This window comes from Phacochoerus africanus, chromosome 2 (genome assembly GCF_016906955.1).
Source record: "Phacochoerus africanus isolate WHEZ1 chromosome 2, ROS_Pafr_v1, whole genome shotgun sequence".
NCBI classification, from domain to species: domain Eukaryota; kingdom Metazoa; phylum Chordata; class Mammalia; order Artiodactyla; family Suidae; genus Phacochoerus; species Phacochoerus africanus.
In genome coordinates, this window is record NC_062545.1 from 191,277,539 (window position 1) to 191,404,646 (window position 127,108).

General features: G+C 36.0%; 1 protein-coding gene across 1 annotated transcript; it reads left to right on the forward strand.

Annotated features, from left to right (window-relative positions):
- Positions 1-4,427: 4,427 nt before the first annotated feature.
- On the forward strand, positions 4,428-110,883 carry LRRC9 (leucine rich repeat containing 9). Its single transcript, XM_047769217.1, has 31 exons — positions 4,428-4,481; positions 4,639-4,857; positions 13,808-13,948; positions 14,792-14,855; positions 15,158-15,228; positions 18,752-18,934; positions 23,898-24,053; positions 29,462-29,658; positions 30,659-30,790; positions 38,006-38,182; positions 38,521-38,638; positions 42,995-43,127; positions 44,960-45,082; positions 45,707-45,822; positions 48,803-49,009; positions 55,864-55,983; positions 60,497-60,688; positions 61,845-61,970; positions 63,590-63,724; positions 64,743-64,920; positions 67,257-67,477; positions 75,505-75,627; positions 80,823-80,953; positions 85,661-85,769; positions 86,439-86,578; positions 91,012-91,148; positions 96,854-97,071; positions 98,914-98,982; positions 104,221-104,361; positions 108,661-108,805; positions 110,653-110,883. Exons 1-31 carry the CDS (start codon positions 4,428-4,430, stop codon positions 110,823-110,825), a joined length of 4,449 nt encoding a protein of 1,482 aa, XP_047625173.1. The 3' UTR covers positions 110,826-110,883.
- Positions 110,884-127,108: the final 16,225 nt, after the last annotated feature.

Below are 127,108 nucleotides of genomic sequence, written 5' to 3' on the forward strand. Positions count from 1 at the left end.
GTCTTACTCTCTAGAAGAAGAAGTTGAAGAAGAAAATATAAGCCTGTTGTTGAATCCAGCTAAAGTTAGACGCCATGCATTTGTAGTGCCTTCAATTCACATGTCCAGTTGGTCATGTGAAATATTCCAGGAGCACTCCAGAGCTGAGAGCAGAGGTGTCTGGATCAGTCCAGGATTTGAGATTTGAAGGGTGAAAGCTATAGAAGTTCCTAGTGGCTCCTGGTTCCCTGAAGGAGCTAGAGAAGACCTGCAGTTACTTAGATGGGTGGGCCCTGAAAAGAGCTTTCCCAAGGTGCAGGAGAGTGGTTACAAGCTGAGTGTCAGGACACTCACTTGTTGATGGAATCAAGTCACTTTGGGTCCAGTTGTGACTGGAGAAAGCATGTGAGACTTGTAAATACCATCATTCAGATATAGTTATGCATAATTTCATAACTCAGATGTATTTATGCAAATTATAGAATTGGGTGGTTTTAAGTTAAATTTTGTTTTGCTAATTAACTATTGAATTACAATAAGGTTTTTCCTAAGGGCATTGGTGAAGATAAATTGAAGGGAGAGAAAAGGCAGGTATCCCAAATATGCATAATTCTCTATCAAGAAAAAGTAGTCTCCTTGAATAAATGGAGAGTTCTATCTTGTTCTTGAGGAAGACTCAATACTGTAAAGATGGAAGTTCTCCCTAAATTAATCTTTACAATCAAATCTCAATCAAAATCCCAAGTGAATTTTTAAAAACTAAATGCAAAATAGTCATAAATGTTATTGGGAAAAATAAATACAAAAGAATAACTTGGAAATTTCAAAAAAAGAAAATGAGGTGGAAATTTACAATATAAATCACAGTGATTAATATAGAATAATGCCGCAGGAATAGATAGAGCTAAGGCAAAACACAAAAAGTCCACAGTTAAGCTCAAGTGTATGTGATAATTAAATGAGTAATGAAGGGAGCAGTTTGATATCCTTAGATGGGACTAGAAAACTTGGATCATTATTTGGTGACTTTAAGGGTGCTAAAAGGGGGCATCTTGAGTGGTGGTAGGCAGGTTTTTCCTTTGGTGCTCACAGACATTAAATATAGGGGCTTCTCTTCCAATGGGAAGAGGGACTGCAAAGCCCCCCTTTACTTGGGGTGCCATCCAAATGAACCTAAGGAGGGAAAACTGTGCCCTGCTCTCTGTATGGGCCTCTCATGGAATATCTAAACTCCTTCAGGTAGTTCTTTGCCAAGTGCTCCCTTGTTTGGCCACTCTTATGCTGTGAGATCTGGGGCTTGTCCAAGAACAAGGTAAAGACACAGGTGCCAACTGGAAGCAGGGAAGGAATAATCAGTATTATTGCAGTACGGATCCATCATCTCACCACTGCTCCCCATCCTCACTACCACCACCCTATTCCAGCCACCATCCCTATGTTTTTACAACTGCTTCTTGACTGACCTTTACTTCTGCCCTCAATCCTTACAGCCTATTTGCAAAAGAGTAGCTAGGTTGATCCCTTTAAAAACCTAACACAGCTTGTGTTATTCTTCCATTCAGAATCCTCATTTAGCTTTCCAACTTACTCAGTGAAACCCAAAATCCTCATGAGAGCTTACAAGATAGCACCCCATCTGTCCGCATAGTACCTCTCTGACCACACATCCTACCAGTATCCACTTCCCTCACTAGGCTCCAGCTACATACGTCATTTTACTTGCTATTCTACAAACATGCCAGGTATACTCTCTCCCTACTTTGTTTGCCTTTGTTCTTCCCCCTGCTTGGATGCCTTTCCCTCAGATTCTTCATGGCCCATACTCCTCCATTTCCCACAGTTCTTTTCCATATGCCATTCTATCAAAGAAATCTACTTTTTTCTCCCACATCTATCATTCTCTAACTGGTAGCTATTAGTCCCTTAATGCATAAATGAATGACCGAGTGAATGAGCAGAGATTCCAATGTAGTAGGATAATTTTCTGGCTGTACTTTTCTCTGGTGCTAGCTGGAGTCCCTTCATCAGCATAGCGGGGCAATGTCCCCAGTATACAAAGCCTGAATGCAAATACAGGCTCTGCACAGTACCCTGATACAGATCTCAAAATCCTTTGATTTGCTCATTCTGGATGGTCCGCAACCACTTTCTTCCCATTTACTCCTGTTCTGAGTTTGGGGGATTTTTTTTAGGATGGTTTTGTAAAATTTCTTTCTCTGGTACCTTGAATTTTGGGCTAGTTTATACTGGTGGGCTTTTCTCTCAATCTAATGCCATCTGCTTTATCTTCATTCTAAAGACCATTCTCAACATCTTTGGCCACCAGTGCTCTTATCCTAGCACTGCTACATGTCCCTTTCTTATTTGCCTAGCTCTTTAACCATTCTGGCAAGACATGGGGAGAGAAGGTAGGTAAATGCATGGGCTCAAGTCATCATCTTTTTTTTCTTAAAATTTTAGGGAGTTCCCGTCGTGGCGCAGTGGTTAACGAATCCGACTAGGAACCATGAGGTTGCGGGTTCGGTCCCTGCCCTTGCTCAGTGGGTTAACCATCCGGCGTTGCCGTGAGCTGTGGTGTAGGTTGCAGACGCCGCTCGGATCCCACGTTGCTGTGGCTCTGGCGTAGGCCGGTGGCTACAGCTCCGATTCAACCCCTAGCCTGGGAACCTCCATATGCTGCGGGAGCAGCCCAAGAAATAGCAACAGCAACAACAACAAAATAAGACCAAAAAAAATTTAATTTATGTATACACTAGCACGTGTATATAATTTTGAATAAATGATTTAAAATAAGCATATAAATACTTTAAAAATTAAACATTTAAGTAAAACTTCCTTAAGTATAACATACATATAGAAATCACATAAATATTAATTAGATATCTAATTTTTTTCTCTCAAAGTGAATTAATTCCTTTAACTAGCACCTAGATCTTGCTAGTTATCTTCATCAGCACTCCAGAACCCATTTTTCACCTCCTCCTAGTCAATCATCCCTGAAAGGTAATCACTATCCTGACTTGTAATACCATAGATTTAGTTTTCAGATTTTATAGGAATAGAGTCATGCAGTATATTCTCATCATGTATGTGTCTTTCTTTGCTCTACATTGTGTTCGTGAGAATCGTCCATGTTGTATACAACAACAGTCTCTTTCTCATTCCACTCCTGGGTATAAACCTCAAAGAAATATGTACCTATGTCCTACATGATAAAAAATGTCCAGGGAAACACTATTTAGCTCTAATCTAGAGACAGTCCAAATGTCTACTAGCAGCGGAATGGATAAGTAAATGGTTATGTATTCATACTATACAATACTAAACATGCTTTTTTAAAGTGTAGGGTTTTTTTTTTCCAATTTTTTGCCTAGATCCATTTCTGTGCAAACTCCCATGCCTATTATAACCACACCAGCTTTCACCTGTATCTAAGGTAACTCATGTTAACATCTTGGTATGTATCTTTACATATTTTCTCCCTACATATACATAATCATATACACACATACATATCTCTCTATCTATATCCACACACACACAATATGCACACACATATCTGTAGGGGAGTTATTATAAAAAGTAAGATCACAATAAACAAATACATACCATTTCTACATCTTGCTTTGTCATGTCTGCATATTAAAACCATGCTTCCTATATTTTAAAATTAGTATATTTCTGGAATAATATAATGACTATATTAAAATTATGAAAAATTAGGTTAAATTTTATTGAAGCTATTTAGGTATTTAGTAGTTCATGTCATCTAAAATGAAGAAGTTGATCAATTCATTTTAATATACATTTATTACCATGCCTATGGTATATCACCAAACCCTGAGGATTCTCTTCTTTGCTAACTATTCTTAGAGAACTGTGTTCAGATTGGGACACCACAGTATAATAGGAAGAATGAACTGGAGCTGGTTCAAGGGAGAGAAACAGGAATCTTTCTAGTGAGAGAACTAAAGGACATGAACTGGAGGTAAGGTAAAGGTGCAGATAAGAGATGATTATGTTCTTCAAGTATTAAAGGCTCATGGTATGGAAGAAAAATTATACTTGCTTTATTTGAATACAAGAAGTAGAATGACAGCGAATGGGGAGGAATTATGTAGAGACAGAATTAAATTCAGAATGAAAAATAATTTTCTAACAGAAAACTTCAGAGACAGATTGGACTGCCTTGGGGTCCAGACATAGTTGGTAATATATTATTGGAAAATTTTAAGCCACGGATGGGTGGTTCCACCTAAGTAGTTTTAAGGTCCTTTACAATGATACAGCATGGCTCTAGTATTTATTTTATTTCAACTTTTCATTTTCCTTAACAGACATATTAATGGAAGATGATTGAATGTGAAAACCTAAACCAAGAAGAAATAATTAAAGAACTGGTGAGTCAAAGCCAAGTTTCTTTTCAACTACATTTGTAAGAATATTAAATGGAACATTTTTACACTCCTTTCTGGAGCTTATCTACAGATTTCTTCTACTCTGTAACCTCTGGAAGTAGGGGAAAGTCATGCACATACTACATTTCTTTTTCTAAGTCAAAAATAACATCAGTGAAACTGACAGTTTATAATTTCTAATGGCAAAAATAATTTTTATTATCTTAAATAGGTAATAACCCAGTTTCTTTTTTAAAAACAGTGTTTATGCAATGGTTTATCTTATGAGATGATCGGACAAAAAGGATCAGACACTTCAAAATTGGAAATGTTTTTCTCAGGGTATCCTCGTATAGTTGGATTATCATTATTTCCTAATTTAACAAGCCTCACAATTGTTGCTCAAGATATAAAAGAAATTTCAGGACTAGATACTTGTTTACAGCTTAAAGAACTCTGGATTGCCGAATGCTGCATAGAGGTGAGTCTAAACATAACCTTACATGAAGTATTTCTGCTGAATTCTTTGGCTTTAGAAAAATAATTCATTGAAATATACGCTTGAGGCATGGATCAAAGTAGATGAATTCATTCATGATGAATTGCAATACAACCCTTTGCCCAGTAAAACAAGACAAACAGAAACAGACAAATGGACAAAATATAAAAGTAGATTTATACAAAGAAGAAAATAGAAATAAAGACCCAAAACACAGACACTATTTTTTAGGAATCAAAACAGATCAAATAATACCCAATATTGCTTAGGAGTGGAATTGTTCACTATGACACTGTTGGTTGTGTGAAAATTATAATATCTATATTGAAAAGCAATATTACAAAATGTTTCAAGAGCCAGAGAAAGGTACATAACTTTGACTCAGAAATCTTTATTCTGACTTTTACCCTAGAGAAGTAATTAAATAGCAGAAAAAAAATGTAGGCATAAGGTTATTTGTTACAATATTATTTATAATAGTTAAAAACTTGAAACATGAATATGCTACACAGAGTCATTTCTAAAAAAATTATGATAAACTTAATGAAATATTTTGTAATTATTAAATATTATAATTTGAAAGATTATGAAAATACTTTAGATGGCTGTAAATTTAAAAAGCCCCATAAAATTGTATAATCATATACAAACAGGTATAGAGTTGAATACAATTTAAAAACAATATGAAAATTGCAAATAGTTGTATTTAGGTGGAAAGATTATATGTTTTTAATTTTAGTTCATTTTGCTGGGTATTGATTTTGCAATCTACTCTGAAAATTTGATTTTTTTAAATTTATAATGATATTTATTGTTTTCCATTATAACTGATTTACAGTGTTCTGTCAATTTTCTACTGTACATCAGGGTGACTCAGTTACACATACACGTATACTTTCTTTTTTCTCACATTATCATGCTCCATCGTAAGTGATCAGACATAGTTTCCAGTGCTACGTAGCAGGATCTCATTGCTAATCCATTCCGAAAGCAATAGTCTGCATATATTAACCCCAAGCACCCCATCCATCCCACTCCCTCCCCACCCCACTTGGCAACCACAAGTCTGTTCTCCATGTCCATGAGTTTCTTTTCTGTGGAAAGGTTCATTTGTGCCAAATATCAGGTACCAGATATAAGTGATATCATATGGTATTTGTCTTTCTCTTTCTGACTTACTTCACTTAGCATGAGAGTCTCTAGTTCCATCCAAGTTGCTGCAAATGGCATTATTTTATTCTTTTTTATGGCTGAGTAGTATTCCATTGTGTACATATACCACATCTTCCTAATCCAATTATCTGTCAATGGACATTTGGCTTGCTTCCATGTCTTGGCTATTGTGAATAGTGCTGCAGTGAACATGCAAGTGCATGTGTCTTTTTTAAGTAAAGTTTTGTCTGGATATATGGCCAAGAGTGGGATTGCTGGGTCATATGTTAGTTCTATGTATAGGTTTCTAAGGTGCCTCCATACTGTTCTCCATAGTGGTTGTACCAACTTACATTCCCACCAACAGTGCAGGAAGGTTCCTTTTTCTCCACACCCCCTACAGCATTTGTTACTTGTGGATTTATTAATGAGGGCCATTCTGACTGGTGTGAGGTGGTATCTCATGGTAGTTTTGATTTGCATTTCTCTAATAGTCAGTGATGTTGAGCATTTTTTCATGTGCTTGTTGGCCATCTGTATATCTTCCTTGGAGAAATGTCTGTCTATTCAGGTCTTCTGCCCATTTATCAATTGGGTTGTTGGCTTTTTTGCTGTTGAGTTGTATAAGTTGCTTGTATATTTTAGAGATTAAGCCCTTGTCAGTTGCATCATTTGAAACTATCTTCTGCCATTCTGTAAATTGTCTTGTTGTTTTCTTTTTGGTTTCCTTTGCTGTGCCAAAGCTCGTCAGTTTGATTAGATCCCATTGGTTTATTTTTGGTCTTATTTCTGTGGCATTGGGAGACAGACCTGAGAAAACATTTGTAAGGTTGATGTCAGAGAATGTTTTGCCTATATTCTCTTCCAGGAGTTTGATGGTGTCTTGTCTTATATTTAAGTCTTTCAGCCATTTTGAGTTTGTTTTTGTGCATGATGTGAGGGTGTGTTCTAGTTTCATTGATTTGCATGCAGTTGTCCAGGTTTCCCAGCAATACTTGAGGAAAAGACTCTTTTTCCCATTTTATGTTCTTGCCTCCTTTGTCAAAGATTAACTGACCATAAGTGCCTGGGTTTATTTCTGTGTTCTCTATTCTGTTGCATTGGTCTGTATGCCTGTTTTGGTACCAGTACCACATGGTCTTGATGACTGTGGCTTTGTAATATTGCCTGAAGTCTGGGAGAGTTATGCTTCCCACTTGGTTTTTGTTCCTCAGAATTTCTCTGGCAATTTTGGGTCTTTTGTGGTTCCATATATAAATCAAGAACATATTGTTTGTTCTGTGAATTTCATAATTCTGTGAAAAATGTCATGGAAAATTTGATAGGGATTGCATTGAATCTGTAGATTGCTTTGGGTAGTATGGCCATTTTTACAATATTAATTCTTCTAACCCAGGAGCGTGGAATATCTTTCCATTTCTTTACATCTTCTTTAATTTCCTTGATTAATGTTTTATAGTTCTCAGCATATGTCTTATCTCCTTGGTCAGCTGTATTCCCAGGTATTTGATTTTTGGGGGGGTGCAATTTTAAAAGGTATTGTATTTCTATATTCCTTTTCCAGTATTTCATTGTTAGTATACAGAAATGCAACTGATTTCTGAATGTTAATCCTATATCCTGCTACTTTGCTGAATTTGTTGATCAGTGCAAGTAGTTTTTGGGTTGAGTCCTTAGGGTTTTCTATATATAGTATCATGTCATCTGCATCCAGTGACAGTTTTACCACTTCTCTTCCTATTTGGATGCCTTTTATTTCTTTTGTTTGTCTGATTGCTGTGGCTAGGACTTCCAGTACTATGTTGAGTGACAGTGGTGAGCATGGGCATCCTTGTTTTGTTCCAGATTGTAGTGGGAAGGCTTTCAGCTCTTCTCCATTGAGTATTATATTTGCTGTGGGTCTGTCATAAATGGCTTTTATTATGTTAAGGTATGTTCCCTCTATACCCACTTTGGTAAGAGTTTTTATCATGAATGGTGTTGGACTTTGTCAAATGCTTTTCCTGCATCTATTGAGATGATCATGTGGTTTTTGACTTTTCTTTTGTTAATGTGGTGTATGACGTTGATTGATTTGTGTGTGTTGAACTATCCTTGTGCACCTGGGATGAATCCCACTTGGTTGTGGTGTATGATCTTTTTTATATGTTGTTGGATTCAGTTGGATAAATTTTGTTGAGAATTTTTGCATCTATATTCATCAAAGATATTAGCCGATAGTTTTCTTTTTTGCTGGTATCTTTGTCTGGTTTTGGAATTAGGGTGATGGTGGCATCATAGAATGTCTTTGAGAGTGTTCCTTCTTCTTCAACCTTTTGGAAAAGTTTGAGGAGGATGGGTATAAGTTCCTCTTTGTAAGTTTGGTAGAATTTGCCTGTGAAGCCATCTGGTCCTGGACTTTTATTTGTAGGGAGTGTTTTTATGACATATTCAATTTCATTTCTAGTGATCAGTCTGTTTAGCTGATGTATTTCTTCTTGATTCAGTTTTGGCAGGCTGTATAGCCTCTAGAAAGTTGTCCATTTCTTCCGGGTTGTCAAATTTTTTAGCATACAATTGTTCATAATATTCTCTCATGGTTTTTTTGTATTTCTGTAGTATCAGTTGTGACTTCTCCCTTTTCATTTCTTATTTTGTTTATTTGGGTTTTTTCTCTTCTTTTCTTGGTGAGTCTGGCCAGAGGTTTATCAATTTTGTTTACCTTTTCAAAGAACCAGCTCTTGGTTTTGTTGATGTTTTTCTATTTTTTTTTCTGAATCTCTATTTTACTGATTTCCTCTCTGATCTTTATGATTTCCTTCCTCCTGCTGACTTTAGGTTTTGTTTGTTCTTTTTCTAATTCATTCTGGTGGTAGGTTAAATTGTTGATTTGAGATTTTTCTTCTCTTTTGAGGAAGGCCTCTATTGCTATGAATTTCACTCTAAGCACTGCTTTTGTGGCATCCCATAGATTTTGAGTGCTTGTGTCTTCATTATCATTTCTCTCAAGGCATTTTTTAATTTCCTTCCTGATTTCCTCATTGACCTATTGGTTTTTTAGTAGCATGTTGTTTAGTCTCCATGTAGTCTGTTTTTTCTCATTTCTTTTCCTGTGGTTGGTTTCTAGTTTCATGCATTGTGGTCAGAGAAGATACTTGAAATAATTTCTACACTCTTAAATTTGTTGAGGTTAGCTTTGTGACCCAGGATGTGATCAATTCTTGAGAATGTTCCATGTGCACTTGAGAAGAATGTATATTCTGATTTTTTTGGATGTAATCCTGAAAATGTCGATTAAGTCTAACTTTTCTGTTGTTTCCTTTAGGATCTCTGTTGCTTTATTGATTTTCTGTCTAGAGGATCTGTCCATTGATGTGAGTGGGGTTATAAGTCTCCTATTATGATTGTATTCCCATCAGTTTCTCCTTTTATGTCTGTTAGTATTTGTTGTAGGTTTCTGGGCACTTCTATATTAGGGGCATATATATTGATGACTATAACATCCTCTTCTTGAGTGGATCCTTTTACCATTAAATAGTGTCCATCTTTTTCTTTATGGTCTTCATTTTAAAGTCTGTTTTGTCTGATATGAGTATTGCAACTCCTGCTTTCCTGTCTTGTCCATTGGCATGAAATATCATTTCCCATCCCCTCATTTTCAATCTATATGTGTCCTTTGCCCTAAGGCGAGTTTCTGGTAGATGGTAGATTGAAGGTTTTTGCTTTATTATCCAGTCTGCCACTCTGTGCCTTTTGATTGGAGCATTCAGTCCATTGACATTTGAAGTGATTATTGATATATATGTATTTATTGCCATTTTAAACCTTGTTTTCCAGTTGATTCTTGGTTTTTCTTTTCTTCTTTTTTTGGTTGGATGATTTCATTTGTTTTATGCTTGAGTACTTTTCTTTTCAGTGTTTGTGAATGTAATGTTTGGTTTTGATTTGTGGTTTCCCTGTTTTTTAAGTATGTTAACCCCTTCTTATATCTGCTTGCTTTAGCCTTAGAGTCATTAGGCTCAAACACATCGTTAAAATAAAAAAAGAATCTGTATTTTCTTACTTTCCTTCCCCACATTGTATGATTTTGTTGTCTTTTTTTTTTTTTTTTAACATCTTCATGTTTAGATGTGTATGCTGGCTTATTTAAGTGAGTGCTTTCCAATTGTGGTTTCCTCCTTCTTAATTCTTCTTACTTTTTATTTTTAAATTTAGAGAAGCCCTTTCAGTATTTCTTTTAGAATGGGTTTAGTATTGCTGTACTCTTTTAGCTTTTGTTTATTGGATAAATTCTCTATTTCCCCTGCCATTTTAAATGATATTCTTGCTGGATAGAGTATTCTAGGTTGCAAATTTTTTCCTTTCAACACTTTAAATATTTCTTGCCACTCCCTTCTGGCCTGTAGTGTTTTTGCAGAGAAAACAGCTAAGAGCCTTATGGGTGTTCCCTTATTATTAACACTTTGCTTTTCTCTTGCTGCCTTTAGAATCCTCTCTTTAACTTTTGCCATTTTTATTATAATATGTCTTGGTGTGGGCCTGTTTGGGTTCAACTTGTTTGGGGCCCTCTGTGCTTCCTGTATCTTGATAATCAGTATCCTCTAGATTTGGAAAGCCATAATTTCTTCAAATATATTTTCAATCCCCTTTTCTTTTTCTTTTCCTTCTGGAATTCCTATAATGTGTAGATTGGCCCACTTTATATCATCCCATAGGTCTCATAATGCTTTCATGTTTTTTCATTCGGTTTTTGGTCTGCTGTCCTGATTGGATGATTCCCATTATTCTATCTTCCAAATCACTAATTCGTTCCTCTGCATTATTCATTCTGGTCTTTATTGCCTTTAGCTCAGTTTGCATCTCTGCAAATGAATTTTCTAGTTTTTCTTGGCTCCTCATATTTTCTAGTTCCTTTCTAAAGGAATCTGCATTACTGTTCATATCCTCTCTTAATTCCTTCATATTTTCACTATCTCCCTTTTGAACTTGATGTCTGTCAGACTGCAGAGGTCTGTTTCATCGCTGACTGCTTTAGGTGAATTCTCTTGTTGCTTTAACTGCGAATGGTTTCTGTGCTTCTTCATCTTGCTTGTGTTTTTCTTTTTCTGTGAGTTTGGGGAAGCCAAACTGTAGTCTTGTAAGGCTACTTCTATGCAAGAGTACCCCTTTGTATTTTTCAGGGGGGTTACTATTTATTTTTGGTGTGGGAGTTTGAATGTTTGCTCTCTTTTTCTTTGGTGTGAACAGGCTATTATCCCTAGGATGCTCAGTGTGTTTTCAAGGAGAAGGAGGCAATGGGTAGGGCCAGCAGTCAGTGCCTGGTCGTTGGGCTCTCAACAGCAGCAAGGACCTGCAGGAAGGTGGCACAGGCTGCTCCTAGTTGCAGGGCCCTGGGATGTGGTAATGAGCTCTAGGAAGATCTCCAAGGTGAACAGAGCATTTGGCAGTAGCAGCAGCAGGGTGAGTGAGTTCCCAAGGGAGTGAGAGCAACAACAGCTTGTGTTCGATTGCAGTGCCATCCTCTGAGGTGACTGGAACCTCAGGTGGTGCCTGTTCAAGGACCCCTAGTGGTAGCAGGCCACGACTGCCTCTGGCATCAGTGATAACTGTGGTGGTTTCCCCCTACCACTTGTAGACCATGCATAAAGAAACCCGTTTCACTTAGCCCACATAAGAGGTGCTATAGGCCGCTCCTAGTTGCAGGATCCTGGGAAGTGACAGAGATCAGGTGTGTGGGTATTGCCTAGAGCGTTTGTCAGGGGCAGCAGCAGGGCAGGTGTGTTCCGAGGGGTGCGAGAGCACCAACAGGTGGTGTTTGGTCACAGTGCCCTCCTCTGTGGTGCCCTTAAGGTGAATGGGCTGCAAGTGGTATCTGTTCATGGACCCCTAGTGGTGGCGAGCCACTCCCACCTCTGGAGCCAGAGATAACTGTGGTGATTTGCCCCCACCTCCTGTAGACCATGCAAGAAGCACCTCATCCCGCCATCCCCACAGGAGGTGCTGCAGAAGCTGCTCCTAGTTGCAGGTTTCTGGGAAGGGACAATGATCAAGCATCTGGGCACTGCCTAGAGTATTTGGCAGTGGCAACAGCAGGATGGGTGTGCTCCCAGGGGAGTGAGAGCAACAAAAGGTGGTGTTCCATCACAATGTTCTTCTCTGTGGTGCCCTCTGAGGTGGTTGGGGCTGCAACTGATTTTTTGTTGTTGTTGTTGTTGTTGTTGCTATTTCTTGGGCCGCTCCCGCGGCATATGGAGGTTCCCAGGCTAGGGGTCTAATCGGAGCTGCAGCCACCGGCCTATGCCAGAGCCACAGCAACGCGGGATCCGAGCCACGTCTGCAACCTACACCACAGCTCACGGCAACGCTGGATCGTCAACCCACTGAGCAAGGTCAGGGATTGAACCCGCAACCTCATGGTTCCTAGTCGGATTCATTAACCACTGCGCCACGACAGGAACTCCTGCAACTGATTTTTGTTCAAGCATCCCCAGTGGCGGTGGGCCACACCGACCTCTGGAGTCAGAGATAACTGTGGCAGTTTGCCCCCAACACCTGCAGACCACACAAGAATTACCCTGTTCCACTTAGGCCACGCAGGAGGTGCTGCACCAGCTGCTCCTAGTTGTAGGGTCTTGGGAAGGGACAGTGACCAAGTGTCTGGGTGCCACCCAGAGCATTTGGCAGTGGCAGCTGCAGGGCAGGTGTGTTCCCAGGGGAGCAAGAGCAATAGCATATGGTGCTTAGTTGCAGTGCCCTCTTTTTTTCTTTTTTGTCAACCCCTGAAGTGACTGGGCTCCACTCACAGGCCCCCAGTGGTGGCAAGCCATGCCTCCCTCTGGCCTCTGAGACAACCACTGAGGTTCGTCCCTGCCACCTGTAGATCATGCAAGAGGTATCACATCACACTTAGCCCCCCCATGCCCTTAGCCCACACAAAAGGTGCTTGGCCACCTGTAGCCTGCACAAGGAGTGCCCAGTCTCCCCTAAACGAGCAAGAGGCTTCTTGCCAACCATAGCCTGTGGCAGAGCCACCCCGTCCTCTGAGAGCCCGCAGGCACACTCATGCTCCAGTGCAGGGAGTTTCTTATGGTGGTCCGCCCCACCTCTTGCCTCTCCTGGGGACCCGAACCTTCTTCCAGCTTCCCTCTACCATGGCGTTCCCCTCCCTAGCCCATTGCGTACCATTCCCCTGCCTGTGGCACACTGCTCCTTAGCCCCTTAGGCTATCTCCATACTGCCAGCACCAGTCCTCTCCCTGGGACTGACCTCTGGAGCCTAAGTCTCAGTGCCCAGCCCCTGTCCGAGCATCTCAGGCTGTGGTGTCCTGGCTGGTGGTTCAGATGATCTGTGCGGCTGTCACTCTGCTTTGCAGTTCTCAGTCCAGCTGCTGCACTTTTCTCGGCAACTTGGAGGTCCCTCTAACTCGGCTGATCTTGCCGTCAGTTAGGTGGCTTCCCAGGATATGGGTTCCTTTTCTCCTTCACTGCTCCCTCTCAGGAATGCCAGTCCCATCCTGATTCCTTTCTCTCTTTTTCTTTTGTTCTACCCAGTTATGTCAAAAGTTTCTTGCCCTTTTTGGAGGTTTAAGTTCTTCTACCAGCATTCAGTTGATGTTCTGTGTCAATCGTTTTACATGTAGATGTATTTTTTTGATGTATCTGTGGGAGAAGGTGAGCACAACCTCTTGCTTCACCCCCGAAAATTTGATTTGTAAAGAATGTACTTTAAATCTACTTTATTGAAGGGATTAATGCAAAAACATAAGTTAACACTATTCAGTCTCCCCTCTTTCTTTTTACAGAAAATTGGAGGTCTTCAAGAATGCAGAAATTTAGAAAAACTGTATTTATATTACAATAAAATTTCTAAAATAGAAAATTTAGAGAAATTATTCAGATTGGAGGTTCTTTGGCTGAACCACAATGCAATTAAAAACATTGAGGTAAGATAAATTCAGTGCTTTATATGTAAAATCAATTATTCCTATGCAAGTTTAACCACAATTTCCAAGAAATATCTGTGACTAGTTTAATTATTGTTAAGAAGAATTAATGTATATGTAGCATAATATAATATATAGAAAACTTCAGGAGTTCCCATTGTGGCCCAGTGGGTTACAAACCCGACTAATATTCAAGAGAATGAAGGTTTAATCTCTGGCCTTGCTCAGCTCACAGTGTTGCCATGTGCTGTGTTGTAGGTCGACGAAGTGACTCATATCCCATACTGCTGTCTGTTGCTGTGGTGTAGACCAGCAGCTACAGATTTTGATTTGACCCCTAGCCTGGGGACATCCATATGCTGTGCATGTGCGCCTAAAAAGCAAAAAAAAAAAAAAAGGAAAGAAAAGAAAAGAAAAGAAAAAGAGAGGGAGGGAGAGGAGAGGAAGGAAGGAATGGAATTTTGTATACATCATTTTCTTCTCCACCATGTCTGGGAAGTAAGGTGTTATTTCTTCTTTGAAGGTTAAAAAAAGTCCAGAGAAGTTTTATATATAACTTGCCTCAGATTATAAACATACTCTGTGTGATATGTTTTGTTCTTCTTCTGTTCTTCCTCCTCTTTCCTCTTCACTCCGCTTCCCATTCCCTCCTCCTTCAGTAATTCTCTCCGGGTTCCAGAGAAACAGAGGTGGCTGCATTGAGACACCCATTTATTTTTGTGTTTGTGAAGTAAATGGCACCCAGTGCTGAGAACACCTGCACAACTAACCAGACAGCTTAGATGATTTATAAATATAGATTTTAATGATTTATTCTAAATTATGTACTGTCTAAATTTTTAGGGCTTGCAAACTTTGAAGAATTTAAGTGATCTCAACCTTGCTGGAAATCTAATAAGCAGCATTGGTATGTACACTTTGATTTGGAATATGAGACAGTATTATGGTAATTTTTATCAGAATGAAAAGTACAGTCTTAGGTTTCTTTCTCTTAGACTTTTTTGTATATCTTTGCAAAGCATTTCTAAATCTCTAATTATGGGATGTGAAAGTATTATGCATTGGTCAATCAGTAGTTACTAATCATGCAGTGTTACCATTAGTCTTATTTATATGCCAGAAAAGATGGTCATATACAACTAAGAAACATGACAAGATAGGAGCAGGAGGTAAAATAAGAAATTTAATTTTTTCTCATTTTTTTTAAAGGTCGATGTCTTGATCCCAATGAAAAACTAGAAAGATTAAACCTTTCTGGTAACCAAATATGTTCTTTCAAGGTATGTTTAAGTGGGATAATTTATTTTTTTTATTTATCAACCTGGATCATAACCCTCTTATTGCAGAAAATGGACTAAATATTCCCATTTTAAAAAATAATTTAATTGTTGTTTTGGACTAATCAGTATTCCTCCCAGAAATTTTAGAATAAGCTGACTAAACTGGCTCTGATGATCTGATACTATTAAAACCAGACAAATAACTATTTACTTGACTTTTAGGATATCACTTTCTTTTAGTTCTCCTCTCATCATTCTAGCTACACCTCTTCAGTTTTCTTGGTTTTCCTCCTATTCTAGCATCTAAAATATTAATTTTCCCAAGTTAGTCTGAGATCTTTTCTCATTTCTATCTGCATCCATTCTCTAATCACATCATCTTATAACTATAAATACCTTTTATCTACTTATTACTCCTAAACTGGTATCTCTGCTTTCCCTAGCAACTACCCAGAATGACAGATATCTCCTAGCCTAACTCAAACTGATTTCCCCTCCACCCTACCTTCATCTCCTACAGACTTCTCCACTTGTCTAAATGGCATCTCCACTCTCCTTAGTAACTTAAGCCAAAATCCTCGGAGTCATTTTTGACTTCTCTTATTCATTCACACCCTATATCCAGTCCATCAGCAAATCGTATTGGCTCTACTTTCAGAATATGTCCAGAATCTGACCATTATGTACCACCTGTATCACTATTGGTCTGGTTCATGACACCATCATCTCTTTCCTGCACTAGTGGAAAAAGAGCCTGATAACAGTTCTCCCCTGTTTCACTACGCTCAGTCTGTTCTCCACATGGCAGCCCATTCCTTTAAAAATATGTCAGCTCAAATCATTCTTCTGCTCAAAACTCTCCCTTGGCTTCTCATCTTTCAGAGTAAAAGCCAGTTACAGTGACCCACCAAATCTTTAATCTAGTCTCCCTAGTGTCTCTCTGACCATAGTTTCTGCCATTCTCCCCTTTGTTTACTCCATTCCAGCCACTTTGGTCTCCTCACTGTTCCTTGAATATATCAAGGACACACACCTTAGGGCCTTTGCACTTGCTAGAATATTCTTTCCCCGTACATCTTCATGGCACATCTCATTTCTTTTAGGACTTTATTCATATGTTATGTTCTTAGTGACACCCTTCCTGCCTAATTTAGGTAAAATAGCAACAGCCTCTCTTATTCTCCCCAACCTGAAGCATTCCTATCACTCTTCCCCTTTTTCACTTCTCCTCTTAGCACTTATCTACAGCCCTTACTAGAATACACATTCCATGAGTACAGGAACTTGGCCTGTTCTGTTCACTGCTACATCCACAATGCTTAAAGCAGTACTTGACTTATAATAAATCTCAATAAACATTTGTGAAGCACATATATGAGAGAGAGAAAAAAACAAATAAGAAGACAATGTTTATGTGGGTAAAAATATTTGAAAGTGCATATTCAAACATTTCCTCTAGACAATATTGAAGAAAGGTAAGTAGATTTACTACTATAGAAATAATTTTGAATTGATCAATATTAAAATAGGCATTATTTTAACCAGAGAAGAACATAAGAAAACAAAAAGCAACAGAACAAAGCAGAAATGTAATACGCACTTTGAAAAGAAATTTAAATAAAATTTAACATTTTTGGTCAAATTCAAGAGGAAATCTTTGATGTGAACACTGAAGGGTTAATAGATTTTCAACAAGCATTGTAGGGTTTTTTCCTATAACACAGTGGGAAGTAGGCATCCCAAGATGAGAAAAACAATATGCACAAGCATGGAGATAAGAAATCAAGGGATTTATTTGAGTAACATCAGCATGAAATATCAAAAGGAGCTATGAAAATAAATTCAGAATGCCGTAGGAGGTAACATTTAAGCTAACAAATGAGACATAAGCAGGAGAGTTAACCTAGGGAAAGAATATTTCAAGTAAAGCTGTGAAGGACCTAAGTGGTAAAATAAGTTAAAAAAAAATAGAAATTCTCAGTGTCTGGAACAGTGAGAGAGAGAAACATGAGTGGAGGCTGCAGAAAAGTGCAGAATGCTGGGAGGATAATGTATCGCCCTGCAATGAAAATGTGCTAAAGTTTATCTCATCCTGGCCAGCCATGGCAGCCTTGTGGTGGTAAAGAGCACAGGCTGCATAGACAGAAAGGTCTTTTACTTCTGGCCCTGCCGCAAACCAGAGGCAGCACAATACAAAGGTAATATGAAGTCGAAGTGAAATAATACAAAGCTCTTAAAATAATGACTAACACACAGTAAGCACTCAATAGATATGCTATTTTATTATTATTACTATCAATTTAATTACATTAACCTATTTCAATTTTCTCATCAAAAGAATACGAATAAAAATGATTGTGAAGATCCACTGTATGGCATTAAATTAGAAAGGCTTTCTGTAATCATAATGGTTACATCTCATAAAAACATGATTCACAACTTCTGTGCCACTTTCCATCCATTCCAGGTACCACAAGACTAATTTTCAGTGAGATGTTGTGGATAATTGACAATAGGGTATAATAAATTCTATAATAAAGGTAAGCCCAGTGGCTAAGAGACTTCATAGAGAAGCATCTATGGGGGATGAAGGCCTAGGGGATGAAGATGATACCTAAGTTGAGTCTTGACAGATTAAGAGGTAAAATTGGGGTGAAGTTCAGTCCACTAAAAGGCATCAGCGTGAATGCAGGTCTAAAGATAAAATAGGATCTGGCACATTCTGAAACTTCAGTTTGTCAGGGTTTAAATAGAATAGACAAGATTAGAGTTGAGCAGGGGCCAGATGCCAAATAAAGGAAGGTGTAAACAATGACAAACTTCAAGGGAAAAGATGTTAAGGAGACACATTGTTCTGGAAGTGCATTATCAACCCCTACCCTGGAGGCTGTGAGGAAAATGAAGCCCTCAAGAGAAAGCTAGCTCTTAGTTGCCCTTAATAGGCAGAAGGGAAATTTATAGAAATATACAAACAAGAAAACTCAAACCAAAAAAACCTAAGAATCGGTAGGTTCAGTGGTAATTATAACAGGACAGAGGTCGCATAGCCTTTGGTGAGAGGAGCGGACCTGGAGACCGAGGAAGATAGCAAGCAGTGTTCCTAGGTGGTCAGTGTGAGGAATGATGAAGGGTGTAGCAGACCTACAGCCTTGTTACTACTTGGGCTCTTGTTCGCAAAGGGACTGCGCAGAGAAGGAACAGTGTCTTAAAGAGTAAATGGGCTCCAAGGTTTACTGTGGAATTCATGGTTTAGCAAGTATTCTTTGGCCTTTTATATTTAAAGGTTATATGCATGGTTATATAGAGTCTGCTGTTTAATTATTGTTGATCTATTTTTCATGCATTTAGCATCTTTTTCACTAGATAATAACATTTTATGTATTTAAATCACCTCAACATAGTAAAGCACATGATTAGAATGCATTATATTAAATTATGGGTGCTCTTAAAAAGTTCAAATGCCTCCTTAAGAAATGGACAGTTGCAATTAATTAACTGACCATTATTTTTGTTGTTGTTTTAGGACCTCACTAACTTAACCAGGCTGCGTCACTTAAAGGATTTATGTCTGAATGATCCTCAATATAAAACCAATCCAGTTTGTCAGCTATGTAATTATTCCACACATGTGTTATATCATTTGCCTTACCTTCAAAGACTTGACACATTTGATGTATCAGCAAAGCAAATCAAGGAACTGGCAGATGTAAGTGCATCCCTAATCAGATATCTGTGAGCTAACTTTAATTGACTGCTTCTTTCTGGCTGTGCCAACATGTGGTAGGTAGTATTATCTTGTCAGTCTTGTCACCAGTTCTACTTTTGCCCAATGTGCTGGATATTTCATACAAATGAAAACATTAGTACTAGAATCTCCATTTTTATGACAGTACTAGAAGGTGAATAGAAAGCATTTATAATGTACACAGAACTTGAAGAAAACCTAAAAAATTATCATGAGTGTTAAGAATAATTGAACTAGGAGTTCCCGTCGTGGCGCAGTGGTTAATGAATCCGACTAGGAACCATGAGGTTGCGGGTTTGGTCCCAGCCCTTGCTCAGTGGGTTAAGGATCTGGCGTTGCCGTGAGCTGTGGTGTAGGTTGCAGACGCAGCTTGGATCCCGCGTTGCTGTGGCTCTGACGTAGGCCAGTGGCTACAGCTCCGATTCGACCCCTAGCCTGGGAACCTCCATATGCCACGGGAGTGGCTCAAAGAAATAGCAAAAAGACAAAAAAAAAAAAAGAATAATTGAACTATTGATATATATGTATACACATACTATATACACACTATATATTATATATACTCTATTTAGGCTTTGTTTTCATAATATGAAATCAAATTAAGCCTAAGTAAAGTAGAAATGAAACAAGTAGTAACCTCCTCTCATTTGGAATATTATATATCAAAATTAGCAAATACCCATGGTTGAATATGCCAGGATTAGGTAGATTTTAATCTGATTAAAGATGGTTTGGGATTCTCTGTAAATATTGATGGATCTACCCACACTGCCAAAAATCTTAAAGAGCTCTGAAATCTTGAGGAGAGCCTTTGCTGGGCTGCCACTAATTGTCAACCTCCCAGTATAGGGGCTACTTTGACATGAGGTCAGAGATTTTATAATTTGAGTATAGAGTTTGCAGGAATCACCATGTTTATTCCTATTCGTTCCACATTATATTTCTACCACTCTTTCTAGTCTGTTGAGTCTCATTTGTTCATTCAGTAAACCATTCAGTAAATAGTTTATGAGTATCTAGAATGTGCCAGGCATGTAGATGCCCCCACATGAAGCCCTCTCATCCTTTCCTTGTGACTCATCCATCATCTCAACATAGATAAAGAATGTCTTTATTGGAGTTCCCACTGTGGCTCAGTGGTAACAAACTCGACTAGTAACCATGAGGATGCAGGTTCGACACCTGGCCACGCTCAGTGGGTTAAGGATCTGGTGTTGCCGTGAGCTGCAATGTAGGTCGCAGATGCGGCTTGGATCTGATATTGCTGTGGCTTTGGTGTAGGCTGGCAGCTACAGCTCTGATTGGGCCACTAGCCTGGATGGGGCCCTAAAAAACAAAAAACGAAGAAAAAAGAAAAGAAAGAAAGAATGTCTTTATCAACTTGTTTCTCTTCTCTTGCTAGCCTGAGCATTGATTCTCAAGTTCCATTCTCTCTTCTTTTCTCTCAAAACTGAGACTATCCTCTCTCTTGCCCCAATCTAAGAAGTGAACTATCTTGTAATATTGAGTAAAGGGGCCAGGGTTCTTGTCTACCAGCAGGTCCTCCATTGGGGAATCAGAGAGGAGTGTCTTCCCTAACAATATTAAGTCAAAATAATGGCAAAACTTTGCAGTGACAACCATGTCTTTTAAATTTCCATGATCATTCCTATAGTTTTTCATCAGGTACTTTCTGCAAAGGTGCTTCACTAAATTAATTGGCTGATTGATTTATTTAACAAATACTTAATGCCTCATTACATTTGAAGCACAGTTCGAGGCACTAGAAATGGAGTGAAAAAGACAGATAAAACCCTTGCTTTCTTGGAGTTTACATTCCAGTGAAAGAAGACAGATAATAAGCAATTAAATGAGTAAACAACTAGTATGTCAGATGGTGATAAGTGCTGTGGAGAAAAATAAAACAAGGGTGAAGGAAACAAGATTGTTGGTGGGGGCAAAAGAAGGATTATTGGCTCTTTAACATGAAGTTGTTGGGAAAGGATTATTAAGGTGACATTTGAGCAGAGACCTGAAGGAAGTAAGGGAGCAAGCTTTTCAGGGATCAGCAAGTACAAAGACCTTGAGCAGGAGCATGCTTCTCATATCTTAAGAACAACAAGGGCATTAGTATGGCTGGAGCTGAATAAGTGAAGAGGAATGAAAGAAGTGAAAAATGAATACTGGAGTGGTGAGGGCAGATCATGTGAGACTACAGAACGTTGTAAGGACTTTGGCTATTCCTTTGGGTGATATGAGGCCACTAGAAAATTTTGAATGGAGAAGGGACAAGACCACTTATGTTTCAAAAGGGATCCTTTTGGATAATGAACTAAAAGGATTAGGGAGAAAAGCTGAAAGCAGAGACCAGTTAGATTCCAGAAACTTGGATGAGAGATGTTGATGGTTTGATACAGGATGTTATAGACAAGGTCGTAAAAAGTAATCAGATTCTAATAGTAGTTAGAAGGTGGAAACCTTCTGGATTTGCTGATAGATTATGAAGTGTAGAGAGGAAAAGTAGAGAATAATTTCAAGTTATTGGCCCAAGTAACTGAAGGAGGGAAGGAGTTGCTATTTGATGAGATGAGGAAGAGTATAGGAGTACGTTTAGAAGGAAGAATCAGTTTAATTTTAAACAATAAAGTTTGAGCAATCTTTTAAACATCCAAGATGGATATATGAGACTACTATTTAAGAGAGTTGCTTGGGTTGGAGAGATAGATACTGGAATTGAAAGCAGAAGGATGGTACAAAGCCAAGGACTGGATGAGTTACCAAGGGAATGGTATTGATAGGGAAGTGAGTCACTTGGATAGGTAGGTCCTGACTAACCACCAGGAGGCAAACAAATCAAGAAACACAATTTTCCATTTCCTTAGTTTTATCTTAGTTGTACCTGAGAAACAATCTCTTCTTTTTTAATTTTAATTTTTATTAGAGTATAGTTGATTTAACAATGTTGTGCCAATTTCTGCCATTACAGCAAAGTGACCCAGTCATACTTATATATGTACATTCTTTTCTTATATTATCTTCCATCATGTTCTATCCTAAGAGATTGGCTATAGTTCCCTGTGCTGTACAGTAGGACCTCATTGCTTATCCATCCTAAATGTAATAGTTTGCATCTACTAACCCCAAACTCCCAGTCCATCCCACTCCCTCCTCCTCCCCCATGGCAATCACAAGTTTGTTACCTATGTCTGTGAGTCTGAAACAAGATTTTCTTGATCAGGACTTTTTAGTCTGTTAATCATCACCCTAAACTGTTCCATGCTATAAATGCCTTATTTTCTGCAGAAGAATTTAGTGATTTCAGTTTCAGAATTTCAAAATATGGGTGGGAAAAGGGATTCTTTTGACTGTTCATCATACCATATATTTGTTTCCATTCCATCTTTCTTTTTTTTTTTTTTTTTGGTCCCACCCATAGCATGAGAAAGTTCCCCAGGCCAGGGATCAAACCCAGGCCAGAGTACTGACCCGAATCACTGCGTGATAGCACCAGATCCTTAACTGCTGTGCCTTAAGAGAACTGCCTCCATTCCATCTTTTATACCAAATAATTCTGTTGGGATCTTGACTATCTACTAAATAAATCACATATTATTTTTTTCTAACTTTTTGAGGTATGGATATCCTGATAAAAAATGCCTTCATTATTTCAGGTAAATAGTTAAAACTGGGCCACATTATAATATATACTTGATTTGTTTATTTTCTTCTCAGCTAATTCTTTTTGACTAATATAACTCATGAGTGCCATTTACCTGGTGTATTTCTTAATGGTGGGTATAAGCAGTTTACCATGATAAACATTAATAACTGCATGATACACTGGTTTTAAGAAATTCAAGATAACTGGATTAGAATTGACAGTTTACTAATTTGCTCAATATAAAACAAGTTCACTTAGAGCATCCTTTTATAGATTTGAAAAAATTACATGAATTCCTATTTCACAGTCTTGTTTTTAAACAATGAACTGAATAATTTACATTTGCTTTTCTTCCTATTTTTTTCTGAAAAAATTATTTTCCCTAAATTAATCAAATAGGAATATGTGAGCTTCAGTAGTACTACTGCCTCATTAGCTAAATGATACTATTTTGTAAACTGAATTTTTTTTTTTGTCTTTTTGCCGTTTTTTGGGGGCCGCTCCCATGGCATGTGGAGGTTCCCAGGCTAGGGGTCAAATCGGAGCTGTAGCCACTGGCCTTCGCCAGAGCCACAGAAACACGGGATCTGAGCCGCGTCTGCAACCTTCACCACAGCTCACGGCAACGCCAGATCGTCAACCCACTGAGCAAGGCCAGGGATCGAACCCGCAACCTCATGGTTCCCAGTCGAATTCGTTAACCACTAAGCCACGACGGGAACTCCCTGAATTTTATCTATAGTCTCTAAGTTGTCATCCTGGAAGTAAATGTACATATGCATGATGCTTAAACTATTATCTTCAAAGAAAATCTTTGACATTATATATTTTGCTTATTAAATTTAGAGAAATCAGTTTCCCTCATGGCTTAGTGGTTAACAAATCAGACTAGTATCCATGAGAACATATGTTCAGTTCTTGGCCTCACTCAGTGGGTTGGGATCCGGAGTTGCCATAAGCTGTGGTGGAGGTCGCAGACACAGCTTGGATTCTGCATTGCTATGGCTGTAGTGTAGGCTGCCAGCTACAGCTTTGATTCGACCTCTGGCCTGGGAACCTCCATATGCCACAGGTGCAGCCCCAAAAAGACAAAAAAAAAATAGAGAAATCTCCATAGCCATTATCATTTCAACTAATATCATAATCAGTAAAAATGCAAAATTTTTTTAAGCATGCAAAATTTTAAACTGTTACATACAACATATCACACTCATATAATACCATTACTAATTATCTGTAATGTTTTTTGTTTCAGCTAATGTTCTGGCTTTTTCTCACTTTTAGACCACAGCAATGAAGAAAATAATGTATTACAACATGCGCATAAAAACTGTTCAAAGGCATCTTAATGAAGACCTTGAAAAACTGAATGATCGAAAATGTAAATTACAGAAGTTGCCAGAAGAACGAATAAAATTATTCAGCTTTGTGAAAAAAAATGTAAGATTTAATACTATAAAATTTCGGTGACCATTTAAAATTAATACCAAGTTTCAAGTAAGTTTGCCCTGAAAATATTTTGATTCTAGGTGTTTAACTAAGCTTCATTCTCTGCTTAGAAATCTGCAATTTAAAAAAGGTTTAGGCTTATTACTTTATAAAGTTTTTAAATGCAATATAATTTAACATGATTCAGCATTATAGAATCTATTAGATTTATTTCACCACATTTTTATTTTTTTTAATTTGCTTTTTAGGGCCACACCCGAGGCAAATGGAGTTTCCCAGGCTAGGGGTCTAATCAGAGCTGTAGCCACCAGCCTACGCCACAGCCACAGTAATGTAGGATCTGAGCTGCATCTGTGACCTACATCACAGCTCACAGCAACACCAAATCCTTAACCCACTGAGTGAGGACAGGGATCAAACCGGCAACCTCACGGTTCCTAGTCAGATTCATTTCCGCTGAGCCACAATGAGAACTCCTTATTTACCACATTTTTATTAGATACCAACAGGCTGTGCTTAAAATTCATTTTCTTGTCTAAAGTGCTAAAATATTCCTTTACTAAGGTGTATAGAAAAACACCTATTAAGGTGTATAACATGGTGGAGACTTTATAACAAGCTAAGTTATATGTGCTTTTTTATCTAGAATAAATTGATTTCCTTTACTAAAAGTAGATTCTGAAAAATGAAGGATTATTTACCTCAAAACAGAACTTTTTATATATAAGAACCTATTGAATTTTTTAAAAGTATGAGAAAAGAATGACTTATTCAAAAAATGATGTTACAAAGGGGAGTAGGGGAACTGGATCCTTAGTTTACTTTACCAGAAGTAAATACAGTAGAGAGAAAAGAATCAAATGTAAAAATGAAAACATAAAAAAGCTAAAGATATATAGATTAATATGTTTAACTGATCTCAGCCTGTCAAATAAGAGAAATACTAGAAATCACAGGGAAGGGGAGTTCCTGTTGTGGCGCAGTGGGTTAAGAATCCAACTGCAGCAGCTCGGATCGCTACAGAGGCCTGGGTTTGATCCCTGACCTGGCACAGTGGGTTAAAGGATCTGGTGTGGCACAGGTCACAACTACAGCTTGGATTCAATCCCTGGCCCAGAAGCTTCCATATGCCTCAAATGTAGCCATAAACAAATAAAAAATAAATCAGTAAAAAAAAAAATCACAAGGAATAGAATTTAGATTTGATTGAAAAAAAGTAAAATGCTTTGTACTAAAAAGAATCATTAATTAAAATAAACAATAAATGACAGTCTGAAAGATTGTTTTCAGCAAACATGATGGACAAATGTGGTATCTTTCATATAAAGATGCTTATAAATAAAACAGGACAAAAAGTAAATATCCAAATAGAAAAATTGAAAAAAATACATAAACTATCATTTTACAAAAGAAGAAATAAAAACTGACAAACTGACTACTTCATTTGAAACAAGGTATCAATCTGATTATTAATTTCTTAATATGAAATAACATAATCAACCATTTTCACCTATAAATTTGTCATAATATGACACATGGTAGTACTTTGCATGGTGAATGGGTGTGACACTCATTACATCATTGATGGGAGTATAATCAGGTCATATATAATTATCAAGAGCCTAAAAATGCTCATAGCCTTTGACTCAGTAAATTACTTCTAGCACTCTATTCTAAATATTTGGATAAATATTTATATACAGGGATATTCATCCCAGAACTATTAATAACAAAAAATTGGAAACTACCTAAATGTTTAAGAAAAGAGGAAGACTTTTTCATTCTTAAAATAGAATAGTATGTAGCCATTAAAAACCAAGTTTTTGGTTTTTTTATTAAGAGTTAGGACAATCCTAACTTAATTTTTTTAATTTTTTAAGTTTATATGATTTTTATTTTTCCATTATAGTTGATTTACAGTGTTCTGTCAATTTTACTGTACAGCAAAGTGACCCAGTCATACATATATATTCTTTTTTCACACATTATCCTCCATCATGTTCCATCAAGTGACTAGATATAGTTCCCTGTGCTATACCAGCAGGATCTCATTGCTTATCCACTCTATTAACTCCAAACTCCCAGTCCATCCCACTCCCTCCCTCTCCCCCTTGGCAACAACAAGTTTGTTCTCCAAATCCATGAGTTTCTTTTCTGAAAAACCAAGTCTTTTAAATATATTTAATACTCTTTCTAAAATGAACAGGTTTAAATTCACTTTATAATCAGAAAGATATTCTTAAAGTTAAAATACTAACACTAAGTTATTTATTTGAATACAAATCACAGGAAAACAAGTATATGGAAATCATTTTATATCTTCCATTTTCATGTGCAAATGGATTATTAATATGTGAAAAATAACAGCTATAGATTATATAAACTATGGACATTTTTATAAAATATGCTTACTTAGTTTTTTATCAGCTGGATATAGCCATTATAGAGAAAGGAGTACAGATACTTAGCAAATTTGTTTGTATAAACCTCTATGTGTATAGTACAATTTATCCTGAATACAAGGCTGGGTTTAGTGTGAGGCCAATGAGGTACCCACCCTGGGCCCAGAATTTAAGGAAAGGCCCCAAACCTCCATAATCAAGGTAAGTTATATACTTTAATATAGTATTTAAAAAAAAATGAATGCCAAAAAAGTCCATTATGAACAAATCCCCCCAAATATCAAAACTTTAAATAAAGACACTGCTATGCTGAGCCATATAGGAGACTAAGGCAAAGAGAAAAATGTGCACCCTTATATCCATGTTTTTGTGTATTTTATGTTGATTTTTCCAAGAATATCAAAGTAGTTGAAAAAATATTGAAAAATTGAAAAGTAGGAGTGATAATAACTTACATTATTTCAAGTTTAAACATTTTCTTTGTACCAAAGCCAGCATTTTTTCTTTTTTTTTTTTAGGGCCACATATGGAAGTTCCCCAGCTAGGAGTCAAATTGGAGCTACAGCTGCCGGCCTATGCCACAGCCACAGCAACACATGATCTGAGCCATGTCTGTGACCCACACTGAAGCTCACAGCAATGCCAGATCCTTAACTCACTGAGCAAGGTCAGGGATCGAACCCCCATCCTCATGAGCCATGATGAGAACTTCCTAATTTTTTTTTAATTTAATTTTATTGGAGTAGAGTTGGTTTACAATGCTATATTAGTTTCAGGTATACAGCACAGTGAATCAGTCATACATATAAATATATCCATTCTTTTTTTTTTTTTTTTGCTATATAGGTTGTTACCAACTATTGAGTAGATTTTCCTGTGATATACAGTAGGTCCTCATTAATCATCTGTTTATACAATACTGTGTGTTATTCTGTGTTCTGTCAACTTTCTTCTATACAGCAGGGTGACCCAGTTACACATACATGTATACATTATTTTTTCTCACATTATCATGCTCCATCATAAGTGACCAGACATAGCTCCCAGTGCTACACAGCAGGATCTCATTGCTTATCCATTCCAAAGGCAATAGTTTGCATCTATTAACCCTAGACTCCCAGTCCATCCCACTCCTTTCCCCTCCCCCTTGGCAACCACAAGTCTGTTCTCCATGTCCATGAGTTTCTTTTCTGTGGAAAGGTTCATTTGTGCCAAATATTAGGTACCAGATATAAGTGATATCATATGGTATTTGTCTTTCTCTTTCTGACTTACTTCACTTAGCATGAGAGTCTCTAGTTCCATCCAAGTTGCTGCAAATGGCATTATTTTATTCTTTTTTATGGCTGAGTAGTATTCCATTGTGTACATATACCACATCTTCCTAATCCAATTATCTGTCAATGGACATTTGGCTTGCTTCCATGTCTTGGCTATTGTGAATAGTGCTGCAATGAACATGCGGGTGCATGTGTCTTTTACAAGGAAAGTTTTGCCTGAATATATGCCCAAGAGTGGGATGGCTGGGTCATATGGTAGTTCTATGCATAGTTTTCTAAGGTACCTCCATACTGTTCTCCACAGTGGTTGTACCAGCTTACATTCCCACCAACAGTGCAGGAAGGTTCCCTTTTCTCCACACCCCCTCCAAGATCTGTTATTTGTGGACTTCTTCTTTTTTTTTTTTTGTCTTTTTGTTGTTGTTGTTGTTGTTGTTGTTGCTATTTCTTGGGCCGCTCCCTCGGCATATGGAGGTTCCCAGGCTAGGGGTCAAATCGGAGCTGTAGCCACCGGCCTACGCCAGAGCCACAGCAACGCAGGATCCGAGCCGCGTCTGCAACCTACACCACAGCTCACGGCAACGCCGGATCGTTAACCCACTGAGCAAGGTCAGGGATTGAACCCGCAACCTCATGGTTCCTAGTCGGATTCATTAACCACTGCGCCACGACGGGAACTCCTATTTGTGGACTTCTTAATGATGGCCATTCTGACTGGTGTGAGGTGGTATCTCATGGTAGTTTTGATTTGCATTTCTCTAATAGTCAGTGATGTTGAGCATTTTTTCATGTGCTTGTTGGCCATCTGTATATCTTCCTTGGAGAAATGTCTGTCTATTCAGGTCTTCTGCCCATTTATCAATTGGGTTGTTGGCTTTTTTGCTGTTGAGTTGTATAAGTTGCTTGTATATTTTAGAGATTAAGCCCTTGTCAGTTGCATCATTTGAAACTATCTTCTGCCATTCTGTAAATTGTCTTGTTGTTTTCTTTTTGGTTTCCTTTGCTATGCAAAATCTTGTCAATTTGATTAGGTCCCATTGGTTTATTTTTGGTCTTATTTCTGTGGCATTGGGAGACAGACCTGAGAAAACATTTGTAAGGTTGATGTCAGAGAATGTTTTGCCTATATTCTCTTCCAGGAGTTTGATGGTGTCTTGTCTTATATTTAAGTCTTTCAGCCATTTTGAGTTTATTTTTGTGCATGATGTGAGGGTGTGTTCTAGTTTCATTGATTTGCATGCAGTTGTCCAGGTTTCCCAGCAATACTTGCTGAAAAGACTGTCTTTTTCCCATTTTATGTTCTTACCTCCTTTGTCAAAGATTAATTGACTGTAGGTGTCTGGGTTTATTTCTGGGTTCTCTGTATGTCTGTTTTGGTACCAGTACCACACTGTCTTGATTACTGTCAAAGCCAGCACTTCTTATCATTTTACTTTGGCTATAGTAGAAGCTAACTCATTGATAATATTTTAAAAATCATTTTTTTGCTTTTTATTATCAATCAAGAGAATTGCTGTGTTTAAAGTATTTAATATTGTCTTTCACTTAGTCAAGAGAAATTGGCTGACTGAACCCATACCAGTGTTATAATCACATGCTTGCTATGTTTTATGAATTTTAGTTTATTTATTATCTAGATTTCTACTTTACTAACTTAAGTTAATAAATAATATATATCACTAAAAGATTTTGCTCTCTGGCACAATGATTTCAACAGTTGGAACGGGAACTGGCTGAACTCAAAGGATCTGGCAAAGTGCACAATGACAGATCTAATAACAATAAAGTAACTGAGCTTGAAAAATCAAAGAATGGTGAAACTGTCACAGAAGAACCAAGCCTTCAACAGAAGATAGTGACCAAATTAAATGCCCTGAATGAAAGAGTAACATTCTGGAACAAAAAAATAGATGAGTATGTTCAATGAATTATCTAGTTGTTCAAATCTGGAACATGAGGGAATTGAATGTTCTGACCATTAGTTGAATTCAGTTCTCTTCTTTAGGAGTGGAAAGAATTGCAGTGTGAAGTAAAACATGAAATGTGTCTCCAGTTCTTAGTAGAGATAAGCATCACTGGCTCAAATCTAGCCCACAGTGTTTTGCAGAGGCAATATACTAAGAACAGTGAACTTCCTAGTGGCTTCTTGTCACATCATTACCATCTGCAAACTAAAACATTTAAGTTTTTTTTTGTTTTTTTGTTTGTTTGTTTGTTTTTTAACATTAGCTGCTACTGTTGCAGAAACTCACAATATAGATGAGATTGGGCAAAACACAACAGTTCTTTGGAATCATTTAGAAACAAACTCAGGTTGATTATCAACTAGAAACAAGTTGATAATCAAGATGACTTAAAAAATACTGTGAATTTTCTTTTATTTACTAGGGCACTAAGTGATAAGTTAGTTTGCCCTATAATAATACTAACAAAGTAATAACTAACATTTATTGAGGTTTTTACTCTGCCAAACTCTTTGCTAAAAGATTTATATATATATTTATTTATATATATATTTATGTAATATATATTTATATATATATTTATTTATATATATACTTATGTATATATATATTTATATATATTTATGTATATATATATTGCATATAATCCTCAAAAAAGCCTAATCAGGTATAGGTAATATCAGTACTGACATTTTTCTGAGAAACTGAAGCAGAAAAAAATGTTATGACTTGTCTAAGACATGAGAGCCATACATTTCAGAGCCAGGAGAGTCTTTTAACCTTCACTTGTTCTGAAGTTAACAAAATTTGAAGTGCTATTAATTGCCAAAAATAGAATGTCTTTTACTTGGTTTAACTGTTTGGTGAAAGCCTTACATTAGCTTAAAAGAAACAATCATGAATTTTAATGTTGTGTTTTTAGATCATTTGAATAGCTTTTTTTTTAATAGAATTGAAGCAATTTATCGTATTGAAGTAAAGCAAAAGAAGAAAAGTCATAGTTTATTGATCCCATTTTTGTTAATTGAGTTGGAGACTGTGGGAAATATCCACTTTGAAGAAGGCACTCGATCGGATGACTGGTAAATCTGTTTGAAATTTAGTTGTAGCTTTAAAACTAATTTTAATTGCTTAGGATCATCAACCAAAATATCAACTTGTAAAAATCTTAAAATGTCCCATTTTCAAAACACTTTCTATATAGAATATTCATCCACTGAAAACTGGCAGTCACCTACTTTAGCACCTATACATTTCTTTGTTTATTTACACTATTGCCATGAGCTAACCCTTGAAAACACCCTAATAGTATTTCTTTGCTCTTTAGTCAATTTCCCTTTGCCCAATAGCAGAATATAATTTATAAGTTTACGGCCAAGTATTAATTTTATGTATGTTTATACTGTTTATTTCTGGACTGAATATGGCCCTGGATTCTGAGTAGTGGGTGAGACGTGAGAGCAGAGAAGGAATAGCAAAGCAGGATTGGCAATTGCAGGCTTCAAACACTGGAAGAGGCTGTCTATTAAATTTCCAGGGGAGTCCATGATCAAAGTCAAACCAGTTGTCTAGAGCTAGCTAGAGTCAGGGAGCACACAGACTTAATGAGCTAAAACAAGGCATACACTGAAAAACCAGAAATGCAGTGAAAAGCCCATCTGGATGGAAATGGGGAGAGCCACCCAAAACAGAAGCAAGAAGCAGGTATCCACACTTAAAATCAAGGCTTACTGGTAGGCAACAAAGAAGTGGTTGTGTTGCCTCAACTAGAGGGTGCAACCAAAAAAAAAACCAAAACAAAACAACAACAAAAGATCCTTAAAAAGAAATCCTTTGCACAAAAAATATCATAATCATAACTTTCACACTTCTGAAATCACTTTCTCCAGATTAAGAGGCCTTAGACTGAACAAGCCAAAGACTGCCCTAGAATCCTAGAAGCATACTGCAATTTGGGTGTGTGGAAAGAAACCAGGAAACATATAAAGCTACAGAATGGACTCCATATCACCACCTCAGAGGATGGTTTTTACTCGCAGTCAGTGTTTTTAAAAAACTCTGCTTCTGTGGAGTAAAATGCAAAACTTGCAATAAACTTTTTAGAAACAAAAACATGTGATTGTAATGGGTTACTTTAAACCAAGCTTCCTGATTCTATTAGATGTGGCTCTAACTCACCTCTGTGAGTAAAAGGTTCTGAAGGGCTTTGGGAGTAATTTGGTGGAAAAGTGTAAGGCACTCTGCCCAAGGCAGAAAGGGATCTTTAAAATACTGTCTTTTGTATCAGTACATCCATTTACCCACCACTTACCACTGTCTGCTTCCCCACTATATTTGATTTTTATGTACAAAGGTATAAAAGGTGTTCATCCCAGTTCTCATGCAAACAAGTAGAGGCCTTGATTTTTCAAGTATAAGAACTGAATGGTATCTATCTCTCTGCAGGATGTATGCATAATTCTACAGTCTTTCATTCATATTCACTAAACCTACACAGAATTGTTTTTTATCATTTTGTTTCTTTTTAATGCATTGCAAAACAAGTAGATTAGTGAAAAAAATATGTAAAACAAAATAACTAAAAAGTCATTTAGGTAATTATTTCAGCCTGATACTAGTTTAGATATCTTTGATGGACTTTGATAAGCATTAACAATTGTCTACTTGGTTTTAATAAGAATAACGATCCATTTTAAGGTGAAAATCAAATACATGTTGGAGGAATTTCAAGGACTTTTTGTTACTTTTAGCATACTACAAACTTGGCCACCTGAGCTCTGATCTTTTATGTATATTAAGAAATAACTACAAAAGGGCTTTAAATTGCTCTGAGTAGTACATATCTAGTTATTTATTAAACACTGACTTTAATTAATATTTTTTAAGCCAATGATTTAGCACTTAAAGTACTGGAGTAAAGCTAGAATTAAAACATAAAGGTTTTCTATCAAAAAAGCCTATGTTTATTTCTTCAGTAAAAGAGTACTGCAGATTTCTAATTGTAAATCACTGAATATTTCTTAGCTTCATTTCTTTTATGAAAAAAAGGGCTTTATTTTTCAGTTTTAAAAAGTCCTTATTTTACAGAGACTTGCTTGTTGTGTAGATTGTTGGCACTATAGCATTTTCATTATAGATCATATGATTTACCTATGTATTGCCAACTGAGTTATCTATTGACATCAGAGAACATTTATCAAGTGGGGACTCCAAAGCATCAAAAATACTTCAACCTGGTTATAGATGCATGGCATTTACAATTTAAAGAAAGAACTTTCAATCACCACAAAACAATATATGTGACTCTGCAAGCTCCTTGAGGCCAGACAGAATGTTTCATGTGCCTTATAAGTCATTACATCTAGCACAGGGCTAGCTAGATTCATAACTCAATAGGTAACTACTATTGCAGTCTCCATATCACTTTATAGATACTCATTTAACAGGTTCACTTTTGTCTATAATAACTTTCAGTAATTAATCTGACTTTATATATATAAACATTCCATGCTGTACTGTCTTAGGGAGCTATAAAAATGTAGACTTGTTTTACACTGTTTTACATTTGGTTTTGATATGGTTTAAGTCAGCAAGTCAGTTAACAGTAGTTATTAATTATTGTTTAGGATTTTGAAGTGCATTTTAATAGATTTTAGTAAGCTGCAGCCATTTAAAATCATGTGCATTCTACATTTGTTAAATGGGTGCATCACTTGTATATTAATGAGCATTTGTAGGTATCTCTCTGTATAACTGAATATCTTAGTCAATGATGTATATCACCACTATGGATGCTCACACATTCAGATCTTATTGAGTGAATGAGGACACCCAGTGAAATGAGGGACCCTCACTCTCCTAACCTCTGCAGTTCTGGATGCTGTTAGCTATCTATCCCTTCCTTGTAACTTCACCTCTCTAATTTTTTGTACTTAGACATTTCCTATTTTCTTTTTACACTCTCCCCGACAATATTTTCTACTCCTGCACTTTCAAAAATAACTTATAGTTACAATCTCTCTCCTTTACTCCAGTCCTAAATTTCTCCCTGTTTGACATTTCTAGGTGAATGTCCAACTGGCAAGGCAAACTCCAACATATTTAACAGGGAACTCAACCATAAAGTAATAAAATTTACAGTGGGGCTAGAGTCAGAAAGCCTAAGTTCAAACTCTATCTGCATAGTCTTGAAACACTTATTTAACCCTTCTGAATGTCATCTGTAAAATAAGAAAAATTAAAATCTACCACAAAAGGTTACTGCTAGGATTAGACAAGGTAATGTGAAAATACCTAGTTCTTAATCTTTTTGTTTTTGTTTTCCTCTTTCTGCCCACAGACCAGTCCTTCCCTCTCACTTCTCCATGCCTGTCTGTGGCACTACCATCCTCTTAGTCATGGAGGCACAACAATCACTGAAGCCCTTCTTGACTCCATTCTCTTCCTCATCTCCACATCCAGTCAATCTAAGACCCACAGCTTCTCACCACAATATCTCTTGCATTCATTCTCTCCTTTGTAACCAAAATCACCTGCACACAGGCCCCCATGACTTTTCTTTTAGATTATTGCTATATCAAGCACAGTCTTTGTGTGTAGGAGGCACTGGGAATTCACTGGCCAATGAGCATAGATACCTAAATGTTTTCCCATATGGTCCCGTCCTACACAAAGAGAACTCTGGTAAAAAAAAAAAAAACAAAAGCCTCTGTGGCAACCTGTTACCTTCCAAATTACATTCAAACTCTTCACCCTGACATCGAATGTCCTTCACTGTAGCTGAACTGTGTGTGCCTCACTGCTATTGGAATATACCTGGAACACCATCACATAAGTGGTTTTATTTTTTGTTTCCTCACCCAGAATGCCTCACATTGTCAACCCTCTATCATTGCCTGTCAAAACTTTATCTTCAAGGCTGACATCAAAAGTCATTCATTGTGAAGAATTTTCTTGTCATCTCTGTCAGCTATAGTCATCATTGTTATTATTATCCTTTTTGAATCTTCATAGCACTGAGTTGTATCTCATCTACATTATACTGTTTTACTTTTTTACCCATTACTTTTTCACTCCATTGGTTTCAATGAAGATAGATACTGCATCATTTTAATCTTTGAGTCTTTTCAACTTTGTTCACTTGCTCAGCATTCATCCACTGAGCTTCTACCATCAGTTACATTCTATACTAGGTGCTAGTGATAAAAGTCAAATAAGATAGGAGTTCCCGTCATGGCTCAGTGGTTAATGAATTTGACTAGGAACCATGAGGTTGTGGGTTCGATCCCTGACCTTGCTCAGTGGGTTAAGGATCTGGCATTGCCATGAGCTGTGGTGTAGGTCGCAGACGCAGCTGGGATCCCGTGTTGCTGCAGCTCTGGTGTAGGCTGGCAGCTACAGCCTCAATTGGACCCCTATCCTGGGAACCTTCATGTGCCATGGGAGCAGCCCCAGAAAAGGCAAAAAAAAACAAAAAACAAAACAAAAAAAGTCAAATAAGATATAGTTCCTACTCTCATCAAGCATGCAATCTGGCATAGAAGACAATGATAGTGAAACAGTAGTAAGTTCTAGGATGACTGTACATGTGGAGAATGTCAGAGGGGCCAGCTATGTGATGATCAAAGCAGAATGGGGGAGTTAGAGGAAGTTTTCTGTATAGTATAGTACATTTGAAGAACTCAGGAGTTCCACATGACAAGGGCCTGATCTTTAAGGGTCTTGCAGGTAGGGTTAGGTCATTTGAGTTTTGCCCTTAAATCTATGGGAATCCTTGAAAGAAAGTTATAACAGATTTCAATATTTTTTATACAGAGTCCTAGAGAGTCATTGTTTCAAGATTTTAGGTTCAGACTAAAATGTGTATACCTCAAACCAGTACTGACATGCTCCCCAGGTCATGTAGCACATATTCAGCAATGCTGCGACAAGTTATTCTCCATGAGGCATTGATAATATTGTCTCAGTACCTCAACACAGATCTGTTCTCCTTCCTCCAGCAGTATTCCAGCCCTCTGAATGAGCCAGGTGACTGAATGAGTTGCTTTACTTCTGTGCCCCCAGGTAACACAGAGCCCTTGTCCTCTTAGCACTCTCTTCAGGACGCTGGGAATTCCATGTAAGGAAGGGATCAGCTGCTGAATTTCCAAGGAAAAGCTCTGTGGAAGGATTACACTACTTGGAGTTTCCTGTGCCATTCCTGGCTCTTGCATTCCTGGGAGACCAAGCTAGAAGCTAGGAACTGTCCAATCATTACTTCAGTCTATTTTTGATTACCTCCCAGGGCAATTCTTACTTACTCTTTTGTTACCATGTAACAAAAACCTTATCTACATAAAATGCCTACAACACTAGTTTCTGTCAGAGCACAATAATAATAGTAGCAGCAATAATTATAGTGCAAGCAATAGTGAGAGCTTCAGTGGTTCCAGGACATGTTATTTAGAGGTGACTTGGACTGATTCTAGGCCCATCCAGAAAATGATCCCTCTATATATGAAACTGTAGGTTCCCCACTTCACATGATGATCTGGTTGTTACCCAGACCTCTGAACTAGTTAATGACATCATGCAGGATTACAACACTATTTCTGTCTCCTATATCAGACAATGAGCTCCTCTGGGATTAGTTTGGTTTGGGCAGTTTACATATCAACTCTAGGAAAGGATTAAATGGGCAGCTCCTAGCTGCACTGGTTCAGTTTTGCTGGTGAGAAAGGCACATGCGTAAATGTTAGTCTTAGGGGGAGATAACGCATCAGGAAGCTCACCTATGTGATCTTAGCCCACACCCATACTCAGGCCCTAGCTGATTATCCCAGTGAGGACCAGTCATCTCATTCAAAGGCAGATGTATCCCATATAGGAGCACTTAACTTCATTTTCAAATTGATCCATTTTTTCCAAATTTATTTTTATTTTTATTTACTTTCTTTTCATTATGGTAACATTGGTTTATAACATTATATGTTTAATGTGTACATAACACTTCTACTTCTGTATACATTGGTGTGCTTACCACTAAAAATTTAGTTTCCATCTGTTAGCATTCAGTTGGCCACCCCCTAAATCTCAAATTAATCTAAATTCTGTGCTACTTTAAAACAGGGCCAGAATTATTGTGAGCATGGTCAGGTGAGGGCAGCAGAGAGTAAATGAGCACTGAAGTATGTTTTCTTGAACGCTTCACAGCAGACTCCAACTTCTTCAATTCTTAGCTCAAATATCTTTTCTGAAAGGTCTTACCCAAGATCTATCTTGCATCCCCCACTCCATTCCTTGCCCTTAGCCACTTTCTTCAGAGCAACTATCAGTTTAGATTTTATGTCTGTCTTGTTTATTTTTGGCCAATTCTCTTGAATTATATGATCCATGAGAGCAGAGACCCTGCCTCTTTCACTTCTACATCCCTAGTTAGGAAGTTACTGCAATAGTTCCACTGAGAGATAATGGTGAATTTGACTGGGGAATAGCAGTGGCAATGATGAAACAGGGTCATAGTCAGGATGTATTTTAGATATAGAGCCAAACAGACCTGCTAAAGAGTTGGATATTAGTGAGGAAGAGAAGAGGCAAGGTTTATTACTGAGATTTTAACCTAAGCTACCAGTTAGAAGGTGGTGCCATGTACTGAAGTGGAAAACACCCAGGAGGAGAAGGTTTGGGGGCATGTGTGCTGCATGAGTTAAAGTTTGAGAGGCCTATCACATATGCAGGTGAATATTATCAAGCAGGTAGTTAGATGATCAAAAGTGGGTATATCCAGTTAAGTGGGGAGAAGATAAAACTTAAAAGTAAAATGTTAGAATTTATTAGTGTGATAAATATGTATGTATACATATATATAAATATGTACATTATATTTAAAGTATATATTGCCAAAGAACCAGGTGAAATTACCTAGGGATAGGGTTTACCTAGGGATAGAGTTTATGGAAAAAAGAGGAGAGCTAAAGACTGATTCCCAGGGCAATCCAACATTTAGAAGTCTGTCAGGAAAAAGCAGCAGCCAGTAAGACAAAAGCCAGAAAAAAGATAAGTGAAAAATAAAAACTGCTTCAACTTTCAGTCAGAATAAATGTGTAATAATTAGTAAAATAACTATTTTATGTTTCAAAGTTTAGTATCTCTTTTGTTGATGGAATAAGAACCAAAACAGTTATACTATATGACATTGTATCTTTAGCAAAAAACATAAAATATGGGCTATTACTAATTTTTCTTATGTAACATTGTGTTCTCAACATTTTAAAGAAAGCCTATTATCATCTTTGTATATATTTCATATTTCCACATAGGTTTAATTCCTGCTATGAATTAATTCTGTCACGTTTTTGTACGTGGGACTTCAGAACATATGGTATTACTGGAGTGAAAGTAAAACGTGTCATCAAAGTTAATAACCGTATTCTGAGACTAAAATTTGAAGAGAAATTCCAAAAGTTTTTGGACAATGAAGATATGCAAGATTCAGAGTAAGAAGTTAATTTCCATAAGGAACATTTTTACAATAGTATGATTTTATTTATTTTGTAAAAAAAAAAAAGTCTTTCTGTTTTAAAAGTTTACAATATTGAAAAATTCCTGTTAGTAAATAGTTCCTTTCATTCATCTTCCTTGACTAGAATGATCTTAGAGTTTAACCACATTGGACATCTTTTTAAGACTGAAGAGGAGTTGAAGTTTAATAATGACGCTGAAACATTCAGTGTAAATGGGAAATATCCTGGGCAGGGGGCATTTGGTCATATTATTTATAACTAAGCCTTTTAGAAATCAATTCTAAAACTTTTTTGTTTCAATTGTTCTTAAGGAGCTATCGAAAGATGTTGGAATGCCTTTTTTATGTTTTTGACCCTGAAGTTACAGTGAAGAAAAAGCATCTGCTACAAATACTTGAAAAAGGATTCAAAGACAGTGAAACAAGCAAGGTAGCATAAAATGTCACTCAGAATAATGCTTTCTGCCTAATGAAGAAAGCTCTGCCACTGATTAAGCATGGTTTGATTCTCAATCTTTTCATTTATTTCTATAGCAAACTTCTACTGTTTCACAAAAGGCTTGGTGCTATCATGAAAGGTACAATCCCTCAGTATTTGAGGGGCATAGGTTTTGGGACCCCCACAAATAGCAAAATCCAAGCATGCTCAAGTTCCTTAAACAAAATGACAAACTATTGGTATCTAACTTATATACATCCTCTTTTTTTTAATTGAAGTATAGTTGATTTATAATGTGTTAGTTTCTAGTGTACAGCAAAGTGATTCAGATATATAGGTATATAGGTATATAGAATATATATTTCATATCATTTTCCATTATGGTTTATTATAGGATATTGAATATAGTTCCCTGTGCTATACAATAGGACCTTTTTGTTTATCCATTCTGTATACAGTAGCTTGCATCTGTTAGTCCCCAACTCCCAATCCAACCCTCCTCCACCCCACCCTCCTTGGCAGCCACAGGTCTGTTCTCTATGTCTGTGAATCTGCTTGTGTCATAGATAAGTTCATTGCATCATATTTTAAATTCCACATATAAATGATATTATAAGGTATATGTCTTTCTCTTCTTGCTTAACTTCATTTAGTATGATAATCTCTAGGTCCATCCAAGTTGCTGCAAATGGCATTATTTCATTCTTTTTTTATAGCTGAGTAATATTCCATTGTATAGGTACCACATCTTCTTTATCTATGCTTCTGTCCATGGACATTTAGGTTGTTTCCATGTCTTAACTACTGCAAATAGTGCTGCTATGAACATCGGGGGTGCATGTATATTTTTGAATTATAGTTTTGTCCAGATTATATGCCCAAGGGTGAAATTGCTGGATCATATGGCAATTCTATTTTTATTTTTTTTTGAGGAACCTCTATACTGTTTTCCATAGTGGCTGCACAAATATACATTGCTCCCCCTTTTCCACACCCTCTCCTGCATTCGCTACTTGTAGGCTTTTTAATGATGGCCATTCTGACCTGTATGGGATGATGATGATACCTCACTGAAGTTTTGATTGGCATTTCTCTAATAATTAGTAATGTACATCCTCTTGTATAATTTTAACCATCTCTAAATTATTTATAATACCTAAAACAATGGAAATACTATGTAAAGAGTTGTGAATACGGTGTAAATAGTTGGGAGCAGGGAAAATTCAAGTTTTGCTTTTTGGAGCTTAAAGGGATTATTTTTTCAAATATTTTCAATCTACAGTTGGTTGAATCCTGAATTACTTTATTTTCACAATCGTGAAATCTATTTAATCTTTCTAGGCATCTTATAATCTATATTGTGATCCTTTTGTGGATGATCTTGAAATACACCCTTTAATCTGTTTTAAACTCTCCAAGGGCTTCTCCATTTTAAAAAAAATCATTCACTTAACACTGCTGTGCTATTATCAACTTCATTTTCCCCGTCTTGATTCAGATGTTGCTTTATCCCTGAGCTCCAGAATACCCAATCAACCTCTGTCAGTCCTGCACCCATTTGATGAGGCAGCTGTAACACAATGGTATAAAGCAGTGTTTCCTCACTTTTCACATCATGGCACACATAAAATGAAAATATTGCTGCATTAGAATTCTGGTTTTCCTACTCACCAGCTGTGTGACTTCACCTCTCTGTGCTGTTTCATCCATTCTGTAAAACGAAGATAATAATTATACCTACTTCACAAAGTTGTTAGGATTTAATGAGATATGCACAAAAAAACTTCTTGGATACTTGTATATCAATGTTCATAGCATCATTATTCACAACAGCCAAAAAATAGAAATAACCCAAATGTCCACTAATAGATGAATGGATAAATAAAATGTGGTATATATATATACAATAGAATATTGTTCAGTTATAAAAAAGAATGAACTTCTCATACATGTTACAACATGGATTAACTCTGAAAACATGCTAAGAAGCCAGACACAAGGAGACAAATATTGTATGATTCCACTTATATAAGATATCCACTGTAGGCAAATTGATAGAGACAGAAAGTAGAACAGAGGTTACCAAATGGAGAGGACAGAGGGATGCAGAGTTCTTGTTTAATGAATATACAGCTTTAATGCGGGGTGATGTTCTGGAAATGGATGGTGGTGATGGTTGTACAACATTGTAGATGTACTTAATGCTTATGAATTGTACACCTTAAAATGGTTAAAATGGTAACTTTTACCTATGCTTTTTTTTTTCTACAATAAAAAAAAAATCACCAAAAAAGCTTTCCAGCCTCTCAGTGGAGAATGGATTGGAAGGAGTACAAACAGATGACAGGTGCACTGTGTAGGGGAAATCCTGCAGCAGCTCAGGCCAGAGATGATGGTGATTTCAGCAGGGTGGTATAATGAGAGTGCCCTCACTGTACTTTCTGGAAGAGAAGTAGGAAAGAAGTGAAGAATTGAGGGTTTTATGTATCTATGTATGTATGTATGTATTTTAGGCCATGCACACAGCATGCAGGAAGTTCCTGAGCCTGGGACTGAGCCACAGCAATGACCCAAGCCTCTGTGATGACAGTGCCAGATCTTTACCCCAGTGCACCACAGGAGAACCCCAAACATTTGATACTATTGATTGCTCTTTCCTTTCTGAAACTCTCCTTTAGCATCCCTACACTGTTATCCTCCTATTTTTCTAACTGTCCCATCTTTGTTTCCTTTTTCCTTCCTCACCTTGCCTCTAAACAAGAGCATACCAGATAGTTAAAGTTTAATAATCTGCCCTTCTTCTCCACACACAATCAGTTGTTTTTATTGTTATGATCTTAGAAATGGGGGAACATAATTGGCTAGAAAAATCACTAGGTAGCATGTAAATCAGGTAAGTTAAATTTCTATGCTAAGATATGCACACGATGAGTAAAGACTGATACTTATGTTCTGCATCACTTAAGAGATGAGAGCTGATTAAAAAGATGAGCTGTGTAAGCAGTTTAGAAGGAGGATTTGGCTTAGTTTGGCAGTGTCTGGCTGATGCAGAGAGCCAGGCACATATCTTCTATCTAATAGATATTTAGCGATGGTCATTGGAATGAGGTTATACTTACTGGAAGGTGGAATTTGTGGTCATATCAGTCATATTTTCATGTTTATTCTTTTAAAATCTCTTTATGTAACAAGTTTCAATAAGAAAATAGGAAATTCACAGAGTTCCCTTGCGGCACAGAGGGTTAAGGCTGGCATTGTCACTGCAGCAGCTTGGTTCACTGCTGTGGTGTGGGTTCAATCCCTGGCCTGGGAACTTTGACATGCTGTGGGCACAGCCAAAAAATATAGGCAATTCAGAATGCACTGATAGAAAAGATGTAGTTCTATATAATTTGGCTACTAATATTAAACTAGTAATAATTTTCAAAACTCCAAGATAGTGACAAGGAAGAATAAACCTATGTTCAAATAATGACTTCGCCAGTTTCTACTTCAGTCCTTGCATAGATCATATAATCTATCTTAGCTCTAGTTTATTCTACTGCTAAGCATAGAGATTTTTGTTTGTTTTTTTAGATCTGCATTCATAGCAAGTAATATGAATATTTCTTATAAAACACTTTAAAGAAATAACTCTAGTTAGATTTCCATGCATTAACAAAATCAGATGTATCTGGAGAATTTATTAGACCAAATATACTTTTAGACTATTGATTGATTGTCTTTTTAGGGCCATACCAGTGGCATATGGAGGGTCCCAGGCTAGGGGTTGAATGGAGCTGTAGCTGCTGGCCTATGTCACAGCCACAGCAATGCAGGATCCAAGCCGCATCTGTGACCAACACCACATCTCACAGCAACACCAGATCCTAAACCCACTGAGTGAGGCTGGGGATCAAACCTGCGTCCACACAGATACTAGTCAGATTTGTTTCCTCTGAGCCACGATGGGAACTCTTATTATTTATTTAAATAAGAATCTTCAGTGTAATATCTAATTCCCACAGAATTTTCTTTTGGGAGTTTGCACAATTGCTAGTGGAGTTATCATTGAAAATATGCAAAACCATAGCTCCTACACCACACACTGTCAGTTTTTACTTTGGCTGCTTTTACAGGAACAAATATTGTTCTGTATTACTTTTCATAAATCTATTTGCACATAAATTAAAAATATATAAATGATTTTACAGAATGAAGTTGCACATGAAGGTTATCTACTTCTTTTCAGTGAGTCTGACCTGCATTTTCCTTGTCCTGACACATAAACATAAAATAATAAACTGTCTTAAAGTCGAAGTATTATAAGTCTTGTAAAAATACTCAGACTTTATTTTGTCTTTACAGCTGCCTCTAAGAAAAGAGGCTGTCATTCTTGCTAACAGCCTAAGTATGTGTGAGTGTCCCAGAATTGAATTTCTACAGCAAAAGTACAAAGATGAGAAGATAAACTCTTTTGAACATGAGCTCTTCAGACATGGTAATACAAACATATAGTGTTTCTGAACTTTTAAGTTCTAAGTCTTCAAATTTATTATTTTCATAACATTTTTGATGCTTGGCTTTATCAACCTGAGAGGTTTTTTCAAACCCATTTTATTAGAATTTACCAATATAGTTATACTTACACATGATTTCCTGATGTATTACTTTAGTCAGGTTGTCAACAAATATTCACTGAGTGATTATTTTCAGCAGCATTAATAGGATGAGACTCATTTCTTATTTGTATTTAATCTAATTATATCAAATAAACACTTCTCACAGTCTCCTTTTGTTCACATTCTAAGAATAAACTTAATATGTTACACACACACACACACACATCATCCAAACCCCAAATTCATAGGAAAGATAAAAGAAACTCAGCCCATTTATATGATAATCATCATATAAAGCATTCAGGAAGGTAGGCCTTATTTGTTTTTAATTGTCAAAATATAAGAAGATAAGAAAGGCTGGTTATAAATCTAACAGGGCTAAAGACAAATTGTGACATGTATGGATAGCTTTAAAGTTGCCTAATAGGAGATAAATGTTTGGTATTTTAATTTATTCACAGCTATTAGTGTTTTATTTGCCTCTTGAATATATATAAATAAAAGTACATGAGCCAGTTTATAGGACACTTCTGAGAGACGTTCCCAGATCCCTACAGATTGAGGACTCACCATGTCTCCTCTTGCCTCAGCCTCTTCCACTGTTCATTCTTCAGCTCCACCAGTATTTATTGAATGCTTACTAGGCATTAGGCACTTGCTAGGTGATAGGGATTTGGTCAATGCACACTAGATAAAGTTTCTTCTTTATGCTTACAAACATTAATAATCATCCAAATAAATGTAATATTACAATTATAAGAAGAGCTACAAAGATGAAGTATTAATGCATAGTACCAAAGAATGTATAATGAAGAAAACTGGTCAGGAAGTAAAGGACAACAATATTCTTCTGAGCCAATCTACAGAAGATTTTGGTAGTCAGTAATTTGGTTAAATTAATTTTATAAGAGTAATACTCTGGGCTCCAGACTATGGCTCTGCTAAGATGATTCAAGCCGAACTAAATTATGTGTGTTTTGCAGTCTTTCATTCAGTTAATAATAATCAGAAAATTAAGCAGATTATTGAATCTAGAAAGAACTCCTTATTTGAAAAAAAAAAACTTGCTTCTTTTTTCATTCCTCTCTATTCCCACTTAAGAAATACTTCATGATATTTTCTTAACCCTTCTGGAATATACTTTCTGAAACAATTATGTTCTCCCAATTTGCATTTCGTAACTTATACATGGTTTTAAAAAGCCATCTGAATACTTTATGCATAGTAATTAGAAGTTACTTAATAGGATTCAATGACTCCTAGAGATTCTTAAGATGTAGTAAATTTGAAGGTTCCCAGTGATCTAAAAGGAAATGTTCATTCATTCAGTACACATATACTGAGTGCCTCTTATGATCTAAGCTATGTACCAGGTGCTGATGGTACAGAGATGAATTTTTACCCAGTTAACAAGAAAAATAAATTTCTTAAATTATTTCATAAGAATATTAATTATTTGTTCTTTCCTTCCTTTTCTGTAAAGCTCAGCTTGATATAATCATGTGGATCCTCTCTTATAACCATTTTATTCAATATTTATTGAGTACCTAAAGATCAAGCAGTGTGCTATGTGCTATACAGTGGCAAACAAGATAGCCAGGATCTCTAACTTTACAGAATATACAGTCAAGTTTGCAGCAAATAAATAAAGTGATAACAGAAAATTACTAAAGTGAATTAGTGTTTTAAATGTTTTGTTTTTTCATACCAGGCATCCTCCTGATTACAAAGGTTTTCCTTGGCCAGAGTGTTCAAGCTCGTGATCAGGATTCCATCAGCCAAGCCAATTATCCAATGCTTAATTCAGTGTTCATTCCTCGAAAATATTTACTAAGTATGTCTTCCATGTAGATGAATCTTTTTTCATCTTTCTGAGTACAAAATGTTCTCATTTAATGCAGGCGCTTACGGTTTAATCTCTACCTAACAAAGCTTATAAACTTCCCTATAAAAAACTGTTCCAAGCTACAAATTAACTTCCATATTTCTGTTCCCTACTTCAGTGACATTTATATGTGTGTGTCTGTAGAAATTTTATAAGTTTATTTTATATTTCATATACACAGATACATATATATATATTATATTATATGTATTTCAAAATATATAAAACCCACCCAACTATGAACAGCAAAAGTTTTAGGTGAATACATTTGTCAAAACTGTATGGCCAAGCATTGAATAGAGAAGTGAAAAAGTATGAAAAGGAAAAAGATATGAGTAAAATTAAACTCTACTAGTCTGTGTAGTAACAGGGTGACTAATAAGTATTCATAGAATTAAGAAACTGTCTAGGGTGGTGGGAAGATATAAGAGGAAAAAAATTCAATAACATAGTATTTGGAATTCACCAAGTTTGTTGTTTATTAATCTATGTTAAGAGTGGGAAAAAAGTACACGTGCTTCATTTTGAAGAATGTTTGTTTGTTGTGGTTTTTTGTTTTTGATTTTACCCTAGATTCTATCATGGGACAAAGAAACTGTGATTGCAGCGTTCGGCAGTGCAAGTGGTTTGTCTTTGATCATGACCTTGTTTTGCCTGAATACATCGTAGAATTTGAGTATATTACAGTGGTATGAATGCATTTTTAAAACTGGAATTCTCTAAATGAGACAGAACAGTAATTTGAAGTCTAATGATGTTATGTCAAGTTTATAATATATATATAGGCATACCTTGGAAATTCTGTGAGCTCAGTTCCAGACCACAACAATAAAGTGAATATTAGTCACATAAATGTCTTGGTTTCCCAGTGCATATAAAAAGTTATTTTTATACCATACTATAGTAAGTTCTAAAGAAACAATATACACACCTTAGTTTAAAAGTATTTTACTGCTAAAAAAAAAAAAAAAAAAAAAAAAGCATTGTCCGAGCCTCAGCAAGTCAGAATCTTTTTGCTAGTAGAGGATTTTGCCTCCATGTTGACTGATCAGGATAGTAGTTACTGAAGGTTGGTGCAGCTGTGGCAATTTCTTAAAATAAGACAATAAGACAGCAATGAAATTTGCTGCATGGATTGACTCTTCCTTTCATGAGTGATTTCTTTGTAGCAAGCAATGCTGTTTGATAGCACTTTACCCACAGAACCTTTCACACATGGAGTCAATCCCCTCAAACCCTGCCACTGCTTTATCAACTAAGTTTATGTAATATTCTAAATCCTTTGCTGTCATTTCACCAGTCTTCATAGCATCTTCACCAGGAATAGATTCTATCTCAAGAAACTACTTTCTTTGCTCATCCCTAAGAAGCAGCTCCTCATCCATTAAAATTTTATCATGAGATTGCAGCAATTCAGTCACATCCTCAGGCTTCACTTTTACTTCTCTTGCTATTTCCACCATATGCAAATACTTCCTCCACTCAAGTCTTGAACCCCTCAAAGTCATCCACTAGAGCCGGAATAAACTTCTTCCAATTTCCTGTTAACACTGATATTTTGACTTCTTTCCATATATCATGAATGTTCTTAATGGCATCTCAAATGGTAAATCCTTTCAAAAAACTTCAATTTCCCTTTGCCCAAATCCCTCAGAAGAATCTCTGTCTATGGCAACTATGAGCTCTGCCTTCAACTAAAAGATCCCCTAACAAGAGAGCCTGTCCTTTGAGGTTCTGAAGCTGGGCATTGACTTCTTTTTTCTAGCTATGAAAGTCCTAGATGGCATCTTCTTTTAATATAAAACTGTTTCATCTATATTGAAAATCTATTGTTAAGTGTCACCACCTTCATTAATGATCTTATCTAGGAGTTCCCATCGTGGCTCAGTAGTTAACGAATCTGACTAGGAACCATGAGATTGTGGGTTTGATCCCTGGCCTTGCTTAGTGGGTTGAGGATCTGGCATTGCCATGAGCTGTGGTGTAGGTGGCAGACGTGGCTTGGATCCCACGTTGCTGTGGCTCTGGCATAGGCCTTCAGCTATAGCTCTGATTAGACCCCCAGCCTGGGAACCTCCATATGTTGCAGTTGGGGCCCTAGAAAAAAGTCAAAAAGACAAAAAAAAAAAAAAAGATCTTATCTAAACCTGGATAACTTGCTGCAGCTTCTACATCAGCACTTGCTGCCTCACATTGCATTTCTATGTTATGAAAATGGCTTCACTGAACCAATTTCTGTTAGCTTCAGACTTTTCTTCTGCAGCTTCCTCACCTTCCTCATCCTTCATAGAGTTGAAGAGTTAGAACCTTGCTCTGGATTAGGCTTTTGCTTAAGGGAATGTTGCAGCTGGTTTGGCCTCCTATCCAGACCACTAAATCATTCTCCATATCAGTAATAAGACCATTTTGCTTTCTTATCATTCATGTATCCACAACTTGGGCTAAATTTTTGGAGCAAGTGGCCTAGTTTCAGCCTAACTCTGCTTTCAACATGCCTTCCTTGAAAAGCTTAATCATTTCTAGCTTTTGATTTAAAGTTAGAGGTGTGTGACTCTTCCTTTCACTTGAACACTGACGAGGCCATTGTAAGGTTATTAACTGCCCACTTGAGGAGTTCTTTTGATCTAAAAATTCAGTTCTTTCTTCACTTCTGGGAAATGTCCTTCTCTTAATTCTTTGATCATTTCCTCTCTTCCATTCTTTGTTAAGCCCTCTGGAACCTCTATTTGTTAAACATTGGACATTTTAAACTAATCCTCCATGTCTTAATTTTTTTCTCTCATATTTTACATTTCCATTTTAAAATTCTGTGTTCTGTAGAGTTACCTTGTGGTGCAGCATTGTCACTGCAGTGCCCCAGATTGCTGCTGTGGCACGGGTTCAATCCCTGGCCCAGGAACTTCTCCATGCCATAGGTATGGCAAAAAAAAAAAAAATGTGTTTGTGTTTGTAAGATTTCTTCAATATTACCTTCTACATTGCTAATATGATTTGCTGTCATATCCATTTGGTTTCTCCATACATTTACTGAATATTTTCTATTTCACTAGTTGTTTTTATTTTGACTTTGAAACATTTACCCTATTATTTTCTATAGCAGCCTATTCTTTTATAGATGCTTTTTTCTTCCAAATTTTAAAAAATTATTTTATGAACCATTTGGAGTTTTTCTGGGGCCATTTCTGTTTGTTCATGCTGTTCTTGCCCATTCACCCACAATTCTTACTACAGTTACTGATAATTACCTAGAGCATCCTCCTGCTATTTCACTTGTTCACTCTGATCACCAAGTTTCTTGGGATCTGCTCTTTGAAGTGGTTATCCGCTGCGCATGTTTTGGTGCACACATTTCTCTTCCTATTTGTCTGTCAATTCAGTCCCTTCTGATTTTTGTCTCACAATTTCTAGTCTTTTGTTGGTATCCTTGCCACTATTATAGAATATTTTTAAATTGTCTTTTGCCAGTTTTAAGGAATTTTTAGTAGGAGGGGATGAACACACCCATTCTTAGCCCACAACTGTAATCCATTCTCATAGACTTGTGATACTTATCATCACAGATATTAACTATATAATGTAAAGTTAATTCATCTTTCCTACATAGCCCATTACTTTTCAAAATGATAAATATAGCAACCAAATTTTCAATATTTTTAATGGATTTTTTAGGTCAAGCCTCACTCTTTATTTTCATTCAACGTTATTCTAGAAGAGAGCAAAAAAACTTCAGAAAGATCAGTATTGTCCCAGGATTTGAAATTTGATGATGAAGTCATAAAAATGGATCCCAGGATCAAGCCCAGACCAAAACTTATTAGCTTGGATGATAAAACAATACTTTCTCTTGCCAAGACTAGCATTTACAGTCATATTGTGGTGAGTATTATGAGGAATAAATTAATTGGGGGATAGAAACGTTGAGTTTGGTCAGAAGCTTTCACATGAAATCTAAAGATACTAAGCTACCTATCTAATGATGACAGTCATCATGCTATTCGTGCCAGGCATGCTTAAGCACAGCCCTTTTCTTCTACAGATCAGAGTTGTCCAATAATAACATACTATGACCATGTACGTAGGTTTGAATTTTTTATTAGCCATGTTAAAAAACTTTTTTAAATTGCAAGGTAAGATTAATTTTAAGAATATAGTTAACCCAATATATCCAAAATATTTTCATTTCAAGACACTTTTTAAAAATACTTATTTTTTTCTTCATTTTAGGGGTAAAAATATTTTTAAAAAGAGATGTTTTTCTTATCCTTATTATACAGATAGAGGGAAGAAAAGGCAAGAACAAGCAAGAAAAAACAGTGTCTTTTTGTGATTTATAAATTTTAACAACCAGCTGCATCTGTTAAATAGCAAACGGTGTTCAAAATTATGGAGGGATAAATCACTGAATGATGCCAATACATTAGATTTTTTAATTTAACCATTCCAGCCTAGAAAAAGAGACATTTAATGCTCTTATTTTCCTATGGAATGTTTTTTCATTTTTAAAAATACATTTTTAAAATTAATGGCTTCAAAACAAAAAATAAAACACGTATTTCAACTTCAAAAAAAAGGATACAGGCATTATGAAGATTCATTAACAGACAGTTTCATAAGTCTTGGAAATCTGGAACATATTTTACACTCACAACACATCTCAATTCAGATTAGCCACAGTTTAGCTGCTCAATAGGCACATGTGACTAGTACCTCTATACAGAACAGTGTAGGTCTAGAGGTAGCCTTCTAATTTGCAAGGACTTTTATCCCTGAATAACACATAAACTCTCTTTAACTGATTAAGATGAAGATGGTAAATTTCAAAACAGTTTCCAGGATTAATCAACATAGAATATGGGAGCTTTATCTTTACAAAATTAATCAACAGAATTTGAGTAACTTATTGAAGCAACTTACTTTACACTGAGACAATTCAATTGAGATATTAAGCCTCCCTCCATATCTTGATTATTTGTCCATTTTAAATCTTCCACCATTCTGTATAAACACCCTTTGTCTATGACCTAAACTATTTCCGTAGGACTCCCTCCTCCATTGCACCACTGCACTACTACATGCACATTATATACTTTTAATGTGCTCTTAGGACACCATTCACTATATAACTGAGTATAACTCAACATAAGATGTGTGTGTGTTGGGGAGTTGGGGTGTGTGTGTTCTAGAGCCCTGTCCTGCTTCCACTTTGAGGCCCCAATCCATTCTCCATGTTGAAGCTAGAGCAGTCTTCAAAATGCAAATCTGATTTGTTACCCATCACCACTCCTATTTGAAATCCTCAAATGATTTTCCACTGTTTTAAAAATAAAACTAAAGTTTTAATAGGGCCTATAAGGCTTTATATGACCTGGTCCCTGACCTATCTTTCCAGATTATCTTCTCATATTACCCTCCCTTTAGCTTTTGTGCTCAGCCTCCTTTCTCTTTCTTAAATGTACCCTGTTTGCAGCCACAAAGAGCTTCTGCACTTGCTACTCCTTCTGCATGGAATGTCCTCCCCTGACCCTGCTCTCCTAGTTAACTCCCATAGATATTTGGGATCTGTACTGAAGCATTAAAGCCTTCTCTTACCTCTAGGTCTATGTAAGAGTTTAGGTAAGATTCCTTTGTCATATGCTCTGTATCCTTCCTAAACTGTAAACTCCACAGGGGCAGAGCCTATAGCTATTCTTAGTCATTTATATTCCAGCATCAGGGCAAAAATTAGAGATCGTGCAGTGTGCATCACATAGAAGGACCACATCTAAGGAGAAACTTTTACATATAGAGTAGTATATTTACTACAATAATTTTCTGATGACTGCTGCTAAAATTTCTTGTACTAAAAAGTTCAGCTTTTTGTAACCATTTTCTAAAAGCTGGAAATAAAAGGTGTCCTGAGGAAAGGATGCCTTTTGCTAATTTACTCATAAACACTGTGTGGGCTAGCATCAACTCTCCCATTATCTAGAACAATACCATGCATGAAAGACACTCACTGGTTACTTGTTCAAAAACAGAATATCTAAGTGGTTCTTACAGAGACAGTGGGTTGTTTGCCTGAATTTGGCAGAAGTAGTAAACAAATTGATATTAGTTGATAAATTAATATGAATACTTGAGAAGACAAGTTATTCTTATGTGGCACTCTCTATGTATGCATTGAAAGCTGATACAGATTAAAAATTCATAAATAACTATCTTGAAAGTCAGTTACATTGCTCCATTGTAACATTTCTAAGTCCATTTTTTATGATGACAGTTTTTTCTCAAGTGCTTGTGCAAAACAGAGAATGCAAAAATATTTTTTAAAATAGTAAGTGAGGTCAGTAGTTTTAAGTCTGCTTATAAAAATATTTTGATAATCTTTTTAAGGAAGTTTATGGGATTGCTTTGGTAAAACTGTGTTAGCATCCACCGAATCTTCCAATTTAGGAGATTAAGTCTTTACCTTAGAAAGTTATTAGAGAGGAAAGAAAACTTCATAACTTGCAGGTAATATCATCAACAGTTTTTTTTTTTCATAAATATGCAGTGTACTTATTACAGAAGCAATCTTCTAGCAGATAACATGGAGAAATTGTTTCTGACCTAACATGGGAAGATTTCGTATTTCAGTAATACATTTTGATAAAAAGGCCTCGGTAATGAAAGGTTTAATAAATGAATGTGTTCTGATTGGACTGAGCTTCCATAACATGTATGCCTACAGATTTAAAAGCATTAAATAAAAGTGAAAAAGACAGCAGGAGAGGGTAGGGCTTTTTTTCACTATCTTTGGTTTGTAAGATAAAAAGCAAAGAGAAAAGTAAGACTTCAGAATACCTTGGTCAACTGTGACCTCCACCTGACTGTATTAATTTGGTCAACACCCACAATATAAGAATGGATGGGCTTTTTCATCTTAAATTTGCCTGTATTGCTTAAAAGGTTTCTAGGGTTTCTAGTAAGAATACTAGATATTAGAGAAGAATATTCAGATATTACACCCTTTTTGCTCCTTTCCTTGTGCCATTATAGAGAAATTCAGAGTACATACTTCTCATTTTCTTTTCTTTTTTGTTGTTGTTGTCTTTTTTGCCTTTTCTAGGGCCACTCCTGCAGCATATGGAGGTTCCCAGGCTGGGGGTCTAATCGGAGCTGTAGCTGCCAGCCTATGCCACAGCCACAGCAACTCGGGATCTGAGCCATATCTGCGACCTAGATCACATCTCACAGCAACGCCGGATCTTAACCCACTGAGCAAGGCCAGGGATTGAACCTGCAACCTCATGGTTCCTAGGCGGATTCGTTAAACACTGAGCCACAACAGGAATACCCTCATTTTCTTTTCAATTTTCCCCACTAAATTTTTACCAGGACATCCATAAAAATAAATAAAATATATAGAAATATAAAACCCAGAGTAGGGAGTTCCTATTGTGGCTCAGCAGAAACAAACCCAACTAGTATCCATGAGGATGCTGGTTTGATCCCTGAACTCAGTCAGTGCATTAAGAATCCAGCATTGCCACAAGTTGTGGTGTAGGTCACAGACGAGGCTTGGTCTGGTGTTACTGTGGCTGTGGTGTAGGCTGGCAGCTGTAGATCTGATTCCACCCCTATCCTGGGAACTTCCATGTGCCTCAGATGTGCCCCAGATGTGCCCTTGAAAACAAACAAACAAACAAAAACCAGAGTAACATATAATTTTATATTTTCTTACAGCACAATACTAAAAGTTACATTGTCAGTTATAAGTCTGACTTTTGCATTGATTTATTCATCTAGCATTTACTGAGAATTCGCTACATTTTAGGCAATGAGGTTAAGCACTGGGGATTCAATGAATAAGTTATTTTCCCTGCCTCAAGGATATTAATTTAGTAAAGGAGACAGATATGTAAAACAAATATAGGAAGTTTGGAGTTACTGGAAGGAGTCCACAGAAAGATGTGGATTTAGTGTGGATTTTGAAGACTATGAGAAACTTCGTTGTTTCTGTCTTCGAAGCAGAGTAAATATTCTATCTATAAGCATATGGTTTTGAAAGATCCTGGTTATCTTCAGGGAACACTGAGGAATTCAGTGTGGCTAGTGTATAGTTGGTGTGACGGCTGAAGGAGAGGCCTAGATTGGAATGCAAAGAAAATACATGAGGCTTAGCTACAAGAGCAGGAGATTATAGCCACATTAGGATGCATTTTAGATGGCAAATTTAAAAGTTTAGATTATTTTAAGAATCTGTTTTTAAAGACCCTAACTTTGGTGGCTTGTGGTTAGATTTAACTGAGGTCAGACTGGTGGGATAGAAATCTAGTACAAACTATTGCAGTAGTCCAGAGGACCAATAATTGTTTCAACTAAGGCAATGGTAGTGGTGATGGTATGGAGCAGTTGGTTTGAGAAATATTTTAAGAATCATAGGCAGAACACACTTTGACATAAATCATAGCAACATCTTGTTTGATCCACTTCCTAAAATAATGATAATAAAAACAAAAATAAGCCAGTGGGACCTAATTAAACTCAAAAGCTTTTGCACAGCAAAGAAAACCATTTTAAAAAATGAAAAAAACACAAAATGGGAGAAAATCCTTGCAAATGAAGCAAGAGACAAGGGCCTAATCTCCAAAATATACAAATAATTCATACAACTCAACAATAAAAAAACAAACAACCCAACTGAAAAATGGGCAGAAGACCTAAATAGATATTTATCCAAAGAAGACATACAAATGGCCAACAGGCATATGAAAAAATGCTCAACATCACTAATTTTTAGAGAAATGAAGATCAAAACTACAATGAGGTACCACCTCACACCAGTCAGAATGACCATCATTAACAAGTCAACAGATAATAAATGCTGCAGAGGGTGTGGAATAAAGGGAACCCTCCTTCACTGTTGGTGGGAAAGTAAACTGGTACAACCATTATTGGAAACAGGATGGAGGTACCTCAGAAAACTAAATATAGAGCTACCATATGATCCAGCAATCCCATGCCTGGGCATATATCCAGACAAAATATTTATTCAAAAAGATACATGCACTACTATGTTCATCACAGCGCTATTCACAATAGCCAAGACATGGAAAAAACCTAAATGTCCATAGACAGATGAATGGATTAAGAAGATGTGGTACATATACACAATGGAATACTACTCAACCATAAAAAGACAAGGGGGAGGGAGTGGGATGGATTGGAAGCTTGGGGTTAATAGAAGCAAACTTGCTTTTGGAATGGATTAGCAATGAGATCCTGCTGTGTAGCACCTGAGAACTATGTCTAGTCACTTATGATGGAGCGAGATAACGGGAGAAAAAAGAATGTATACATGTATGTGTAACTGGGTCACCATGCTGTACAGTAGAAAAATAAATTATATTGGGGAAATAACAATTTTTTAAAAATGCAAACTAATGCCATTTGGATGGAACTAGAGATTCTCATACTAAATGAAGTAAGCCAGAAAGAAAAAGTCAAATACAATTTGATATCACTTATTTGTGCAATCTATCTACAAAACAGAAACAGATCACAGCCAAGGAGAGCAGACTTGTGGTTCCAAGGAAGGAGGGGAGTGGGAGTGGGAATGGGTGGGCCATTTGGGGTTTGGGGATGCAAACTGTTATATTTGGAATGGATGGGCAATGGGACCCTACTGTCAGCACAGGGAACTGTGTGTGATTGGGTCACTTTGCTATACAACAGAAATTGAAGAAACATTGTAAATCAACTATACTTCAATTAAAAAAAAAGAGGGAAAAGGAATAAGCAGCATCTGTTGATGTGAAACTCTTAATCGGGACTTAAAATATAGACCTCCCAGTAGGTAAGGGATGATTATGAATTAGGCTGTAGACATGTTAAATGCATGTGGTGGATCATACCTGTATGTGACCTGTAAGCTATTCCACATAAATTGGCCCTTCTTACTTTTAGCAAAGTTTTGACCACCATTCAACATGTTTAGTTTTGCCCACAGTGTAAAAGGGTATAAGACAGTGGTGGTAAGTGAAGAGGGCTGGGAGGTAGACACCTGATTTTATCATAATACCCATTTGTTATGAAGACTTTGGTCAATTGTATATTTTCTTGTGCCACTGTTTATTTTATAGACTATACATAAAATCTTCATATAATCTTCATTGGATACCATTCACAATGATATAGTTTTAAAAGAAAAAAATAGGTAGATATCAGGGTCTCCTGTAAATATAAAAATATAATAACAATTCATTTTTATATAGCCTCGGGTCAAGTGGGCAGGGAAAATCTGGGCCAAATTCTGATATAGGAAATGCCTTATTAGATACTCTCTCAATTCCTTCTTTGATGTTCTGTCCTCCTACTTAACACCTCAGCCTTTCTTCCTTTGGCTGGTGCCCTCATGTGACTTCCTGTCATCTGGCTGTATTCTTGCTATCCTCTCTCTTCAGAGCCTACATTGTTCACTAGCTGGCCTGAGAACTAGATCTGCCCTAATGAATATCTTAAAAAAATATTTAACTATTTATAAAAGGAATTTCATGCCAATTATTGATAAATTTAGACCAAGTGAAAATCAAATTAAGAACCATGTCCAATGCTGCCATTATAAACTACACCTTTTAAAATTAGATTATAAAACCAGACTATACCCTTAAAATTAGATTTTTTTTCTCATTGGTTCTCTCTTAATGTTATTTAAATAACTATGATTAGAATATAACCTGTCTTTTAATTTATATTTTATTTTACTTCAGAGCCTGAATTTGCATGGAAACAGCTTGAGTAAATTGAGAGATCTCTCTAAGTTAACAGGACTTCGAAAACTTAATATCAGCTTTAATGAATTTACCTGTTTAGATGATATATACCACCTGGTAAGAACTGTCTTTTTTTAAATTATTTACGTGAAATAACACTATTAACTTAATGGATAAATTATTTTTGTAATTATGACCTTATATACCATATTCGAGATTACACAGTCCAAGTCAGGAACAGACAGACATACACTATAGTATATTAACTCCTCTAAAATGAGTCTTAGGATTTAGATTCTATTTACAAACCAAATATATACCTGTGGTCACATCTGATTTCTAGCCACTTTAAAATAAATGTAAAACTACTCCAGACTTGTTTTTAAAATGTCATTTTAAAGTGTCATTTCCAATTTCTTCTGCTCTTGTTTTCTGACTTCTTTTTTCTCCTTCTTGTGAGTTCTTATTTCTTCACCTTCTAGTTTACCACTTCACAGCTAATGTTGTCAGTTCTTCACGTCTGTTCATTTTCTGTATGTTTTTTTCTCTTTCTCTCTGCCTCGTCCTTTTTACCCAAACACACACATAGATCTTGTTTGACTTGTGTTTGCCTTCTCATAAATCATAGGACAAATACAGTAATACAAATGTACACATAGATATGGATCTTGCTATATAATATCACATAACAAAAATAATTACATATGGGTTCCAGAATTCTAACCCAGCATCCTCTGTTTCCATAGGCCCCAGGTCACTGACATACCTTTTCAGACTATACCATCATTCTCAGCTCTTGCTCATTCTCTACCTCCTCACAACCTTGTCAGGCCCTTACATTGCTACTTCTATCACTGTGGTAGTTGTTACTTTGCCTTTTTGGCCATACATTTTAGTATTAAACCTCCTCCTTTATTTCTTTTAGTCAGCCAAAGTCTTTTTTTTTTAATTAAGGTAACATTGGTTTATGACATTATATAAGTTTCATGTATACAATATTACATTTCGACTTATTTCAGTGTGTTCACCACCAAAACTTTAGTTTCCATCCATCGCCATACAGTTAACCACCTTTAACCATTTCACTCTCCCTATACCCTACACCCCTCTGGTAGCTACTGCACTGTTCCTTGTATCTGTGTGTTTGTTTTTGTTTGATTTGTTCATTTACTTTGGTTTTTTTTAATTCCATATAAATCATACAGTTTTTGTAGTATTTGTCTAACTTATTCCCCTTAGCATAATACCGCCAAGTCCATCGATGTTGTTGCAAATGGCAAGGTTTCATTCTTTTTTTTATGTCTGAGTAATATTCCATTGTATATATGTACTGTATCTTCTTTATACTTTCATCCATTGATGGGCACTTAGGTTGCTTCCAAATCTTGGCTATTGTAAATAATGCTATGAACACAGAGGTGCATATTTTGAATTAGTGTTTTCATACTCTTTGGATAAATACCCAGAAGTGGAAAAGCTGGATCATATGGTAGTTCTGTTCTTAATTTTTTGAGGAATCTTCCCACTGTTTTCCATAGTGGCTGCATCGATTTGCATTCCCACAAGCAGTATATGAGGGTTCACTTTTCTCCCATACCCTCTCTTGTTAATTCTTGCCTTTTTGGTAAAGCTATACTAACAGGCATGAAGTGATATCTGTGATTTGTTTTGCATTTCCCTAATAATTAGTGATGAACATCTTTTCATGTGCCTATTGGCCATCTGTTTTGTCTTCTGTGGAAAAATGTCTATTTAGCTCCTCTGCCCATTTCATAACTGGGTTGTTTGCTTTTTGTTGTTGAGTTATGTGAGTTCTTTGTATATTTTGGATATCAGCCCCTTTTTAGATATATGATTTGCAGATTTGCAAACATCTTCTCCAATTCAGTAGGTTCTCTTTTCATTTTGTTTCCTTCACTGTGCAGAAGCTTTTTAGTTTGATATAGCTCCATTTATTTATTTTTGCCCTTTTGTTTACCTTGCTTGAGGAGACATATCTAAAAAGACATTGCTAAAATCAACGTCAAAGAGCATACTGCTTCTATTTCTTCTAGTTTTAATGGTGTTGGAAAACTAGACAGCCACATGCAAAATGGATTAAAGACTTGCCTATGAGGCCAAAGTCCTTTTCAGCAGAATCGCTAATAGGATTTGGTATGCAGCAGAGGAAAAAAGGTAGTTTAATAGAGGTCCCAGGATGATATATAAATTGTTGGCTTTTTAAAAATTTTTTCTAATGATTTTCTAGCAGTTGTAGAAGTTATAATAGGCATTATAATTTTGTTTAGGCACAAAGTTAAAGAGTAAACTCTTAAGTCATGCAAGATGAGTGAACTTGGCCAGCTGCCTAGTGTGTATTTTACAATGTGGCAGTATTCTTCTCCTTTAATAGAAAAATTTGTTTCATCATCATAGCCTCACAGTCTACTTACTTGATGAATATTACCATGGTTGTATGTATGTATGTATGTATGTATGTATTTATTTATTTATTTATTTATTGGAGTGGTAATATTTTTATTTTTTATTAATGTTTTTTATTTTTTACATTATAGTTGGTTTATAGTGTTCTGTCAATTTTCTATCGTACAGCAAAGTGACCCAGTCACACATATATATGTACATTCTACCATGGTCCTTTTGAAGATAAGGGAACTGGACTCATTTTATGCCCAAGTGGTGTCTTTAAATTTCAGGATTAGCAAGGTGGCTAGATATAAACCCCTCAAACATCAAGAATCTGATGTATAAATGTGTCTCTTAAAATGACTATGAGGGAGTTCTCTTGTGGCGCAGTGAGTTAAGGATCTGGCATTTGTCACTGCAGTGGCTTTGGTCACTGCTGTGGCATGGGTTTGATCCCTGGCCTGGGAATTTCCACATGCCGGAGTATCCAAAAAAAAAATTAATTAAATTAAATAAAAACGACTCAGGATGTTCAGGATGGTGAGAAAGAGAAGATACTGTACATATGTATCTTTTCACTTTTACCATACTGTACCCCTTATACTCTCTCTTAATTAGTGATTGTATATTCACTTCTCATTACCAGTGCTTAGGTTTTTATCAAACACATTGATTGTCTGAAAAATATTCTATTATAGATTTCTTCAGGAAGGACTTATAGGAACAATATCCCTTCAGTTATTGCATGTTGATAATGGTTTATCTATGTCCTTATTCTCAAAAGGCAGTTTTGTGAGATATAAAATCCTTGACTCACAATTTCTTTTCTTAGGTATCTTAAATGTTATTCATTTTCTTCTGGCATAAAGTGTTGCTGTAGGAAAGTCTAATGAGAATGTGTAATTTTTTCCCTTATAAGTCACAGGCTATTTTTCTTCTAGATGTCCAAAGGACTTTTTAGTTTTCATTAAATTCTCATAGTTTTATGAGACTATATATTGGCATTGGTTGTCCTGGGTAGATATTTCAGATTCACTGAAATCTGAAAATGCAGATTTAAATGTAGATTTAAATCATTTTTTCTTTTATTTCTTTTTGAACTAGAAGTTGTTTTGCAATTTTTCTCCTTCCTTGATTTGGTTTCCTTCTTTAGGAAATTCCATTATCCATATGTCAAATATTTATTCTATTTTCATTTTTTCTTGAGTCCTTTTCACCTCTTCATTTAAATTTTTAATTGATTTGATTTTTAAAGTTTTCATCCATTTCTTTTAAAGCATTAACTAATGTGTTTACTTCATCTGAACTGGTACCAACTTCTTTAAAACTATTTGGCAATATTTATCAAGAGTCTTAACAATGCAGAAATCCTTAAAACCAGTAATTTTATTTCTAAAAACCTTTTCGGAAAAAATATCAGAGTCTCAGTTAAAGTTTTATGACCATGGACATCTGCTGCAGTATTGCCAACAATTAGAAGCCACATAAATATCCTTAGTAAAATGTTTAAAACAATCCAAATAATCAACATATTAAAATACTATGCAATCATGAAAATCATTTTAAAGAATATTTAAGGATGTGTGAACATGTTAGAAGAATATAAAATTTTATACAGTAGAATAATAAATCTGTTTTACACAAGAAAAATACATGAGCAAAAAATAAATGTTTTCAGTAGTTCTTTCTAAGCAATATAACTATGGATGCTTTCTATTTTTTCTTTTTATTTATTTACTATATTTCCCAGATTTCCAATAAGAATGTGCTACTTTCATGATTTTTACAAATTATAATTAAAAATCACACACTTTTAAAGAATGAAATAGGTTTAGTTTCTACCTCTGAAGAAGAACCATTTTTAACTAGGCCGTGGGTTCAATGGTTTAAACCAAAAGCCCAGATATAAAAAGGGTAATTCTTTGTTTGCTGGGGACAAATTATCTTGCCAGTTTCACTCGGCCTTCTTATCCATGGAAACAAACACTGCCATTCTATGTCACAAGGGTGAAGTGAGAATTAGAAGAGAATGAATAAAATAAAATATGTGTAGCTCTTTAGGAGAATATGTACATTGATACCATTATTGCAGTTAACTACTCTTTAGGTTTTCTGTGAAGATTACCAAAAAGCATATAAAGTACTTGGAGAATCAGAGAGAAAAGAACTATGTAAATATAAACCATGATCCTTACAGCATTACTTCTCTTTGTATGTGTTGCAGTATAACCTTGAATATTTGGATGCAAGCCATAACCATGTGATAACTCTTGAGGGATTTAGAGGTCTGATGAAACTTAAGCACTTAGACTTGAGCTGGAATCAACTGAAGAAATCTGGTGATGAAATAAACGTGTTATGCAAACACACTACAAGCCTTCTCACTCTTGATATTCGACATAATCCATGGCAAAAGGTATGCAACACACATGCTTATTAAAAAGTAAACAATCATTTTTATTTCAAAGCCACTTTCTTGCTACTATTCAATAGTACCCAGAGATAGGCAAACCATCTTTGTCTCACTAGTCTTCCTCTAGGTATTTCATAAGTTGAATTTAGGGTAGTGGATCAAATCAATCAAATGTTACTATGAAAAAAGTCTGTAATTTCATTTCAGACTTTTTGTGACCTCTAATAGTTTGAGAATATTATGGCTTTAAGACTTTGAGATGCCATTCCATTTGCAAACCTTCAGAGAATTTGTATAGCTCAGTATAGCTCTTTGTTCTGGAACCACCCTACTGTAATGAGGCATAGGAATAAAGAAGGGCAGAATACAATGAGAGAAACATACTATTAAAGGGGAATAAATTTTTCACATTACCTGATAGACCTGAATTATAAACTTTTATATTGTTATAAAAGAAAATTTGATTGAACACTAATTTTTCTCATCACAAAAATATGTAGATTCATGCTAAGAATTTCAGTATTCAGTGTTATAGTTGAAGAGTAGCTGCAAGTACTTAAAATAAGCCCTAATTTTACAATTTAAAGAATACTCTTTTCCTTGCTTTTCAAAAATGTGTAGACTAGGTTCAACATTTTAAAAAGGGACTAAAGCATGATTGGTTCTATTAAATTGGCCATATTACTATGTTTATATTGTTGTATTTTTCCTTTTTTGCTCAGTAAAATTGAAGGATATTTTCCTTTTGCCAGAGGAAAAGACTTCCCAAATGATCACAGTACAGCTATAGCCCTATTCCCAAATTAAATGTCAGAGGCTAAAGATCTGTATTGGATCACACATGGAGCTGACTAGCTAACTGCTGATTTAGATAAACAAGAGGCACTGCAGTTGTTCTTTAAACACTTTTCACCACAGTCACTTTTCAACAGTTTATAGGATTTCCTCCCTTTATAAGAGTACAACTATCCACATTCAAATACAACAGATTAATTCTTAAATATAATTTAATTTTAAAGACTTAAGCCTTTATTTTTATAGACATATAATAAAATAGGTGTTGCATAATTTGAATTATATGTGAAGGAATGAAGAAGTACTCCTATGTCATAACATATGTAATATTTTGTAAAAGTTAACTTTTGTTATTTTTCCCAAGCCAGCCACATTAAGGATGAGTGTTATTGGCAGATTAAAGACTCTTACTCATTTAGATGGAGTCCTCATTTCTGAAGAAGAAGCAACAGCAGCTATGAAATTTATCGCTGGAACAAAGATTACTCAGGTTGAATTTTACTATTTAATATTTCTTGTTCTATTTAGAATATACAAATAATATTTCCAAAAAGGGCTTCTGTCATGATTTGCACACATAGGGCAGCTCACTTGCTCTGAGTGCAAAATGAACACACTTTTGTTTTGCCATTGAAATTTTGTATTCTCTTTTAGCGTGCTAATAAAAAAATCAACCTATAAGCATCATATCACTTGAATTTTTTTTTGTTTAAATGTATCTCATTTAAATACCAACTGGTAGTATGGATTCTCTTCCCTGCACACTACCCCCAAAATACCTCTAGGGTAACTGGTTTTTTCCTTAGTCAACCTGAACTCACCAGAACCTGCATGAAAATTAGCAACTTTCTGTGGAGAAGGTAACCTTAGAGGCCTTGAGAAAGCATTTTGTAAATTATTTACTTAGCATTGATGTTATATGTGTCTGGCTGAAAAAAACAAAACCTATTAACTTGAGGGAGGGGAAATAGCTATATTATCCAGCTTAAAAAGGCTACTTTGGGAGTTCTCCAGTGGCCAAGTGGTTAAGCAGCCAGCATAGTCACTGCTGTGGCACAGGTTTGATCCCTGGCCTGAGAACCTTTGCATGCCATAGGCATGGCCAAAAAATAAAGAAGAATGCTACTTTGGTCAAAGTAGCTTCAAGATCATAAAGATCTCCACTCAAGTTATCTAGCTATTTACTTTTCATAAAGTATTTGAATATTAATTCCTTAAAAAATGTAATATTTAATTTTGGACCTAGTCAAAATGAAGGAAAGAAAATTTTTGTTGATAAAAATATAATTAACTCCTGAAGAAGTTGGGGATTTACCCTACCAGAAATTAAAACTTACTGAAGTCCTGTAAGACAATGTATAACTGCCAGAGTTAGACAAATAGACCAATAGAACAGAATATAAAGGCCCGATATAGACCAACACATACAAGGAAACTTGACAAATAACAGAGCTGCCTGTACAGATCAGGGAGGCTAGTCAACAAAAGGCACCGGACAAGTGCATTAAGGACTTCATTGTGAAAGGCAAAACCAAAAGTGTTTTAGAATAAAAGATCAGAGACTATCATTGGGACCTTAAAAAACAAAAAAACAAATCACAGAATACATACATATTACTCAATTTACATAAAGTTCAAATATGTGCAAGACAAATATTTTATCTATGGATAGAAACACAGATCTATAAAGAAAGCAAGTAATGGTAAATACAAAGTTTGAGATCATCTGATTGCTTCTCGGGGCACTGACTGACTCGAGATGAGTGATGGCTTCTGAGGGAGGAAAAGGATGCAAGGACCTTCTGGGGTAGTAGGAATATTCTAACTCAAACTGGCTTCATGAACGGATTATATGGGTGTTTATATTACAACACTCCTGTCACAGTTTTATAAATATTATTTTGTAATGATTAAATGTCTGCTAAAACAAAAAATAGGTGAAATATACAAAGTATATCTAGATACTAAAAACATTTTAAGGCAAAGAAAATGTCATATCTTAAAACTGTTCACTGGGCCACTCATCTAGGAAACATACTTTTAACTATATATAAATGAGCCTCTATATGCTATTTCCTTTATTCATCATGAGTTTTTTTATTTTATTAGTTTTCTCTCTTACGGCATTCTAGTACTAAAGAGGAGAGACCACGGATTCTTAGTATATGGCCTTCTGCCAAAATTCTGACACAGATTTCAAAATCAGGACCACATTCACATCTAAATGGAAACTGGTACTTGAAGGTAAAGGCTAATTCTTAAAACTAATATAAAAACTTAATTTCAGTTGATTTTTAGTTGGCTTTGGTCTTTGAATTATAAAGAAGGCACAGATAGGTAATAAGCTAGAAGGGTCAAATTAGAATTAAAAGAGAATCAAGTTGTGAGTAGATATGTCACAGGGGCTACTCCTTGATGGTAGTCACTGTAGAATGGGAAATTTAGGATAACAGTACACTACAAAACCAAAGGGCAGATTATGATAATACATCAGAATAAGTAAGGAACCTTACTTATTCTCAGAGCCAGAGATCAAGCCATACGTTTGGATGGCAAGGTAAAAGGGATCAAGAATCCAGGCAAGGGAATAGGAGAATGGGTCAGAATTCAACCAACGATAAGGGAAAACGTTACCGGGCACCAGCAGCTTCTAGCTTCATAAAGAACCCTTATACCTCTTGCCAAAGATAGCAACTGAGTTAAGAGATTCTGACTCTTGAAAATGAAAGCTACCTAGTGTCATTATTTTTATTATGGAATATACATAGATACTTAGCCATGAAGCAGGCGCAGTGACAGACCTGACTGGCCCCACAGGGAGTTCTGGAATTAGAATGGCTCTTTAAATCTGTCCCAAGATAGTCTGAGATGCATAGGTGTTTCTTTCCCTCCATCACTGGATGTGGGCCAATCTGAAGGAGTGTGACCTTGGACAAGGCAGCTCTCTGCAGCTGATGCTGTCCCTGAAGGGGCTGACAGTTGAAGGATTTCTGCCAACAGGACTTCCAGCAGCTGAGATAAGACTTTCACTGCTGGGAATCTGACTGGCACAGCTCAGTGTCTATAATACAAGTCCCTCTTTGAGTAATAATCTTGTCAAATTTTACTTTCCTGTAAACTAAGGGCTTTGTAATATCTTTAGTTCCTAAAGGAATTTGTTTACGTTATTTACCACATTTGAATTAATTCATTAGCCTTTTTTATAAGACTGAATTTATTGATGTTGATTCAGAAGTAACGTGTAATGTTAATTATTCTACAGATAACTGCCTTAAACTTAGATGGGCAACATCTCTTTGAAATCACAAATTTAGAAAAATTGGAAAATTTGAAATGGGCATCATTCAGCAACAATAATCTCACTAAAATGGAAGGCTTGGAATCCTGTGTTAACTTGGAAGAACTCACATTAGATGGAAACTGCATCTCAAAGATAGAAGGTAAGGCATTTGAGAATGTGAAAGTCTTAAAATATGAATGCCTCATTAACAAGGGTAAAAAATGAGTAACACTGAAGATGGAATTTCTGAAGAGGAAAATCTCCAGAGAAGTTCCAAGAATGTTTAAAGTATTCTAAACAATTCTTAGTAGCATCTGTGAGGGGCTGCTACATATAATAAGCTCAACTAGCTGACTTTCACCTTCTCTCTCCTGTCTGAACCAGTGTTTACCATCTGTTACCAACCTCACAGATTACAAACTAGGCAATAATCAATATTTGTGGAACTAAGTAAATACATAAATGAATGAGGCATGCTTTTGAAAAAGATAAGCCAGCCCAGTTCATCTTTCAAAATGAGGAATTAAGGTTACATTTGGAAATTTGAAGACTTTTAACAAAATGAACATTTTATTCACTAGAGGTTGAAAATCAAGTATACTATATAACTTTTTATTTAGATCCACGACAAGTACAAATTAAGCAGCTTTACTAATGCCTGGGTAAGTTCACACATACATCATGCATACTTATCTAGGTACAGAATATTTCTGAATGTGCATTTGGGTAACAGGGTTGTCCTTGTCAAGGAGAGAAGGTAAGAATTGAAAGTTGTGCCTGGAAAGAGATTTAAATTATACTTTATTCAATTTTGAATAATTTTTAGCATATATGTATACTATCCTTTTCATAAAATAAAAAATTTTATTTTAAAAAATTACGTATGTTGGAGTTCCCGTCGTGGCGCAGTGGTTAATGAATCCGACTAGAAACCATGAGGTTGCGGGTTCAGTCCCTGCCCTTGCTCAGTGGGTTAATGATCTGGCATTGCCGTGAGCTGTGGTGTAGGTTGCAGACGCGGCTCAGATCCCGCGTTGCTGTGGCTCTGGCGTAGGCCTGTGGCTATAGCTCTGATTCGACCCCTAGCCTGGGAACCTCCATATGCCACGGGAGCGGCCCAAGAAATAGCAAAAAGACAAAAAAAATAAAAATAAAAATAAAATAAAAATAAAAAATTACGTATGTAAAAGCAAGTATTAAATATATTTAAAAGCACCATGTGTAACATTTATTATACTTTATTTTAATGGCTGTTAACAATAGTTTCTAAAACTTGCTTGATCATAAGCATCACTTAGGATGCTTACTGAGTATACAGATTCACAGTCTTCTCTGAATAAACTTGAGGGCAGGTAGCTCAGGTATCTGTGTTTGAAACCACCACTAGTCTTCCTTTCTCATAAAACAGGTTGTTAGTTTTGCTTTGTATATACAATTTAGAACCCTATTTCGTTTTTATTCCCCTCCATAAACCCATAGAAGGGAAGAATCCTTCAATCTGTATTTTCCCTATACCCACTTTTCAAAGATAGCTACCCCAGTAAACTTTAACAAATATTTATCATCTTTTTTTCCAGAAATAAATAGGTTTAATATCTATTTAAGGATTTTGTAACTTTCCCTAGATTGATTTACTTGTAGCATTTCATAGTCCCATGATAAAGCCTCGTTGAAGGGGAACATGGATAAAATACATTGAGGACTGATTATTTATTTCCCAAAAGCTGTAACTGATACTTTTCAAATGTCATTCCATTTAATTACATAACTCTCAGAAGTAGATTTCAGTATATCCATGTCATGGATGAGGAAAATTAGGCTCAGAAGTTACATAATTTTACATAATTTACCTATGGTCCCAATCTAGTAATGTCACATTTGAAACCAGCTTTGACTCCAAAGTTCTTATCTCTGAACTGCACCATCCTACCTAGAGTTATAAAATGTCTCCAGTACATAATGTATATAGGGGTTAGGCTGTTGTAAGAAGTAGCATTTTCTAAAGTTCTGCCTTAGAGTACCTTTAAGCATATAAAAGTAGAAGTAGACTAAATAGTTCTTTTTAATACAAATGATTCCACGGTAAGGAGTACTTTCCAGAATGTATTCTAGTTCCTTACAATGAAAGCTGTTGGTTATTTTGAGCTTTGTGTAGAGCTTTATTTTATTGTGATGGTGAAAATCTTAATTAAGTACATCATTTAAAGGTTATTTGAAAGCTTCATTTGGTATTTCCCACACAATAGCTTCCCTTAACACCTAAAAGAATGACCCTACTTAGAAATCCAAAATTGGAATTTAATATATTAGCTAGGACTTAAGAACACATTATATTCTTCTTTTAACAAAGGGAAAACAATCATGGTTAATGCTATAAAATCCATAAAGCCATTTGAACTTAGGAAAACACAAACAGCAAAACAACTAACCAGTTATTTTTTAAATTAATCTTTCAGTGCTATCTGAATCTTCTCTTAAATTTGCTTATTTTTCTAGGTATTTCCAAGCTGACTAAATTAACCCATCTCAGCATAAATAATAATCTTCTCACTGGTCTGGAAAAGCATACTTTTGATAACATGCTTCATCTTCATTCCCTTTCTCTTGAGAACAACAGAATCACTTCACTGAGTGGTTTACAAAAAGCTTTTACTCTAATTGAATTATACATAAGCAATAACTACATTGCTCTCAATCAGGAGATCTACAATTTAAAGGTGACTATCTGGGGTACTAATGTTTTTGTTTTTCTGAATTTTAAAAAATTTCTTTATACTATGAAAGTAATGCAGGTTCACTATACAGAATTTGGAAAATATTGAAAAATGTAAATGTGAAAATTAAAAATCAAGAAAAACAAGGTTATTATACTGTATTTGCATTCACTTATGTATACATACAAATTATATGTATGTGTAATCATAATGTCCCCAAGTTGATAAACTTGTAAATTTTTTTAGTTCTCAAGTAAAATAATCCAATCCCCTTCCTTCTAACTCATGCCTTCCTAAATATTTTCCAAAGATTCCCCAAACTGATAGGGAAGTTAAGATTCATTAACATTTCCTGTTCTTAGAGCAATTCTTGATTATCTCTCACTTATCTACTCATTCTTACTGGTGGTTTCAACTCTTTTGGGTCAGTTCTGCCCAACTTTGCTCTCTTTAATTCTCCCTAAGAAATGTCTAACTCAAGGCAGCTATATAGCAGGTTTTACTAAAGTTTTGAATAAAATGGGAGTTTACTACAGCAAAGAAGAGAAATTTACTTCAAACATAATACAGGAATTCATTGTTCCTAAAGGTCAACAGCCATTTCCTACCATTGGGTCTCTCGCAATGGCCTCTTTCCTTTTACTGTAGATACCATATTGCTAGGGCTTTATCTCCTACCAAAAACTTGTGTCCATTTCTTATCTTTCCTTACTTTCAGTCTTGTCTTCATCATATTCCCCCAATATAATTACTTCTAGAGCTGCAGAGTCAACCTAATCAAAACTAGCAACAAAATAAACCATTTTACATTCCAGATACAGAGTAGTTTTACTCCCTCTTTTTTAAAATTACTTAATGAATTTTATTACATTTATTAGATGTACAACAATCCTCACAACCAAATTTTACAACATTTCCATCCCAAAGCCTCAGTGCATCTCCCCACCCCCCAACCTGTCTCCTTTGGAAACCATAAGTTTTCCAAAGTCTGTGAGTCAATATCTGTTCTGCAAAGAAGTTCATTGTGTACTTTTTTTAGATTCCACATGTAAGTGATAGCATTTGATGTTGGTGTCTCACTGTCTGACTGATTTCACTTACCATAATAATTACTCGGTCCATCCATGTTGCTGCAAATGTCGTCATTTCGTTCCTTTTAATGGCTGAGTAATATTCCATTGTGTACGTGTGCCATTTCTTCTTGATCCACTCCTCTGTCGATGGACATTTAGGTTGTCTCCATGTCTTGGCTATTGAAAATAGTGCTGCAATGAACATCGGAGTACATGTGTCTTTTCGAATCATGGTTTTCTCTGGATAGATGCCAAGGAGTGGGATTGCTGGATCAAATGGTAGTTCTATGTTTAGTTTTCTGAGGAATCTCCATACTGTTTTCCACTGTGGTTGCACCAATTTACATTCCCACCAACAGTGTAATAGGGTTCCTTTTTCTCCACACCCTCTCCAGCACTTATTGTTTGTACACTTTTTGATACTGGCCATTCTGGCTGGTGTAAGGTGGTACCTCATAGTGGTTTGGATTTGCATTTCTCTAATAATGAGTGATGTTGAACATCTTTTAATGTGTTCTTTTGGCTATCCGTATGTCTTCTTTGGAGAACTGTCTGTTTAGATTTTCTGCCCAATTTTTGATGGGTTTTTTTTTTTTTTTGATACTGAGCTGTAGGAGGTGTTTATAAATTTTGGAGATTAATCCTTTGTCAGTCGATTCATTTGCAAATATTTTCTCCCATTCTGTGGGTTGTCATTTCATTTTGTTTAGGGTTTCTTTTGCTGTGCAGAAACTTAAGTTTCATTAAGTCCCATTTGTTTATTTTTGTTTTTATTGTCAATACTCTAAGATGTGGATCTGAGAAGATGTTGCTGTCGTTTATGTCAGACAGTGTTTGTGCTATGTTTTCCTCTAAGAGTTTTGTAGTATATGGTCTTATAGCTAGGTCTTTAATCCATTTTGAGATTATTTTTGTGTATGGTGTTAGGAAGTGTTTTAATTTCATTCTTTTACATGTGGCTGTCCAGTTTTCCCAGAACCACTTACCAAACAGGCTGTCTTTTCTCTATTGTATATTCTTGCCTCCTTTATCATAGATTAGTTGACTGTAGGTGTATGGGTTTAACTCTGGGCTTTCTATCCTGTTCCACTGATCTGTATTTCTCTCTTTGTGCCAGTACCATATGGTTTTGATGATTGTTGCTTTGTAGTATAGTCTGAAGTCCGGGAGCCTGATTCCTCCAGCTCCATTTTTCTTTTTCAGGATGTCTTTGGCTATTCTGGGTCTTTTGTGCTTCCAAACTTTAAAATATTTTGTTTGAGTTCTGTGAAAATTGTATAGGAATTGCCCTGAATCTGTAGATTGCCTTGGGTAGTATAGTCATTTTGATAATATTGACTCTTCCAATCCAAGAGCATGGTATTTTTCTTTTTCAGGATGTCTTTGGCTATTCTGGGTCTTTTGTGCTTCCAAACTTTAAAATATTTTGTTTGAGTTCTGTGAAAATTGATAGGGATTGCCCTGAATCTGTAGATTGCCTTGGGTAGTATAGTCATTTTGATAATATTGACTCTTCCAATCCAAGAGCATGGTATGTTTTTCCATCTCTTTGTGTCATCTTTGATTTCTTTCATCAGTGTCTTATAGTTTTCAGAGTACAGGTCTTTCATCTCTTTAGATAGGTTTATTCCTAAGTATTTTATTCTTCTGGATGTGATGGTAAATGGGATTCTCTTTCTGATCTTTCATTTTTAGTATATAGATATGCAGTTGATTTCCATGTATTAATTTTGTATCCTGTGACTTTGCCAAATTCATTGACAAGCTCTAACAGTTCTCTGGTTGAGTCTTTAGGATTCTCTAGGTATAGTATCATGTCATCAGCAAATAGTGATAGATTTACATCTTCCTTTCCAATCTGGATTCCTTTTATTTCTTTTACTTCTCTGATTGCCATGGCTAGGACTTCCAAAACTATGTTGAATAACAGTGGCAAGAGTGGACATCCTTATCTTGTTCCTGATTTCAGTGGGAATTCTTTCAGCTTTTCACCATTGAGAATGATGTTAGCTGTGGGTTTGTCATATATGGCCTTTATTATGTTGAGGTAGGTTCCCGCTATGCCCACTTTATGAAGGGTTTTTATCAGAAATGGGTGTTGGATTTTGTCAAAGGTTTTTCCGCATCTATTGGGAGGATCATATGGTTTTTGTTCTTCAGTTTGTTAATGTGGTGTGTCACACTGATGGATTCGTGGATATTGAAGAACCCTTGCATCCCTGGGATAAATCCCACTTGATCATGATGTACAATCCTTTTAATGTATTGTTGGATGCGGTTTGCTAGTATTTTGTTGAGGATTTTTGCATCGATGTTCATCAGTGAAATTAGCCTGTAGTTTTCTTTTCTTTTCTTTTTTTTGTGCTATCTTTGTCTGGTTTTGGTATCAGGGTGATGGTGGCCTCATAGAATGAGTTTGGGAATGTCCTATCCTCTGCAATTTTCTGGAATAGTTTCAGAAGGATAGGTGTTAGCTCTTCACTAAATGTTGGATAGAATTCACCTGTGAAGCCATCTGGTCCTGGACTTTTGTTTGTTGGAAGTTTTAAATCACATTTTCGACTTCAGTTCTTGTGATGGGTCCATTCATCTTTTCTATTTCATCTTGGTTTAGTCTTGGAAGATTGTACTTTTCTAAGAATGTGTCCATTTCTTCTAGGTTTTCCATTTTATTGGCATATAATTGCATATAGTAGTCTCATGATTCTCAGTATTTCTGTGATATCCATTGCAGCTTATCCTTTTTCATTTCTAATTTTATTGATTTGAGTCCTCTCCCTTTTTTTCCTTGATAAGTCTAAGGTTTTATCACTTTTGCTGATCTTTTCAAAGAACCAGCTTTTCATTTCATTGATATTTTGTGTGGTTTTCTTTGTTTCCATTTCATTGATTTCTGCTCTGATCTTTATGATTTCTTTCCTTCTCCTAACTTTAGGTCTTGTCTGTTCTTCTCTCTCAAGCTGCTTTAGATGTAAAGTTAGCTTGTTTATTTGAGCTTTTTCTTGTTTCCTGAGGTAGGCTTGTATTGCTATAAACTTTCCTCTTAAAACTGCTTTTGCTGCATCTCATAGGTTTTGGAGTGTCGTATCTTCGTTGTCATTTGCTTCTAGGTAGGTTTTAATTTCCTCTTTGATTTCTTCAGTGATCTATTGGTTGTTTAGTAGCATGTTGTTTAGTCTCCACGTTTTTGTGTTCTTTGCAGTTTTTTTCTTGTTGAATTCCAGTCGTATAGCATTGTGGTCAGAAAAGATGCCTGAAATGACTTCAATTTTTTAAAGTTACTGAAGCTTGATTTGTAGCCCAGGACATGATCAATCTTAGAGAATGTTCCATGTGCACTTCAGAAGAATGTGTATTCTGCTGCTTTCGGATGGAATGTCGTATAAATATCTATTAAGTCCATCTGGTCTAATGCTTCATTCAGGGACTGTTTTTCCTTATTGATTTACTGTCTGGTTGGTCTGTCCATTGCTGTAAGTGGGGTGTTAAAGTCCCCCAGTATTACTGTGTTATTGTTAATTTGTCCTTTTAAGGTTGTTAGCAGTTGCCTCATATATTGTGGTGATCCTATGTTGGGTGCATAGATATTTAAAATTGTTATATCTTCTTCTTGGATTGATCCTTTGATCAATATGTAGTGCCCTTCCTTGTCTCTTAAAATATTCTTCATTAAAAGGTCTATTTTGGCTGATATGAGTATGGCTACTCCCAGCTTTCTTTTGATTCCCGTTTGCATGGAATATTCTCTTCCACCCTCTCACTTTCAATTTGTATGTGTCCCTAGAAGTGAAGTGGGTCTCTTGAAAACAGCATATATATGGGTCTTATTTTTGTATCCATTCAGCCAGTGTATGTCTTTTGCTTGGGGCATTTAGTCCATTGACATTTAAGATAATTATTGATATGTATATTCTTTTTTTTTTTCTTTTTTGCTATTTCTTTGGGCCGCTCCTGTGGCATATGGAGGTTCCCAGGCTAGGGGTCGAATTGGAGCCGTAGCTGGCAGCCTATGCCGGAGCCACAGCAACCCGGGATCCGAGCCGCGTCTGCAACCTACACCACAGCTCACAGCAACGCCGGATCATTAACCCACTGAGCAAGGGCAGGGATCGAACCCTCAACCTCATGGTTCCTAGTCGGATTCATTAACCACTGCGCCACGACGGGAACTCCTGATATGTATATTCTTATTGCCATTTTATTAACTGTTTTGGATTTGTTTTTGTTGCTTTTTTCTTTCCTTCTTCTCTTGTTCTCTCCTCTTGTGGTTTGATGACTATCTTTAGTGTTGTATTTGAGTTGATTTTTCTTATTTGTTTGTGTATCAGTTGTAGATTTTTGGTTTGCAGTTGCCCTGAAGTTTTGACATAGGAGTCTATATATATATATACACAAGATTGTTTTAAGTTGTTTGTCTCTTAATTGCAAGTGCATCTCCAGTGTCCTGCATTTGTACCCTCCTCTTCTCACGATTTCTGATTTTGGTAGCATCATTGTGCATGGATGATTTCGTATCTTTACTATACATATGCCTTTACTGGTGAGCCTTGTCATTTGTGGAATTTTTGTTTATGGTTGTGCCCTTTTCTTTTCTGCCTAGAGAAGTTCCTTTAGTATTTGTTGTAAAGCTGGTTTAGTGTTGCTGAATTCTCTCATTATCTGTAAAGCTTTTGATTTCTCCTTCAAATCTGAATGACAGCCTTGCTGGGTAAAATAATCTTGGCTGGAGATTTTTTCCTTTCATCATGTTAAGTATATCATGCCACTCCCTTCTGGCCTGTAGAGTTCCTGCTGAAAAATATGCTGATAACCTTATCAGGGTTCCCTTGTATATTACTTCTTTCTTTTTCCTAGCTGCTTTCAAGATTTTCTCTGTCTTTAATTTTGGTCAGTTTGATTAATATGTGTCTCAGGGTGTTCCTCCTTGGGTTTATTTTATATGGTACTCGTTATGCTTCCTGGATTTGAGTGAGTGGTTCCTTTCCCATGTTAGGGAAAGGAACCACTCTATGAATGTTTTCTGTCCCTTTCTCTCTCTCTTCTCCTTCTGGCACCCCTATATTACGGATGTTGGTGCATTTAACCTTGTCCCAGAGTTCTCATTTGTTTTCAATCTTTTTTCTCTTTTCTGTTCCACATCTGTGATTTCCTCTAGTCTGTCCTCCACCTTGCTTATTTGTTCTTCTGCCTCCTGTATTCTGTTGTTGGCCACTTCTAATGAATTTTTTATTTCAGTTATTGTATTTTGCATCTCTTCTTGCTTAAGTTTTTATCTTGTATCTCTTTTCTCAGTGTTTGCTGTAAGTTATCAATCTTTGCCTCCAGTTTATTTCCAATTTCTTGCATAATCTTTAGCATCAACAGTCTAAAGTCTTTTTCCTGGAGGCTGAGAATCTCCTGATCACTTAGCTGTTTTTCTGGGTTTTTTTTTTCTTTCTCCCTTATCTGAGTTACAGTTCTCTGCCTTTTCATTTTTATAGGTTTTTGGTGTGGTGACCTTTTTGCAGACAATAGAGTTGTAGCCTCTCTTACTTCTGGTGTCTGCCCCCCTTGTGGCTGAAGTTGGTATGGGAGCTTGCTGTAGGCTTCCTGATGGGAGGGACTGGTGCCAGCCCACTGGTAGATGGGACCGATTCCTATCCCTCTGGTGCATGGGGCTTTGTCTCTGGGTGAAATTAGAGGCAGCTGTGTGCCTGGGGGTCTTTAGGCAGCCTGTTTACTGATAGGTGAGGCTGTGGTCCCACCTAGATTATTGTTTGGTCTGGGGCTTCTCAGCATTGATGGGTAGGGCCAGATTTTCCCAAAATGGCCACCTCCAGAGAAACGCATGCTGACACATATCCCAAGAGCTTTGCCTCCAATGCCCTCCCCCCACAACAAGCCACAGTCAGCCCTTGTTTTCCCAGGAGATCCTCTAAGAACTGCAGTCAGGGATCCAGTGCATGTGAAAGTCTGTTTGCACCTTTCAAGAATGGGGTCTCCATTTTCCCCAGTCCCATGGAGCTCCTGCACACAAGCCCCACTGGTCTTCAATGCCAGATGCTCCAGGGGGCTCTTTCTCCCAATGCAAGATCCCCAGGCATGGGGATTTGACGTGGAGCTCAGAACTCTCACTCCTATAGGTGAGTCTCTGTGATACAGTTACTTTCCAGTCTGTGGGGCTTCCCACCTGGGAGGTATGGGGCTGCTTATATCATGCAACCACCCCTCCTACCTCTTGATGTGGGCTCCTCTTTGTCTTCTGGAGTAGGATATCTTTTTGAAAGTTTCCAGTCAATTTGATTGAAGGTTGCTCAGCATTTTGTTGTTAATTTTGTTGTTTTTATGAGTGATGTGAGCTCCAGTCCTTCTATTCCGCCATCTTAATCCCCAGTTTTATTCCCTCTTGTCTTAACCTCTCCCATCCATACCTACTCAGGGCCCTCCCTTCACAATAAATGAACATCAAAATACCTTATCTAATAAGAAAGTACATTTTCTCTTAAGAGATGCTACTCTTTTATAAGGCAGAAGGACTTCAGTTTTATCCCTCATCTGAAGACTGTGTTTTTCAACTGTTTCATTTCATTGTTACATCTGTATATACATTTGTGTGTGTGTATTATATATAATACATATATGCTACTTAATAGACTGTTATTACATAAAGCATAATGTTTTAAACTCTGCTAAGTTCCTCAAGCCTTTATCACAGGTAACACATTTAGCACCAGCATCCAAAAGGGATTCTGATCAAATAAAATAGGCCACTGAAATACTGCACAAAATTAGACCTTAACAGTCTGAAAAGGTAACCCCTGAACTAAAAAGTACACTTTAAAGCACTCAAATCACTATGAAATAATAGAGTAATGCAAATGTTAAAAATTCAAAGCTGATTAAACTCTTAAGGGGAAAAAACTTGTTAGAGTGAGATATATATATATCACCTTAAATGTATGTATTTATATTACTTAGGGTTTATGCAACCTGGTCATTCTAGACATGTATGGAAACATTATTGTATGGAATCAAGAAAACTACCGGTTGTTTGTAATATTTCATCTTCCAGAACTAAAAGCTTTGGATGGAATCTCAATTGTAAGTTGCCTTATTGACTTACAAGCATTTGGTCCAAGTGCGTATTAACATATCCATAGGACATAATCATTTTGAATGTCACTATATCACTAGTATGTTACCCAAACTTACTATGCTTATTAAAACCTAGGTCTCCAAAGCAACATTTTAGATCTGGGTTTTTAAATTTTTCTCATCTGGCAATTTTTAATTGTCTTAAATTGAGGTGGCAGGGGAGGGAAGATGCTGCTTACATTTGCACCCACTGAATTCAATGCTTAACAGAGAGCATGATTTTATGATAAGGATAGAAAAACTGCCCTAGAGACCTTGCATCCTCCTGGGCCTAAAATAGCTTCCTGTTACCTGGAAACATACAGTTGTTAAGCTTTAAGAAAAACACATTTGAACCAAAAAATTGTATGCTAACATTATTAGTAAGCTATACTAGTAAAAATAATGTTTTACACTGTGTAAAAAAAAAAAAAAAAAAACACAGAACATAGAACTGAATTGAAAGCAATATCTGAAAACCTGGATTCTATAACAAGCAATTTCATACCAGGCTTCTAAGTGCACAACAAATGTGTGAGGAATAAAAAGGTTCCCTTTGTAACATTGCTTAGCCCCTGTCAGACAATAAAAACTCATCAAAGTTTCTAGAAAACTGAGGGATAGTTCGTTATTTGGGACTTTGAGGTATTCTGAGAAGATTACTAATTCTAACCCTGCTTTTTTCAGGGCCTTCCTCAGAATAAAGAATCAAAAACATTCTCCTCTGAACACTAACAATTCTCTAGAATCCTGCATCCTGAGTTTTAGTTAGGTATTGGCTTTCCTCTGGGGATGTTTAAAAACAGTCATATGAAACTAGTATTGTATGTACTCCAGTGGTGTTGTTGAACATCTTGTCCTTCCTATCTCTCCATGCCCTCATTTGAAGGGCCACCTGAGAAAGTACTTTTAAAAGCAAGTATAGGAACAACTTTTTCCTGTGAGAAAAAGTCATGCTCTCCTCAGTGACAGTATTATTTACCTATTTTCCCTTTCACTTTGACTACCTAAAAGTTCAGGGCCAAATTTATAGTTCAGTAATAAAACCCTGTAGGACTTATGATCTATCTGTCCTAGTTTTGATCTATTCTAACTTATATCATTCTCACCCTCTCTCCTTTTTTTTTTTTTCTCTGTCTTTTTAGAGCCATACCCATGGCATACAGAAGTTCCCAGGCTAGGGGTTGAATTGGAGCTGCAGCTGCCAGCCTACATCACAGCCACAGCAATGCAGGATCCAAGCTATGTCTGCAGTCTACACCACAGCTCACAGAAATGCTGGATCCTTAACCCACTGAGCAAGGCCAGGGATTGAACCTGCATCCTCTTGGATGCTAGTCAGGTTTGTTAACTGCTGAGCCACAACAGGAACTCCTAATTCTCAGTCTTGATCTTCACTATGTATTATTTGCAATTTTCCATTTGATTATATGGTCTTCCTATAAAACAAATCCTTTGTGGAATGAGTTAGAATATAACTAATGCGACAAGAAGGCTAGACTGAATAATTTAGACTTTAATTGAGAGGTAATGGAAAGCACTGAAGATTTTTGAGTTAAGGGAATAATATATTCAAAACTACATAGTAGGAAACTTAACAGTAGTAGTTACAGTAATAGGTGCAAGACCAACAGGATGATAAACTAATAGGAGCATAATCTGCATGTGAAGTATGATACCCTGAAATGAACCAAGGGGCATGATTTTTAAAATGGAGAGCTTAAGGTTAAAACAAGTACTGGGGAGAACTGATAGAACTTGGCAACAATTAAATTTGAGAAGAAGGAAAGGGAAGAATAAAAGATGTCTACAAGGCTTGGTCTATGCCAATAAGAGACATCATAACAAATATTACAAGAAGAAAAGGAGCTTCAGGAATAAGATGACTAGTGTTGGACACACTAAGTTCTATATGACAGTGGATCATCTGACTGGAGATGGCAAGTAGGCAATTGAAAACCAGGACTAAATTTAGATTGGGGCATTTAATTTACATTTATTTAGATTTGGAAGTAATCTGAAGAAAGTTGACATGTATATGTAAGACTGTATAAGGAAAGAGTAGAGAAAGTAAAGAAATCTAAGTGGGGCTTTAATACATCCATTTAGGAAATGTAAAGAAAAGAAGCCACAAGTAGGTGCAGAGGAAGGTAGAAAAGCAATTTAACCTAGAGAGTTTGAGAAGTAAAAGGACATGCACTTTAGAAATGACATGGTCCAAATCCTCTATTTTATGGATAAGCACAAAGAACTCAAGAGATTTTAAATGACTTATTCCAAATGACTTGATTGTTTAATGGTAAAGCATGGGCAGCTGAGTCTCATTCTGTAACTAAGGCTCCATGGATATATAATCATACTGGGAAGGGAGTGGTACTGAAAATACCAACCCTCTATGGAGTTCCCGTTGTGGCGCAGTGGCTAACAAATCTGACTAGGAACGATGAAGTTGCAGGTTCAATCCCTGGCCTTGCTCAGTGGGTTAACAATCCGGTGTTACCGTGAGCTGTGGTGTAGGTCGCAGACGCAGCTCGGATCCCGAGTTGCTGTGGCTCTGGCGTAGGCTGGTGGCTACAGCTCCGATTGGACACCTAGCCTGGGAACCTCCATATGCCGAGGGAGCAGCCCTAGAAAAGGCAAAAAGACGAAAAAAGAAAAAAAAAGAAAAAAGAAAATACCAACCCTTTAAGCATTGTTGATTCCCATGGCAACCAGCCTTCATTCTTAGGGACTTTCCAAAAGGTACCTTGTTAAGATAAATTCAGGTGTGGCTGAATGGAGCCTTTTGTGACTATTGAGTTACTCTGATATTGGAGCTATTTCAGGAACTGAAAACAAACAAACCAAAAAACCCCACAAATACTGTAATAAAAGATGTCCCTATGGCTCTTGTATAGAAGAGTTTTAGGAGCTATGTGCCAGGAACAGTAGACAAAGACAAAATATATGGTGCTTATTATAAATCACAGTATCGGAGTTCCCGTCGTGGCGCAGTGGTTAACGAATCCGACTAGGAACCGTGAGGTTGCAGGTTCAATCCCTGCCCTTGCTCAGTGGGTTAAGGATCCGGTGTTGCTGTGAGCTGTGGTGTTGGTCGCAGACGCAGCTTGGATCCCGTGTTGCTGTGGCTCTGGCGTAGGCTGGTGGCTAAGGCTCCGATTAGACCCCTAGCCTGGGAACCTCTATATGCCGAGGGAGCAGCCCAAAAAATGGCAAAAAGACAAAAATAAATAAATCACAGTATCACAGCCCATGCCCTGGTCTCTGAACACAGATCCTTTACAACAAAAATGATCATAAAATTCAAAAGAGACTGGAATATCACTATAATCCCATTTAGTCATTATCCAGTCCATAATCATGGAACTGTCTCCCAGGCTGAGGCCACTCAGACTTGCAGACTTCCACTGGAGACCTTGTCGGATTCTAAAACCAGCAGTGGTCTCAGAAAACACAGCTTTACCCTTTTAGGCATCTGATACAACTGAACTGAAATAATATCACCTCTTGCTCTGAGCCTCTTCTGAGGTAATGTAACATTAGATTTCCCTCATTACATAACCCATTTATTGATTCCTTTATCCATAACTACTCTTCCCCATCCTCTCCATTTATACCCATACATTTCCACCTTTGGAAGGGACATTAGGTTCAGCCACTATGTTGGTCTAGACTGCAGACAGTGATATCAGACTAACAAATACCTCCCCTCAGCCCACTCCTGTTCAGATAGGGCACAGTTACATAGGGGCAAAACTAGTGGTCTCTTTTCAACACCAGGAAATACAGCTGCATTCATTGTTAACCCCAATTCTGGCAGATCGGGTGAAGGTAAAACCCAGCCTCATCAGGCCCTTAAGAATTCTGACATAAGGTTTAAAAACACAGTTACAGTTTCTTTCTTAAGAAACATCCCTGTTTCTGGCACTTGTAGTTACAGCTGTGGTCCTGTGACCACTACATCAGGTAGGAAAAAAATTGAAGTGATGTGAGGAAGAAGAGAAAAAATATATAGATATAATGGTTATATCAGCTTCATCCTTCCTTAGCAATAACTGCATATAGCATCCTTTCTCCCCCAGATCTACCAGAAAAAGATACATATGTCTAGCACGGATTCTCCTTTAGCCCCACTCATGTTCACATGGAGTGCGAGCACTCTCAGGATGGCATACAAGCCAGCCCTTCATGCTTTTATCTCCCACTGTCTGAGATAACCAGCGTTTTAACTGCCTGTTTCAATTCTTTCAAACTACAACTCTGAGGAGACCTTTCCGCCCATTGTTGGATATTATGGGCTCAGTGTATTCCTTGGTCTGAAGAAATAACATTAACTGTATAAATTGGTGCGATATCTTCAGTTCCATTTCTTTTACAGCACTATGAGCATTTGCATCTACATTGGGTAAGCAAAACCCAGTCCAGAGTCAGTATCTATTCCTGTCAAGACCCATTTGTGGCCCCCCAGGGCTACCAGCCTCAGTCTGGCTCATCAGCTATATCCAGGGCCTTCCCACAGGAAATCTGCCACATTGCCATCTGCAGCCTCTGTTTTTTTGTGCTGGCAGGCAAAAGAGTTCTTGTTGATATTTTGTGCCTCAGAGGGTGCAAGAGGAACATGTCTAGATTCAGTCCATTTCTTATTGCTATAGACTCCCAATGTCCACCTATTTTACAGACCCAGGTGGCCACCTTAAGTGAGCATATGGGGCTATCTGCTTGTCGATTCCAATCACCTTCCAAAATTGGAAGGGAGTTCTGATGGGCATCAGTGTGTCCTACTTTAACATACCCCTCAAATTTCCATAGGGCTGTGTCCCATATGGGCATCATTTAATAGGTCAGGTTTCCATTGCACTCCTGCCCGACCATATGGCCAGGTCAGGAAGAGTGGGTGGATATTTCTTATTATTATCACAGTAACACACCAGAGAAAACACTACCATCTCATTTCTAAGGTTCCAAGGTCGCTAGCTGGTCTTCCTTCTTCTCTGCACCTTTCAGTCTCCTATGTTTATTTTATATACAATATCCAGGGAATTAGCTGCACTTAGTAGGAAATAGAGAGAAATTGAGTCCACTCCACTTTGACCCAGAACGAAAGAATTCATGTCATTTAGTCATTTGTTAGGACATCATTTTCTAAATATCTTAATATATAGGAACCATCAGAGACTGAGTGTGCAAAAGACTTGTTTGGTGGCAGACTTACTTCTGACATGATTGCAGAACGACAGGGACATTCAAACTTCACTCAAATGCAAGAACTAAATTGGACTTCATCATCCATCAGGTACAATCGTTTCATTATATGCTATCTGATATTATCATTAAATATATAGTTATTATTTTTCTAAGGTTTATAATTTATACACCATATCAAAATATAACCAGTAATTCAGAAAATCATCTACCATATCTCAAAAGCCCATGCTAACTTTACCACCTTTGAAATGCATAATAATTTTTATTATCAGGCACTATAACTAAAATGTCATCAATCTCTAAGACCCTTTATTCTTTTTTCTCTATAAGCTAAGCATTTGAAATTAGAATATACTAAGTTTGTTCCTCACATTGTATCACTCTAATCCAATGCTATCTGACTTCTACTGCCACCACTCCTCTGATACTGTTCTTATGAATGTTATCACTGCTCTCCTGGTTTACAAATTCTTTTCTCTCCTCTCTTTTTCTCTTCTGCATTCTTAACAATCAGACATCTTTAGCCATTGTTTTAATTTATGACAATGACCCCCTGATTAAGCCCCAAACCTAGGCTCCTGATAGGAACATTCAGTTGCTCTCTAGATAGCATCTAGGAGACTGTAATATTCACCAAGCCAGTCTAGGGTTCATTTCTCTCTCTCCTTTGTCCTACATTTTTAATTAATCACCACATTCTACAGAGTCTATGTCATAATACCCCCCTTCTTTCCATAGTCACTGCCATTGTCCTAAGTAGGGGAATTAACTATTTTAGAAACTTTTCTTATTGTTCTTTGCATATATTAACTACCTGCAAATCCATCCATTATCCATACGGCCTTCTAAGTTGCAAATTTTATCAGATCACTTCGCTTTTCAACATTGTTCAGTGTTTTCTACTATCTATAGAATAAAATTTGAAATCTCTTTGTATGACATAGAAGACCTTACCTTTACTGCCCCATAACTCTTTATACCCCAGGAATTCTAAAACATTCTAGTTTCTTAATCTCAATCATAAAATGCTATTCGATGTTTCTGCCTTTGCTTGCAGGTGTTCCTCTGTCTGGAACTCTTTCTTTCTAATTTGCCTGACAAATGCCAAAAATTCTCCAAATCTCATTTTACAATCTTTCTCCCCTGTGAAGTCATTCCTGACTTTCTCAAATAGGTTTTTCTTTATCTAAAATGCCACCACACTTAACTGTATCGTGGAAATTTCCCTTTTTTATTATAGTTTTTCTGGATCCCATTTTTCGAGGACAGAGACAGTGTCTTTTATATTTGTGGCAGCCTTTCCAAACATAAACTGTCTGCACTTAGGAAATAACTAATGAAAACATGTCAAAAGAATAAAGGACTTATTAATGGATAAAGGATGACATAATTGTAACTTCAGGAATGAGGATTTGTTTAAAAATGTGGTTAGACTTTTGCACAGTAAAGGAAACCATTGACAAAAAGCAAAGACAAGCTCCTGAATGTGAGAAAATATTTGCAAGCTATATGATTGACAGGGTTAATATCCAAAATATATAAACTACTCATACAACTCAAAATCAAAAAACCCCAAACAATGGTTAAAAGTGGGCAGAAGAACTGAAGAGACATTTTTCCAAAGAGGAAATACAGATGGCCAACAGACACATGAAAAAATGCTGAACACTGCTAATCATCAGGGAAGTGCAAATCAAACTACTATAAGATATCATCTCACATCTGTCAGAACAGCTATCATCAAAGAGAACACAAATAACAAATGTTGGTGACGTGGAGAAAAGGGAATGCTCATATACTGCTAGTGGGAATATAAATTGGTGCAATTGCTATGGCAAACAGTAGGGAAGTTTCTCAAAAAAGACTAAAAATAGAACTACCATATGACCCAGCAATTGTACTCCTGGATATTTAACTGGCAAAAAAAAAAAAACAACTGAAAATAGTTTTTCAGTTTTTCAAAGATACACCCCAGAGTTCCTGCTGTGGTGCAATGGGATTGGCAGCATCTTGGGATGTGGGTTCGATCCCCCGCCTGCCACAGTGGGTTAAGGATCTGGCATTGCTGCAGCTGCAGCTTGGATCCGATCCCTGGCCGGGGAGGTCCACATGTGGCATGGCAGCCAAAAGAAAGAAAAAAAAAGGGATACATTCACCCCAGTGTTCATAACAGCACTATTTACAGTTACCAAGATATGGAGGCAATCTAAGTATCCATAAACAGATGAATGGATAAAGAAGATGTGGAATATATATGTATGCCATGTTGCCGGAGGCCAGCTCCGGCAGTCAGGGAGTGTACACTTTTTCCCAAAGGAGAGGAACGGACGTCGGCTTTTGCAACGGAGACAGCCTCTTTGTCCCTTCTTTCAGGGTGCTGGACTGCTCAAATTTTATTGGCATAAGTGGTTGATTATATAGACAGTTTTTCACTACAGATTATATCATAGTGTTAAAAGTACATTGGTTAACTTTTACATGGTATAGCAGCTATACATCACGTTCTAACATCTTTGTCCTAACTAAATTTAGTGAGTACAATTTAAGGGCAATTAGGTAGAATACATCATGTGGAAAGGAGACTCAGTACAAATCATCCCATGGCCAGCAAGTCTCCACATGTTGAAGAGGTCACGTACACAAGAATTAGGCATTCACAAATCTTGTTTTTAGACTGGTGCTTATCTTTAAAGTGTTATGGCAAGGAGACAGTGTAAGAAAATATAACTAACTATCACTTAAAAGCTTCTATAACTCATAGCTAGGTGTCTTTTGGTCAAGAATAATATATGTCTAACTTCTATGAACCTCATTAAAATCCTCACTCTAAAGTTTACTATATAACTAGTTAATAGATAAACACTATGTTTTAAGTAAGTTGGATTAAAATAGGGGAAAGTCCTTTAGGATAAAATTCTTATTATATTATTGTTGTAATTTTGTTAAATCACAAGTCACCACAGGAAAACAAGAATGGAAAAGAATAATAATAAGCAAGTAATCAGGAAAGACTGAGGAAAACTGAATAACAAATAAAACAGGAAAGACTAGTAGGTCACCCAAGAAACAATCCATGTTCTCCAGCGCAAACATGGAAATTGTTTTCCCAGGAAAGCCCCAATTCTTCCCCATCAACATCAAAATGAGAGCTGTGTAACCTGAGGCTTGCCCTCGGCTTGTACAGAGCAGGCAGGCTTTTATCCTGACCAGAGGCCCACCTTTGGCATGTACCGTTCAGGCAGGCTTTTTATCCTGACTAGAAGCCCACCTTCGGCTTGAGCCATTCAGGTGAGCTTTTATCCTGTCCAAGAGGCCCACCTTCAGCATGTACCATTCAGGTGAGCTTTTATTCTGTCCAGAGGCCCACTTTCGGCATGTACCGTTCAGGTGAGCTCCCTTCCTTGGTTAGGAACTTGCCTTCAGGTTTTTCTGCCATCAGGCAAGGTCCTTTCTTTGAGTCCCTGCATCTTCTCGGCTCCCTGCAATGTCACAACATGGATGGACTTGGAGGGTATCATGCCAAGTGAAATAAATCAGATGGATAAAAGATAAATACTGTATGATGTCACTTATGTATGGAATCTTAAAAATAAAACAAACAAGACTCACAAGGGAGTTCCCATCATGGCACAGCAGAAATGAATCCGACTACGAACCATGAAGTTTCAGGTTTGATCCCTGGCCTTGCTCAGTGGGTTAAGGATCTGGCATTGCCATGAGCTGTGGTATAGGCTGCAGACATGGCTCAGATCCTGTGTTGTTGTGGCTGTGGTGTAGGCCGGCAATTGTAGCTCTGATTTGACCCCCTCGCCTGGGAACCTCCATATGCCATATGCTGTGGGTGCGGCCCTAAAAATCAAAAAAAAAAAAAAAGACTCACAGATCTAGAGAACAAATATTGGTTACCAATGGGGATAAGGGGGTGGGGAGGAGCAAGATAAGTGTAGAAGATTAAGAGGTACAAACTACTATATATAAAATAAATTAGCTACAAGGATATATTGTACAACATGGACTATAGCCAATATTTTAACTATAAATGAAATATAATCTTTAAAAATTGTGAATCACTGTTTTACACCTGAAACTTTAATAAAATTGTACATCAACTATACCTCAATAAAATAAATAAACAAATGAAATAAAGGTACATCTAAAAAAAAGAAATGCTTAGGACGAAATGATTTAGTTTTATTCTCTTTTCCCTCATAGCTCAAAGGAAGGTAAAACAGTTTAAAAGCTATGGGCTAGGAATCAAGCATTCTGACTAATTACCAAAACAGTCTTACAAGGTGGAATGCCATAAAAGTTTTCAGGAGATTCCATAGAAACTGTTTTCAAAGACCTTACCTACTTTCTCCTTTTCTTTCGTATCCCAAACCACTTCCTGGCTTTTCAGAAATAACCTATTTCATATATATCCTCTGCAGCTTACAACCTGAAAATCTTATGGTTTACCATATTGACTTTACTATAATTTCATGAACATGTATATAAATTTATAGAGAAATTAGAGATGTTTATTTTTAAAGTTTCTTTTATGACAGTGCTATGTTTATGTGGGTAATGGATGTTTTTAAGTCAATGAAATTGTCTATCATTTTCTTACACTTATACTCAATAAAAATGTGTATTTATCTGATCATTTGACCCACATATTTTATATTATGGCAATTCTTTCTGATAGAATTTGTCAGATGAGATTTTCTAAACCACCTTTCAGATTATACATGAGGGATTCACCTATATAATTTGCCTATTAAATTATAATTATATTTACTCTGTCTAAATTCAGAACTGTAGATTTGGTTCCTGTTGACCAATTTAGAAATGTGTGTAATGTGAATCTACAGAACAATAATCTTACCTCATTCAGTGGATTAATTTATCTGCCTAATGTGAAGGTGAGTCACTCACAAATTTCCTTTTTTTCTTTCAAGGTTTTCAACACAAGCTGTAATCTTCTTTACTTTGGATTAAAATGTATATTTGTGTTTTTAAAGAGGAGAAATTATTCCTAAAGTATTTTTTCACCAAGAAAAAAAAAGTATTACTTCCCAAAGTTATTTTGGTTGACCTCGTTCTATGTAATTGTCCTACAATATGGGAGGGAAGGTTGCCTCTGCAGTGCGTGAAGTGGGAGGACACTGCGATTCTCCAAGCTGCCTCATTGCTTCCAGTCCTATAACTCTGAGCCATCTGCTAAGACCTTTCAAACTTAGGGAAATCACAATCTCTGCATCTAAAGTATTATGTCATCTAAATAAGACTTGGAGAAGTCAGGAGTACAGATTGAGAAACTGAGCAGCTTTCTAGGGTCTCCATTATTTTGTTAGAAATGATGTCATTTCTCAGAATGTCAGATAATAACACATGCAAAGCCAAATCCCGAAAATTTGGGACATAAAAATTTATGTCAGTTTTAACCATAATATATTAAATTCTGTTGTATAGTCCAAGTTTTATCCATAATGTTTTAATAGGTGTTAGGATGGTGATCATCTCAAACCAAAGCTATACATACAGCATCATTCATATTTTAATAGCTGATTAATAACAGATTCTTCCTGTAGGTCTTATGCCTCAACTATAATCATATTGAGTCAATCATGCCCCGACTAAAGCCTCAGACTCATTTGACCAACAGACAACTACTGTACCAGAAAGTTCCTTCAAGTGGTTATGGGCAGCAAGGAACTGCAAAAATAAACAGGTATTATTCTTTTTTGACGATTATAAATAATTTGGTTGGGAACTTAAAAAGCAGCTAGTCACATTAATGACAGCAGTGCATACTTTTAGTTTATTTTAATACTTAATTTAATAACTACATGCCAAACTTCACAAATAAAAAGCTACCAAAATACTTACAAATTAAAAGGGTGCCCAGATACTCCTTCGTCATTGTTTTTTTCTGCTTCCTCCATTTTATACCCATATTGTAAAAAATGGGAGAAAAAGAAAAAACCTTGTATGTTTTATGAACTTTTTTTTTAAATTGAAATACAATTCACATACCATAACACTTACCTTCATGTACAACTCATTGATTGTTTTAGTATACTCAAAAAGTTGTGCAATCATTATTACCATCTACCCCGAAAACATTACCACCCACAAAAATGCCCCCTACTCAGTAGCATGGACTTAGGTTTCTTTTAACCTTCATTTTGTTTTATTTCTAAATTATTTATCTGGTTACTTAATGCCCCAAGATCAATGGAAAAGCAACTTATTAAGAAGACATTCCTCCCATCTTCCCACACGTTTTTGGTAGGCAAATATATATCCCCACGTCAGAGTACTTCCATTCCAGTTTTCCCAATGAGGGGCATTCCTTGGGTTTTCATCACCTTTACTGAAGTATAGTTTACATAAAATAAAACTCACCAATTTAAGTGTACAATTTAGTGAATTTTGACAAATATATTTAGTCATATAACCTTACCACAGTCAAGGCACAAACTATTCCCATCCCCAAAACTTTCATTATATCTCTTTGCAATTCCCTCCCCCGACACCCTGATGACAACCCCTGATCTGCTTTCTATCGCTAACATTTTGCCTTTTTCTAGAATTTCATGATTAGAGTCATATATTAAGTAGTCTTTTGTATCTGGCTTCTTTCACTTAGCATAATTCTTTTGATATTCATCTATGTTGTTGCAAGTGTCGGTAATTCATTTCATTTTAGTGCTGAGTAGTATTCAATTATATAAATTATACAACATACTGTTTATCCATTTATCATTGATGAACACTTGGGCTGCTTCCAGTTTGAAGTTATTTTTATTAAAACTGCTATGAAAGTTTTATTTATACACATTCTTTATACTGGACTATTCATATTTGTTTTTTAACAGCTTTATTGAAGTACAGTTTACATACCATATTCACTCATTTTAAATGCATTATTTTTACTAAATTTATAGAGTTGTGCAGCTATTACCTACCACAGTACAGTTTTAGAACACTTCCATCACACAACAAAAAGATCCCTCATGTCTATTTAGAGCCAGTTCTCTTGTCCAACTCTAGCTCTAGTAAATCACTAATTCATTTTTGGTAATTGTGTTTCCTAGACATTTTATATAAATGGAATCATATGTAGTATTTTGAATTTGACTTCTTACACTTAGCATGTTTTTGAGACTCATCCATGTTATAACATCTGTTAGTAGTATATGCCACCTTATGTTTCTCTATTCACCAGTTGGTAGACATTTGGGCTGTTTCCACTTTGGGGATTGGTATGAATAATACTGCTATAAACATTTGTGTAGATTTGTATGTGCTTATATTTGCATTTCTCTTGGGTAGATAGGTAGGAGTGAAATTCCTGAGTCATGTGGTAATTTAATATTTAACTATTTTTTTATGGCCATACCCACGGCATATGGAAGTTCCCAGGCCAGGGACTGAATCTGAGCCACAGCTGCGACCTATGCCACAGCTGCAGCAACACTAGATCCTTTAACCCAACCTGCACCACTGCAGCAAACAAAGCCACTGCAGTTGGATTCTTAAACCACTGTGCTACAGCAAGAACTCCAATGTTTAACTTTTTAAGAAGCTGCCACACTGTTTTCCAAAGTGGTTGCACCACTTCACATTAACAAAAGTTTTGAGGGTTCTAATTTCTCCACATCTTCACTAATACTTGCTTGTGTTTTTGATTACAGTCTAGTGGAGTTGAAGAAGTATCTCATTGTGGTTTTAATTTGCATTTCCCTCATAACTAATGTTGTTGAGGAGCTTTTCATATGCTCATTAGCCATTATTATATCTTATTTTGTGACTGTTTAAATTTTCTTATTTTTCAGTTATATTGTTTGTTTTTTATTATTGAGTTCATTAAATATTGTGGATACAAGGATACAAGCCCTTTATCAAATAAATGATTTTCATGTATTTTTTTGTCTTTTTTTTTTTTTTTTTTGAGGGCCACAACTGCCGGCCTACACCACAGCCACAGCAACACCAGATCCTTAACTTACTGAGCAAGGCCAGGGATCAAACGCACAATCTCATGGTTCCTAGTCAGATTCATTTCTGCTGCACCACGACGGGAACTCCCATGTATTTTCTCTCAATGTGTGGCTTGTCTTTTTTAATTTCATAAATGGTGCCTTTTAAAATAATTTTAATTTTGATAAAGTACAATTTATCAACTTTTTCTCATACAAATTGTGACTCTGTTGTTGTACCTAAGAATGCTTTTTGCCTAACCTAAGATCAAATGATTCTCTCATATGTTTTTTTCAAAGAAGTTTTTTTTCTTATGTTTAAGACTATGATCCATTTTGTTTTGGGGTTTTTGTTTTTGTTTGCTTTTGGGGCCACACCCATGGCATATGGATGTTCCCAGGCTAGGGGTCCAATCAGAGCTACAGCTACTGGCCACACCCATACCCACAGCAATGCAGATCCGAGCCCCACAGCTCATAGCAATGCCAGATCCTTAACCCAGTGAGCAAGACCAGGGATCAAACCTGCATCTTCATGGATACTAGTTGGGTTCATAAACTGCTGAGCCACAATGGGAACTCCCTGATCCATTTTGAGTTAATTTTTTGTATGTGTTGTAAGGTAAAACATGAAGGCTAAATTCATCTTTTTGCATGTGGATATTCATTTGTCCCAGCACCATTTGTTTAATGTACTATCCTCCTCCCCCATTAAATTGCCCTGGTACCTTTGTTGAAAATCAATTGACCATATATGTAAAAGTTTATTTCTGGACTCTCTTTTTTTTTTTTGGCCACATCAGTCACATGTAGGCTAGGGATCAAACCCAAGACACAGCGGTAACCCAAGCCACAGCAGTGACAACGCCAAGTCCTTAACCACTAGGAAACTCCATGGACTCAATGGGACTATATTTCATTGATTTATGTGTCAGTCTTTTCACCATTTCCAGACTAGTATGATTACTGCAGCTTTATAAGTTTTGAAATCAGGAAATGTAAGCCCTCCAGCTTGTTTTTTTTTCAAAGATTGCTCTGGGTATTCTGGGTTATCTGCATGGCCTTATAAATGTTAGGATGAGATGGTTATTTTCTGGAGGAAAAACAAAACAAAAACCTTTGATAGAGATTGCACTGAATCTATTGATTGATTTTGGGTGAACTAAGTAGGGCCACCTTAGTAGTAATAGTGAGTCTTCTAATCTGTGAACATGGAATATTTCTCCATTTATTTAGATCCTTAATTTATCTCAGCAACGTACTCTATTCTTCTGTGCATACATTTTGCACTCCTTTCGTTCATTTTTTGTGAAGTATTTAATCCTTTGATACTATTGTGAATGGAAGTCAATTTCATTCTCATTTTATTGCTGATGTATAGAAATTCAATTGATTTTTTTTAAAAATTGAAGTGTTATTGATTTACAATGTTGTGTTAATTTCTGCTGTATAGCAAAGTGATTCAGTTATACATATACACACCCTTTTTAAATATTCTTTTCCATTACAGTTTATCACAGGACATTGAATGTAGTTCTCTGTGCTGTACAGTAGATTCTTGTTGATTATCCCCTTCATGTATAATAGCTTACGTCTGCTAATCCCAACCAACCTTCCACTCTATCCCTCCCCCAACCCCTCCTCCTTGGCAACAACAAATTTGTTCTCTATTATGTCTGTGAGTCTACTTCTATTTTGTAGATAGGTTCTTTTGCATTGAGGTTCAATTGAATTTTGTAGATTAATCTTCTACCATGTAATCTTGCTGAACTCATTTATTGGTGCAGTAAGTTTTTTTGATGGATTCCTTAGGATTTTATAAATACAAGATCATAACATCTGAGAATTAAGACAGTTATACTAATTCCTTTCCAATCTGGATATATTTGTTTTTTCCTTTTCTTGTCTGACTGCACTGGCTTTTGCTTTTTATTTCAGGTAACTCTTTCTGAACTTCTTTGTTCTTTACTACATAAAACTATTTTTAAAGAAGAAAAGGTGACTATGTAAATTATAGAGATAGTATATTATAGTTGAATTCTGATTTATTAGTAAATTCATCCTTTTCTTTTTTTAATTTCAATTTATAGTAAGTACATACCAAACTGCCTCTTTATGTTTATACAAAAAGCTGGTTTGAAATGAAGTTTATGGGCTCAAACTTATATGTGTGTTTCAGAGATATAATGAGCAGTGAAAATTTGCCTCCAATAATGCACAGTTTAGAAGTTCTTCATTTGGGCTACAATGGAATTTGTAATTTGATTCAGCTACAACTTAACAGACTAAGAAATTTAAAATTCCTCTTTCTGCAGGGTGAGTAGCAACAATGTTAATGAGTAAGTCTTTATTATTAAAAACTGATTTGATTCTTATCTTGTTTTGAAAGCAAATATTAGAAGAGATTCATTGACAGAAATATTTTAGTAATCACAAATGGGTTTCTCTTGAGTTATTTGTATAAATAATGTAAATGCAACATTCTAGAGCTATAGAGTATTGCATTCTAGGACAATATTCTGTAGCCCTAGAAAATACATTATTCTAGGACTATGTACAGTATTACATAATAATTTATTTTTATGTCATATTAAATTTAAAAAAATTAGAAAGCAACCAGAAAGTAATACAGACGTACCTGTTAACACCAGAACTGTACTAAGTACTAAGAAAGATACAGAAATACTTTTTTTTTTTCTTTTTCTTTGGCGGGCTGCCCCCATGGCATGTGGAAGTTCCCAGGCTAGGGGTTGAATCGGAGCTACAGCTGCTGGCCTACACCACAGGACAGCAAAGTGGGATCCAAGCTGTATCTGTGACCCACACCACAGCAAACAGCAACACTGGATCCTTAACCCACTGAGCAAGGCCAGGGATTGAACCCACATCCTCATGAATCCCAGTCAGGTTCATGAGCCACAAAGGGAACTCACCAGAAATACTTTATTATTGGAATTATATATAATTGAAATCCTTGCTCTAACGCAGTTAAATATCTACTTAAAATATTAAGTACTAAAAATGAATTAAGTTCTGACTATGTGTTACTAACTTAAGTTCAATAGAAGTTTAGAGAAAAGAGAAACTGAAACATTAACCCTTCTACATAACTAGGACTCTTTGAAAAACTGATAGTCTTTAGGTTAAAGGTAAGCATGACAGAGAGCTTTGCAAGTAGGGGAGGAGGAGAAGAATCACAAGGGCACAACTGTGGTGTCCATGGGCCAACACCTGAAAGCAGAGAGTATGCTGTTCTCTAAGAATTATGAAGCATCTAAGCATGATCAATATGATGGATAGTGTTTATTTCACAGTTGGAAATAGGGAGGCATAGTAAATTTTTAGAAAAGTAACATGAGGAAAAAACAAGGTTTGGAATAATAGCCTAAATATTATTTAAGGACACAGAAGAAACATTGTGAGACCCATTAGTGAGACACGTGGAGAGATATCTGTGTTGATGATCTGAGTATAGTAACTTCTTTCCAGAAAAGACAGTCTTTTCTAGATATTTAAAAAAGTTAAGATGCAAACTATTGCTTTTGGAATGGATAAGCATGAGATCCTGCTGTATAGCACTTGGAACTATATCTAGTCACTTATGATGGAGCATGATAATATGAGAAAAAAATGTACACATATATGTGTGACTGGGTCACCTTGCTATACGGTAGAAAATTGACAGAATACTGTAAACAAGCTATAATGGAAAAAATAAAAATCATTATTTAAAAAATAAATAAAATAAATTTTAAAAAGTGAATGTATCTTTTTGCCTATCAAAAGTGTTGGCTAAAGAACAGGGAGACTTATCCCTAAAAGAACAAGACTTAAGCATAACAATGACAGATCTTTTAAAAGATTCATTGACATTCCAAAAGCAGACACCTGACTCTGGAAGGTGTATTTTAATCTAATAATGTAAAGGGGAAGCCTGTTGCTAGACATGAAAAATCAGAATAGAGGGCAGACTTATGCAAGAAGCGAGGCAATTTACTCTGACAGTAATGGCTGTCATTTACTGAATCACTGGGCAAGGTGTTCTTCTACAAAGGTTATCTCATTCAAACATCACAGCATCCCAACATGATAAGTAATTTTATATGCATTTTATAAAAAAAAGAAACAATATCAGTGGGCTAAATAATTTACCTAAGTTTTGACTAGTAAGTGGTGTGGTACAGAGTCAAACACAGTTCTGACTCCAAAGCACATGCATTTTCTATCCAGCATGAATGATATGATAAGGGTGTAGGCTACAGTAGTGTCAGTGGGAAGGGTAAGAAGCGAGTCCAAATGCAGTTTAAAAGGAGGAACTATTAGGACTTAATGACTAATTAGATATACAAAAAGAAAAAAAGAGTTCAAGATGTTTTAAGCTTTCAATAAGTGATTGGGCAAAAGGAGGTTCTAAAGCTAGGTGAAGATTAGTTAGTGTTGTGACAGCTTTGAGACATAAAAATGAAAACTTTGGAGTTCCTGTTTTGGCTCAGTGGTAATGAACCTGACTAGTATTCGTGAGGATACAGGTTCCATCCCTGGCCCTGCTCTGTGGGTTAAGGATCTGGCATTGCGGTGAGCTGTGGTATAAGCTGACTGCTGCAACTCTAATTCTACCCCAAGCTTGGGAACCTCCGTATGCCATGGGTGCAGCCCTTTAAAAAAAAAAAAAATGAACTTTCTCCAGTAGTACTGGACCACAAGTGAGAACTAGAGATATATATTTTAGAATTATCTCAGTGGTGGTGACAGGTGAAGTCACAGCATATGTGCTTATGTAAGAAATAAATAGAGCAAAAGAATGAAAAGTCAAAAAGAGATGTGGAGACACAACCCCCACCCCACTGCCTCCTAACAACTCCCCTCCACATCCCACCTCCAGCATTAAGAAGGCTGTAGGGAAAAAAAAAAAAAAAAAAGAAGAACCAACAAAGAAGTCATACAAAAAATTTTGAAAGAAAACCAAGAAATGTAGACTTTAAATGTCGGGGAAAAGAGGATGAGAGGCCTAAAGTCAGATGACAAAAAGAATGAGACCTATGAAAAAATACTGGATGTAGACAATTGGATTCAATAAAAGGGAGACTTTCAAAGTATCAGGTTGGAAGTCTGGGAAGAGCAAAAACGAAAGTGAACACAACTTAGAAGGAAGTGGTTGGATAAACAGTAAAGACAACAGACTGAGGTTGTATGCACAAGAAACCTGCCCCTGAAAAGAATGTTAGAAATCAGATGGTAGCTAGTTAAGTTATGAGCATATCTGGAGGTTTTAAAAAGAGGTGAGTTAGGTTAAAGATACTGAACAGGAGGAAATGATTCTGAAGTCATTCTAAAGGTGGAAGAGGGCAAAAGCTATAGGAGATTACATACATGTAGCAAGTGATAAGATGAGGCCATGCCAGCCAGGGTCCACCAGAGAATTTAAGAACCTACATTGCATCTGTTGCATTAACTTGCAAGATGGTGGGGAAAGATAAAGTCTTTGGGAAAGGGTAGGGTGGGACTGTAGAGAAGCAAGTTAGAATCTTAAGAATTAAAGGTCAAATTTATCTAAAATGTAATTATCTAGTTAAATAAGGGGAAGTTTTCAAACAATGGCAAATGCTGAGTTTATAGAAATATAAGATCCCTGAAATCACATTTACCAACATTATTTTGGAATTTTCTTTCTTAAATATGTTTAATGAGCATTCTAAAATGAATAATGGCCAAAAATAAACTACTATAAATAATATTCAGCACCTAAAGCTATCTCATGTGATTTTTAATACCATTGGACCCTTAAATACTAAAAGTGACAGTCCAAGCACATAATTTCATGAAAGTAATACATTAACACAACTGAGTCATTTTTCTCAATATAACCTGGATAGACTTTTTTTCATTTATAAGTCAGGTACTGGTAATGTTTCAAAGTCTGTGACTTAATTCTGTAAGCAATTTTATTGAAGGTTATGATATTACCAACTTTCTCTAAAAAATAAAAAAAGTAAGTTTCCCATATTTCATCAATTCAGAGACAGTTATTTTTTATATTTTAACGTCTTGAAATCAGATTATATCTTAATTGGTGGCATATCACAGTTCACCTAGCCAAGTTTTTTTGGGGGGAGTTTGGGGGTTTTGGCATTCTTGGCATACATACATAAAATAACATATCTTAACACTTGTTGGTGTCTTAAATTTGATGAAATATGTTAAATTTCACCTCTTCTCATGATTTCTGATTTTGGTGGTATAATCGTGCATGGATGATTTCGTATCTTTACTGAATATATACCTTTACTGGTGAGCCTTGTCATTTGTGGAATTTTTGTTTCCTGTTGCTGATCTTTTCTTTCCTGCCTAGAGATGTTCCTTTAGTATTTGTTGTAAAGGCTGGTTTAGTGTTGCTGAATTCTCTCAACTTTTGCTTGTCTGTGAAGGTTTTGATTTCTCCTTCAAATCTGAACAAGAGCCTTGCTGGGTAAAATAATCTTGGTTGGAGGTTTTTTCCTTTCATTACGTTAAGTATATCATGCCACTCCCTTCTGGCCTGCAGAGTTTCTGCTGAAAAATCTGCCGATAACCTTATTGGGATTCCCTTGTATGTTACTTGCTTCTTTTCCCTAGCTGCTTTCAAGATTTTCTCTTTGTCTTTAATTTTGGTCAGTTTGATTAATATGTGTCTTGGTGTATTCCTCCTTGGGTTTATTTTATATGGTACTCGTTGTGCTTCCTGGATTTGAGTGAGTGGTTCCTTTCCCATTTTAGGGAAGTTTTCAGCTGTTATCTCTTGGAATATTTTTATGTTAAATTTCAAAAAGAAGAATTCCAAGAAACTGGGATCACATGTTCAATAATATCTTAGTTTGCTAGGGTTGCTATAACAAAGTGCCACAGACTGGGTGGCTTGAATAACAGAAATGTATTTCCTGACAGTTCCAGAGGCTAGAAGCCCAAGCCCATTTGGTCACTTCTGAGGGCCTCCCTTCTCGGCTTGTCATTGTACTCTGTATCTGCACATGGTCTTCCCTCGATGTCTCTATCCTAACCTCCTCCTCATGTAAGGACACCAGTGATATTGGATTAGTCCTCACCCAGTGACCTCCCTGCATGTTATTTACCTCTTTTAAAGACCCAAATACAGTCACATTCTGAGGGACTATGGATTAGGACTTCAACCTATGGATTTTAGGGGGTGGGGGGTGCATGAATCAGTCCTTAAGAAAGAAGGAGGATAAATAGTGGTGAAAGATAGGATGGCATAATAGAAGCAGCATTGTAAATGGTCTGCTAGGCCTGGTGTTGCCACTTTTAGGTCATTGAGCAAGACTATTTCTCTTACCCTCAGTTTTTGATAATTAAAAAATGATATCTTCCCTGTCCTATTTTGAGACTCTAATTGAAAACATGTATAAAAGTACTTGGTCAACTCAAGGGTTCTCTTCTTATATAAGTTATCACTCATACTTATAAAACTATTGATTGATATAGTAGAGAGGAACCATAGATTATAATGAAAAGATGGAGGTTTTAAAGAATGTAATGAATTCTTAAATTTTTAATTAAGTTGTAGTGTAAAAATAAGGTGAGAAAGAACAGCATAATCAAGGTATATTCTTCTAACTTAACAACATAACATATTAGTTTATTTTTTTTAATATTTAGATATACCTATTTGAATACCAATTAGAATAATCCAATGTACTTAGGAAGTATGTATTTTGTAGCACTTTTATAAATCTACTTTTGTCAGTATCAACTATTTTAGCATTTAATTGCTGGACAGATTGGGTCAATTCAGTACACTGTGTGTACATCATATCTTAATCTTTCACACATAAAGGAGAAATTTTACCAAACATTATTTGATGATGATGCTACTTTCCTGTAAGTTACATCTCTGTTTTTCCTTTAAATATGTTCTTCTTAATACTTCATTTTTTAAAAACCATTTGATAAAAAATATTTAAATGAAGTTAGGTAACTTTTATTCAAGAAGTTTGGGCTCATTTGACACATGAGTCATCTTTTTTCAGGAAATGAAATCAGTCAAGTGGAAGGGCTTGACAACTTAGAAGTCCTTCAGGAATTAGTAGTGGACCATAACCGCATCAGGGCATTTAATGATAGTGCATTTGCCAAACCAAGCTCCCTGTTGGCACTTCACCTGGAGGAAAACAGACTACGAGAGCTGAGTAAATTACAACCTTTGGTAAAACTAGAGAAACTCTTCCTAGGATATAATAAAATCCAGGTAACATTATTTTGATTTTTTGTTGTGAGATTTACAAGACTTATTTCCTTGAACATAAAGCTTCCAAACACTCCAATGAAAATGTAGCTAGTATGTTACTTATCATTTATATGACATGTAAATACTCTAGAATACAGAAATTCTACCCTGCTTCTAGACATAAACCCAACCAACATCCACCTGCAGATCCTCTAAGAAATCTCTTTTTCATGACTGCTCTTGGTCCAAGCTATTTATGCATCTCAATCCCAGACTGCCTCTGGCCCTTTAAATTTAACATATGTACTTGACATTTGAATCAATTCCTGATAATATACTTTGACTTGGCTTTAATATTCCATCTCTCCCCACTCAAAGCTTCCTTAGCTAGTATTCTGCCTTTGTTTCACCTGCTCATAATTCAGCCTATTTCCATTAGGCCACTATCCCAACTGAGCTGGCCCAAACTCTCTCCTGAGATAATATGCAGATAAGGGGGTTAACAGTATACACATAACCTTACACAGCCCCTAACATTTCTCTCAGTGTTTTGGTAATGATTTGTTGGTTCTCCTCTCATCAGTTTTGCTATTTTTTGCCCATACCTCTAAGCAAGCTTGAAGACAAATTGAACTGCTAACTGCCCTAAGGTCAGGGACCAATTCTTTCTTGACCACATTTGTCTTAGTATATAGTCTCATGCCTTGTACATATTAGATATTTAATCAATTTGCTAGAGTTCAGGAAACCTTTTCCGGAGTGATATAAAAGTCTGTTCAAGGCTGCAAGGAAATCATGTGCAATGCCCCTTTCTACAACCAGCAACTAGGAAATATATATACAGAGAAAATGACACATAACCAATACGCTGAGGTTCATACAATATTCATCTGAGATAAAGTGTGCCAAAACTGGTGATAATTCTTCCAAAGAAATCTAAATTAGGAAAATTGCTATCCTATGGGAACTCCTTCCAGTGATATCACTGAGCTAATACAAAGTATTTGTCAAATTACACTTACATGAATCAGAGACCTTGCCCAGTACCAAGCTTTACTAATAATTTCAAGGATACACAGGGTTTGGGACATTTCTGTGGCTTCTCATATTCTACTTCCAAATGATCTAAAGTAAGTCTAAAAAATTTTTATAGTTACTAGGTGAACAAGCTAAGCCCATTTGACATTCCAAATAGGAATAGCATATAAATAACTTTGTTTTATTACTATGATTAGCAACAACCTTAAGCAGATCTTATTGAATCAATTTTGTTAGAAATAACATTTTAGAAATAACTTTGCAAAAACTAAAATGTATTTGCAAACTTTCACCAATGTTATATAAATGATAACAAATAATCCCATACAGTAGCAAAGGCAAGTCATTCAACTAGAGAAATAGTTTTCAACTGTACATATTCCCAGCAAATGTCAGGATGGAGCCCATTCAATATGACATGCTCCTTTATGTTTAAGGTTGTGTTTAATATGTACCTTTTAAGTTGTTTACACTGGATTCACCTCCTTTTCCAAGTGACTGGGTCAATCCTCTTGGAAATTAACCAATATAACCTGAGTTTTAGAACAGATCATAATTCATTTGAAAAGTATATGGCCCTTCCTAACAAAGTGTATGGCCTACTTCCCATGTTAGCATGTCATCTTTACCAATCATTTATTTGGAATCAATAGTACACAGATTTGTCATTACTCAACAGTATAGAATATTGTCACTCAAGCTCACTTCAGAAGATTCAATCATAAAAACTCCTTGCAATCCATACTTAACATATAATTACTTCAAATCAGCATATAATTTGAAGATGTTGGGTCTAACCAAATAATAACTTATTGCTTAACATAGGATATGACAGAACTGGAAAAACTTGATGGGATCTCTTCCCTCAGAGAGCTTACAGTTTATGGCAATCCGGTGAGTCTGTTATTTTTTTCTAACTTATTAGTTAATTTACTTTAAATATAATTTAAATTATAGTTGTATAATTTATTTTTATATAATATGATGATTTAATTTTATCTGTTCCCATATGGAAACAGTTATCCAAGCACAATTTATTGATTAGTCTCTTCTTTTACCTGATTACAATATAAACTGTACTGTTATATACAAGAGGATCTGTTTCTGGGTTCCACTTTGTATTTATTGGCCTAGTTGTCAATCCTATAACAATATTAAACTGTGTTAATTACCAAAGTTTTATATTAAGTCTTTATGTCTGGTAGAGTAAACACCTCTAATTTTCCTTCTCTTTCACCTTCTCATTTTATTTTCTTCACTGTCTTGACTATCCTTGGCCCTTTACACTTCCTATGAGTTTCAGGAAACAGCTTCTCAAGTTAAATGAGAATCTTGTTGATATTTTAATTGAAATTGCATTGATTTATAAATTAATTTGGGGGAAAATCTGCCACCTTTCCAATTGGAATCTTTGAAGAGATCAAAAACATAGCACCCTTATTCACCTAACATCTGAACAAATTGAGAAATGTGACAGTGGTAGATAGAGAGGTGAGAATATTTTCCTTAGCTTGGTGAGAAAAACGAACGGGCCTGCTAACAGATGCCAGAAGAGTAATCTGAACACCCAGTAACAGGAAATAGTGACTGAGGCCTTTCCACATGGGAGGAGAGCTTCTCTGGAGGAGTAGAAGGCATTCTCCCATCAGCGCTCCTCAAGAGCAAAGACAGGAGGAGCTAAACATGCCCAGTTGAATCCTTCCAGATCTATCAGTTAAGTCACTCCACTTCCCTGAGTGGAGGGGTAAAGAGACTGAGAAAGCCAATAATGCCACATTATAGAGCTATTTTCACCAAGAAGGGAATGCAATAAGCAGCTCCCCTAATATTCATAGCATTCAGTCTTCTTATTCATAAACATATACCTCTGCATTTACTTGATGTCCTCAATAAAGGTGTGTCATTTTCTCCTAAAGGTTTTAATCATCTTTGGCTAATTAATTTGGTTTAATAGTTGTTTTAAACAATATATTTTTACACTGTTCTAGCTGTCTGTTGCTAGAGTATAGAAATTCTTATTTTTGCATATTACTCTTTTTTTTCCCTCTCTTGGCCATATCTGCAGGATGCGGAAGTCCCTGTGCCAGGGACTGAACCCACACCACAGCAGCAACCTGAGCCACCGCAGTGACAATGATGGATCCTTAACTTGTTGAGCCACAAGAGAACTCCTTGCATGTTACTCTTTATCCAGGAAACTTGCCGACCTTTCTTTTTAATTCTAATGGATTATAAATTTTATTGGACATTTCTCTTTAGACTATCATAGTATCTGCGAACAGTGACTCTATTCTTTCTTTCCAATCCCTACGGTTTTTATTTCCTTTACTTCTCTCAGTGTACTAACTAGAACCTCTGACACAGTGTTGAATAGACACACAGATTTCAAAAGAATGCTTCTAAACTGTCACTATTAAATATGATGTTTGCTATAGGTTATGGGTAGATAACCTTGGACAGTTTAAGGAAGTTCCTTTACTTCCAGTTTACTACTTGTTTTTTAGAATGAACAGAAAGTGGATTTTAACTAATTGATAATGCAGTATTTCTCTTTAATTGTTAATATGCAAATTACATTAATAGACTCTGATGTTAAACCATCCTTAAATTCCTGGGATGAAAACTACTTGGTCATGTTTTATACATTATTGGATTCAATTTGCTAAAATTTCATGTAACATATCTGTATCTATGGAAATAAGTAAAATTATTCCATAATTTTGTCTTCTTACACTATTCAAGTTCATCAAGACTGTTCTTGCTTCATAAAATTAACTAAGAATTTCTCCATCTTTTCCTAGTCTATAAATTAATATATGCGAAAGAAGATTCATATGTTCCCTGAAGGATAATTAGATCTTATCTCTAAAACCATCTGGGCTTAATAATTTTGAAGTTACATTTTAAATTGCTTATTCAAATTATTTAATGGATATAAATGTCATTTTCTATTTATTCAAAAGATAATATTGAAAAGTTATAATTTTTAATACAATTGTAGTTTTCATTTAAATTTTTCACTTACTTCTATCATAGTACTTCCATGAATTTATAGAATCTGTACTATATCTGTGTTTTGTCACCTCTTTAGACCTAAATTTGTTAATTTTTTTTTTTTTTTTTTTTGGTTTTTAGGGCTACACCCGTGGCATATGGAGGTCCCCAGGCTAGGGGTCGAATCGGAGTTGTGGCTGCCGGCATACACCACAGCCACACAGCAATGTGAGATCTGAGCTGCATCTGCAACCTACACCACAGCTCATGGCAACACTGGATCCTAAACCCACTGAGCAAGGCCAGGGATCAAAATCCACAACCTCATGGTTCCTAGTCAGATTCATTTCCACTGTGCCATGACAGGAACTCCTTTTTCTTTTCTATTCTTGATGAGCTTTGCTAAAGGTTTATCCATCATATTAGTCTCTTCAAAGAAGCATATTTTGTTTTTTTCAAGTGTATATTTCCTTTTTTAGTTCATTAATTTCTACCCATTATTATTTTCTTCTTTAGTTTCTTAGGATTTAGTTTTTAAAAAATTCTGAAGCAGAATTCCTAGTTTATCAATTTTTACTATTTCTTCTAAATGGATAAATTTTAGGTTATAAAACTCTGCTTTAGAAACATCCTGAAAGTTTTATTTATTTATTTATTTATTGCTTTCTAGGGCCATTCCCAGGCTAGGGGTTGAATCAGAGCTGTAGCTGCTGGCCTACACCACAACCACAGCAATGTGGGATCCAAGCTGAGTCTGCGACCTACACCATAGCTCATGGCAATGCCAGATCTTTAACCCACTAGGCAAGGCCAGGGATGGAACCTACATCCTCATGTATCCTAGTGTCCTAGTGGGGTTTGTTAACCACTGAGCCACGAAAGAAACTCCTAAAAGTTTTGATATGTAGTGTTTTTTCCTATCCTTTATTTCTTAGAATCAGCTTTACAAAAGGTTTCTTCAGTCCTTGAATTTTGAGGGACATGTATGTTATTTTCAAATCTATGAGGTATTTTTAGTTATCTGTCATTTATTTCTAGTGTTCATATATTTTTGTCAGTAGATATAATCTAGTTATGTATTCTTTGTATTTATGAAACTTGCTTTGCGGCCTAGAATGTGCTCTTTTTTCACTCAATTTATATGTCTTAGAGACCTCTCTCCATTAATGTATATGCATCTACATTTTTAAAAAATTGCTTATCCATTCCCTTTTGATGATAATTTCCTTCTTTCTTTCATCTTTTTTTGTCATCTCCAATATTGCTGCATACTTCTTCATGTTGTCAGTCCCCCATATCATCCACACATTCAGAAATTTGCTAGATTTGCTAAAAATCATGGAACTTATCATACAGTTGAACTCATGGCTTAGATTTACTGCAGTGAATAATGAGGATACACAGCCAAGTGATAAAGGAAAAAAAACATGGGCAGAGTCTGGAGGAATCCATGTGCAGGCCTCCTTATCCTCTTTCCCTCACGTAAGGGGTCATACAAGTGTACAGTGTTAACCCAACAACAAAAATGCTGCAATAGATGTGTTATATTTCTGCCCAGGAAATCTTATTAGACCTAAATGCATTCAAAAATTGGGGGGTGGGGGTGGAGTTCTCTTGTGGCACAGTGGGTTAAGGATCTGGTGTTGTCCCTCCAGTGGCTTGGGTCACTGCCATGGCATGGGTTCAATCCTTGGCCCAGGAACTTCCACAAGCTGCAAATATGGTCAAAAAAATTTTTTTGTTTAGGTTGGTCACACAGATACCCTATACCTATCACATACCAAAATTCCAGACTCCCAGAAGAAAGGCAGGTTGAATACATATTGTATTGTTTATTTAAGCAGTCTGGGCATAATTAACTACTCTTATCAGTTAAGGAATGGTGAGAAAGCTTCTGAAATCCAAGTACCAAACACTGATCAGGAGCTATCCTTGCAAGCAGATTCTTCCTAAGATAACAGCCTCAAGCCTACAATGTAACTCTTTCTACACACTTTATTATGCACATATACAAATTTTTTTAGAGTAGGTTAACACTATGAAGTGATGAATCACACAGTTCAATAGAAGTATATTGAATTAAACTCCATAGTGCCTCTGGGAGATTATCATATAAGTTTCAAATTAATTACTTATAAGTGAACTTTTATAATATAATCCTATTCATGAATTGGGATTGTCTGTAATCAATGAAAATTATACTCTAAAAAGAGACTAAACCTCCAAATGGTAGCTTTGTTTTAAAAAAAAAGTTCTAGGGAGTTCCCGTCGTGGCGCAGTGGTTAACGAATCCGACTAGGAACCATGAGGTTGCGGGTTCGGTCCCTGCCCTTGCTCAATGGGTTAACGATCGGGCGTTGCCGTGAGCTGTGGTGTAGGTTGCAGACGCGGCTCGGATCCCGCGTTGCTATGGCTCTGGCGTAGGCCGGTGGCTACAGCTCCGATTCAACCCCTACCCTGGGAACCTCCATATGCCGCGGGAGCGGCCCAAAGAAATAGCAACAACAACAAAAGACCAAAAAAAAAAAAAAAAAAGAAAAGTTCTGGCGTTCCCATTGTGGCTCAGCAGTAACAAACCCAACTAGTAGCCATGAGGATGTGGGTTTGATCTCTGGCCTCACTCAGTGGGTTAAGGATCTGGGGATGCCATAAGTTATGGTGTAGGTTGCAGATGCAGCTTGGATCTGGCATTGCTGTGGCTGTGGCATAGGCCAGCAGCCACAGTTCCAATTTGACCCCTAGCCTGGGAACCTCCATATGCCACAGGTGCAGCCCTAAAAAGACCAAAAAATAGTTCTTGGTGTTCCCTTCTGGCACAGGGGTTTGAGGATCTGGCATTGTCATTGCAGCAGCTTAGGTTGCTGCTGTGGCATGGGTTTGATCCCTGGCCTGGGAACTTCCACATGCTACAGGCATGGCCAAAAAAAGGGGAAAAAAAAGTTCTTATCTTCATTTGGCAAAACATGGAATTGAGAAATCTTTTAAAAAGGGAACTCATATTTGTATCATTTAATACTACAAATTAGCTGTTATCTATCATCTTTGCTGTCTATGCTAAATTTCCTTCTCTATAAAGGTTAATCTTTGAAATAAAAAGTTTTTTTAAAGGAATAAATTGTTATTTCTAACTTTATTCAGATTTGTAGAAAAATGCTACATCGCCATGTGCTTATATTTCGACTGCCTAACTTACAGATGTTAGATGGAATCCCTGTGAATTCAGATGATAGGGCAAAAGCTGAATTTCACTTCTCTGAACTACAAGCAAAGAAAAATTCGGTAATAATTATATTATTTACACTTTTCCTTTTAAAATATATACATTAATAGTAAATGAACACTATACTATGTCCTGTGCATTTTTACTTAAATGTTTAAACCTCAGCTCTAATGTTTTTAAAGATTATTTTAGTATATATTTAGTGATTACTGTCAAAGGCAGCTTCGTCTGGTGAACAGAGCACGTACACACACAGAACAGCCAGAAAAGCTCCCTATTCTAATAATATACTTTGACATAGAGCAAATCATTTAAAACTCTGTTCCTCTTGCTCCATGTCAGATAATCCTAGAAAGTAAGAAACTACAGCATAACACTCTTATAAACAAAAACTAACACACTCTTTCCACTTAGGAGATAGGATGGGAAGGAAAGAACACTGACCTCAAACTCTCTAGATGTAGAGTTCATCTAACAAGGGAGGGGTGTGTCTCTTTTCTTGTATATTGGCAGAATAATTGGGTCTTTTGCCCATGAACCCTAATAGGGTATCTGATCATAACAGGGAAGAGGTTAAAGAGAGAAGAACCCACAAAACTATCATTTGGAAACTATCACTGACCACTAGGATTCTTCATGACCATCTTCAAACAACTAAATTTAACACAGAAAAGCTCTCATTTTTGAACAAAGAAGTAACATTGCTAGAGCTGTGCCTTTGCAAAGTTTGAGGAAGAAGAGGAAGGAGGCAAGAAAACCAATAAAAAGCTTTTAGAATAATCCAAGAAAGAGAGTATGAAAACATGGACTAGGGTGGGGCAGTAAGAATATAAGTGAATCTCTAACATAAGTGAAAGCCAGAGAATAAGGGCACTAGTCAATGAACGAAGATTACTTTTAAAAGTTATATTGAACAGGAAAGAGATAAGACAACTGTAGATACTTTCACTTATTTCACTGGATTAACCAACACTCTCCATTCCATCCATGAAACAAACTAACTGATTCCCAGAACACATGGAATGGTTGATACTAGTAGGCTCCTCTCTAGCTCACTTTTGCCTTCAGCAATAGATTCACATATTTATTAAGAGTTGACAGTGTTTTTTCAGAGACTTGTTATGTTAGTCTTTTATTTTAAATAGATACATAAGTACAAACTTTATTATTCCTATGTTTCTATGAAAACTAAATGGGATTCTTTGCAAAGTCTGCATAAAGATCAATTTATACAAACAATGTCAAATTAAGTTGGGAGGAAAAAAACTGCCAAATAAGGGGGAAAATTATAAAAATTCAGACAAAATACATGGGAAAATTATTTTTAAAAATCTAGACAGTTTCTTGTATTCAAATTTCTCCACATGTTAAATTCTTGCTACTTTAAAGAAACTAAAACTGGAAATTATACACAAACCTTAAGGGTGGACTTAGCAGTCAGATAAAATACCAGTCAAGGGACTCTTCCTTACAGAATAGGCCTTGGCCCTTCATCAAAAGACAGGTGAGCATATGTACTTTCATGTTTCAAATTTTCTAGAATTATACATATAATTCTTATTATTCCCTGAATTTTTATTACCCCTCACTTTTTTTAGTTAACCAAGGGGATTCTATTATTGCCAAAAGCTACAGAGACCTGCAAGACTTACAGTTTTACAGTATTAATAAAGATTATCTAGATCAGGCAAAGGAATCTGGTTTGTTTGTGGGTTATATCTACAAATGTTTTTCTAAAAACTATGCTTTGTAAAAAAAAAAAAAAAAAACTTAGCTACTAATCTGTATAACTAAGAGAGAACAGTATCTAATGTCATTTACCAAAATTGTCACAGGCAATTGTCTTTAAAAAAGAGAACAAATAATCAAATAAAATTTAGTTCAATGATTTAAGCCTTCCTTCCCTTTCTCGCTTTTATATTCCATGAGCAAGTCACTTCTTGCTTCCAGAAGTGAAAAGTGAGGGAAAGTTTAGTTTCTTATTGCTCTCATAAAAAATTACTTCAAATTTATGTCTTGAAACAACACAAATTTACTATCTTACAATTCTGGAGGTCACAAGTCTAAAAATCAGTCTCACAGAGCTAAAATCAAAAGTATCAGCAGGGCTGCATAATTTCTGGAAGCTCTAGGAGAGAATGTGTTCTTTCCCTTTTCAAACATCAGGAGGCTCTCTGCTTTCCTTGGCTCCAGGCCCTCTTCCAACAATGCCATCATCACATCTTCTTTCACTCTGACCCTCCTACTTCCCTCATACAAGGACCCTTGTATTGGGCCCACCTAGATAATCCAGGATAATTGCCCCATCTCAGAATCCTTAATTATGCCTGAAAAGTCCCTTTTGCTGTATAAAGCATTCACAAGTTTTAGAGATTAGGACGTAAACATCTTTGGGGAATTAGGACATAGACATCTGCCTACCATACCACATATGTGAGGCCTCCAGTGAGAGACCTATCCAAATTGTCACATTAAAATTTATAAATTCTGTTTTAAGGTAATGTTGGCTACATTTGAAAAATTCCATATAATTTCATAAATACTCATTAAATTATATTTAAAGAAATCGGAGATCCCATCATGGTGCAGCAGAAATGAATCCGACTAGGAACCATGAGGTCTCAGGTTCAATCCTTGGCCTTGCTCAGTGGGTTAAGGATCCGGTGTTGCTGTGAGCTGTGGTATAGATCGCAGACACGGCTCTGACTGGTGTTGCTGTGGCTCTGGTGTAGACCAGCAGCAGTAGCTCTGATTAGACCCCTAGCCTGGGAACCTCCATATGCCGTGGGTGTGGCCCTCAAAGACAAAAAAAAAAAAAAAGAAAGAAAAAATATATATTTAAAGAAATCACTCAGAGCAACTTTGATGATCTCACTTCCCATATATATTTTAATTGGATTAATATAGCAAAAAAAAAAACCATAAACTCAAATTTTAGTCAATGATGGATGAGTATTTCAGAAGCTTTGCTTGTTGGCGATTCCTTTCTATTTCTTATGTAGTAAACTAAGATTTTTCCCACTACTATACCAGGATGTTGTTTAAAGTGATTCTAGATACCTAGTCTTGACATGTGAATCAGTATCATATATAAGACTTTATCTTTCCATTTATTCTATATATAAATATTTTATTTTAAAAATGGGGATTTTTTTTAAATTCATCTATACCTGGTAGTAAAATAAAGGTGATAAATGAAGTCTTACCTTATATAAATCTATGTTAAGATGCACTAATAATTTTTATTTTCCTGGCTAGAACAAAATTAAGCTATTATTTCATTTAGCTATCCAAAAGACATAAGAACAGAATACTTTTCAACTTTATCAGTTCAGTCTAATGTATTTTTTCTTTGTTTTCATTGCTGCTGTTCTTTCTTTTTAAACAGCAAATAAAGAGGGAATGAATGAAATCTAAAGTTGTCCTTTAAACCAGAACATTTTGGTGCTTTGGTTTCAGAAGAAAATCTGACAACATTCTAGATTAGTGATGGGCAGAAATTCCCACAAAGGAATTAGGGAATTGGGGACCAGCTTTAGTAAAAGGCCTGATACCTTAGTGCTCATTAGGAAGCTGCATTTTGGTTACACTTCCAGAAATATGAGGGAAATCAGTAATTTTACACAAATGATAAAAGCCTATATCCCTAAATAAATTTAATCATATATTAAGGATTCATATTTTTTTAAGTGAAAACAAGGTCAGTCTTCCTCAAGACAGAGAAGGCCTATATTTCTAGGAAAACCAAGAGTCTCCAGCCTAAAATACTTCTCTCCTCCATTTGCTGATTCCTGAAATTCTTTTAAAAGCCTCTTAATCCTCAACCAATTTTAAATGTAAACACTATTTAGAGAGTCAGCACACTGATTAAAAGTGATTGTTGTAAGATGCTTTTCTTAGTCCCCATTTTATTTACTTGTTTTTGAAAAACTAATTAACTGTAAGACACCTGATGAGGTAATGTGAGGTACACAAAGATAAAACTCTTTATCATCTAGAAATTACTGTTCAGAAAAAAAAAAAATTACAAAGGGGGAAAGGCTTAATTCTCATTTTCTTATTTCTACACTTACCTTGTTAAGACCCTTTGGAAAGGGGGAGGTGCCACCACGCTAGATTGCTGTAATGAGTGCAATGAAGTCTGAAAAAAAAACAGAGCATAAGGTTCTAAGGGAGGCTAAGAGCCCAAAAGATCATCTGTTTCCCAGTTTTTACCTCATAGCAACTCTGAGTTTAGGCAAGTATATAACTCTGACCTAAAAAAAATTTAAGTTGACTATCCAAATGGAGCTGTAGAAAGGCTAAATCTATTGATCTGAGTTTTGGAGGTAAGGCATTCTTCACTTTTATTTTATTAGTTTATTCCTGTTACCAACTCTCCTGTGGATGGTGGATCCTTTGGCCAAGTGAAAGCTCCTCCCATTAAGATAACAAATGTAATTCCGCCTGGTGGATTTAGCCATTACTTGGGATCTGACTTCACTTTAACTCCTGAAGTTGAAGGTATTTCGACAGAGTTTCTGAGTGAATGGGAAAAAACAAACAACGGCAACCAAAAACCCACATAATTTCAAACAAAAGTCTCACTTTCATTTCTAATACTGCTTAAATTGCATGTTTTAAATTTACATTTGCTAAAATTGAATATTTGTTCGTTTCATGTAACCATTCTGATTTCAAAGAATCTATAGTATTTTTTAGTTTTGCTCAACTTCCAATATGTTGTAACTAAGCATTTGCTTGTGATTTGAACTTTGTGATACTTGTACAATTATTTCTTGACATTTATTTTATTTCATTTTATGTATTTCATAGCTGAACTAACTGCTAAAATCAGTTAATTAGTATGTCCTACTAAAAGAAATCAGAGGTTTAAAAATATTAGTGACAGCGGAGTCTTGGAGTATGAAGGATATCTTAACAAGGAGAAGGTCAAATTTTATCCTTGAAACCTCTAGTAAAATATTCATGAAGCTATCAGTAGGGAACAGTTTCAAGAGATAGCTCTCTAAAGGAAGGGAGTATTAAAAGGACAGAGCATGGAAATGGTTCATTCTATTATATATATAATAGAATGATATATATATATATATATTCGCTCAGGTATAATAGAATGATATATATATATATTCGCTCAGATATAATAGAATTTTATATATATATACATATATATATATATGTATATATATATATATATTCGCTCAGGTTTGGATCGAAGCTATTCCCTTATTCTAGATCTTCACTGGCTATAATTTTCAGGAAACTGGGAGTAGCTGCTCCTTCTCTGAGGGCTCATCTCTTCCATTCTTTTCTTTTTTTTTTGTCTTTTGTCTTTTTTGTTGTTGTTGTTGTTGTTGTTGTTGCTATTTCTTGGGCCGCTCCCAGGGCATATGGAGGTTCCCAGGCTAGGGGTTGAATCGGAGCTGTAGCCACCGGCCTACGCCAGAGCCACAGCAACACGGGATCCAAGCCGCGTCTGCAACCTACACCACACACTGAGCAAGGGCAGGGACTGAACCCACAACCTCATGGTTCCTAGTCGGATTCGTTAACCACTGCGCGGACGGGAACTCCTCTTCCATCCATTCTTTATAACATTTCACTTGACCTCAGACCACTGTTAGACAATAAAACTGAACATCACAATAGTGATAAAATGATCTAAGAGCCTACTAAAAAAAGTAGATCTCTCTATCCAATTATTTTTAAAAGAAACTCAGTTAAAAGAAACCAAACATAATTTACTATGTTAAGATGTATTTTTTATTTTTCATCCTCCTACATACTTATGGCTTCAACATTTTAATCACAGTGAGAATTTTTATGCTTCTGCCCAATAGATACAACTATCAGTAAAACTGAATATACCAAATTGCTATTGGCCTCCTTGATAGTACAGTGTGATCACTGTCATCTTCAGTAATGTCTTCAATACCTTTTTTCTTGGCATGGATTCATCTCCATAACTTTCTTCTCAAATATCTTTCATTAAGACTCATTGTACAACTACTTTTTAGGATTTTCTGGAAAAGTTCTGTTTCTTTACTATTTTCTGACTGTGTTGCCCCAATTTTTGTTTTGAAAAGTATAGTTACTTTCTCTATAAATTTATAATAGCACACGAGCTCTGAACATTTATATTTTTTAATTGCCAAAAAAGTATCAAATTCGTTCATTAGCTCAGAAAAATTTAAGCAGCATTAAGTACTAGAAATATATTTCAATTCTATATTTTTATTTAAAGTTTTTAATTCATGTTATGAAATATGTATAGCACACATTCAGCTGAAGGACAACAAAAGTTATTAATTTATTAATGCTTTTCATTGGTTCCTAATTCCTAATTTCAGACAAACAAAACAAGAATGCAGGGATTCTGACGAGTAATCCTCGGAGCATCCATGCAGAAATAGCTTTTAGGCAACTCAGAGGGATAAATCTCTCTCCATCTCTTTTATCACATCAGAATATGGCATCTCCAAGTGCACAAATGTACCAGGGCAACCAAGATGAGGAAAGGTAAAGCTATTTTGTGTTTTGACATTGTTTCTCATCATTAAAATAAAAAAGAACTCCCTGAATTTGCTTGTCATGTATAGAAATAGGAAATATTGTTATATTCTACCACATATTTACTCTGTGAGCTGGGAAGAAACTGTCAGATAGCATAAGGCTTCTTCTCTCATATTTGCCAAACCTTTCTCAAAGTCCAGTATATATAAAGCATAATTCAAAAAAGGCTTTTTAAGGTTGGCTATCAAAGTAGAATAGTGTTCACCCAGTACTTAGGTAAGGAAACACTAAAACAATTATGGAACTACTATTAATTGTATTCTCTCCCAAGTCACTTCTAATCACTGAATATGCAAATCAGTTCACTTATATTTTGAACAACAGATAAATTCAACTCTGAAATCGCAAAGGCTGAGAACTATGTATATTCTTCAAACTTCTCCTTATAATTCCCACTTGCCTTCCTCCAGTTTGGATCCAAGCCCTAGAGGCAGGCTGAAGGCCTAAAGAACCTGCTACTTCTCATTAAGAATTTGCTCTGCTGCTCAACACCTGTCATGTCCTCTAGCTTCTTGGTAACCAAGCTCTGGATCATCTATTAAAGGTGATCTAGCAGCAGGTCTAGCTTAGGCCTGGCTCCTGCCATAGTGATTTCCCTGCTATAATCAGCATATCCCACTGAGTATATATTTATTGAGTATACTATATTGATATCATATTTTGATATCAATAGGTTATATCCTCATGATAACCTGATTTATAGATAGCCAAAAATAGGATATTTTTCTCTCCTGTGTTGTCTTTTTTAAATTGTACACATATAAAATATAAAAATTATTTACTGAAGAACTACCTTAAATTAGCTGATCCATTAATTATCTGACTCATAAATATTTTGTTTCTGACAGAATTCCCGGCAGCCACTTTCCAAGATCAAATTGAATGTAACTGCCTAAAGAGAAATTAATATACACCAAGAAACCTATTTCTGTTTAGTAGTTGTACAAAAACTATTAGACAGTGTCAGTGAAAAAATATATATAAGACAATCATGTTACTTATGTTACTGAAGAACCTGATCCATATGAAGATAATCTCTATCACCCTTGGTGAATTTTATTTTATATCCCCCCTCTTAAACTTTCTTTATGGTTATCCTAATTATTCATTTGAATTTCATGTTTGAAAAATCATGAAATAATATATCATACAATTTGAAAAGATACAAGTGACATAAAACAAAGTCTAAAAAATCAAATATTTAGTGGAAACCATTTAGTTGCAAAAATCTCATTTTGGCTTGTCACATAAAGATACGAAAAAACAGATAATTGTAGGAAATAAGCATATTTTAATTTGTAGAATATCTGTTCATTTAGGCTTACCTAAAGTTAAAGCATACATTTCTAACAAAACACACTATTACTAATGCAGGTTGAATTTTGCTAGTTGAACTACAAATTAGTTTAGGACTATATTTCAGGAAAAAAAAAATCCTCAAACTGGGTCTGCCCTAAGACTAAATCATAGGCATCAATAGTGAAACTGGACAGGGCCCTGTGGGGCTCCTGGGCACAAAAGCCTTTCCGTGTCCCCCATTTCTTGTTCTTAGGAAATGGGCCTCATTCAGCCACCGTGACCTTTCCTGAGTTCCTAGGGACAGCTTCAGACAGTTGCAGATCAGGGAAGGGAGGAACAGTCGAGCAACAATAGTACAGCCTTGGGGCAGGATCCTGGTTCCCTCTCAAGGATACACATAATAATATAGGCATCTTATACACCTAAGAGAAAAGTTATATTCCTTATGCTTCTTTTAGAAAGAAATACTTTAAAACTGAACAGCCTAGAGTCTTTCTTTGTCCTTCTTCCTGACTTAATTGCACCCTAAACAAAATCACCCGTAAAGATTAGGCACTCTGAGCATAATTGCCTGTGCGCTAAAGATTATTAGCACATGATGTTTACCAGGAACCTTCTTGGTTTGTTCTAATCTCTGATCAATAGGCCCTTTTCACAAGTCCTGTTGTTCTAGGCAATAACCCAGAAGAACACCATCGTGAACATCTCCTGACTCCAGCTTTGATGACTAAGATTCCCCCAAAGTAGAATGCATGTTTGTTCCAATCCTGATTCCTATCTGAAAACCTGTTTTTCCCCTTTTTACTCTAAAACTCCTCGCAATTTTGGGGGGAGGGGAGCACAGTCTTTAAGGCATTAGCCTGCTGTGACCCTCCTTAGCCTGGCAAAGCAATAAAGCTGTTTTTTTCTCCTTTACCCAGAACTCTGTCTCTGTGTTTCAATTCGGCACTGACAGACAGGACCAAATTCTGGCAACAATAGAACTTCCTAAAGGAAGTGCCAAACTATGAGTGCACCTAGCCATTCAAGCTCTAAGAATAAAAGAGTACTATTTTATATTCAAAATTCATTAAATGTGCCTATAGTGATACAATTTTACAAGCGAGTTTTAGGCTAAGTAAAACACGTGCTCAAACAGAGTGGACACATTTAAAATTTGGACTCAACTGGAGTTCCCGTCGTGGCGCAGTGGTTAACAAATACGACTAGGAACCATGAGGTTGTGGGTTCAGTCCCTGCCCTTGCTCAGTGGGTGCCGTGAGCTGTGGTGTAGGTTGCAGACTGGGCTTGGATCCCGAGTTGCTGTGGCTGTGGCATAGGCCAGCGGCTACAGCTCTGATTCGACCCCTAGCCTGGGAACCTCCATATGCCGCAGGAGCGGCCCAAAGAAATAGCAAAAAGACAAAAAATAAAATAAAATAAAATTTGGACTCAACTGAATTTCACTGTAAATAATTTTTCTAAAATAACTACACTGCATAGAAAAAAATCAATCAAATATGGTATTGAATGTATTAAACACAGTTCTTTATGTTAATGATGAAATTGCCCATCATATTTTGTATCAATGGGCTCCATGATTCATGAAGTATTCTATTTAAATTTTGCAAGTGGTGGTTCAATACTACATGTAATTTTCATATTATTTTATGTGTTCCCTACATGAAAATAAATTATTTTTACTAAAATATTTGTATTTTACAATTTATCTGGAAATGGTCTTAAGGATATTTTGGAAACTAATTCCAATGTGTATGCAACAATTTTGTATCTTTTCTCTTCTTTAGATACTGTATGTAATCATGTAATTTTTAAAAATTCAAACCTGGAGTTCCCATTAGGGCTCAGCTGGTTAAGAACTCAGCTGGTATACATGAGGATGCGGGTTCGATCCCTGCCCTCACTCAGGGGGTTAAGGATCCACTGTTGCCATGAGCTGCAGTGTAGGTCGCAGATGTTGCTCGGATCTGACGTTGCTGTGGCTGTGGTGTAGGCTGGCAGCTGAAGCTCCCATCTGACCCAAAGCCCAGGAACTTCCATGTTGCCATTAGTGCATCTCTCAAAAATAAAATAAAATTTCAAACCTAATACAGATTGGTTTTACCCTTCTTAACCTGTGGTTTTTAAACAACTATTACTCTAAGGTAGAAAAAGAACTTTGTTTATAAAGCAACTATGCAGTTCTTAAGATGTCCAGAAGATGTCTTTGTTGCCCTTTTAGTACAGTGTTGTGATAAGTATCTGCTCTTCACTATCTGTTACTAACGTGGCATCATCTTGCTTTTTCTTTCTCTTATGATTATGTGTAAATGAAATACTCAATATACACTACTTTTATAATAAAAAGTGTCTTTGTAAATAATAAACTGGATGGGAAAAATAAAGCAACAGTTTTTTACCAGAGAAAAATTTATAAGAGTAGAAAAGTATAAAGCAGTATATTATCCAGTATCTACTTAACATTTGACATTTTTTTAGCCATTTTTCCTATGCATTTGTAATATATTTGAGAGCCATCATTTGATTTTTATGAACATACTGTTAAATTCTGAAATATCATTTTTATTATAATTTCTTTTGGCTATGCCAGCGGCATGTGAAAGTTCCCCGGCCAGGGATCGAACCAATACCACAGCAGCAAACCAAGCTGCTGCAGTGACAATACTGGATCCTTAACCCACTGCGTCACAAGAGAACTATAATTTTTTTTTAATCTGAATTTCTTCTTGAAAGCAAATTTGTATTACATAATTTAATAGTAACACTAAGAATAATAATAAACATATATTTAGGCATTGCTAGGTGCTGCACAGAAAACAGACACTGACTCAACCTTAAGAACATTTTAATATAAATATACAATAATTCCATATAAAAGCAATGAAGGGGATGATTTCTAAGATAATTTGACCCAGTAGCTCAGAATTTTTTTCTGCCATGAGAGCAGATGATGCTGACATGATGCACAACATACTCCCCTGGGAATGCCTAGGTAGGTAAATGTCTAGGTAGGTTAAGCTATTGGTTACGAACATTCCTTAAAGCAGTAGCTATAACTTCATCCCCTTGCTAGTCAACAAAATAAATGAAAATGTAATTGAATGAGAAGTGTTTTTACAGAAATGACTTCAGATCTGCTTTAAATTATTTTTTTTAGTAAACCATTCACCAACTGCAAAATTTTAAATTATTAATAACACACTTCACAACTGATTATCACAAAACCAGAAAAGAACGCTGAATATATATAAACCACTAGTCTATTTTACATGGTTTATCCTACTAACAAACCTATGAAGAAGATATGACATGTATTGTCTTCATGTGTCTTTTTTATTTTTATTTTTATTTTTGCTTTTTAGGGCCGCACCCGTAGCATATGGAAGTTCCCAGGCTAGGAGTCGAATGTGAGCTACAGTTGCTGGCCTACACCACAGCCACAGCAACACAAGATCCAAGCCACATCTTCGATCTACACCACAGCTCACAGCAAAACACCAGATCCCCAACTCACTGAGCAAGGCCAAGGATCGAAACTGCATACTCATGGATACTAGTCTGATTCATTTCCACTGCACCAGAACAGGAACTACAAGAAACTGGCTTTAAAAGGGAGAGATCACACACCAAATCTTAGATTTTTTTCAACCCTAAATTCACTGTTTTGACTACTACAAATGAATTGACATTTAATTATTCCTAATGTGTTTATAAATCAGCTGTTATTGAGCCCTAATGTGCATAAAAACTGTAAACTATTTATCCATTCTCTTTCAGTATATCAAGATTAGGGAAAATATATGATTTCTACTGTAAAATTAGTTCTTTGCACCCCCTCCCAGAAAATATCTTGATAATTTATTTTCCATGTAGTCATATCCATGATTATATGACTTGTTTTAAATTAAAGACAATTCCACAAACAACCTGGAAAGCTAAAAATTAGGGCACTTTAACTATAGTCAAGGAGCCTACAATGCTGAATTGAATATAGATAATATCAAAGTGATCTTCTGATCTCTATTTATGAAGACTGACTATAACTAATTGCTTATTAGAACTTTTATTTATTTTATTTCTTTACTACTGACACAAAATTAACTATGGTTGTGAACATATTTTTGCACAGAATAATCAGTGTGGCTCTGTGTATGTGTCCTTGTAGACACTCATGACATTTTAAAATAATCCTATGTTTAAGTAATGTCATTTTACTATTCTTTCATAAGCTAGCATACATTATGAGAAGTATTTAATGTTTTAAAATGATGTATTTTACTGTTATGCTATAGGCTCTTAGCTCCAATTAAATGTTACTTATATAAAAAGTAAATTATTTATGGTTCTATAAGAGTAGAAGCAAGCACTTACAGCCAAGTTCTGCTGGTTATTCAATGAAACTAATCAAATCTGTTTTTCTATAGAAGCTGGGTTTTTTTTTAATTATTATTATTCCTCCTGCCATAAAACCTACAGCTTTGGATGACCTCCAAGTGCTTAACCACTCTTCTTGTTCATCTCTCTGTACTTTCCTCCATTATTGAAATTCTGTCTTTTTCTTAAAATTGAAGTATAGGTGATGTACAATATTATATTATTTTCAGGTGTACTACACAATAATTTGACATTTATATACATTATAAAATGAGCACCACTCTAAGTTTTGTATCCATCTGACCCCATACAAAGTTGTTACAATATTCTTGACCATATTCTTTATGCTGTATATTATGTCCCTTGGTTTATTTATAACTGAAAGTTTGTACCTCTTAATCTACTTTTCTTCATCTATTTCATCTCCTACCCATACATGCCTCCCCTTTGGCAACCACCCATTCTTTGTATTTATGAATCTGTTTTCATTTTGTTTTGTTTTGTAGATTCCACACATAAGTGAGATCATATGGTATCTATATCTCTAACTTGTATTAGCATAACATCCTCTAGATCCATCCACTTTATTTAAGTATTTTTAAAGCAAAATCTACACTAAATTGCAACTTAAGTTTGCAGCTGCCTTTTAGAACTAGGTTGGCAAAAAGTACACAGTTATTTTATTAGGAATATTTTATTTCACAAGTCTTTATCTTATAAAACTATGAATTATTACTTTTTCTTTGATTTATAAATAAAATTGTTTTTTACAAACTACAGAAAAAAACATTTCTCAGGTTCAATCTGCATTTTTAATCTTAAAGTTTTGTTTTGGTGATGATTTTTCCTTATAATTAAAATAAAATAAATTATATTATAGCAAAAACATGAAATTCTATAACCTAAAAACAGAATAATATACTCAAAGGAAGTTAGAAGTAGCTTTGAAAGTGTTAATTACTTAAAATAAAATTATTTATCATTTATGTGTGATCTATAAGGCCTTACCTTAACTATATACTCTTTTAGGTATATCAAAAAACAAATTCATTGATAACATTTTCCATATAAAATACTGGTGATTCTGAAGTGCTTATTTTAAAATTAGAATATTTTCCTTATACTGTATTATTAAAAATAAAAGTATTGCTATATGCTCTGAATAAAATCCATCAGGGTAAAATATTTTGGTAACTTTTAAAAATTAATTGTGTGTGTGTGGTTTTTTTTTTTTTTTTTTTCAGGGCTGCAGGTGCAGCATATGGAAGTTCCCAGGCTAGGGATCGAATTAGAGCTGCAGCTGCCAGCCTACAGCACAGCCACAGCAACGCCAGATCTGAGCCTCGAGTGCAACCTACATCACAGCTCACAATGCCAGATCCTTAACCCACTGAGTGGAGCCAGGGATTGAACCCGCATCCTCATAGATTCTAGTCAGGTGTGTTACCACTGAGCCACAATGGGAACAACTGTGTTTTGATCAAACAATAAATGAAAACAGAGGTGAAGTATTTTGCACAAATAGTATTCTATATTTTCTTCCAGTTTTTAATTTTATAATTCTAATGATCTTCCAAATGTTTAAAATATTTCATATCAACAGAGTTCCATTTTTAACCATTACGAAAAGAAAAAAAAGTTAGTGATGATATTAAATAAATCATGTATAGTTTATGATTTTGTAAACCATTATGGTTACATTTATTTTAAAATAACAATATATTTCAAACAGAAAAATATTAAGGTCATGTTGCTTAAAAGCTCTAGACTTTAATCATGGATCTGCATGTTTTATTTTATGTCTTGCTTATTATAAAATATAATTTTTTTCTAGCAAGTGTTTTAAATAATTTTAGTATTTTGGCTCTGCCTTTAGACTATTGACTTCATCTTTAATTATAAGATAATGCCCCCATTCCCTTCCTGTCCCCAAAAGTTTTATGTTTCTCAAAGAACAACCAAAAAAGACTAATCTGTAAAAAATACATCGATAACATTTTTAAGTTTCCAATTATTTCTTATTTCATTCTATTAATTTGATTAAAAACAGGTATTTACAAACACTGGTAGCTTACTTTCTTATGGTCTTTTTTTTTTTTCTGAAGTTCTTTAAATGATTTCAGTCAACCTTAATGGTGCATTTTTAGTTAAGAAAATAGAATGGGGAGAAGTCAGTTTGAGTGCCCAGAGGAACAAGTGTCTTCAGAAAGAAAAGGCATAAATGGGTTTAGAAAACAGAATAGGAGTAAAATGCCCTGAGCAGAGCACTCAGGGAAGCCAGATACAATGGAAAGAGTAAAATACTGCAGAGCTTTTTAAGCTACATACAACTGGAACAATGGACTTGATCCAGCCATCTATGTTAAACTGTTAAAAGATAGGTGAAAAGCAAGCTGGAATTCTATAGAGTGTTGAGGAACAGTAGAATGAAGAGCTTTAAATCTTAAGAGAATGAATGCAGTCATTCAATAGGATGGAAATGAAGTCAAAATTGGTATATTTCCCTGGTTAATTTACCTTGTGACCAACTCTGTTCAGCTTTAGGTATTAAACCATTATTAGCAACAAAACAGTCTTTAAATTGCCACCACTGGAGGTTTTAAGCAACAATATAGTGTTCATCATGAATTTAATGTATACATACAACTGTCGGGGATGAGGGGGCAAAATTTCCCTTCTACCTGCCTTGAGTTCTTGTGGCTAGACTAATAAAATTTACACATGATAAATTAACAGTAGAAAAGCATTTTATCTTGTGCACACAGGAGATTATAAAATGATGCTCAGAGAGTGACCAAAAGCAAGCAGCTTTTATATCTTTTTACATAAAGAAAAATAAATTTGTAAGAATTTGACAGGACAAAGAAACTCAGGCTTGGATGCTTAAATAGTAAGGAATTCAGGCAAAGTTTGGGCTTGGGTAGTAATTAGTAAAGAAACAAGGTTTTGCTTATACAAGCTTAGGGTCCCTGAATCCTATGTCTTTCTAACCTCCAGGTACAGCAAGGGCACATTTCACATGGGAGATTTATTTCCTGCCTTCAGGGAGACAGAGAGAAGGGAGTCAATGTGTTCCTCTTGCATAGGTCATTTGTTAAGTAACTTTAATTCAAAATTATCAATATCCCATTGAGACATATTTTGGGGTAGCCTCAATACCACATACACAATATACATACACATGCAAGTAAAAATACAACATATAGGTCTCATATAATTTTAACAATTTGACATTATGGTCCATAGCAATCAGTACACTATGTCAAACTTCCCTATCCTCCTACGACAAACCCAAAAAAGGCTAATTTAAAGTTAGTGGCAAAAGTACAAATGTATAATTATAAAAACTTGAAAAAGAAAGCAAATCTAGATGACACATGTAACACAGAATAGGATACTCTGGAATAATTGAATAGCAATTTTTTACTTAGCTGGAAGTCAATCAGAAAGAAGATTTGTATTCTACATTTTGGGAAAAATTGTGTCAAATGTATTGACATTCTTTCCTGCTTTAGTAAGTAAAATAAATAAAATTTTATTTTCAATGATTTACAGTGTCTCAGGTGATAGTTGTGAATGATTTACAACTGTAGGAATGCAGCTAAGAAAACTGTGTAGAATGTGGCCTGAATTAAGGATATAACCTTGGAGATTCCTTACAACCAAGATTCCTGATTTGTGCTTTTGTATTCTGACTTGCTTTTTGTGTGTGTTCCTTCAATTACTAAGATGCTGAAATAATTTTTCAAGTTAGATGAAAGTTGTAACATTTTCATGTATAGTAAACTGAAGCATTATTATCTTGTTATATTAAGTTTTGAATGCAACTATGAGTATATTTTATGGAAATAAATCTAAAACCTCTATAAAGTATTGTTCCCATTGTAGCTCAGTGGGTCAAAAAACTGACAAAGTGTCTGTGAGGATGCAGGCTCAGTCGGTGGCCTCACTCAGTGGGTTAAAGATTAGATGTTCCCACAAGCTGCAGCGTAGGTCGCAGATAAGGCTCTGATCTGGAGTTGCTGTGGCTGTGGTACAGGCCTGCACCTGCAGCTCCAATTCAACCCCTAGCCCAGGAACTTTCATATGCCGCAGGTGCAGCCACAAAAAATAAATAAACAAACAAACAGATAAATAAATAAAACCTCTATAGATAGAAACTGAATAAAACTAAAGCCCTGTAAACAAGTTGGACCATTGGTAACGTTCAAAAAGAATAACCATGAAAATGTTGGCTACACAATGTCATCCTTAAATGGTTACTAAAATTTTTAAACACCTAAATATTCTTTAAGCTTTATCAAGAATTTAAACAACAGCTGCAACAGACTTCAGAAAGAGTGAAGACTTCCTAGTATCATGGAACTGTTTTAACACAATGCAATTTTCAGACTTTTTTTCCCAATGCTTCTTAAGAAAAAGAGTGGAGATATGTACCTACCACATGACTATTTCAGTCACTTCAGAATTTAGACATCACCATAGACAGCTATTGAAGATAATAAAAAGCCAACTTTTTGCATGGGGTAAACAAAAATGAAAGAAATTAGTTTTGGTTTGGAAACCACTTTTCTCTTATAATTCAAAAACAACTTTAAAAAGTGAGGTATTTATTTCTAATATTATATCCCACATATTTTTTGATGAGTTATTTTCAATTATATTCAAAAATAAATAAAGAATACTACTGTTAGGAGTTCCTGCTGTGGCACAATGGGATCAGCGGCATCTTGGGAGTGTTGAGATGCAAGTTCAATCCCTGGACTGGCACAGTGAGTTAAGGACCCAGTGTTGCTGCAGCTGCAGCTGCAGCTTAGGTCACAACTTGGATCAGCTTGGATCTGATCCCTGACCTGGGAACTCCATATGCCATGGGGCAGCCAAAAAAGAAAAAAAAAAAAAAAAAGAATACTATTGTGAGCCTAGATGGGGAAAATCAAATGAAAACAAAGCAGAATATTAGTATCCATAGTAACTGTATTCATATTTGATTTAAAGAAGCTTGAATTCCCTTAATGGATCACAACCGTTTATTTTGTCTTGAGATCAATTACTGATATTTACCTACTGTTTTGTTTCCCACTGAATTTTGTAATTTCATTCATTATAAAGAGTCTTTTCATGATGATTGTGGAGAGAAGAACAAAAACGATTTTTAAAAAATTATACAATCAAATCTACTCTTTAAATGAAGGTATAAGTCTGTAAAAATATTAAAAACTTATAAGCTTATGTGTTTAAAAACAGGTGCTATTCCATTATAAATCCACTTATACATTTGGATATATGATTGAGCTTACTGTAGCTAAATGGCCTACGTATTAAAGAGGTAAACACATGAATAATGTTATAGCAGAGCCTAGTAAATACACAAATAACAAAAAAAATGATATAAATCAAAAAGCTGTCCTACTACACACTACATCACTTCTATTTCATGACATCATACTTTTATCATTCTTTTAAATTTATAAAAGATGTATACCTGACCATTTGGAAAACAAAAAAATCAGTTACATATAGTCTCTTATCAAATCTTCAATTGATCAGACTATACAACAAAGCTATAGTAATCAAAACAGCAGTGGTACTAGCACAGAAAACAGACATACTGATCACTGGAACAGAACAGACTAGAAATAAACCTACACAATTATGGTCAATTAATCTACAACAAAGGAAATAAGAACATACAATGGAAAAAAGACAAGTCTTTTTAATAAGTGTTGCTGGGAAAACTGGACAACTACATGTGAACAATGAGATTAGGACATTTCCTAATAAAAATAAATAAACTCAAAATGGATTACAGACCTAAGTAAGACCTAAAACCATAAAACTCCTAGAAGAGAACATAGATGGAATACTCTGACATAAATTACAGCAATATTTTTTTGTATCTGTCTCCTAAGACAAAAAAAAATAGAAGTCAAAATAAATAGGACCTAATTAAACTTAAAGCCTTTTACATAGCAAAGGAAACAACAAAATGAAAAGATAGCCAACATATGAGAGAAAGTACTTGTAAGTGATATGACCTATAAGGGACTGATATCCAAAATACATAAACATCTCATAAAACTCAATATCAAAATAACAACATAGTTATAAAATGGGCCAATGACCTTCAGAGACATATTTCTAAAGAAGGTAAAGAGCTGGTCAAAAGTCACATGAAAAAAATGCTCAGTATCACTAATCATCAGAGAAATGCAAATCAAAACCAAAATGAGGAGTTCCCGTCGTGGCACAGTGGTTGACAAATCCGACTAGGAACCATGAGGTGGCGGGTTCGGTCCCTGCCCTTGCTCAGTGGGTTAACAATCCGGCGTTGCCGTGAGCTGTGGTGTAGGTTGCAGACGCAGCTCGGATCCTGCGTTGCTGTGGCTCTGGCATAGGCTGGTGGCTACAGCTCCGATTCAACCCCTAGCCTGGGAACCTCCATATGCCACGGGAGCGGCCCAAGAAATAACAACAACAACAACAACAACAACAACAACAACAAAAAAGACAAAAGACAAAAAAAAATGAGGGCGTTCCCTTATGGTGCAGTGGGTTAATTATCTGGCATTGTCACTGCAGTGGCCCAGGTCACTGCTGTGGTTCAGTTTGATATGTGGCCCAGGAACTTCCACATACCACAGGCATAGGAAAAAAAAAAAAAGAGAGAGAGAGAAATAACACCTCACATCTGTCAAAATGGCTGTCATCAAAAAATATACAAATAGGAGTTCCTATTGTGGCACAGTGGAAATGAATCCCACTAGTATTCATGAGAATGCAGGTTCAAACCGTGGCCCTGCTCAGTGGGTTGGGGATCCAGCATTGCTGTGAGCTGTGGTGTAGGTCACAGACACTGTTTGGATTCCGAGTTGCTGTGGCTATGGCGTAGGCCAGCAGCTATAGATTCAGCCTCTAGCCTGGGAACCATATGCTGCAGGTGAGGCCCTAAAAAGAAACAAACAAATACATAAATGTATGCATGTATGTATAAAAATAAAAAATGTTGGTTAAGACATGGAGAAAAGGGAACCCTAGAACACTGTGTATGGGATTATAAATTGGTGCAGCCACTATGGAAAACAGTAAAGAGTTTCCTTGAAAAAAACTAAAATAGAACCACTATATGATCCAGCAATTCCATTGCAGGGTATATATCAGAAGTATTTTTATATTAGTAAAAATACTAATTCAAAAAATACTAATCCAATATCCACAATATGCGGAAGCAAACTAAGTGCCAATCAACAGATTAATAAAGGAAATGCAATATATACATATACACACATATGCTTATACATACTGGCTAGAGATTTAGAGAGTTCTAACTCCTTGTTTCTTACATACCTATGGACTAAAAAGTTTTATTCTGAACAAAAGGAAAAGTGAGATTAGAAGTACAAGTCAAGGAGTTCTCCTATGGCACAGCAGGTCACTTTGTCACTACAGCAACTTGGGTCACTGCTGTGGCACATGTTCAATCCCTGGCCTGGGAACTTCCATGTGACGTAGGTGTGGCAAAAACAAAAACAAAAAACAAAAAACTACGAGTTGACAACAGTAGTTCCTGGCTCCCATCAAGAATCATATTGACTGCCCCCCCAAAAAAGAGGTAATTGAATCATATGATTATATGATAATTATAATCATATAATTATATGATTTTCTCAGCTGAAGTAGAAAATGCTGCAAATAATTTAACATTTCCACACAATTTTTCCTATGTCTTTCACGAAACATCTCAGTCATTTCTTCAACCTACTAATGAAAAGAATTTCCAATCAGGTTCACATTTACAGATATTCATTTCTAATCAGGGTACATAATTTTCTCCGTTCAATAGATCGTGTGGAATAAGAAGAAATATATATTTAGTTTCTCTCTCTGGTTCCAGGCATAAAGCTCCTAAAACACCTGGGGCTGCCTGACAGAGGTGTCTTTTGCCATTGATAAGGAGCCCCTTAACAGCACCCCTGAGTTTATGCTAATGAAATGACTTAGAATGGTTACCAGAAAGGCCAGGTGATTAGAGAGATGGATCTTTCAACCCCATCTCCTGACCTCTGGGAAGGGAAAGGGATGTAGGGGTTGGAGATTAAAGATCTATAAGAACTCTTGAACAATAAGACTTTGATGAACTTCCATCATCATATATTAGTAAATATATCCATGTGATAGGACGGTGGCCTAAGGCAGTTCCATGAGGATAGAAGCTCCTGCTCTTGGGACTCTTTCAGACCCCACTCTATGGACCTCTTCATCTATATCCTTTATAATATCTTTCACAATAAACTGGTAAACATAAGTGATTCTCTGAGTGGAATGAGCCACTCTGGCAAATTAACTGATTCTGACAAGGGAGTTGTAGGAACCTGCAATTTATATCCAGTCAGTCAGAAGCACAGGCAACAACCTAAACTTGCAACTGATGTCTAAAGTGCATCCAGTCTTGTGAGACTGAGTCTTTACCCTGTGGGATCTGATGCTATCTCCAGACAGTGTCAGAATTAAGTTAAATTTGTAGTACACCCAGTTAGTGTCCCCTGAGAATTGGAGAACTGCTTGGTGGTACTATGGAAAAAAAAAAAAAAAAAACTGATGTGTAAAGGACACTCATGTCTATGCAACACCACAGTAATAACTGTCACAGGTAAGAATCATATATGGATACTAAAATTAGTAGGTGGCAGTAAAAAAAAGGATATTTGAATGATCTCTAAGAATTTCTCGACAAGATAATTAATATCATCAATAATAAGATATGTAAATATCCTGATATGATGCATTAATAAGGGCACAACATCAGTTCTGTGATAATCTTGCCAAAAATACATAATCTGATCAAGAGAAAATACCAGAAAAATCTAAACTAAGAGATATTCTACATATAACTGGCCAATAACTCTTCAAAAAGGTCAAAGGTACTGAATGATGAAAACTGAGGAACTGTTACAGATTGGAGGAAACTAAGAAGATGTGACAACTAAGTTCAATATGTGAGATTCTGGACTGGATCTTGGACCGGAATAAAGACATTAGTGGGAAAGCTCATAAAATTTAATAAAGTCTGCAGATTAGTTAACAGCATTTATCATTGCTGATTGCTTGATTTCAACCATTGTTCTGTTATGTAAAATGTTAACATTAGGGGAAGCTGGGTGTACTATTCTTGCAAATTTTCTATATGTTCAAAATTATTTCTTTAAAAAAATGAATTAGGAATTTGAAACGCAAAATTTTGACAATGTTCCTGACTCAAACTGTCATTTTTTTTTTTTTCGTCTTTTCTAGAGCCGCTCCCACGGCATATGGAGGTTCCCAGGCTAGGAGTCTAATCGGAGCTGTAGCCACCAGCCTACACCAGAGCCACAGCAATGTGGCATCCGAGCCGTGTCTGCAACCTACACCACAGCTCATCCGCATCTCCAATGCCGGATCCTTAACCCACTGAGCAAGGGCAGGGATTGAACCCGCAACCTCATGGTTCCTAGTCAGATTCATTAACCACTGAGCCACGATGGGAACTCCTCTCAAACTGTCATTTTACTGATGCCTACGTGTAGGAGAGTAAGCCCAACTACCACTGTATTTCACACATTCTACATAAAACTGGGAATTTAGGAAGACCTTAGGAATCTTCTGTATTTTATTTTCATAACATAATCTACAAGTAATATAGCTTATTCTAAAATATGCATTCCTTTTATGAGAACTTATCATGAAGCCATATTTTGAAAAGAATAAAATTAAGAGCAATTTTTGGTAAGGAAATGTAGCCATTCCACATAGGCAATTGTAATAACTATATAATAAAAACTGCATAATTACCAAAAAAATTTATTACTAAAAAAGCACTATTTTGGTTTTCTGTTCAAAGTTTCTACTATGCTAATTAATTGAACTAGAAATGCATAAAATAAAATATGTCTTAGATGAGAAATTACTACTAAAGGAATTGATAGGATGTTGAAAAGCTCATACAATCAAGGGGAAGGCTGGAAAATCAGGCTCAAAGAATAATTACCAAGGAGAGCTGGGTGGTGAGAATCTTAAGCAGTGTCATGTCACAGGAACAACTCAATTAGGATGTCAATGCCTTACACAGGTGCTGCTGGGCCCTGGACATTTCTGCTGCCATCAGAATGAATTCTAACCATTCCTGCTTCTTCACTTCTCATGCTTTACGCTGAAATCTCCAGGAAGATGGCCAAACCTAGGTAGCTTGCCAAAACTTTAATTATGAAAGTTTTTAAGAAACACCTGTATTTTTGAACTTCCACAATGGGAGATGTGGCCTGCCTTCCCAGTGGCAAATTCCACAAAGGAATGTGATTCAAATGCTAAGCAGCCAAAAGGAGATAAATGTGGAATACATTCAATAATTTAAAATTTTTTAACAGAGTTGAACCAGAACATTGATATTTAATTTATCTGAAGTTTTTTAAGTAGCTCTATATACTACAAAGTGGCTATGGTATATTATGAGAACTGTTTTTTGTCTGCCCAGAAAATTTTCCCACCCTCTTTCTTCAGATTCCTTTGAGAAACTCCTTAACTCTG

What these genes read in the sequence shown, in the direction of transcription:
- LRRC9 (XM_047769217.1), top strand. Translation starts at nt 4,428, where the DNA reads ATGGAACATTTTTACACTCCTTTCTGGAGCTTATCTACAGATTTCTTC. An exon ending in ATGCAATTAAAAACATTGAG is followed by an intron (nt 13,949 to 14,791) that starts GTAAGATAAATT and finishes CTAAATTTTTAG; the next exon opens with GGCTTGCAAACTTTGAAGAA. An exon ending in TAGATGATATATACCACCTG is followed by an intron (nt 55,984 to 60,496) that starts GTAAGAACTGTC and finishes TATGTGTTGCAG; the next exon opens with TATAACCTTGAATATTTGGA.